This window comes from Salvia splendens, chromosome 16, assembly GCF_004379255.2.
Source record: "Salvia splendens isolate huo1 chromosome 16, SspV2, whole genome shotgun sequence".
In the NCBI taxonomy this organism is placed as follows: domain Eukaryota; kingdom Viridiplantae; phylum Streptophyta; class Magnoliopsida; order Lamiales; family Lamiaceae; genus Salvia; species Salvia splendens.
In genome coordinates, this window is record NC_056047.1 from 15,837,251 (window position 1) to 15,981,429 (window position 144,179).

General features: G+C 40.1%; 7 protein-coding genes, 2 long non-coding RNA genes, 1 other non-coding gene and 2 pseudogenes across 14 annotated transcripts in view; 6 read left to right on the forward strand and 6 right to left on the reverse strand.

Annotated features, from left to right (window-relative positions):
- Positions 1–15,316: 15,316 nt before the first annotated feature.
- LOC121770928 (protein SPA1-RELATED 2-like) lies at positions 15,317–23,673 on the reverse strand. Of its 3 annotated transcripts, XM_042167700.1 has the most exons (9): positions 23,569–23,670; positions 23,399–23,452; positions 20,012–21,490; positions 19,254–19,411; positions 18,324–19,128; positions 17,787–17,933; positions 16,748–17,065; positions 16,600–16,659; positions 15,317–16,066 (listed from the first exon to the last, which is right to left on the reverse strand). In XM_042167700.1, exons 3-9 carry the CDS (start codon positions 21,458–21,460, stop codon positions 15,875–15,877), a joined length of 3,129 nt encoding a protein of 1,042 aa, XP_042023634.1. In that variant the 5' UTR covers positions 21,461–21,490; positions 23,399–23,452; positions 23,569–23,670; the 3' UTR covers positions 15,317–15,874. The 3 variants fall into 3 exon arrangements, with proteins under 3 accessions (XP_042023634.1, XP_042023635.1, XP_042023636.1); XM_042167701.1 differs by lacking the exon at positions 23,569–23,670 and having other exon boundaries at positions 23,399–23,529; XM_042167702.1 differs by lacking the exons at positions 15,317–16,066; positions 16,600–16,659 and having other exon boundaries at positions 16,907–17,057; positions 23,569–23,673.
- A 22,459-nt stretch (positions 23,674–46,132) lies between these two features.
- Positions 46,133–48,001, reverse strand: LOC121772657 (6-phosphogluconate dehydrogenase, decarboxylating 3, chloroplastic-like). Its single transcript, XM_042169844.1, has one exon. The coding sequence runs from the start codon at positions 47,786–47,788 to the stop codon at positions 46,322–46,324; it is 1,467 nt and encodes a 488-aa protein (XP_042025778.1). The 5' UTR covers positions 47,789–48,001; the 3' UTR covers positions 46,133–46,321.
- A 1,198-nt stretch (positions 48,002–49,199) lies between these two features.
- Positions 49,200–52,660, reverse strand: LOC121772417 (annotated as a pseudogene).
- A 5,881-nt stretch (positions 52,661–58,541) lies between these two features.
- Positions 58,542–60,613, forward strand: LOC121771220 (COP1-interactive protein 1-like). Its single transcript, XM_042167994.1, has 2 exons — positions 58,542–58,630; positions 58,698–60,613. The coding sequence occupies exons 1-2, from the start codon at positions 58,567–58,569 to the stop codon at positions 60,575–60,577; spliced, it is 1,944 nt and encodes a 647-aa protein (XP_042023928.1). The 5' UTR covers positions 58,542–58,566; the 3' UTR covers positions 60,578–60,613.
- Positions 60,614–61,567: 954 nt separating this feature from the next.
- On the forward strand, positions 61,568–72,409 carry LOC121772235 (COP1-interactive protein 1-like). 3 transcript variants are annotated; one of them, XM_042169253.1, is made up of 3 exons: positions 61,568–61,789; positions 64,019–64,141; positions 64,245–72,409. In XM_042169253.1, exons 2-3 carry the CDS (start codon positions 64,045–64,047, stop codon positions 72,182–72,184), a joined length of 8,037 nt encoding a protein of 2,678 aa, XP_042025187.1. In that variant the 5' UTR covers positions 61,568–61,789; positions 64,019–64,044; the 3' UTR covers positions 72,185–72,409. The 3 variants fall into 3 exon arrangements, with proteins under 3 accessions (XP_042025187.1, XP_042025188.1, XP_042025186.1); XM_042169254.1 differs by lacking the exon at positions 61,568–61,789 and adding an exon at positions 63,060–63,765; XM_042169252.1 differs by lacking the exon at positions 61,568–61,789 and having other exon boundaries at positions 63,060–64,141.
- A 520-nt stretch (positions 72,410–72,929) lies between these two features.
- On the reverse strand, positions 72,930–74,886 carry LOC121772236. Its single transcript, XR_006044290.1, has 3 exons — positions 74,579–74,886; positions 73,645–73,709; positions 72,930–73,176 (listed from the first exon to the last, which is right to left on the reverse strand). It is a non-coding gene; the product is annotated as an uncharacterized LOC121772236 (long non-coding RNA).
- A 7,532-nt stretch (positions 74,887–82,418) lies between these two features.
- LOC121770729 lies at positions 82,419–84,190 on the reverse strand. Its single transcript, XR_006043846.1, has 3 exons — positions 84,068–84,190; positions 83,134–83,198; positions 82,419–82,665 (listed from the first exon to the last, which is right to left on the reverse strand). It is a non-coding gene; the product is annotated as an uncharacterized LOC121770729 (long non-coding RNA).
- Positions 84,191–104,726: 20,536 nt separating this feature from the next.
- On the reverse strand, positions 104,727–104,833 carry LOC121773092. The gene has a single exon (XR_006044665.1). It is a non-coding gene; the product is annotated as a small nucleolar RNA R71 (small nucleolar RNA).
- Positions 104,834–114,132: 9,299 nt separating this feature from the next.
- LOC121770257 lies at positions 114,133–117,893 on the forward strand (annotated as a pseudogene).
- A 5,494-nt stretch (positions 117,894–123,387) lies between these two features.
- LOC121772450 lies at positions 123,388–128,358 on the forward strand. Its single transcript, XM_042169569.1, has 5 exons — positions 123,388–124,171; positions 124,590–126,891; positions 127,337–127,397; positions 127,544–127,767; positions 128,020–128,358. Exons 1-5 carry the CDS (start codon positions 124,057–124,059, stop codon positions 128,084–128,086), a joined length of 2,769 nt encoding a protein of 922 aa, XP_042025503.1. The 5' UTR covers positions 123,388–124,056; the 3' UTR covers positions 128,087–128,358.
- An 8,075-nt stretch (positions 128,359–136,433) lies between these two features.
- LOC121770684 (protein trichome birefringence-like 23) lies at positions 136,434–139,137 on the forward strand. Its single transcript, XM_042167450.1, has 3 exons — positions 136,434–136,734; positions 136,991–137,274; positions 138,100–139,137. Exons 1-3 carry the CDS (start codon positions 136,503–136,505, stop codon positions 138,871–138,873), a joined length of 1,290 nt encoding a protein of 429 aa, XP_042023384.1. The 5' UTR covers positions 136,434–136,502; the 3' UTR covers positions 138,874–139,137.
- Positions 139,138–142,947: 3,810 nt separating this feature from the next.
- Positions 142,948–144,179, forward strand: part of LOC121770048 (probable GABA transporter 2) — a 2,706-nt gene continuing 1,474 nt past the window's right edge. The window contains exons 1-3 of the mRNA XM_042166846.1: positions 142,948–143,175; positions 143,244–143,474; positions 144,163–144,179. The exon at positions 144,163–144,179 is cut by the window's right edge and continues 81 nt beyond it. Of these exons, the coding sequence (XP_042022780.1) occupies positions 143,088–143,175; positions 143,244–143,474; positions 144,163–144,179 (336 nt within the window). The 5' untranslated portion in view covers positions 142,948–143,087. The remainder of the gene's footprint in view (positions 143,176–143,243; positions 143,475–144,162) is intronic.

Genomic DNA, 144,179 nt, shown 5'->3' on the forward strand with positions numbered 1-144,179 from the left:
CACAACGATAAAAAAAGTACTCCACGGTATACTAGGAGTAATTGATAACCTAATTACTTAGATAAAATGATACTCCATTCGTTCCATAATAATAAAGACATTTTATTTTGCACATTCATTTTGAAAAAATAATCATAAATAGTTAAAGTAGAAAAAAAGCAAAGTAAGAGAGAATATTGTAGATAAGACTTTTCTCTACTTTATTCTTTCTCTAACTTTACTCTCTCTCCACTTTAACTATTTATTATCATTTTTTTAAAACGAGTGTAGAAAATAACTTTACTCTCTCTTCACTTTAACTATTTAATATCATTTTTAAAACGAGTGCAGAAAATGAAATGACTTTATTACTATGGAAAGGAGGAAGTAATATATACTAAAATAAAGTGGTCCGGTTTAGATTCTACTAGAATTCCGTCACCTATATTCTAAAACCCCAAATCACAATCGCTTAAACCCTAGAACCTCTACTACGAAATCAATCAAAATCATGGACTCATCTCTAAATCAGCAGCAGGCGGTGTGTGGGAAGGAATCAATCGATCTTCTCAATTGCGTTGCTCAATCGCCCTTCGACCAAGAAAAATGCCTTTCCCTCCTTCAAACCTTGCGCCAATGCGTCATTAATAAGGTATATTCAGCAATGATTTTGGATTGGAATGCAATTTCTCCTGGCACGAAAGAATTTCAAATCCATCAATTGATGAACTGCTATCATTTGCATTTATACCAGGACCCAATCGTATTTCTGTGATTAGTTACTGTAGTTTAATGGCCAAGTTGGAATTTGTAGATGAAACTCAGGTTAATTGCTATTTTTGGTTGCTCAAAATGGACACTAGTTGTGGAATTGTAATTAGCCCCCATACCAACTATTTGCTTCTGATAGAGTAAAGGCCGGGAATTGTTCGAGCACAAGGCGTGCTCAAGAGAGCTGCTCCAGATACACACTCACGCACAGAATCTATTTGATAAAATGCACGCACAGAATCTGTTTGATAAAATGTCACCAGAAAACAATAAGGAAATGCGGAGACAAAACCTCGGCTTTATTATCAGCAATTGAAAGGAACAAGAATGGAAAGTGAAACGAAATCCTCACCCAGGAGGCCTGCGAAACTAAATCACCCAATTACACTGATTTCCCAAGATGATTTCTCTATTCTAGGGTCCTCACTATATATAGGCAAATAATGCAACAAAATAGGAACAATGAATATTAGAAATGGGCAACTCACCCCTTAAAAGGCCTCATAAGGGGGACGGTTATTCACACTTATATAGATTAGATGAGATCTTCACCAAGTCGATGTGGGACAGGATTTAGAGAATTTAACACGCCCCCTCACGTGCGGGCCGGAAAGGACATCGGTCTTCCATCACGTGGTAGGCAATGCAAGAGAAACCATCATCGATGTGGGCCGAAAAGGACATCGGTCTTCCACTCGTGAGGTAGATAAGAGATAAAGAGAAAACCATCATCGACTTGGGCCCGCTCTGATACCATATTAGAAATGGGCCACTCACCCCTTAAAAGGCCTCATAAGGGGGAGTGTTATCCACACTTATATAGTTTAGATGGGATCTTCACCAAGTCGATGTGGGACAGAATTTAGAGAATTTAACAATGAAACTGAAATAACAAAGTAATAATCTGCCGAGTCTTTCTTCCCAAATCTTCTCAACCGACCGCTTGGATCTTTGACTTAATCAACCGAGACTTGTGGGCTGTTCTGCTGTCGATCAGTTGGCCAAACTACTTCCCTATTTCCGCGTCTGTATACTTTCCACCCCCTGCACGTATCAACTGCCCCGCCCGTCGAAACAGCCTTGTCCTCAAGGCTGAAAAACGGAAATTGGCCCCGCACGTCTGCCACATCCATCCACGTAGCTTCCTCGACGTCTAACCCATCCCATTTAATCAAGACATGGTCCACCGTCTCACCTACGCGTGACACCGCACGTCGTTCCAACACCGTTTCTGGCAAAAACGGAGGGTCAGCATGTGTTAATTCCTCTGGAAGGGACTGCTCAGCCACCTCAGTCCCAATCGCCTTTTTTAAGAGGGACACATGAAAAACGGGGTGAATGCGAGACCCCTCCGGCAGCTTCAAACGGTAGGCCGCTTTCCCGATGCGAGTCTCTACGCGAAAAGGACCAAAAAACCGCGGCGCTAGCTTCCGGTTTGTCGACTTAAACAAGGTAGCTTGCCTGTAAGGTCGAAATTTGAGATAGACCAAGTCCCCCACTTCGTACTCGACATCACGGCGATGCTTGTTGGCGGCGTTGATCATCCGCTGTTGGGCGTGGAGGAGATGATTGCGCAACTGAGTGATAGCAACATCCCTAGAGCGGAGGGCGTCAACCGCCGCCTGGGCACGAACTTCACCCGGCAGATAGGCGTGAATCGTTGGCGGTGGTCGCCCGTATACTGCTTCGAAGGGGGTAGTGGCCGAGGAAGAATGCACGCTAGTGTTATAGCAATACTCGGCCCAAGCAAGCCACTTGTGCCACTGTGTGGGTCTGTCCGACGAAAAACAGCGCAAGTAAGTTTGAATGCAACGATTCAGCACCTCCGTCTGCCTGTCCGTCTCTGGATGATAGGCCGAGCTCATCTTTAATTTCGTCCCGGTCGCCCGAAACAACTCCCGCCAGAAGGAACTAAGGAATATAGGGTCTCGGTCCGACACAATTGACCGGGGAATGCCGTGGAGGCGCACCACCTCCTTAGTGAACACTTCGGCGACTTGTTTAGCCGAAAACGGATGTCGAAGGCCAATAAAATGACCATACTTCGGCAAACGGTCAACCACCACAAAAATATAATCATACCCGCCTGCTTTGGGAAGGCCGGAAATGAAATCCATGCTGATATCTTCCCGAATGCGATCTGGAACAGGCAACGGATTAAGGAGGCCGGCGGGCGATTTGGTGTCTGTCTTGTGTTTTTGGCAGGTCGCGCAAGCCGCGACAAAGTTGGTTACTTGCTTCATCATACCCGGCCAATAGAGGTTAGCTGCCGGGCGGCGATACGTTTGATAGGCCCCGGCATGACCTCCGGTTGGAGTGAGATGGAATTCGGCCAACAACTTTGGAATCCACGGAGAGTGTTGTGGAATAACAATGCGGCCTTTATAGAATAGGGAATCATGGGCTAATTCGTAATGAGGGGCCGAGGCGGCTCCTTGCTCCAACGCCGACCGGATCTTAGATAAAACGGGGTCAGCCTTGACTGCTGCACGGATGGACTGCTAATCCGGCCAAGTAGGGCGGGAAATTGCCGCTAATTCGATGGGTTCCTCATCCCGTCGTGAGAGTGCATCAGCTGCCCTATTGAGTCTGCCTTCCTTATACACAATGGTGAACTCGTAGCCTAATAGTTTGGCTGCCCAATTCTGTTGAGCCGGAGTAGATAGTGGATGCGCGAGGAGCTGCCGAAGACTCCGCTGATCGGTGTGTACCACAAAGTGTCGACCAAGCAGGTAAGGTCGCCAGTGATGAATAGCTAGGACAAGGGCCATCAGTTCCTTTTCATAAGCCGACTTGGCGAACCACCGTGAAGACAAAGTCTTGCTAAAATATGCCACAGGCTGACGCTCCTGCATAAGAACCGCGCCAAGGCCACGCCCGGAAGCGTCGCATTCAATTACAAATTCCTTCGAAAAATCCGGCATGCGTAATAGGGGGGCGGAGGTCAGAGCTGTCTTCAAGGTGTCGAATGCCGCAGCCGCGTCGTCTGGCCAGACCCAAGAGGTTTTGGGTGTTGAAGAAGCCGGTTTCTTGAGTAACGCCGTGCGGGGGGCAGCGATCTTCCCACAGTCCTTAATAAAACGACGGTAATAGCCAGTTAGACCGAGAAATCCTCGAATCCCTTTGAGTGTTGTCGGGGTCGGCCATCCTAATACTGCAGAAATTTTAGCCGGGTCCATACGAACCCCATCATAAGAGACCAGATGCCGGAGGTATTCCACACTTTCTTGTCCCAACAAACATTTCTTCGAATTTACCACGAGGGACTGGGCTACAAGGACGCAAACACTGTTGAAGATGGGAGATATGCGTCGCCCACGAGTCACTATAGACAAGTATGTCGTCAAAGAAAACCAAAACGAACTTCCGCAGAAATGGCCGGAAAATATCATTCATCAGGCTTTGAAACGTGGCAGGGGCGTTGGTGAGGCCAAAGGGCATAACGAGGAACTCGTAATGGCCCGAATGTGTGCGAAAAGCAGTTTTGTGCACATCTGACGGAGCCACCCGAATTTGGTGATAACCGGCTTTCAGGTCAAGCTTGCTGAACCATTTTGCGCCATGTAGCTCTTCGAGCAACTCTTGAATGACGGAAATGGGATACTTATCCGGAACTGTGCGCTTGTTGAGCTCCCTATAGTCGACGCAAAAACGCCAAGAACCATCCTTCTTGCGCACGAGGAGCACCGGGCTGGAGTATGGGCTGGTACTCGGTTGGATGACTCCCGAGGCTAGCATCTCAGCCACCAATTTCTCCATTTCATCCTTTTGTAAGTGATTATATCTGTAAGGGCGAACTGATATGGGAGCCGTGCCCGGTTGAAGGGTGATTCGGTGGTCAGTGGGCGGCTAGGGGGGAGACCGGGACCTGGCCGAGTGACAGTGGGAAACGCTGCCACCAGGTGCAGAAGCTGATCCTTCGCAGCCGGTGGGAGTGTGTCGGGAATTCCACAGGACTCGTGCGCTGCATCTCCTTCCATAGACCGGAGTACCCAGCAAGCATCGCCTTCCTCAAGAGAATTGAGGTCATGAGATGAGCAAACGCGACGAGTGAGGGACGGGTCCCCTTGAATTAGCAAACTTCGGCCATTGATTGAGAACACCATTGACATACGCTGCCAATTTGCCGTGACGTCTCCCAAGGAGGCCAGCCATGAAACCCCCAAGATGATGTCGATGTTGCGCAAGGGGAACACGTAGCAAGACACAATAAAAGTCTCAGCAGCCAAGATCACCACAAGTCTCGGCTGATTAAGTCAAAGATCCAAGCGGTCGGTTGAGAAGATTTGAGAAGAAAGACGCGGCAGATTGTTACTTTGTTATTTCAGTTTCATTGTTCCTATTTTGTTGCATTATTTGCCTATATATAGTGAGGACCCTAGAATAGAGAAATCTTGGGAAATCAGTGTAATTGGGCGATTTAGTTTCGCAGGCCTCCTGGATTCTGTGCGTGAATAGATTCTGTGCGTGAGTGTGTATCTGGAGCAGCTCTCTTGAGCACGCCTTGTGCTCGAACAATTCCTGGCCTTTACTCTATCAGATTAAGTCAAAGATCCAAGCGGTCGGTTGAGAAGATTTGGGAAGAAAGACTCTTGGCAATCACTGAATAAAGGGGCAGTCGGTGTGATAGGGAGCTGCAGGGAGGTTGCGAGCTGATCTGAAATGAAACAGTGGCTCGCGCCGCTGTCAACCATCACCTTCGCCTTGTGGGAGCTGATATCTCCAAACAGCTTCAGCGTACGGGAGTTGTTGAACCCGTTTGAGGAGAGCTCAGATAGCTGCAGCTCGATGGTTGATTCCAGAGTGTCGGTGTCGTCAGGAGAAACGAACTCATCCACGGGATCGTCGTCGTCTTGGACCATCACGTTGAGTTTTGGGGGGCCACCGATGCGATGGACCGAATTTCAGACCACAACGAAAACAAGTGCCAGCCGCCATATGCTTCTTAAATTCCTCGGATGACATGTTGCGAAAATGGCGTGGTGCTGGCCGATGAGAAGCCGCTGTCGACCCAGCCGAAGTCGAAGAAGAAAATCCCTTTGATGATGGCGGAGCCGAACTGACAAAAGAGGGGCCTGAGGACGGGGCTGGGCGTGGAGCTGGTGACTGTACCCCAGCGACCTGGTCCATGCGCAGAGCGAGCTGAACCGCGTCAGAATAACTTGTGATGTTAGCCGCCTTCATGTGCATACGAATTTCCAGTCGCAAAGCTGCGAGAAAAACCCGAGATACTGGTGGTCAGAAAAGTCGGATATCTGGGCTAGGCGTGCCTCGAAAGCCGCTATGTAGTCGGTGAGAGAACCGTCGTGGCGGATAGCTGCGAATGCCTCATACTCGTCAAGCGCCATGTTATACCCGAAGCGTTTCATCAATTCTTGTGTAAAACGGTCCCAAGACAGAGTGGGAATCCGTTGTCGTAACAGGTGAAACCATGGCAAGGCCGGGCCTGCCAATGCTGCGACAACAATCTTCAAACGGTTTTCTGGTGGAGTGTTGGACACTAGAAAGTATTGCTCTGCCCGAGCGAGCCAAGCGATCGCCTCAGAGCCGTCGAAAGTCGGCATGAGCACGGCCGTTGTGCCCCCTGCACCAGGCGTGGTTGACTCGTGGTCATCGGCTGTCTCCGTGTCATTCGACCCATTGTTGTCGTGCCCCTTGCCGGAGGACAGCAACTTCCGGACCTCTGCCATGAACGTCTCGAGTTGAGACCCAAATGCCGAAACTCGTTCCTCTGTTTTTTGGAACTGAACATTCATCCGGTCGTCGGTTTTCAGAAATTGAATATTCATCTCATTGACCGCGTTGGACAATGACTCCGTACTCTTCTCCAGATCTCCCGTAGCCTTCTCTAGTCCACCCAACCGGGCCTCCGTACTACGTGTACTAGCCATCGTTCGCCGCACCAAAATTGATAGAGTAAAGGCCGGGATTTTTCGAGCACAAGGCGTGCTCAAGAGAGCTGCTCCAGATACACACGCACGCACAAAATCTATTTGATAAAATGCACGCACAGAATCTGTTTGATAAAATGTCACCTGAAAACAAAAAGGAAATGGGGAGACAAAACCTCGGCTTTATTATCAGCAATTGAAAGGAACAAGAATGGAAAGTGAAACGAAATCCTCACCCAGGAGGCCTGCGAAACTAAATCGCCCAATTACACTGATTTCCCAAGATGATTTCTCTATTCTAGGGTCCTCACTATATATAGGCAAATAATGCAACAAAATAGGAACAATGAAACTGAAATAACAAAGTAACAATCTGCCGAGTCTTTCTTCCCAAATCTTCTCAACCGACCGCTTGGATCTTTGACTTAATCAGCCGAGACTTATGGGCTGTTCTGCTGTCGATCAGTTGGCCAAACTACTTCCCTGTTTCCGCGTCTGTATACTTTCCACCCCCTGCACGTATCAGCTTCCTGAGCTATTGTTATCTGTAAACTTGACTCGTTGAATCTTAAAGAAAGTTGTAGAGTGGTCTACGAAAGAAACTGCAAGCTATATGAATCCAGTTACTACATGTTAGTGTTATATGAAGATGTCATTGCTAGTAGAATTTTTTACTGGGAGCTGTTTTCCGTAAACAACTTTTGTTGGTTGAGATGCTTGCCTCCCCAACCGATGTCTATATATAAATAAACCATTGTCTTTCTTTCCTTGCCTAGTTCACCAGTTGTTTCAATATATTACCAGACATTTTTGCTATAGTCTTTTTCCCACTACTGAGATGCTTGGTCTAACTGGCTGCCCAATTTTGAAGATCTTACCCCTTGTAGATGATACTCCATGTCTCTATTCCTCAACGTAATCTTGGGATGGTTTTAAGTCAGCTTCTTCTGAATTCTCGCTGATATCTGCGTTTATTAGGCAACTTATTAAGCCTGAGAATTAATTTTCTTGAACTCCCGACTCTTTGGGTTTTTTGTTTGTTGGATAATCGTAACAAATATTTAATTTAAAGACCTCAATTTTGTGTATTGTTTGAGGAGCTAATATTTGCTGCTCAACCTGGGTTATGTTTTGAATTGTGTTCAAATTATGCCTTGGTTAATAAGGTATAGTCTTCAATTCAATTTTAACTTTTCTGACTGAAACGGAGGATCAAATATGTTCTTATTGTATCAGTCAAATAATCCCGTCAAGTCTGTTGTATTTTGTGAATTGCTTCATAGCATGTAGGAGAGAATCTTAAAATGACCAAGTATCATTCATGATAAAACACTTCACCCTTTAGAATCTGAAACTAGTTCTACGGAGATATGTATGTGAGTTCTGGTGAAGTCATTATCTTGAAAATTGACTCACTCTATAACATAATAGTTAAACTAAAAGTAGAACAACTGCAATGCAACCGAGGCCTTGTATACTGCATAACATTTACACCACTTCCATTAGTTGTTTATATGTTTCTTGCATATGTAGTTTGTCATGGAAAACTTCAACCATATCACTGTTTTAATCAAATCCCGTTCTTGTAACCATTGTTTTCCTTAGAAAGTGAAGAAGTTCTCCCTCGCAGAAGAGACGAGGGAACAAGCAGATTCAGGTGGGAAGAAGCAAACTTGATATTCGAGGAAGCTGGCACGACCGTGAACTTGGCACATTCTCCCTCTTGATCCAAAATATTTTATCATTCACAATTTTTGCACGATCAGCATAAACAATTGTTGCTTGGGGACTGTTGAATATGTCTCACTATGCAGAAACAAACTATTACTCGTGCTTGTAATGCTAATTAGTGAATTGTGGAGTACTCCTAGATTTTGCAGTTGAATCAAATTGCTCTATCTCCACAGTATTCCAAGGTTAAATCGAGCGAGTAATCAAATTATCAGTGTCCCCAGAAATCTGTTGTTGTATCCTTTGCTTTTGTCTGTATTCTCAATAATCAAATAACTTTTGAATAAATGAATTCAGTCTAATTTATTGATGCATAAGACCATTTAATATTGTTATATTGTCATCGTCCTGTTACTTGAGAAGTAGTAATGGTTTTTGTTAGTACTTAATTACTTGTGGGTAATATGTCATATGAGAAATGTTTTTAGCTTGACGATCAAATGTACTCCCTCCGTCTCGTTAAGAAATGTTTTTTAGCTTGACGATCCTCCCTCCGTCTCGTTAAGAAATGTTTTTTAGCTTGACGATCAAATGTACTCCCTCCCTCTCGTTTAAGATGATCCACTTTCTTTTCTAGTTTGTCTCAACTAAGATGACTTATTACTAAAAATTGAAATATATTTATCTCTATTTTATTCTCCATCTCTTACTTTACTCTCTTCACTTTACACACAAAATAAAGTTACATATATTCTCGTGCCGCCCAAGAAAGAGGTCGTCTTCCTTGGGACGTGGGACGGAGGGAGTAGCTTAGTTGTTAAGATTATTTTTCTCTATCCAATAGGTTGGAGTTGGAATTGTAAATAAGGAGCTATAATTGATTTTTCTTTAAAAAAATGTTTCTCATCTTATCAAATGCTCAAGGGATTTGCAAGCCAAGCGTCAACCTTTTTTTTGGGAGTATATCTCTAGAATTCTCATATCTTATTTTTTAATAAAAAAATTTTGCAACTAATGAGAATCCAATCCATGTAGTCTGCATCGTATACATTTGAATAATTCAATTCGTGAAAATGTAGCCGCCATAGACACGTACCTCAAAATAAATTTCAACAAGAATAGTGGTTTAAAAATTAATTAAAAGGGCATATATCCTTAAAATAAGAAAAACAACACAAGTGGTATTCCAATTCCTGATCCCAAAGAATTGCATGAGCAGCAAGGCAGAAATAGTGAGTAATAAAGGAGGGAGCGGATTTGATGGTTTTAGGGAAGTACACATATGCATGAATGGTGCCAACCTTTGTTACAATAAATGATTGTTGGATAACATGAATTGATTGACTTTTTTTTTGTTACGTCTATGTCTTCATCCTTGCAATTGCATCATACATATCCATATGTTTAAATTTCAAAGACAAATCTTCCCATCATTGTTACAATAATGAGATATGCCTAATCCATCCTATAGTTACTCTATTTTTAATAATTTATTAGAATTCCAAAATACTAGAGTTTATCTAAATATATATTGCTACACAAGCACTGGCTCGATATTCGATGAGTTTGGGCGACAACTCTGAATCATGGTAGGAAGCCAAGCTAGAGCATATATTCTTTTTTCAACGAGAGTGAAAGGGAAGACGAAGGTTCTTGCATATGAAAAAACCAAAATCGAACATGACTTCAATTCCTCTAAATCTAATTCTTACGAGACACAACAACACAACGCATCTTTTTATATATACAATCAGTGGCGGAACCAGAAATTTAAGTAAGCCGGGGCTGAATTTTTTTTAAATAATACTATCTCCGTTTCCAAAGAATATGCATTTTAGGTTTGACACGAATTTCAGAATATGCACTTTGGATTTGTCACATATTTTAATGTAAAATTGGTAAAGTAAAAAGAGACGTAGAGAGAAAAAATAATTAAAGTATTGTTAATGGAGAATGGGGCCCGCCGCATTAGAGAAAAAAATAATAATTAGAAAGTGCATATTTTTATGTGACAGACTAAAAATGAAAGAGCGCACATTCTTGTGAGACGGATGGAGTAATAATATTCAATTTTATGTGTAATATTTTTATGATTTTTAAATCCCTAATCTTAAATTCACACAATCATAAATACAAAACACAACCCAAATACCTAACTATCTCATTTCAAAATCAATATATTAAATTATAGTAGAAATTTACAAATTTGAATTCACTATCGTAATTTTTAAATGTGAAATTTTAAATTGAATACATAAATATAGTATTGAGGCTCGTCTAGATAATTTTAAAAAACTAGATTCGACTGGAAATTAGAAAATATTTAATTTAATTTTACCGTTTCTAATCTATTGATCATCTAATTCATTTTAAAAAGAGCATATATATAGCACATATTTAATTAGATTTTAACTTATATTTTCAAATGAAATAAGAAGTGAGTACAATCCAGTATATTAGAAGTCAGTAAATTGGTAGGAAATGTTAAACTCTATAAAGGGAAGAGCGATAGCTGGTAAATATAGGTGCCTATTTTTTATAGCCATTATCATTTTTCTCTAGCTTAAATTAAATTCCATTCATATCTCATATCTTCTTCTACAGTATATTTCTTTTCCGGAGACCAGACTGTAACTTCCTGGGGCGGGGTGGGGCGGCCACGGCGAAGTTATAGGGTCCGGCACCGGCCAAGCCCCCGCTAGCGCGGTGGCTTGGCCTAAGCTGGTTCCGTCACTAATACAATGCAAACTTGACATGATAATACCAATTGGTCCTAAGTTTGAAATGCATGAGAAAAAGAAACTACTATTAACAAAAGAGATACTACACACACGTAGAAAATCTTTATTAACATTGCACTGCGCGCTCCCGAGTAGAAATAATTCAAGATTCATTACTAACATAATTAATTCTACAAATTATATAAAAATCAAAGTTTGATTTGCTTATTATCTCTATAACTTTTAATAAATGAACAAATAGTGCTTTAATTTTTTATACTCCATGTCAGTAACAATTTTTAGGATATTAAAATTAACTAATCTGAATTTCAATAATATGTTATAGAACAAAATATTGTTTTCTAAAGACAATTTACATTCCAATGAATGTGACTTTGATATTGTTATAACTATTTTACTACTAGTATTTAAGATAGAAAAAAGTAACCATGCACGATTCGACCACATCTTCAACCAGAGAATTAATAGCTTTCATCAGTGGCGGACGCAGAAATTTATTTTGGCAGGAGCTATACTCTTACTTTATCCGTCCAAATTTAAAGTCCCGCTGTGAGGGGGGAAAAGTCAACGGAATAAATGTCTCACTTTTACATATTGGTTTTATAATGAAATATAAATATAATGATTTAGTAGAGTGTCGGGTTCACTTATCCAAAAAATGAATCCTATTTTAAATTGCAGGCGTATCAAAATGAAAAAAATCTGATATTATTTCATGAACGAAAGAAGTATTTTATATAATAAAAATTAAAATAGGATACATAATAGTTGCTTTGAACCTACCGGACCAAACTACAAACTCTACTTTTTATTGTCAAGTTTTTATAATTAAATAAATATAAAGAATTATTAAAAATCAATTTTTGTATAATAGAATTCACAAGAAAATTATAAGAGAAATTTTAAAATTACTAAAGCCAACCGCCAAAAATTGTTGTGATAAAAAATAATGAATCTGGATTGTTTTAATCTAGGCTTATTGAAGCAATAAGGGATGGATTTTTAAGCATTTATACCACAAACTAAGAAGTACTATGGAGTATAATTACTCTTCTACACGTTTACAGTCAAGACACGTCACATTTTATAGCATTATTATATCCACAGATCATCCCCATTTACGAGAGCGTGCGATATTTTATTATAATAATAATTTACATTACAACTAGTCGTCTTCTTCAAGTTGCAAGTTGCGGCATCCATTTTTTTTCTGCAACTCTCCAATTTTTAGATTTTTCAGCCCCTTCCACTCATCAACACTCGACAATATGCTCTCCTACGGCAAAATTTTAGGAAGGGCTATGGATAAATTTTGAAAATTTTAAGAAATTTGGAAGAAGAAAAAACATTTTAAAAAAACTTTTGGGAAGGGCTTAAGCCCCTCACTGCTCCTTACTGTGTCCGCCACTGGCTTTCATGAATGATGCCACATTTACTGTACACTTTTGTTTTTGACAATTTGTACTAGTAATTATTAGAATGGGTATGGGAATGTTAAAAATTAACTCCTATATAAGGGAGAAAATTATAAATAAACTCTTATACTATAGATAGGAGGAAATTACAAGTAAACTGTTATACTATAGATATGAGGAAATTACAACTTATTACAGGAAATTACAAATAAACTATTACAACTTATTACAGGAAATGCAACACTTAGAAGTATATCACCACATTATATGTTTCATCAAATAAAAAACATTCTAGTTAAAATCACAAACACAAATACTACTATACATGCCCAACAAAATAAACTTGATAATAAACAAGCATATAAAATTGAAAAGTGTAGGTAAGTAATTTAATATTGAGTAGGCCAGAGGAAAGCTCCGATGGCGAAGTTCCTCTTGTGGTTAACATCTCCGGCTACGGGCAGCCCGTATTCGGTAAGAAGACGGTCGAGTTGGCACTCGGGCATCTTGTTGTAGTCGGACTTGGAGTACCTCGGGTAGTGAAGAGGCATGGTGAACACATAGTCCTTCAGCTTCTTCCCATCATCTCTCAAAACGGCGCCATTTGGGACAGAGTTTGGCACTGCTGCTCCGGCCGTCATGTTTTTCATTTATCTCTTCTTAATTCAATGTAAAACTATGAGAGGATGCTTGCCTATATATAGCCGAGTTTCAGAAATCGACCTCTCAATTTTTTTGTGAGTGTAAGATTCTACAAGTTTCCTTATATTATTAGTAGTATGTTTTTCTTGGGAATTATTTAGGAAATACATCTTCGTATTTTGTATTACTTGGTATTTATGTTAATTAATAGTGTATTTAGCGTCTCCGATTTTTCTTCCCTTATTAGTCAAAATTTGATGCATAGATATGGAAGCCCGTAGTAACCGTTTAGAATTTTACTTAATTATGTGATCGTGACAACTACAAGTCACGAAGAAAACTGTATATACTACTAAATGTTAACAAAATTATTTATAATAGTTGAAGATATAATTGATAAAGCAAAACAGGGTTTTAAAGTGATAGTTACCCTTACCCTTAAAGTGATAGTTAACATGGATTAAAAGAGAACGATGCTCACAAATTACGTTCACATAAAATATACTCCATGTAACATCACATATCTCCCCTTAGGAATTATACATGCATATAGGTATATTCGATATTAAAAAATATATACTGAGAACAAATATGTAATTATGTAATATCACGAAGTAATATTTTAAAGTTGCCAGCAGCAAGTAGTAGTACTCCTCCACAATCCAAGTTTTATAACTGAATTCATAATTAATTATTTTGATTAAGTTAATAATTCATAATTAGAGAATTTAATAACTAGTGATTACGAACTAGATTTCATAACTAGCTAGAGTATAAGAGTTCACAAATATATTAAGTTTTAATCCTAAAAAAATGTTAGAGAATGTTTCAATGTATATCAATATAATGTTCTTTCGAGTATTTTTCAATGTAAATCAATTTGTTTATGTTATGTCATTATAATCACTTAATTAATAAATACTCCGTATTATCTAGAAATTAAGGAACACAAATTATGGAAGGTGGTAGTTGGGAACTTGGGATGATTGCATGCATTAATGTTATGAAAAAGATGGATGTAGAAGATAGCGATGCATTTGAATTTCATAATATTGTGTTCGATCTATTTACTGATCAACCCTTCTACTTTTATTTTATCAAATGGGCGATCACTAAGATTGATTGCCCCTAGGAAATTATTTACCTATTTTAATGCTTATTATATTAGGGATGTGATTAAATGTAAAATATTGTATAATTTAGATATGGACCGAAAGAAAATATCAACAGATGATAAAATAATAGCAATAAAAATGTCAACACAATGTAAACGATTGATGCCGTGTTGAAATTGTGTTGACATTGTATTGAAATTGTGTTGACATCAAAATCTTGAAATTTTACACTGTATTAAGACGTTGTGTTGAAACTGTGTTAAAAGTTTTAGAATTTATATAATATATGAGTTTGCATTTTATCACTATCCTATTATATTATATATATATCAATACTAGTCTTGAGCCTATTACTATTATTGTTGTTTCGATCAATAATTTGTAAATATTGTTATAGAATTAAAATGATTGTAAAGGATTGGGGGAATCTAAGGGTAGGTCAAAATTATCATTCTATATAGAAAATTCGGTATAAACAAAAAGCATATCTTACCATACATATTTTTGGCATACCGATTTTTCGGTACAACCAATTTTAATATTGATACCTACACCGTCGTTTTGATATACTGTGCCAACATTCTGTATACCGGAACAACCAATTTTAATATTGATACCTGCACCGCTGTTTTGATATGTTGTACCGAAATTCTGTATACCAGAATTTTATGGCATGTCGAATTTCGGTATGATATACCGCAATGCCGTTATACCATTATATAATACTTATATTATAAATACATTTAATTACTATATGTATAAATTATGGTATGCACCAAAATTTCAATACCGTGATATATGAAATTGATATTGATATCGATATCATACTGAAATCTTGCTGTAAATTATCATAACGTAACAAAAATTATGATATACGAATCAATGCAATACCCTCCTTTTACATGGTTAAAATTAGTAAAATTTGAATAACTTTTTGTCAAACAAATAAATTAAGCTACATAAGCAGACTCCAAAAGGAGGAATGTGGTATGCAAGTAAAAGAAAGAAGAATCCACTAGTTTTAGTGTAGTTTATATCCCACTCATTACATAATCCATATGAATACGAATACGAATACGAATACGAATACGAATACGAATACGAATACGAATACGAATACGAATAGAATAGAGTAGTAGTACAATTTGGTAAAAAGCTAAACCTTGAGCACTAATTATACAAACACCCAATATACAAAGAATGCCGCTCAACACGCAGCCTCATTAACACAGATTTATGGTTCCACTATATATCAACAATAAAAATCAACTGTGCAGAAATATGGGCAGTTGCTTCTAATGATGGGCATCTGGTATTTCGCCTACTTCTGCAAGAATCTAAGAATACGCCACCCGGCTATGGTAGTTAGGGACATGCATGTCTCCCACCTTCGTTCCTCACCAAACTACTCTTGACAAACCCCGTATCAAGCCTAGCTTCCAGCGCTTGACAAACGGCAGGCATCGAGGCAAGGAAGGTAAAAAGCTCCACTTTCTTCCAAAGCGAAACTCCATGATCAAGCTTTGTTTCCAGCATAGTGTGGAAGCAACAAAACAAGCAACCAGAAGTAGTGCAGGATGCTTTAGTGATGGGCAGATATGATATTTGGTATGGCACAGCTTGTAATGGGAGAAAATACTTATATATGTCTAAACCAACTGTAGGAGTTTGATACACCCAGTTGAATTAGCAGCAACAACCATATTTGACTTTGGTCTCCAGCAAACACTTGAAACGAACTGTCCATTATCATCTTCTGTCTCCTTACCAGTCATGGGATCAATGGAGCCAAATTTGTGGGCAGAAATTGGCATGGGGAGAGATTTATAGTAAGCAAATACCTGCAGAAATGAGCTCATAAGTTAGCACATCTGCAACCATATCACCAAGCATAGCATTCTAGACAGTTCTATGAAAAATCCCTCTTTGTGGAATAAATGGTAAAAGGAAATCTGGAATAACAAATACATGATCACAAGCCGGAACAGAAAACATGCATAAGCAAAGTCACTTGTACATTACATTGACTAAAATGGTTTATCCTGAGCCAGGTATAATAAAAACAGGACCAACAATTTACAATATCTGTACTACAGTTATAACATAAATGCCAAACCCTCAGCGTTGATCATAAATATCTCTCTCTCTCTCTCTCTGGTATGGAACAGTATAAAGCAACGGGCAACAACTATTTGAAAAAAAGGTGATCCCATTACTACTGAATGAAGCTGCAGTTATATGCTTATCTTCTCAATTCTCATAGAGCACATATTTTCATGCTAACTCGTTTACATGATTTTAATATGGTTTCAGAACCCACCACTATGCATTCATAACAAAAGCAAGAGAGAAATGAGTTAGAAGTGTGAAGCACCTCATTTGTCTCGGAACCACATGTTATATAACCATCATTCACTGATAGGCCAACAAAGTTCTGTGAAGCAGAAGAACTAAGTTTAGTTAGAAAGTTTCTGACAATATCAAGAAAAATGCCTCCATTTAGGGGCTGAGCAGCAACTAACCTTCTCATTAGCATGCCCTCTGAGACTTGAAATACAAGCATCCCTTGACAAACTATTGGAACTTGTCTTCTTTAAATCCCAAATCTTCAGTGTGTTGTCAGTAGATGCAGAAACAATTGTTCCTGAATCCAAGAATTTTGCATAGCTTACAGTTTTCTCATGGCCCGCCAACACACACCAAGGTACTGAAACATTGCGAAGATCATAGCAATATGTCTTATAGTCAGCAGAGCTGAAGGCCAGTAAATGGGAGGAGTGAGGTGAGAACTGAACACAGCAAACATTTGCATGGCTCCTAATTGTGCACAAACTATTTCGCTGCAAAGGGTATAGATCAGTATAATAAAACAGAAAACTACGAAAGAAACTAAACAACAAAACTTCTTATTGACTATAAAAATATTTTGGCCACAGTAAATGTCCAAGACCAACCAGCTCCACAGAAAGTGTTAAGAACTGAAGCAGAGTGAATTCAGCTAGAGAGAATCAAGAATCAGAATACTCAGGAGCTATGCACACAAGAGCTACTGCTTGTGGTTATATGGGGAATATTTGGCAACATAAAGAATGAATTGAATGTCACAGGATTTACTCCATTGCAATCAACATATGTTCATGTAAAAGAACACGAAATGTTATACTCCCTCCGTCCCTGAAAAATATGAATTGATTGGGCACGGGTTTTAATGCATAATCGGTAAAGTATGAGAGATGTAGAGAGAAGATAGTGAAAGTAGTGTTAGTGGAGAGTGGGGTGTACATTATTAGTAGTGTAATTGGATTTCCAAAATTAGAAAATTCATATTTTTTAGGGACAAACTAAAAAGGAAATAGTTCATACTTTCCAGGGATGGAGGGAGTAAGTGTTATCAGGAATGTCATTCTCTCCAACTTCCAACACATCCCCAACATAAGAGTTGAACTTAAATACCATGAAAAAGAACCATTGGGTAGAGAGATAATATGAGTGTTGTGGAGTAAAGCAATCAGAAGACTTAGCATAAGATACACAACAAAAGCAAAGAAAAGGGATGCATACATCGTTTATGCTCCATATTTTCACCAAACGATCATCACTTCCACTGGCTAGTTTCGTAGGATCAACACGAGAGAAGTCAACAGACCAAGCCCTTTGACTATGCTCAACGAACTCAGAAAACCCTTGACCAGTTGACGCATCCCATAACTACAGCCATTGTGTGTAATGTTAGGTAAGCATCTCAGAGACAGTACTAAATACAAATAAGAATAATGTGTGTTTAAAATAACAAGAGATGTTCAGAATTATATCTGATAATAAGATTAACATCTGGATATATGTAACTCCACAAACATACACGTCCATGCAACATTCTCATTCTGACAAGCTACGGAAACATGCACATGAATGCAGTAGTGCGGGGGACTCAAACAATCTTCCTTGTGATCTAGATCACTCTTACTCCAAGTCCGAGACATTAAACATTTATAACATAATTTGAAATTTAAAGATAACTCAAATTAGTAGTAACAAGCTAACCTATGTACTTCAAATTTATTTTCATCAATGATAGAAGAATGAGCAAAGAATACGGACCTTGATTATGCCATCATAATCTGTAGAAGCAAGGAAGTTTCTGATATAGCTGTTCCAGCAAATGCAACTAAGCTTTGACTTATTTGATATCTCAACAACTGGATAATGAATATCGACTGAATCATCAAAGAGAGCTTTATATTCGAAAATTTTTATCTTCTTTGACACCCCTCCTGTAGCTAAGTAGTCTTCATCACGGTCAAAACTTAAAGAGCAGATCACATTTGCAGAATTATTAAATTCTCCATTCCGCAGTATTCCTCTTACTTTGAATTTTTTGTAGCGAGCATATTTACACAAACCGTCAAAGAAGCCCCCTAGACGATCTTCAGTCTTGTTCTCTCCCTTTCCCAGAGTGCACCTCATTTCACGACTTCTCAGGAGTTCTACATCCCTATCAGTGGCAGAATCACTTTCTGCAAGCTGATAGTTTGATCTCATAGAAAAGTAAGCATGTTCGAGTTGCCTGATATTACTCATTAACCTAGTTTCTGCATCATTTGTAGCCTTTAAATATGGATCTACGCTTGCACTGCTCCCACATGCAGCAGCAGGTGACTTCTGAAGCAAAGAAGATAGAACCAATGACTTTCTAGGTTTGCGTTTCTCAATCTCTTGAATATCAGCTTCAATGCACTGTATTTGTTCTGATAGACTGAGTGCATACTTTTCTTTTTGCTCGGTTAATGTTGCAAGGAAGTACAATAACAAATCTGATTCCTCATCTTCTTCATGAATAGATGATAACAACTCACCTCGAGGTAGTTCTTGAGTACCACTTAGAAATTCAAACTGCAAAATTTCTCTGAAATTCAACAATAACAACACTGTTACTGAAACTGACATCATATAGAATCCAGTCACAGAAAAGGTTCCATGCTTGTGGGAATTATCCAAATATATATTTATTCCAAGAATGAAATCAAATACCTGGTTGTGGGGCGTGATGAAGGCTCAGGGTGAAGTAACCAAAGGCAAAACCCAGCTTCCTTAGGATTCTCTGAAAGAAAGTTGGGAGGGAGAATCCTATGACGTAAATCAAGCATGGCAGCAGCATGAGATCTTCCAGAATCAAATGAGCCAAGTAACTGACAGTACCACCATATTAATGTTAAAAGAATAAACTCAGACAAATAGCTTACCAGGAAAGAAACAAGACAGTAATGCTTCCACTTTAATGTTACATGCAAGCCATGGAGATACAATGGATAGCATTTACCAGGTGAAGAGCAATCCATGACATTAAAATTTTCTATACTTCATACTATATCAAAGTGTGGCAAGATATGGCAATTTCTATAAGCAGTTTGTTCAATGCTCCTTCCAATTCTTAAATTACACCAGGGTGGGAATAAAGAAAACACTGTCAAGTATTTAAAAATCCAAAAATATTAAGTATCAACCTGAGTTTTTAGATTCAGTCGAAATAAAACATTAGTAATCCTCTGAAAACATATTCTTAAAACTGTCAGCTTTAAAGTTATAGATGTCAGACATCTGAGTTTAGAGTAAGATCTTCAGGGAATCATATATATTAAGATGCATACACTTTAATGGGGAAATAATTAGGTCTGTAAAGTATGTCATGCTTATAAATTGTGGCAATCAGATACAATAGTTTCTCTCATTCAACCAGAGTACAGAACTGTGTAGAAAAGATAGAAAGTTGTGCATGAGCATTCACAAACCTCAAATAGAAGAATTCCCAGGCAGTATATGTTTGATGCAAAGGTACAGCCTTTCTCAGTGAACTGCTCTGGGCTTGTATACCACTTCTCTTCCAACATAAAATTTGCAGAGGACCGCAATGCATGTAATGAACTAGGCACATTATGGCCAAACTGTTTGCTGTAGTTCTTAGTTTCTGCTATAGGACCCTGTTCCTTGTGTACATCATTGCTAGGATCCTTGGAAACATTGTTGGTCGCAAATCTAGTGCCAGACCTTGATGGAAACTGGGGCCACCTTTGGATAGTGTTCAATTTATCACCTGATCTCTGCTTCTTCACACATTGGTTCTCAATAGACATCAACCTTTGATTTATTGGCCTCTTATCGTTACGATTAAGACTAGATTGGTAATTGTCTTGATCTGTAATATTATCTGTGACCCCTGCACGTACAGAAGATCCTAGATACATGACCAGATTTGCCCCTGACAATTTGAAGGCAGAAGGCCTTAAATCTTGAAGCGAAGATCCTTGAGCGTGTGAAAAATCAACAAGATCCAGAACCTGCCTAAATATATTCAGTTTTTCAACTTTATTTGCTTTCTTTCCATCAGCTTCCAGCCATTCTCTTAAAGTTAATCCATCAATATTGGCTCTGTCTGAAAGAGATGAAACAGGCTTTCCAGAACAACCTAATGGTGCGGCAGTATTTGTTGAACCAGCAATGCCACACTTCGGATGAACCAGGTCCCCAGACACAGTACCAGATCCTCTGCAGGCATGTGTTTTATGTATTACTCCTTTGTCTCTCAATGTACTTTTAATGAAGTACTCCGAAAAACCAGATTTAGACAAGATCTTTGTCCTAATGCCTCCAGGAGAATTTAACGTATGGCCTGGAATACCATTATCATTGTTCATTAGTTGATTTTCCAAAAGATTATTACGACTGGAGTCTGACGGTGGCTGACTTTGATCTAGTAATCCAGGAAAGAAATTGTTATCCTCATCCTCCCAGGCACTCGAGGTTGCCTGACCTTTTCCTTTGTACCCACTCTGTCCATGAAGGTTGCTGATTCCTGATCTGCCACCTATTTGATACAAATTCTGCCAGTGGTTTTTTTTAGTTTGTGTTCGATCTCTATTGTTTGAACTACCCACAACGGTCAATGTTTCCCCATCATAATTTCTCAGCGTCAACTCTTCAACCATTACCCCAGCATCATCCATACAGCGTGGACTGGCACTCGCATGTTCAGAAGAACCAATTCTGTCCATGTCTTTTGCATTCAGTATAACTGAATATCGATTTCTTGCCATATGAGCATAATCATCAACACCAGGTGTAACCATTTCTGACTGCAGCATGTCAGAGCTTCCGGGTGTTATTGAGAACTCATTCTCTTTATGCCGGATATGTGTACCATCAACCGGTTCGGGCATCTCATCACCAATTGTTTGATCCATACTCTCGCAATTGGACAGCACTGGGTTGTGCTGAAACAGTCGCAGTATGAGGGAAGAAAACATACTTATTAGACAGAGTCATATAGATATTTTGTTAAGGAAAAAGCAAAGATGTACTCCCAGTTATAAGAAATTAAATCAATACAAGATTGCTATTCTCAGTGTGATCGAAGCCGTCAAACCTTAAACAGCTAATGCCACCTAAGTTTTCATAGCTAAATCAAAACAGAACCCACTCTAGTAGTTTAACCAGTGTTGTTAGGGTCGCGGGGCGCACCGGGTCGATGGGGTGAAAATTCGGGTCGCGGGTCGACGAGTCGACGGGGTCGAGAGACCCACAAAGCTAGGTTAATTTTTTTGCCTTTTAATATTAAATAAAATAAATATATTGCTCTAATGTTTATAATATATCAAAAAATATAAATGTAGACGCAATTCATGTGAATAGAGATAAAATGGAAAATAGAAATGATCAAAATATCAAAACAATTCATAAGTCATAACACAATAAATAATTGAAACCATTGTCTGAAAATATCAAAACAAAGGAATATATGAAGGGTGGCAGAAACAAATCTTTGAATTGTTTATTTGTTTAGGAGTGAAGAGGCCGAATTCTAAAGTGTAGAAAGTAGGTTTGAAAAGTTTGATGTGGTGCATGCATATATATAGAGAATTGTAATTGAGAGAGTCAGAAAACATGTGAGAGATTTGAGAAAATCAGAGATAGCATGTGTTTAGGGCGACCCAGGCGACTCACTCGACCCGGGCGACCCACTCGACCCAGCCGACCCAGCGGTGACCCTGTATCTCGATCGACCCACCCATGTTGGGGCGGTGATGGTCTCGACCCAGGCGACCCGGGCGACCCGAGCGACCCGAACGACATTTTGACAACACTGAGTTTAACACATACATAAGGTGATACAGGATAATATCTTCATATTACTTATCTTTTCTAAAGTATCCTGGATATGATTGGAGCAACTGAAAGCAAATAATAAACTCCAGTCACTAGATAGATGAACCATCAAAATAATTATGCATACTATTCTGAATCTAAGAGTATACTACAAGACCAAATCCACAAGAAGCTATCAACCAACTCAACCCAATAGCAAAACCCTAATGTTAACTAGCAATAGTCCAGAAGGCAAGTAGAAGTATGACAAGAACAATGAATAAAATGGAGTAACTGACAAAGAAAAGAATGCAAGGAGCAAAGGACAGTCCTCAGTGAATAAAATGGAGTCTCCAGATTACTCGGGGTGGTGCTGGAGTAATTGGATCTTGGAGATTACATGCACTTTTGATCTTGTAACATGCAGAAGTTAGTGACAAATAGGCCTTAATTGATATTATCTGGTGTAAGATTAACCAAAATAATCAATCTCTAGGGATTGCTTTTAACTTCCCAAAATTAAAAGTGCTACGATACTGGCTACTCCTTTACATTTTTACTTTTAGGTAACCAAGTCTACAAACATGATAAACCAATTGAATCTTTAACTGGCAAACAAAAGTTCATCATAGCACACTAAGGAATAAGGATCGGAAACAGTCATTTTAAATGCAAACTAACTGTACGAAACTATGAATACATGATGGGAGCCAGAAGTGATGCACACAAACTAATTAACAAACGAAACTAAAATCTAATAAAAAAAGCAATGCGAAATCGTCAAAATCCCATGCATCATAGCAAAATGCATAGTATCAAGCGACTCCTACCAATGAAGTGTCGATCAAACCTAAAATCAACACAAAAAGGGGTACCTAATGGAAACAAAATCTAGAAGTAAATTCCAGTTACGAGCACAAGGAGTCAGCAATCAGAGCAGAGCTACCCCAAAACTTTCAATCCGTAACGGCAAAACACAAGCGAATTCAAACAAAAAAGTTCAAAACCTAACAAAAATTGAGGATGAATTCACATACCTGAAACAGTTTGACGGGAGAGAGAATAAAAAAGGCGACAATCAAAAGCAAAAGCTGCACAGCAAACGCAAAAGGGGAAAATTGTGAGCCATAGAATAAAAAAGCCCTAATAATTAATAAAGAGAAGAGATTTAGAGATAGAACGGAGTCAAGATATATATAGTACTTACCTGAAATGGCAGAAGGAATATCCCTTCTCAACTGTGAAATGCCACACTCACGCACATTAATCTGCTTACTTTGTACTTAATCTCAGATTAAGGTTGTCTGATCACTAATCCCTTTTTTAATTACTGGGAAACTGTTTTAATCTCGAAATTGGGTCTTGCCCATGCGCCCCTTCTATCCAGTCCAATAGAAATAAAGTTAAATATTTTTTGTGTGAAGAGGATAAGATCAATGTATTTTTAATGAAGAAAGATCAATTATTAACTCTCGATTTATGTAAACATATAAAGTACCAACATAATTATATTGTGTAACTCGTTTTTAAATAAACGTGCATACCGTATCAAGTTAAGCCATGACAAATATTGTCAATATTTGAGTTGAAATCTATTTTGTCAATATAACCTGAAGTTACTAATTGGGTGGTTAAGTTGATGAGGGGACAAATTACTTGTAGTGTAAGATTAATGGATATATAAGTATAATTAGTGGTACTGAATCATCCACGTCCATTATAGTAATTAAATACTATTAGTATGGACTAATTTATGGTCAATTCACGTGGCCTTTTGTGGGGCAATACGAACTCGCTCACTGATTGGTTGGTTTTCTGCCACGTCATCTAGCAGGTGTACCCTTGGAAATTTAAAATTATCTTTGTTTCTAAAGTTACTGTTATTTTTGTATTTTCTGTTACGTTCTACGTTTCCCAATAATAACAATAATTTTAAGAAGTGGCTTAGAATTTTTTTGGGATATCGATTCCACTGATGATTGTGTTTCCAACGGGAAAGATAGTACTAGTATTACAAATTGAGTTTTATTCGGACGTTGTACTTATAAGGCCATCCACAATAGGAATAGCCCAGCAATAACTCAGCCATAGCCTAGCCACTGCCACATCATCAGCACTAAAAATTCTCATGCCACATCATCAAAACAAGCAAATAGCCAAGCAATAGCCCAGCCATAGCCTAGCCACATAATATCCACATCACTATTAATTTAAAAAATGAAATGAAATAATTAACAATCACACAATATACGAAATTTAATTTACGAGACATATACGGGAAAAGTTAAATAATAATATTAAAATTTTAAAAAGTACAATATTTTTAAAAAATACATTAATTTAAAAAAAAATACAATAATAAAAAGGAGTGCCAATTCACTCCTCGTCTCCGTCGTCGCCGCCTCCGTCGTTGTCGCCACCATCGCCGCCGCCACCACCGCCGCCGCCGCCGCCGGTCTCCCTCCGTGCCACCTCCAAATCCTCCTGCATGCTCATGAGCAATGTTTGAAGCAAACTCTTCTCCACGGGGTCCACCGCCGCCCGCCATTCGGCCATCGTCTTGACCATCTGAGAGCGCGTTTGTTGACGCGCGAAGAATTTGAGATCCGCTGTGGATTGGCCAAGGGGGGATGCCGACTGGACCTCCTGTGAACCCCCGGCGACCCCCCATCGCCTCCCGTTGAGCCCTCCTGTGCCCAACCGGGCGAGTACGGCGAGCAAACGAACGAGGGGTCGGGACCTCCTGGGCCGTCTCTGGGAGGTCGTGGGAACCACCGCTACTGCCGCTGAAATCACCGGAATAGTTCAACCGTTGCTTCTTCGGCCAGCCAGAGTCGACACCTACTCGGAACTTTTCGGAGTCGTTCAGCACACGATAGCAGTTCCGGTAGGTGAATTCCATGTACACCCCCTTCAGGGGGAAGGCTTTCTCCGCTATCCTCCTACAGTCGTCCTCCGTTTGGCCACTGCTCATCATGCGGAGGGCGTTGGTGTACAAGCCCGAAAATCGGGAGACCGCACCCCTGATTCGGTCCCACCCCTTCCGGCAATCCTCCCCATTGCGTGGCCTCCCCTCCGGGCAAAACCTCTGGTAGGCTGCTGCTATCTTGCCCCACAAGTTGACGATCCTCTGGTTGTTCGAAACGAGAGGATCGTCGCAAACACTCACCCACGCCTTGGACAACGCGACGTTCTCCGCGTCAGTCCACCTCCTCCGTACCGCATTGTCGTCCTCACCCGGCTGCGAGGACTCGCCGACCCTTTTCCCCTTGCCTTTCTTCTTTGGGGCGCCCCGACCCCGCCCTGCGCCCCCCGTTTGAACGGGAGCATCCGGAACACCGGAAAGATCTATCCCCAAGTCATCGAAGGAGAAAGTGTCAAACTGGGCCGGAGGCGCAACCTCCATTGGCGTCGATGTGTGCGACGAATCAGTCGAAAAATCAAAACTGGGGCGATAGACGTCCCCCGGCGTCCCCTGCGTCGCCGGTACCCCCCCGGCATCATCTGCATCCCGGGTGCCCACCCCGGCATCTGGACACTGGGTGCCCACCCCGACATCGCCGGAAACGCCCCCGGCGGACTCCCCCTCGCTGGTATCCCGGGCATCATCTGCTGCCACGGGTACATGTTGTAGTATGGGTGCATCTGACTCGGGTGCATCTGACTCCATCCACCTCCCACGGGGATCGGGGGAGTTTGAGATCCGCTACTCCGTGAAGTAGGCTCGTTGTTGAGATCCATTTACCGTTATTGATCTTGTACAGAAATTTAGATAGAGAGAGTACTCGTTAATACAAGTGGTGCGAATGAAAATGACGGGCAAGTCGCGTATATATAGTGTTTCGGAAAAAAAAAATTAAAAATTCGCACTAGGCGGTGCGCTAGGCGATCCGGACGCTGCAATAGCGCCTAGCGGATCGCCTAGCGCCGCGGAACCGCCGAGCGCTAGGCGGTTTATTTTCGCAAAATCCGCTAGGCGGCTGCAATAGATCGCCTAGCGCACCGCCTAGCGCCGGCGCTCGGCTAGGCAGTGCGCTAGGCGCTATTGTGGATGCTCTAACAAATGTGGTTATAGAAAATGGGTGTAATGGCAATGTGTGTGCGATTTCTACCTAGTCATGCAATTACATTTTATTGGAATCGTCAATTTGGCTTATAATCGTCTATGGTACGAATATCAACAACATTGCATACATACAAGAAAACCATACATGCGTAACTACAAGTCAAGCCCCAATACAGAACAGCGTAGTCACAGACACAAGAAAGAGAAAAGCAGCCACGACAACTAACCTTTTGTGCTCCTTACTTTGCTTTGACATGTCGCAACAAGGTTGTTCATATGCTCATCCGAGATCAAATCATCATCTGAATCTGTAGAATCCACACAATCCAGGGTACGAGGCTGTTGAAGAGCATCAACTCTTTCTTCAACTCTGCTGGGTAGACTACTGCGAGATGGTGTAGCAGATGAGCTTAACTTCCTCCTCTTAGTAGTACTCAGAAGAGAATCCTCACTGCTGTCTGTTCTGTCCTCCTTATTTCTTTTCCCAGATGACGAGTCAGGAACAGAGGTTTCATTATCGCTGCCACTGTCGCTATCATCTATCACAATCACAATGTTTCCAGCAGCATGAGATGGAGGCACAGGCGCACCTCACCACCTGATTGCATTACCCTTGAGTGTGAACCTGCAAGCACATTGCACGTTTACACTTCATCACAAACCAGACCGATGCTTCATCATGATCATCACAGAGTAGATAGTTTCTTTTTGTGCCCGGAAAATTTATGAACTCATATCCGAGGTGAATGAGAAAGAACTGCAAGAATATGAAGACATGCCACAGGAAACATGTGTTTTACCCTTTATAATGAACAAATCAGCATATCAGATAAGAAATTTTCATGACAGTGTAACAAGTTGACATTTTGGTTTTAAAGAGGTGATGAGTTAAACAGATTAAAACCAAACCAGATTAGCATTGTGGTTTTATTAAGATGAAAATAGAATAAAGAAAAAGCTTTTGGTGCTTCATCATGAATTTATCTATAGAAATAGAACTTTGAAGAGGAAAATAAGGAAATAATAAGAGTAAGTACTGAATATATTTGTGTTAAGACTTTTAATTCGTCAGAGAAAGGCAAAGTTCATAACAAAGCCTTTAAAAGAAATCGAAATGCTCGGCACACTATGGAAATTCTAACCTCAGCATCAAGTAAGCCCTATGCAGAGGTTTCAGGAGAAAGAATGAAGAATTTTCAACACAAGTAAAATAATAAAAAATGAATGAATGCCAGTGATACAACCAAATCTTCAACAAATAATGAGAACTGGTAGCATATAAATTAATATGCCTCGTACGAGTACCTATGGTCTAAGATAGTTTGTTGATTCTATGACTTTATATGTCAACAAGGTAAGAGGAAGGGACAAATTGGTCATATTGATCCCATGCGTATCATTTACTAACTTATGCAATAAAATCAGTCTAAATATAAGTACTGTTATTAGATTATGCCTTCAAGAAGTAAAATTTAGTTCGGCAGACAATAAATAACATGATGAGTAGTTTTCCTTCCTTTCTTCAAATTGCTTTTCTTGTTTTAGCCATCTTTTTTTCAATAATACTAGTATTTTAATATCCTTTTGAACTTCCCACTATTTTGCTAGTTATTAACCTAGCAGCCAATCTCAGCAGCCAAAGGTTTCAATAAAAAACAGAATGACATACAACACCCTTTATAACACTAGATATTTAACAAGCTCTACTACATAAAACAACTGGGGAAACGGATTCACCTTGATAAGCAAACTAGTTTATGTTTCTTTATTTACTTAGAGGTGCAGATATAGTTTCTTCAATGCACAACAATATAGAAAGATTTATCATAAAATCAAGAGAACATAATCTACTACTCTGCTTATATCCTAATCAATCAAGTTAGTCATAACCATATCCCGATCACATTCCCACTTCATCAAAATCAGTCACCACTACCATAATATGAATCATCAGTCCCTCCAAATACCAATCATGCTAAAAATCCACATTGTAAATCTTCAACAAAAACCAAAACTAAGTAAACAAATTAAGGGATTTCGTTTACCAGAAACTGCAGGAGCTTCACGTAACACAATAGCCATATCTTCTTCTTCGCCAGTCGGCAAAATTGCCTTCCCTTCAGCCTAAGCAGCAAGACCGTCAAGATCTTCCACATCCACACTGAACAAGTTGGCAAGGGTTCTCTCCAGCTTCGAAATCCTCGGATCTAAATCATTTTCATAGAATCCAACTGCCTTGTCAGACTTCATCTTCTTCACTCTCAGCTCTTCAATGGTCTGAAGAGCCTCAGCATTTTTGCGCTTCAATTCCTGCGCAACACGATAAGCCTCAACCTCCTTTACCGTTAACTCCTCAATGGCTTTAGTTGCCGAGAGCTTCTCAGGTCTCAATTCCTCAATCTCCTTCCCCATTTACGAGCTCTACCGAAATATGTCAAACCTGCCCAAATCAGGGGAGCCAAATCGGGAGCCATTAAGGAGAATTGATGTCAAATTGATACAAAATTGATATGGTACTATTGTATTAGAATAGAATTATTTTGTACCTTAAATACCTTGTATCACTCCTTATATAAAGGGGCAGCACTATTGTATCAATAATAAGCCAATACAGAATATAAGTAATATTCTCCCAATTCCAAACGTGTTCTAATATGTTCAACCCTTCTAACCCTCTCGATTACCATCGTTGAGATGGTATCAAAGCAGGTTTGCTTGGGATTGAGACTCAGAAAAGCTTCATCATCGTCTCGAATACCTTCCCCGGCCTTTTAATACCTGCAAAACATATCCAGAAACAATGTCAGATTCCGGATCTGAGACCCCAAAAAACACCAGCCAACCAATAACCCTCTCAGCCGAACAGTTCGCTGAGTTCATGAGACTAAGCATGTCCCAGAAAACCCACAACCCACAGCCCTCATCCGTTGAATCCCTGGGCGAAGTACGTCTAGCCGAAAAACTCAACGGTGATAACTACCCCCTGTGGGCGAAGCTAATGAAGCGGGGAATCCGGGGGAAAGGTCTGGCCTCTCACATAGAAGGAGTTACAGATCCTCCTCCCCCAGCAGATCTGCACTACAACAGATGGCAACAGCTGGATGACAGCTGCTTCAACTGGATCATAAGCAACATTGACGCCAGCCTCATAAACGAGGTCTCTCAATACGAAACAACATTCGACTTATGGGATAGTCTAGCCACAACATATGGAAGTGGCGCCGATCAGTTCCAGATAAGACCTGCACAGACAGGCATATAGCATCAAACAAGGAGATTTAACCCTAGAAAATCTATGGCAGAAGCTTCAGGATCTCTGGATATCCATCGACACCAGGGACCCAAATCCAATGGACACCCCATCAAGCATCGAGAAATACAATCAACATATACAGAGGCACAGGTTGTACCAGTTTATTTGGGCATTAGACGACAACAAATACAACAAAGTCAAGAGGGAAATCCTCAACATGGATCCAATACCGTCAGCAATGAAGGCGTATGGATTAGTAAGACGGGAATCTGTCAATGAGAAACTCCTTACCCCAGATACCGGTGTCGGCATCGGACTTGCAGTGTTCGACCGAAATCGAGCACACACACCACAGTACAATCAACCTCCGAGAAATCCCACCAATCCAAAAGAAGAGGACAAGAGCAAACTCGTATGTAGCCATTGTGGAGGGAAGAAACATACCAAGGATACATGCTTCCACCTACATGGATTCCCAGAGTGGTGGGAAGAGATGAAACGAGCAAGACAAGCTCGGAATGCAAACCGAAACGGTGGAGGCAGAGGAGACGTGCAAGCTTCTGCGGCCGTTGCTCTTGAACGCGCCACCTTCACCGAGAACCCGGCGGACGGCAGCGGAGGCAGCGACGGAGTCAACGCGAGCATCGCAGGTGGCAGCGAGCCTCGAACCGAAGCAAACCCACCAATTGCATCGGTGGCCATAGCAAGGACGTGGTCGAAAGGTAACTCATCCCGTTTCGAAAGCCCCGCCGACAGGAACGGCGAGGAGAGGGTCGACGGGAAAGCTAGGGTTCCCACAGACCAAAAGGGGGAGGCGGCTAGGGTATCTCCTATCCGAAAACCCTATTTACCAAATCAACTTCCAATATCCACAATTCCACCCCAAAACCATCCGAAATTCCAAATCCAACCCCATCCTACAACTATCTCCCAAAATACACCCCACATATTTCCTAAATACCAGACTGACCCCCATCAGAAACCTACCTCCCAAAATTCGCCCCTTAACTTCCGTAAATACCAATTTCCACCCCAAACTTCGACTAAAATTCAAACTGACCCCCCAGCTGCCAAAACCTTGCAAATTAACCCTCAACCATCAGTCCTCGTCCAATATCAGCCAAACATATCGTGTCATAACTCCTTTGACGCATTAGCCTGCTCCTCCACTGTGAATGTGATAACCCAACCATACTGATAATCCAATGCATGTTTTAGAAGCTGGAATGAAGAAAGAATGCGCTGAAGCTCATCTCAAGCTTAGACGTTCAGGAGCCGTCCGATTCATCGCGGATGGGGAGATTAAGTCGTGGTCGTCCGATCTAACTAGCCGTTGGATCTTAGCTTTAAATAGTAGTTAGAGTTAGTTAGCTTCAGTTTTTAATTCTCTTTCGTTGTAGCTGATTTCCCTTTCGATTCAATAATATTTCTTCTTCCGATTCGTCGTGTTAGTTCAATTCAAGCTCACGCACACACACACGCCTTCATCTTAACAAATTGGCACCATCTGTGGGAATATTTTCTCATCGTCGTCGAGTTGAATTGATTTCAAGGAAACGGATCCGCGAAGAAGCATGGGTTCCAGATTCGAAGCAGAAAAATTTACAGGCAAGAATGACTTCGCCCTCTGGAGGATGAAGATGAGGGCGATGTTGATTCAACAAGGCCTGGCGTCGGCACTCACGGTCGAAGAAAAGGATGGGAAAGGAAAGGAAGTCTTGGATGAAAAGGCAACCGCCAAGAAGGCTGAGACTGAGGCTAAGGCACATAGTGCGATTGTGCTTAGCCTCGGTGATAAAGTGCTACGTGAAGTCGCGAAAGAGAAGATGGCGGTTGATGTCCTATCGAAGCTCGAGGATCTCTACTTAACAAAATCCCTTGCAAACCGGCTATTCATGAAGAGGCATCTGTATTCTTATAAATTCTTGGAAGGCAAAGGAATCTTGGAGCAGTTGGAAGATTTCAACAAGGCGGTGGATGATCTTGAGAACATTGATGTCTCAATTGGAGATGAAGACAAAGCCATTTTATTGCTCAATGCCTTGCCGCAAGCATTTGATCAGTTTCGGGATGCATTCTTGTATGGCCATGATAGAACGATCACACTTCTGGAAGTTCAGACGGCCTTGAGGGCAAAGGAACTTCAGAAAAGTGAGTTGAAAACTGCAGATCCGACTGCTGAGAGTCTCAACATCAAAAGGTTCAGAGGCAAGAAACCTTTCAAGAAACCCTATGAAAACTTCAAGGGTTCTCCGGCTGTTCAAAAGGAGACTCGGTCTTGCCATTGGTGCAAGAAGCCCGACCACTTGAAGAGAGACTGCCATGCTTGGAAAAGAAAGCAAGAGGCCGAGGGAAAGGCTGTCAATTCGGCCGAGGCAATGGAAGATGAAGAAGTCCATGAGGTACTGAATGTTCTAGATGGTGAGGTTTCTGGGACTTGGATCATGGATTCAGGCTGTAGTTTCCTTATTTGCCCCAATCTTGAGTGGTTTGATGATATTGATGTTGCTACTGGATCTGTTGTTCTTGGTAATAACCAAGTTTGCTATGTGAAAGGGGTTGGATCAGTCAAGTTGAGAGGTAAAAATGGTGCAGTGGTAACCTTGAGTGGGGTGAGATATATTCCAGATGTGAAGAGGAACTTGATCTCACTCGGATTTCTGGAAAGAAGGGGATGTTCTTTTGCTTGTGAGGATGGCCGAATGAAGGTATGTAGAGGTGGAAAGGTGTTGATGATGGCTGAGAGAAGAGGGAGCTTATATTATCTGACTGCTGTTATTTGTAGTAAGGGAAGTGCTGAGCTCCACAATGTTGCATCAATCACCTTGAGTCAGTGGCACACTAGGCTCGGGCATCCATCTGCTGGGACTGTAAAGAAGCTAATTCAGAAAGGAATCTTGCATTGTAATGATGATGAAGATGCTGCAGTTCCTTGTGCAGAATGTGTACTAGGCAAGGCCAAGAAGCTGCCATACCCGAGAGGTAAACACACTTCTTCAAAGCCTCTAGATTATGCACATAGTGATTTGTGGGGGCCGGCACAAGAGAAATCCATAGGTGGGGGTAGATATTATATGTCTATTATTGATGACTACTCCAGAAAATTGTGGTTGTTCATATTGAAAGAAAAGTCTGAGGCCTTCATGAAGTTCAAGAGTTGGTGTACTGAGGTGGAGGTAGAAAAAGGAGTATGTTTGAAGTATTTAAGGACTGATAATGGTCTTGAATACTTGTCCAAAGAGTTTGATGATTTTTGTAAACTCAAAGGCATTAAACGGCATAGGACCGTGCCAATGAATCCCCAACAAAATGGGGTGGCAGAGAGGGCCAATAGGACCATCTTGGAGAGGGTGAGATGCATGCTTCTTGCTGCGGGGATGGGGAAAAGATTCTGGGCAGAGGCTGCATCTACGGCTGTGAAGCTTATGAATAAGTGCCTCTCATCCTCTATTGATGGTGACACACCAGATTTTAGGTGGTATGGAAGTTATGGAGGGTATTCGGAGCTAAGGACTTTTGGATGCAAAGCCTTTGCTCATGTGAAGCAGGGAAAGTTGGAGCCTCGGGCGTTGAAGTGTGTTATGCTGGGCTATCAGCCTGGGGTTAATGGCTATAGGCTATGGTGTGTGGAGCCTGGTAATGCCAAGATTATAATCAGCCGAGATGTGACTTTCTGGGAGCAGGAACTACCCTTCAAGAAATCTGCAGAGATTGCTGCAAATGATGTTCAAAAGGAGAAATCCACTTCTGCAATTGAGGTGGAGCATGAATCCCAGTCAGAAGTGTATACTGATGAACCAAGTGATCCAGCATTTAGTGAGCAGGTTCCTCATCATCCTCACTCTGAAGTAGACAATCTGAGAGGCTGGGAGCTAGCAAGGGATAGAACCAGGAGACAAACCAAGAGACCAGCAAGGTATTCAGATGCTGAATTCCTTTTCTTTGCTCTGATAGTGGCAGAAGAAGTTGAGTATTCAGAGCTCAACTCCTATAGTGAAGCTATGCAAGGGAAAGAATGGGAAAAGTGGATGCAAGCAATGATTGAAGAAATTGAATCCTTGTTAAAAAATGGTACCTGGGTGCTAGTTGATAAGCCGGATGGAAGAAGGATTGTCAGTTGTAAATGGATCTTTAAGAAAAAAATTGAAGCTTCTCCAACTGAAGGAATAAGGTTCAAGGCCCGCTTGGTGGCCAGAGGGTTTACACAGGAACATGGTGTAGACTTTGATGAAGTATTCAGTCCAGTGGTGAAACATGCTTCAATAAGGATTTTGTTGGCCATTGTTGCTAGGAGAGGCTGGGAATTAGAGCAACTCGATGTGAAAACGGCCTTCTTACATGGTGATCTCAAGGAAACCATCTATATGCAGCAGCCTGAGGACTTTATTAGGCCTGAGGATAAGGGGAAAGTTTGTCTCTTAAAGAAGAGCATTTATGGGTTGAAGCAAGCTTCTAGACAGTGGCATAGAAAATTTGATGAACACATGGTGAAGGCTGGCTTTGTGAGCTCCAAGTTTGATGAATGTGTATATATTAAGAATGAAGGTGGAGCTGCAGTGGCATATTTACTTCTCTATGTCGATGATATGCTACTGGCTGGAGCTTGCAAGAAGGAGATCCAGAGAGTCAAGAATGATCTGAAATCTGCCTTTGAAATGAAAGACTTGGGCTCTGCAAAAAGGATTCTGGGAATGACAATTGTTAGAGACAAAGAAAGAAGGATAATATGGTTGACTTAGAGTGATTACATCTTGAGATTGCTGAAGAAGTTTGGACTGGATAATGTGAAGAAAGTATCAGTTCCAATGGGCCAACATTATAAGCTATCAGTGGAGCAGAAACCAAAAACTGATGCAGAGATATCTGACATGGAGAAGATCCCATATGCGAGCATAATTGGGAGTGCTATGTATGCAATGATCAGCACAAGACCTGATATTGCTCAAGCTGTGTCAGTAACTTCCAGATACATGTCCAACCATGGCAGAGAGCACTGGTCAACATTGAAGTGGTTGATGAAGTATTTAAAAGGTGCCAGCAACATTGGGATTTTGTTTGATGGTGCAAAGGAATGCTCAGGCAATGCTTTGGTAGGATGGACAGATTCTGATTATGCAGGCAATGTAGATACTCGAAGGAGTCAATCAGGCTACATATTTACTCTTTATGGCTCGGTTGTGAGTTGGAAGAGTAGTCTTCAAGCAGTGGTTGCGTTGTCAACTACTGAAGCCGAGTTCATGGCTCTAGCTGCTGCAGTTAAAGAGAGTTTCTGGCTCAAAGGGATATTGAATGACTTTGGAGTGGTGCAAGAAACAGTAGAGATTGGCTGTGATAATACAAGTGCAATCAGTTTAGCCAAGCACCAAGTGTACCATGAAAGGAGTAAGCACATTGATGTGCGTTTACACTTCATCCGAGAGAAGATTGAGGAGGGTGAAGTGAAGGTGTTCAAGGTGGACACTGCAGAGAATCCGGCTGACATGCTAACCAAGTCGTTGCCCAAGAACAAGCTGGAGTTGTGCATGTAGCTGGTGAATTTGTGCAAGTTGGATGATCGATGGGTTGAGTGATCAAGGTGGAGATTTGTGAATGTGATAACTCAACCATACTGATAATCCAATGCATGTTTTAGAAGCTGGAATGAAGAAAGAATGCGCTGAAGCTCATCTCAAGCTTAGACGTTCAGGAGCCGTCCGATTCATCGCGGATGAGGAGATTAAGTCGTGGTCGTCCGATCTAACTAGCCGTTGGATCTTAGCTTTAAATAGTAGTTAGAGTTAGTTAGCTTCAGTTTTTAATTCTCTTTCGTTGTAGCTGATTTCCCTTTCGATTCAATAATATTTCTTCTTCCGATTCGTCGTGTTAGTTCAATTCAAGCTCACGCACACACACACGCCTTCATCTTAACATCCACCTCCAATTCCGGCCCAAAGGACCCGCACTGGATATTTGACTGTGGTGCAACAGACACAATTTCGTTTGAGGCCTCAGATTTTGTATCCATCACCACCTCAAAAAAATCCTATGTCCAAACCGCCAGTGGGGACCTAGCACGCGTGATGGGGGCGGGCACGATTAACATCTCGCCCACTCTTTGCCTCTCTAATTGCCTTTTCGTTCCGTCACTATCTCATAAGCTGTTATCAATTAGTCACGTGACTAAAGAACTGAACTGCAAATTACTAATGCAACCTCGATTTTGCATGTTACAAGATATCAAGACGGGGACGATAGTTGGGCGTGGCACTGAGCGAAGCGGCCTGTACTATGTGGACGAGATAGCCCAACAAAGTGTTGCAATTATGCTGACTCCCGGACCGACAGACAGACAGGCTTGGCTTTGGCATCGTCGGTTAGGGCACCCATCTTTAGGCTATTTTCGACTCCTTTTCCTGAACTAGCTAGATCTTTGAACTCCTTCAATTGTGACACTTGTGCATTGGCTAAAAATCATAGACATTCTTTCAAGTTAAACAATACGCGAGTAAAAACTCCTTTTGCTTTAGTACATTCTGATGTTTGGGGCCCTGCTCCCATCAACGGGGGCCACGGTTTTCGTTATTTTGTGCTTTTTATTGATGACTACTCCCGTATGACTTAGATCTATTTTTTGAAACATAAGCATGACGTGTTTGATAAGTTCGTAGATTTTTACAACCTTATTCAAACCCATATAATCACACCATCCAAATACTTAGATCAGACAATGGGGGGGAGTATGTCAACAACAAAATGCAAGAATTTTTTAGGCTAAGGGGACTAGTCCACCAAACCTCGTGTGCATACAATCCGGAACAAAATGGGGTGGCTGAAAGGAAAAATCAATACATCCTCGAAATTACCCGAGCACTATTAATCGAATCCAAAGTACCCAAATCTTTTTGGCCTGAAGCTATAGCTACCGCGGTTTACCTCATAAATCGCCTCCCTACCGGCATACTCAACTTTAAAACTCATATGAACACATTCTCTCAACACTTCGAAGTCCCGTCATCCCTTTCTCTAGAACCTAAAGTTTTCGGTTGTTCAGTCTTTGTTCACATCCCAAAACACGAGCGTACCAAATTTGATCTCTGCGCCCTCAAATGTGTCTTTTTTGGCTATGGCAAAAACCAGAAAGGATACCGCTGCTATGACCCAGAAACTCGTAGAATCCACACCACCATGAATTGTGATTTCGTGGAAGGTGAATACTTCTACAGCCAATCTAGTAGTCAGGGGGAGATACGGACTTCGGACGATAGTCCAAACAACAGCCTCCTAGATTGGCTACCAGACATTAGAAACAACTATTCAGGGGGAGAACCACATATGGGGGAACATCAGACAGTGGGAGAGTCTCAGCCAAGCCCTGTCACAGACGTTGGTCCACCTGAGGAAGCTAGCAACTCCGCCGGGCCGACTCCTTCTATAATGCAGAACGATGAACAAAGTGCCAATAGTCAACCATCAGCCCCGGCTTCGATTCCTGAGGTAAACAGTTCAGATCTAGATAATACACCCCTGGAATGCACTAATCTTGATAGGGGCTCTGATGAGGAATGCGGAGTGAGTGGAAGAAGTGCAGACACAAGAAACACATATGAATTGCCCCCAAGACAAACAAGAGGAGTCCCCCCACGCCGATACTCACCAGATTGGAGAGGAAAAAAAGGCGAAATATGCAGTAACCAATATTGCTCACAGTCATCTATCAGAAATGGCTAAAGCTTTCGAAATTGCCCTATATGAGGAAGAAGATATCCCACAGTCCTTTGAGGAAGCCAACAAACATAAGCACTGGAGAGAAGCCATGAAAAAGGAAATAGACGCCCTAGTAAAGAACGGCACATGGGAACGTTGTACGCTACCAAAAGGGAAGAAGCCAGTTGGATGTCGGTGGATATTTACCGTAAAACGTAGAGCAGATGGTTCAATCGAGAGGTATAAGGCGAGGCTTGTGGCAAAGGGATACACCCAAGTATATGGAGTAGATTACGAAGAAACTTTCTCCCCAGTTGCTAAAATGGAAACTGTAAGAACTCTACTATCTGTAGCAGCGTGCAAAGATTGGGCACTGCACCAGTTCGACGTCACCAATGCCTTCCTTCATGGAGAACTCGCACAGAATACAGAAGTCTACATGGAGGTCCCACCAGGGTTCACCGAAGAATTTGGAGAATGAGAAGTCTGTCGGCTACGGAAAACCCTGTATGGGTTGAAGCAGTCTCCACGGATCTGGTTCGGAAGATTCTGTCAGGCTATGATCAAACATGGATTCCAGCAAAGCCATTCCGATCACACACTCTTCACAAAAAGGAGAGACAACAAGGTAACATGTTTGATTATTTACGTGGATGACATGATTATCACTGGAGATGATAAAGAAGAAATTCAGAGGCTAAAGGAAAACCTGTCCAAAGAATTCGAGATGAAGGATCTAGGCGCACTGAAGTACTTCTTGGGGATAGAAGTGTTAAGATCTCGACACGGAATATTCCTAAGACAGAAGAAGTACGTCTTAGACCTGTTAGCAGAAACAGGCCTCCTCGACTGCAAGCCTGCAGACAGCCCAATGGTACCAAATCATGGCTTGAAAATAGAGGAAGGAGCAGAACTAGCAGACAGAGAGAGGTATCAACGCCTTGTCGGAAAACTCATATATCTTTCACATACGAGACCCGATATTGCGTATGCCGTGGGCATTGTAAGCCAGTTCATGCACCAACCTCAAGCTAATCACATGGAAGCCGCCTTGAGGATAGTGCAGTATTTAAAAGATACTGTAGGCTATGGAGTTTTCCTAGCTAAAAGAGAAGACTTGGAGATTGATGGATACACAGATCAGGGGAGCCAAATCGGGAGCCATTAAGGAGAATTGATGCCAAATTGATACAAAATTGATATGGTACTATTATATTAGAATAGAATTATTTTGTACCTTAAATACCTTGTATCACTCCTTATATAAAGGGGCAGCACTATTGTATCAATAATAAGCCAATACAGAATACAAGTAATATTCTCTCAATTCCAAACGTGTTCTAATATGTTCAACCCTTCTAACCCTCTCGATTACCATCGTTGAGAAAATATGCCGATTTTCACAAAAATAACATCAACTGTTCTCTCAAATCTGCCCAAACTCTATTAAATTTAATAATCTTTCTCGCTCTTACTTTCCTCTCTTTATTTTATTCTCTTTATTTTATTCTCTCTATTTTATTCACTTTTTACTTTATTCTCACTATTTTTTCCTTTCTTTTATTTTTTTTAAGAATCTACTTAACACATTAAACATCTACTCCCTCCGTCCCAGTTTAAGAGTCACTTTTTACCATAAAAGTCCGTCCCAGTTTAAGAGTCACTTTTAGAATTTTCCATATTTGAACATACAATTTTACCCCATTCTTCATCAAAATTACATCAAAATGCCATTATCAATATTAAAATAAACCAAAACAAAAACCCCACATTTAATTAACCCCAACCCCCCCAACCCTTACATTATTCGACTTTCCCCACTCTCTCTCCACTCTCCCGATTGTCTTCTTCGAATTCGGGCGAACCCTAATCGGCGCCTCTGATTTTTCGCCGCTCTAAACCCGCCGTTACTCCATCACCGTTGCCTTATCATGGCTGATGATTGGGTTGCAATGCCGGAGGCGCAGCCAGAAACCCTAATCGTCCCTGACACTCCACCGGAAGTCCTTGACCGGTGGGAAAGCGAACGAGCGGTCGATTGGTACCACCGATCGGGAAAGCGACCACCGTTTGCTGGCGTTGATGGGTCTGAAACACCTCCATCATCTGAGGTCTTGGTTGGATGATTATGCTTAGAGCCACCCCTTTATGGTTTGGAGGCTCTGATTGTGTGTGAATTGGCCTCTGTGATGAAAATTTTCTGAGAGATGCATGATATGCTGTCTATACACTGCCTTGGTTGGATAATTTTGCTTATAGCCACCCCTTTATGGTTTGGAGGCTCTGATTTTGTGTCATTTGGCCTCTGTGATGAAAATTCTCTGAGATATGCATGCTATTATGTGTATACATTGTCTTGGTTGGATGATTATGCTTAGAGCCACCCCTTTATGGTTTGGAGGCTCTGATTGTGTGTGACTTGGCCTCTGTGATGAAAATTTTCTGAGAGATGCATGCTATGTTGTCTATACACTGCTTTGGTTGGATAATTTTGCTTATAGCCACCCCTTTATGGTTTGGAGGCTCTGATTTTGTGTCATTTGGCCTCTGTGATGAAAATTCTCTGAGATATGCATGCTATTATGTGTATACATTGTCTTGGTTGGATGATTATGCTTAGAGCCACCCCTTTATGGTTTGGAGGCTCTGATTGTGTGTGGCTTGGCCTCTGTGATGAAAATTTTCTGAGAGAGATGCATGCTATGTTGTCTATACACTGCTTTGGTTGGATAATTTTGCTTATAGCCACCCCTTTATGGTTTGGAGGCTCTGATTTTGTGTCATTTGGCCTCTGTGATGAAAATTCTCTGAGATATGCATGCTATTATGTGTATACATTGTCTTGGTTGGATGATTATGCTTAGAGCCACCCCTTTATGGTTTGGAGGCTCTGATTGTGTGTGACTTGGCCTCTGTGATGAAAATTTTCTGAGATATGCATGCTATGCTGTCTATACACTGCCTTGGTTGGATAATTTTGCTTATAGCCACCCCTTTATGGTTTGGAGGCTCTGATTTTGTGTCATTTGGCCTCTGTGATGAAAATTCTCTGAGATATGCATGCTATTATGTGTATATATTGTCTTGGTTGGATGATTATGCTTAGAGCCACCCCTTTATGGTTTGGAGGCTCTGATTTTGTGTCATTTGTCCCTTGTGCTGGTTTTTGAACAAAAAACACACACTTACACCAATTACACCTGCAATTCATACATACTACAGCTTATAATGCAGTCTATATACCCTTAACACCAAAATAAAGGCTACAAAACCAAAAAAGAAGTTTACATCCTAAACACCAACCTAGTTTGATGCTTATATTGTAAACCCCATGACCAATTGCCCTAGCTACTACCCCAACACATTGCTTAGATGTCCTATTTCATATGATCCACCCACATCATTATGAGGTAGTAGAAGATACTCCAAGCTGTCCCTAATCAGATTCTCTTCAACCTCAAGTGAGGTAGACAGCCCCACTGTCCTACTCAACCTATCTTTGTTCAAGTGGGGTATTTTGTAGTTGTTGCCCTATGGACTTCTAGGATCTTGGTTAAACAGCTTTGCAATGTTAGGAAAACCTTGTTCAGAGTTTGTGGTGTGAGTTCCTCAAAAGATCTTCAAACATTTGCCAACAATTCATCTATATTGGTGGCTAGTTTGTCATCTTGCAGAGACTTAATGGCCCTAAAAAAAGCCAAGGTCTAGTACATTTGTATCTGGGGAGTTGGCTGGTTGGCTAACTAGATGGAATTTAAAACCATCTGTACTTGCAATAGCCTCAAATTGTAAGTCAGAGGATTTCAAGTGGGGTTTGGCATTATCTTGTTGGATGTATATCTCCTTGTTTGCGTTGGCTAGCCACTTTGCCTTGATTGTTGGTATAATCCGAGCATGAATTGTGATTGAATGCTTAGTTGCCTAAGTGATGACATTAATAATGTCTGATAGTAATGTGAAACACATACATGTACATACCTGATTAAGAAGACATTCTCTCATGGCTTCTTTGTTAACTGATTGGATAGGCTTTGTCTCTAGTGTCCCTCTTGGCCTATTCTTTGACTTCCTTTTGGCTGGCACTTGTTGTGTGAATGGAAATATGCCTATTTTACCATCAAAGATGGGCTGCCCATCACTGCCAAACATTGGCCTACTGACAGCACACATGAACATCACTTTAGTGATGAATCTTTTTGACTTACAAGACCTGTAAGGCTCATCCTCCTCCGGCAACAGGTAGTATCTGTCTGAAGTCTTTGTCATGTAGAATCATTTCTCATCAATGTGAACAATGTTGTGCATTGCATGATAGAGAAGCTTTCCTTCAGATATGATTGGCTGAATATGACTAAGACTCCATCTCATTCTTGAAATTTTGTTCACATCAGTAAGTGCAGGCTTGATGGCATTTGTATGTGGTCTGATTTTGTTTCCCTTCACCCATCTGCCAGCTGTGGACTTGCTAACTTCCATCTTAATAGCAAGTTTTCTGATGGAGGATCTCTCAAGCATAAACAAGTGTCTAAACTTGTCTTCATCAAGATTTACTTTACCTTTTTTCTTAGTATAACCTGATGCTTTGCCTTTCATGACAACAGGTTGGCCTTGTTCAATTTAATGAGTGGCTATCCTCCACAAGCGGCTGGCTGTCCTTGGATGCACTCTGAATTTTGTTGCAGCTTCTATGAGTGAACCATGTGGAAGTGCTCCAGCACGGCATTGCTGTTGAAGGAACTGCACAATAAGGTTTTTCTCTTGGCTGCTCAAACTTAGAGAGGTCCTCGGCCCTTGGCCAAACTCTGCCTCTTGTGGAGGCTCTGCCTCTGGAAACTACATAGGCTCTGGAAACTCCTCTGGCTCTTGAAACTGATCCTCTTCGAACAGCTCCTGATCCATCTCTTCATCCATCTCTTGCTCCATCTCCATTGCTCAATGATGAAAATTTTCTGAGGGTAAATTAGCTATAAATAGGTTTGCTTTCTTTTTTGGTAGGTGGAATAGAAGAATTTGATAGTAATGGTGGAGTGAATGTATTTATAGGTTTAGCATTAGCATTTGTGGTTTCCCTCCATTGTTGTACTGCATTCCCTCCAAATTTTTTGGAGCTTGAATTAATGAAATCAAAATTCATTTTGTTTGAATCAAGTGTGGGCCGGATGGCCTTTTTGGGTTTTAAGCTTCATTAATTTTGGTTGTTAGTAAATGATTAATCATAATGAACATTACTTTACCTTAAGTTTATTTAATTTAATGAATTTGTCTTACAAGTCAACAATAAACATCTTTTAAATCCAAAAGGTTAGAAGGGACCCACCTTCCACCAACTCACCTCATTTATTATACATTCTACCATCTCACTTCATTTATTACACCAACCAACTCTTCCTTAAAACCCGAGTCATAACTAAAAGTGACTCCAAATGTGGGACGGAGGGAGTATTTCTTAAATTCCGTGCTAAAAAAATCTGCATCAACTATGAGAGAACGGAGGGAGTATTTTTTTTATTTGGGCAACCACCAATTCAAAACCCAAACTATTTTGCTATATCAATTATATCTTCAACTATTATAGGAGTAGTAAATAATTTTGTTAAAACTGTTGATTCTGTATATAGATTGTAGCCCTCACCCCTTTTTCAATCCTTATACTGGAGTAGTAGATAATCTACCAAATTCAACAAAAACTATATCCGCAAACTCTCCTCCAAACAAACATTAACCAATCTCGCAGAAAAAAGTCAGCAACAACCATTCTCTCAATAAAATTTAGCCGATTGTAAAACTATGTCCGCTAAAAATAACCACCATTTGTATCCCTCTCGATTGTTGAGAGGGAGAGTATGGTCATCCGCAACGCTGTCTCTTATCCGTCTCTTATCCGTCCCATCTCTTAACTATTCATGGGCTCCACTGTACTTTTCACTCCATCTCTTAACTAAGAGACAACACATGCAACCCTCCATCTCTTATTCGTCTCTTAACCATCTCATCCCTTAACTATTCATTCAATTTCATTTTTTATTTTTATTTCCCACAAATTCAATTAATAAAAACACACCTCATTAAATAAAATAAAATTACAAGTTAATATCCTAAAAAAATACATAATTAAATTCGTGGAAAAATAAATAAAAAAAGACATAATTTAAAATAGAAATTTATAGAAATTATAAAAACTACTCCGCCGGCGAATCATCCCCCGAAGGCGGTGGCGGTGCACCGAATGGAGGCGGAATACCAAGTTGTCCCGCCAGATACACAATGTCGGCATGATGGGCTTGATATTGGGCGGGCATCATCCGGGAAGTGTCCACCATCGTGGCGGTGAAGTACATGGACATTAGGGAGGAGGGCGGCCCTTGGGAACCCGCCTGGCTTGATTCGTCTCGGCCCCTCCTCCCCCTAGCCGCCTTCGCGGCCTTGGTCCCTTGAGGCCGACGGCCCACACGGGAGGACCCCCCTGCATCGTCTGTCGTGCCCTCAACCTCCTGCGAGGCAACCTCTTATGCGGCGCTGTCTAACCGCCCCCACTAGACGAGTATTGGCCACCCGCCGTGTGCTTCGTGCGTTTCGAGGTCGAGCCCGTGCTGAACTGGACACTACCGGCCCACCTTTCGACGTCTTTGACGGCCTCCCAAACATTGACATGTTTGAATTCTTTGTCATTGTCGTCGAAATAGACTCGCAAAGCCGATCTCAGAATGTCGGCTCCAGTGGCTCCGCTTTGGTAATGAGCCGCTTCATTCTTGTAGATGCCGCAGAATTTTTTGACCTCTCTGTCGACTCGGTCAAAATGACTTCGGAGCATCTTCAATGTGCGGCGGGACCCCTTCGGCTTAATCTCGTTGTAGGCCTCAGTGACCTTTTCCCAAAAGCACTTCCGGGATTGTTAATTCCCGACGATGGAATCGTACGAGACGCTGATCCAGGCATTGTACAGAGCCATCGTGTCCTTGCGGCTGTACGGATGACAGCCTACATCCTCCTCCGCCTCCTCATCGGCCGCCTCCTCCTCTTCCTCCACAGCGTCGAATGCCTCGTTCTCCTTCCGGATTGGGTTCATCCGGATAATCCTCCCTAATTTGGGATAATCCCTGCGAATACCTCGGGGCAGAGGGATGAGCGTATGCATCCACATCAAAATGGGGTGGTTGGTACCCCACCGGCGTCAACGAGCCTTGGGTGCCCGGCGTCGACGAACCGAAACCGGAACCACCCAAGACATTGTACATGCCCCCAGTCGCCAAACGCGTTGATGTCAAACCCGCCGGAGCCGCCAGAGTTTCCGTCGCCGGACATTTTGTGATTAAAATTAGAGAGGTTAGATGAAAATTGTAGAGGAAATGGAGGTGATTTGAGAAGAATAGATGTGTGTTTGTGTGTATAATGAGGATGAAATATGAGTATTTATAGAGTAAAAAAAGAAAAAAAATAAATAAATAAATAAACGGTCAAAAACGGTAACATTACCGTTTGAATTTTTAATTTTTAATTTTTTTTATTAAATTCAAAATATTTTTAAAAAATAATTTATTGCGTCAGCGTGACGAAGCTCACTCGCGGGCCGGCGAGTGGGCGTCACGCCTAACGCCAGCGCGCGCCACGTCGCGTGGGCGCGTGGCGAGCTGGCGCGCCAGCCGTCTCGGTGAGACGGGCGTCTCGGCGAGACCGGGACGAGAAGGGACGTTGCAACGCGTCTCACTGCCGTCTCGTCTCGGAGGGACGAGATACGAGACACCCGCGCGACGCGTTGCGGGTGCTCTAAGGGAGGGCAAAGGAAGAAGGTGGTGGTGGTGGAAATTAGTACCTGCAGTGGAATGACTAACACACATAAGCAAGGAAAATCACACCATTTGATATAGAACGTTGGATGGGTTCCAAAAGACAAACTATCAATCAAATTTGGTTATATAACAGTTGAAATTTCTCCATTACTTGAGTAGCTCCTGATTCCAACTTCATAAGGAACATACTAACCATACATTAGAAATGGGACTAGGCATTATTCCAATATACTAATTTGGAGGCTTGAAAATTAAATGCTGCATAGTAGATCTCAGACATATTCTTACAACTTACAAGTAGGAATTTAGTTATCAAAAGTCCAATATGACTTCTACTCATAAGTAAAATAGTATATTCAAATCAACAGTTCATCAGTAAACAAACGGATAAAAACTATTCATCATGGAGATATACATGTCTATACAAAATTGGAAAGCCAACAACCCAAAGTCCATAAGCAAATTCTATATCTAAGGCAATCTAAACTCATGTCTATGCTTTTCAGAAAATGTCAGCTCCCTGCCAATACTTTTGTAATAAAATGTGAATCAAACTCAAGCTGATTTTAGTACAGAAAATGAATGCAATTTCTAGAAATCCAATTTGAAGCACCCTAATATCTACAACATAACAACATTGAAAGCAACCAAGCCAGGAAACCAATTTCATTTCAACAGGGAATATAAATAAAAATGTAGTAACAAATAATCCATCAATATTAACCATTCCCGTAGATTTGCACCACGATACCCTCGTTTCTTAAGACAAGCAGAATTCAAATCGAACTTTCCTTAAGAAAGAGAACCAATGTAGTAAATCACATCAAGCAATCTGCTGGTATACATTTAAATTTTAAAGCCTTCAATTTTCATCATGAATCATGGCTATCACGAAAACAGTTAAAGCAACAGCTCCAATGGAAAAACCACATAAAAACAGGTCATGACGAACTAAACTACTCAATGCAATCAAGAAGATCACTTCGAATAAGGCATGCTTCTCTTATTAACTGCATACGCAACAACAATGTAACGCTACAAAATATTTTTGTCAACAACAAATTCTCATCAGGGATACAACTTCAATTCAAGCGTAATGCCTCAAGAAAACCATAGGAATAACAACCAAACCATAGGAATAACAACCAAACCTCCAACAAGGCCTTCTCCACTAGACTCTGGCTTTACGAGCAAGCTTGGACCACTCAGTGTGATATGCTCCCGGGCGATCAACCCTCTCATAGGTATGCGCCCCAAAGTAGTCCCTCTGTGCCTGCACAAGGTTAGCAGGGAGCCTCCCGCGCCTATAGGTGTCAAAATACTGCAAACTAGCTGACATTCCAGGAACACTAACGCCCTTCTGAATCGCCAACCCCACAACTCGCCTCCAAGCCGCCTGTCTCTGCACCATCTCCCTAGCAAACTCCGGGTCTACCAACAAATTAGCTAGCCCTGGATTCCTCTGATAAGCCTGCTTGATCCTGTCCAAGAACACGGCCCTAATGATGCACCCGCCTTTCCAAATCCGTGCCAGCTCCCCCAAATTTAACCCCCAACCCTTCTCCAAACTCTTGGCCCTCAACAGATTCATCCCTTGAGCGTAACTGCAAATCTTGGATGCATACAGAGCCTGCCTAACATCATCAACCAACTTCTTCTTATCCACGCCCCCCACATTGTTGATCTCCTCCGTCAACCCTTCCTTTCTGAAAATCTCAGAGGCAGCCTCTCTCTCATCCTTCAACCCGCTCATATACCTGCTGTCCAACGAAGCAGCAATCGTGGGAGCTGCAATGGACAGCTCGGCTGCCTGCTGCACGGTCCACTTCCCAGTTCCCTTCATCCCCGTCTTATCGAGAATCTTATCCACCAAATGCCCCTTCCCGGATTCATGATCTTCCACCTTAAAGATATCGGATGTGATCTCAATCAAGAAGCTCTCCAGCTCACCGCAATTCCACTCCCCAAAAATCTCGGCGAGCTCATCGTTTCCTAAACCCCCAACATTCTTCAACACATCATACGCCTCGGAAATTAGTTGCATATCGCCATACTCGATCCCATTATGGACCATCTTCACGAAATTGCCGGAACCCCCTTCGCCGATGTATGTGACACAGGGGCCATCGTCGACCTGAGCCGCGACCTTGTCTAAAATATTGTGAATGTTCAAGTAAGCACGGTGAGAGCCACCAGGCATTAGAGAGGGACCATATCTGGCGCCTTCCTCGCCACCGGAGACGCCCATGCCGAGGTAGAGCAGGCCATTGGCAGATGCATCGACCATCCGGCGCTCGGTGTTCTCATACCACTCGTTTCCCCCATCGATGATGGTGTCGCCAGGCTCCATGTAGGCGGAGAGCGCGGCGATTGTCTGATCGACCGGCGCACCCGCCTTGACGAGGATGATAACAGAGCGCGGCTTCTGGAGGGAGAGGACGAAATCCTTGGGGTTGTAGTGGCCGGTGAGCGGCAATTGGCCCTCGCGGTGGGCGCGATCTAGGGTTTCGTCGACCTTGGAAGTAGTGCGATTGTAAACAGAGATGGGAAACCCTTTCTCGGCAATGTTTAGGGCCAAGTTCTGCCCCATGACTGCCAAACCAGCGAGACCGATTTGCGATAGCGTGGCTGACTCCATTTCTCGGAATGTGGTGGTGGTGGTGTGGCCGGCAAAATCGAAGAGAATCTAGATTTTGGGGGAAAGTCAAGTTTAAGCTATGGAGCGAGTGAAGAATATTATATTCAGATGAGCCGCCGGAGTGAGGGCCGAAATGACACAAATGCCCTCGGGGGGGTTTGAATATGGGCGGACCCGTCGAGGGAGTGAAAGGTTGGGGGTGAAAATGGCTTCTGCTATGCGATTATATCTATGTGGACCCTAAAACGGCGCCGTTCCTTGTTAGGGGTTGGTGGAACCTGAATCAATTGGCCATTAATCAAAAGCTCCAGATGTGGTTTGTCAAAAAGTTGGTTGAGTGTTACTTTCCTATTTTGTTTCTTATATTGATTAAATGATTTTTATAAATCTTTATACTCAATATCATAATAAGAATCTTAGTGTTCTAACTTTAAATTTAATTGTTAGATATTATTAATTTAAATTAAATTTGTTAATATATTAAAATAGTATATGTGTAGTTGGCTTTGTGGGGATTGGGCCCGTACATCAGGACTGATCTCATAAAAAGCATAGTCAATCATCAGTATTTTTTTAAGTTTAGTTCATCTATAAAAAATAGTCTCATTAATTTTTATAATTTTCTTGCTACGTAATTACACCAATAATCAATGGTTATATATTTTTTTAGTTTTAGTTCATCTACAAAACATTCATGTTTTAATTAGATAAAGACACCTTTTTACTAATAATACAAAAATTATTTTCTCTATATCTCTCACAGTAATTTATTGAATTTACATTGAAACTCAAATAGGCGAATACTAAAACAGTAAAACTATTAGAGGAATACTTCTACCATTAAAATGGTGGAGTACTTCCATTTTACAGTAGCGTGTTAGCACTTCTACCACTAAAACTCACTTCTGTTTTTTTTTATCATTTGCGAAGTTCAAAGATTTTTAATGAAAATAACTAATAAATTGCATCAGTAAGTATTGTTAAATATAATTGCCTAATTTTGATTTAGCCCAACCTAATTACCAGACTAGATAAATCAGAGAAATAGGGAATCCAAATATTGAAGGAAACTAATACTCCTATAAATGAAATTAAATACAGTACATTTCTACTTATTAGTATTATTACTATGAAATATTTTAAATTATATTTTCGATTTTTTTGTCTTATGAATGATTTAGGGAAGTCAAACATATATCTTTCCAATAATTTGTTTGTAAAATACTATAATAAGCTATTTTTTGTGTTTAACAAGCTTTTCTCATAACGTTATTGTCAGCTAGCAATTAGAACCATATCAAAACCGAGTAAATAAATACCCCAACATATTAACCTGCAGCACTACATTATCATAAAAGGCTAAAAATAAAAATCTAATTACTAAATCTTGAAAAGAAAAACAATATCAGTATTATTAGTAGCTACCACTCAGTCTGCATCATCAACATTTTACAGTAGAGAAACAATGGAAGTGACACCATATCAAAAAGAGTCTATTCTTTTATGGTGCAAGTAAACCTGGAATGACCAAAATAGCTTTCAAAGCCTCCCTCTAAAAATTGCCCAACCTAACCTGTTACTCTGCAAATTATGAAAAGCTAATATACTAAATTCAATCTCATTTTGTACAAATTTTGTATGCCATCTGCAGAGAGAAAAAGCCATTGATCAACCTTTTACAGTTCTGTGGATTTTCTTTTTGCAGCTTGGGTACATACAAGAAAATCAAAAGCCAATATTAACAAGAAGATCAAATGGCCACATCAGTGCTACCCAAATAGTCATCGTCCGAAGCAATCTTCTGCTTCTTCCACTTGTACGCCGCTTCCAAAATTTTGAGATTTCTTGTCTGTATTTCTTCTGGGAATAGGTAGTCAATATACTCCTCATAACTGCACAACATCAAAACATCAGAGTTTGTTCAATCCAACGATTATTTCCATGATTTCAGCTCACACAACACACTGTAACAGAGTCTGGAAGGAGAAAAAGAAATTTCAAAACAAACACTGATTCTTTTCTTTCCATGTTTTAGCAAATACTAGTACTATCAATTATGAGGGAGAAATCACTGGAAATCTGGAATCATATAAGTCAATAAAGACATAATAATTTAGGCGAATCAATAACTCTCAAGTGATAACAATCCCAATAAGCCAATAAAAATGTGGTTGTGGCCACATGATTATCCACTTTCTTAAGGGTCAATCAATCAACACTGACAAGATTAAGGACAGGCCAAGCAGAGATAGATCAGACTCAGCAGTATAAAAATCTTCAGAAAGGGGGGAAAAGACTAAAATATAAGTCGAATACATACCCAGCTGGACCATCCTCAGTTTCTATGTGCCTTCTCTTCTTTAGTTTCTTTGGAAGCTTAGCAGTAACCAACTCCACGTTACCAAGCTCACCAAAACTTTTCTCCGTGGTCAACCACTCTTCCAAAAGCATTGCTCTTTCCTCTTTCAATTCAGGAGCGGAAGTTCTAAAATAGCTGAGGCCCCTTTCAAACACATCTGACGAACAGGGGAAGGTGTGAGATCAAATTCATGATAATGATAAGACTTAGCATCGAGAATAGCAGATATAACAGAAAAGATCATGCAAGAAATTGACTCCTAGAACAGTAAGTTCTTACCTCTGGCATGCTGAAGGCATTTTTTCTTGTATTCATTCTCAGACAAGTCCTGAAGGACCTCTTGCATGACAGATGCCTCAAATTTGGCATAGCTAATCCACACATTCAAGTGCTTAGTTCTGTCCAAAAGTTTTTCATAAAGAGTTCTAGTTCTTTCGTACTCGCATTCAGAAATCTCAAAGTCAATGTATGCCTGTTTCAAATAGGTATAACATCAAAATATATTTAAGTCAATTCACAGTGGAGCTATTTATATGTTCGCAATATGGAGAGATTGCATACCTTCCATAGTAACTCTGGCATGTCTAAAGCAGGTTGGTCAGTGGCAAGCTAAAAAATTGCTCTGGCACGATCAGTTTCCGACGAAGATCTCTCCAAGTTAGCATACTTGCTCCATGCATAACAGTTCTCAGGAGACCACTCCAAGTATTTTTCGTAAAGTTTCCTGCAGCGTTCTATGTTACCAAGTTGCAGCACTATCTCAGTGTACTTCTTAAAGATCTGCTTGCAATATGATGCAATTAGAGTGTTGTTCGAGGAAGACCAGAGTATGAACAATATAAAAAACTAAACTTCATATGAAACATGTAGCAAACCTTATCTTTGGCAGCCATGCCAATTGCTGACCCCAATATTTTCCGAGCTCGATCAGTATTTAAGTGGCGTATTTCGAATTGTGCAGACATCAGCCAAATCTTTGCAAAAGAAAATTTCTCACGAGGAATCATCTTCAGACACGAGCTGCGCAGTTCTAAAACGTATCAGCAACCATTGGAAACTATAAGTACGATGAGAATAACCAAGCTTAGGCTACATCCAATACAAACAAAACCTCACACACAATCGATATATTTTCCTTAAAATAACACTGAATAATAGAAACAGGATCTTACTTGTATATGTCCCTTGTTCGGTCAACATCCTGTGCATCGAGCTCCTCATACAAAACATATTTAATCCTGAAAACAACATAAATTCAACAATCAGCTAATGAATAACAGCCAAGCCCTTCACTTAATATAGTACAGTATAAGTGCATGAGTTGAAACATTAAACTTACCACAAGTATATGTATAGTTCCCAGTAGCGCTTCTCCTGAGCAGGAGGTAAATTCGCTATAGCCCTCTCGTACACATCCTCAATCCTTCGCCTGTCCCCACAGCGCTCTTCCGACCGTATGTAATCAAACCACACATCATAATCAAGAGGGTTCTTCCTGACCTCATCCTCACACTGTAACCTCCTCTCTCCAAAAATAGCATCATCAATTCCTTCCCTATCACCATATTGCTTCTCGAATGCAACAAACTTCTTATACAGCTCCTCCGCCCTTCCCTTCGGAATGTGATCCAGTGCAAACTTATAAAAGCATCTATCTCTCTCAATTTCCTTACATTTCTCTTCAAACTCAGCAAAAGCAACAAACAAGTCCTCTGCCTCCTCATCATCCCCAGCTTATTCACAGCCCTCTCATAACAATTCCTTGCACTCGCTATCTCCCCATAGAAAACCTAATCCAGGCACTAACCCTAGGGTGACATTCCACAAAGCGCTCAAAAATATCTCTGGCCCTCTCAACCTCATTATACATAAGTTCGAATTCGATGTATGAAAGCCAGCCTTGCTGATCAGGCATCCAATCCATCCACCTCTCAAAAATCTGCCTCGCCGCAGCCACATTCCCCAAAACCTCCTCCGTGTGAATGTACTTGTGCCAGAGCTGATCCACTCTCGGCAGCAACAGCGTCGCATGATCCAATACAATTTCTAGCGCGAGTGACGAACTTATTCTTCACCTCAAAATCAGCATACTTGAGCCACAATGTGTGGCCTCTGCTGTCCACATCGAGCGCGCGCTCCCAGACTGAGCGAGATCGGGTGAAATCCTTCTGAGATTCTTCCCATTTAGCATACTTGACCCACACGTTCTTATTACAGCGAATTAAATCTTCGAATTCCTTGCGTTTGCGGAGGCGGTAATCTCCGAGCTCGGTGGAGTCGGTGATTTTGTGCTTGGGAGGTCGGAATTCAGCCTGGTGACGCTCTCTGGCTTCACGGAGGATTTGCTCGGCACTGATTTGGATAGAAGCCGGCGTCTTGTTCTTGACGCGGGTAGGTCGGCCAATCCCGAGATTGGGATCGGCGGCGTTGGCCATGGCAAAGAGAAGAGATGGAGTTAGTTGGAGCGAATAGAGATGGAGGACAGACACCAGGGTTTTGCCAAATAAATTGGGTTTTGCCAAATAATATAATCCTATTTGATTTGGAGAGGGTTTTAGAAAATAAGAAAATACTATTAGGACGGGTTCAGGGACTCATATTTGATTAGGCCAAGAAATAAAACTGGTCAAGAATTGTGTCAAGAGGGCCCACGACCCTTGTTTTATTTCTTCCGTTCAGTGGAGTTGATTTGGGGAAGAGGTTGAAATATGCCAATGTAAAGTATTGTCTAAAAAGACCAAAAACAACTCAAATGTTTCCTTTATTTCCATGAGTTATCCCTCTGCAAAATAACGGCCGCCATTAGAAGAGGTGAAGATGTCACCCCCATTGCCTTCAATTTCATCCACGCCCGTCTCCTTCGCGCTGCCCCTGCTCACCGTCGTCCTCAGTTCTGTTCGACTCATCTCCTCTCCCTCTTCTATTTGGTCTCTCTCTCATCTCATGCATCTTCGCTCGCCGCATCTGGTCTCGCCTCCGCTCTGTCTTCAGTCTCCCACTCTCTTCCATCTCGATCTCACTCTCCGCAAATTGGATGAAACTTGTTGCTGCTTCAATTAAGATGTTGCGCCAACGGAAATTGGAAAGTGAAGAATGAACTTTCTGGTCTTTGATTTGGGGGAAATGAAAACGATGGGGTAAAATCGTAATCTTATCTTCAATTTTTGGTGTCAGTCGCACTCCCAGATTCATAAACCACCTATTGCGCAAGAAATGAATTTTGCATATTTCTGATGAACAGTGGCGGGCCCTTGCTCATTTTAAGGGCTCGCATGAATTAAATATTGTAAACCGAACGCATGTAAATGGACAGAATTGGAGTAATTTCTTGACATTTCTGACAGAGCGAACACGTCCTTATAATAAAATGTAAATTCTAGTACTAGTATTTGCTTTGAGCATGATTAAAGGTAAAGAAAAAATTAATTTGAATAAGTTAATGGAATATAAGTTTATTTATATATATATTAATTTAATAATAAAATATGAGGGAAATAAATTAGTGGAACATGAAAATTAACTATTATTATTAGACGAATGAAATTAATAAAATAGAATTACTATTGTGGGATAGAGAGTACATCTAAAAATAAAATTATTTATAGAATAAAATTATTACTCATATTTGTTAATCCTACAATATTGATGATATTCTTTTAATTCTATATATCACTATCATGGACTATATATTAATATTTTCCAAATTTTATTATATTATTAATATATTATGATGAAATTAAGTAATTTTGATTTGTCTTTATATACTGCATGTGCTTCCTCCGTTCCAGTTAACAAGTCCATATTTTTGAGTGACATGAAATCGCTACATGATGATATCAAAATGCATTTGGCCTTTAACCATGCATCATACGTTCTACTAAGGCTTCAAATCTTTCATTATATAGAGGGAGAGTTTTTTGCCATTTTTTATAAATACCAATTCTGCCCTTTTTCGTTGGAAAATGAGATGAAGTGTGTGTTCTTTTATCACGCCTATTTATCACTTTTTCTCTCTATAGCCAACGCTGTAGCACATTTTGCATATTACCAAGAAAAACAATAGAAAAGAGAAAATTTACATATTACCAAGAAAAAGCACGCTGCACATTTTGCATATTACCCAAAAAAAATCAGAGAAGGAGAGAATAAATCCTCTATTGAAAGCTACACCCACTTAGTAGCTGACACGTACTATACGATTTCATTCCTTCTCTGTTCTGTTACTTCACGAGAAATAAGTAGTGCTCTGCACACATTGGGTATTACAGCTTGAAATCATTTTTTAAAAATTGTTTTTATAGAGTACTTGGCTTCTATACAAAGCTTGAACTACTTTATAAATACTCAGTTACTAATTGCCTTATATCCTGTGAATTATGTTCAGTCCACTATCTTACTCTCCCAATTTTTGAGCTTTGCTATCTTCATCGTTTTCAATTTTCATTATGTTTTTTAGTTTTATTAGGTATAATTTTTTAGTTTTGTTACCATAATTTTTCTTAGTTCAACCAATTACCCATACTGTAAAGATGTAAAGAATGTGAGTTAGTGAGTATCAATAGCTATTTTTTTGGCAAGCTGATGAAATCATGTGGTTCAACTTCTCGGATTGTAGCAGTCTAGCAGAGGCCGACAGGTAGTATAAAAAATACAATAATGTACCAGCCACCAAGTTGTGATAGCTTCGGAGAGATGGGCAGCGAAGAAATCAGCGGTGGAGATGTAATGGCGAGAGCAGATTTGCAAGTCAGTCAAGCAGGATAGTAGACATCCTGCCGGGGACAGGGTAGGCGCCGCCCTAGCGAGTGAGGACGAGAAGGGCGAGGAGGTATCGATGGGAAAGTAGGTCTGAAATAGGCTACTTGAACTGAGGAAATCACGTGGCTCAACTGAAAGCGATGTCTTCGGCGTGGATGCGGTGGCTACGAATGACTTTGTTGTGGAAGATGGAGAATAAGACGACGATGGCAAATAAGATGCTTATTAATTTAGTTATTACTCCCTATATGGGTTTCTATTATTATTTATGCGTCTATCAAATTTTATTTGGGCAATGATTCATATTTCATTGTGTTGATTTTTTTTAGTTATATACTCTAGGCCAATCACGGACAGTAATATTTTTTTGGTTTGAGTTTGATATAAATAGTTAGATTAGAATTATTCCGTAATATTTTCTAAAAATATCTAGTATTATAAATTATTGGAAATTGGAGTATAATGAGAAGCACTGGAACTATGCAAATTTATAATTGCAGGTAATTTATCTAAAAGATCTACTTTTGATGGTAAAAAGCATTTTATATACATAAACTATCTAATATGCATTAAGTGTTTGACCATGGATCCTTAGTTGTGTTTACTGTAACATAAATTTAGTTTTGAGTATCTCCTACCATTCTTTTAATTTACATGCTAATAAACTTTATCCTTCTAACTCCCTTTAAACCGGGAATCTGTCAATTTATTACTATAATTGAAAATATCAAATATTTTTAATATATTAATAATTTAACATAAATTAATATACTAATATTATCTCATCAAAATAGGGACTTTGAAAACTACACGCGTTTTAATGTGGGTTTGGAAAAGTAGAAGAGATGTAGAAAGAAAAAGTGAGGAAATATTGTTAATGAAGAATGAGACTCGTTCTATAAAAGATATAGGACGCACTAAAATGGACAAAGAAGACTTTGTTTATGGGACAGATGGATTGGTATATCTAATAACGTGTTACTATATACACCATCTTTCCCACTCTAAGCGACATATTTTCTTTTTTTTGAATGTCTCAATCTAATTAACACATATACTAAAATGGAAACATCATTATCACCCCTTTATCCCCTCTTTTATATACTCAACTCACAAAATACAAAATAAATATGTATTTAATCTCATGCCCAATAGAAAATGCTCCAGTTATAGTGAGACTGAGAAAATATATTACTATTTCTTTTTATGTAAAGTGTACATAATAATAATAATAATAATAATAATAATAATAATAATAATTCTTATTTCTATTGAATTGTTTAAAATTTGTATCCATTAACTAAAAATCATATGACCCGTGCATAGCACGGGTGATAATACTAGTTAGAGGTAATGTAGTAGTCGTCAACCGAGGTCCAAATGCCACTTGTGATATTCTACAATTAAACGTTATTTAGATAGAATTTTTTATTAATTTAAAGTAATATAATAATATAATCAAATTTACTAATTTTGTATTTGTGTTAGTATAATAGAATATCGGCTTGATTTTTACAAATAAATTTAATCACGCTACCTTGTGTTTTATTATATGAGTTTGATGTTGGTTTTCTAAATATTATAATATTTTTTCTATCATTAGGGAGTATCTTATCATGTCTCATTCAAAATATCTATATTTCCTTTTTAGCTTATTTCACTCATGTCTCCTTTATTTATTTAGAATTGAATTTCACATTTTTTTCTCCTCATTAAAATATTCAACTACATACTTAAAGTTTTGCCGAGGGAGCAACCCCATTTTTCACCTTGAATTGGTCAAAATATGCGGAATTTCTTACTTTTCTTGGAGGATTAGATCCAGTAACCGGAGATCTATGATTGACTGATATTGCACATCATCATTTAGCGATTGCTATTCTGTTCCTGATAGCGGGTCACATGTATAGAACCAACTGGGGCATTGGTCATGGGCTAAAAGATATTTTAGAAGCTCATAAAGGTCCATTTACAGGCCAGGGCCATAAAGGCCTATATGAGATCCTAACAACATCATGGCATGCTCAATTCACATGTATAGAACCAACTGGGGCATTGGTTGACTAATATTTTTTTGGTTTGAGTTTGATATAAATAGTTAGATTAGAATTATTCCATAACATTTTCTAAAAATATTTAGTACTATAAATTATTAGAAATTGGAGTATAATGAGAAGCACTGGAACTATGCAAATTTATAATTGCAGGTAATTTATCTAAAAGATCTACTTTTGATGGTAAAAAAACATTTTATATACATAAAATATCTAATATGCATTAAGTGTTTGACTATGGATCCTTAGTTGTGTTTACTGTAACATAAATTTAATTTTGAGTATCTCCTACCATTCTTTTAATTTACATGCTAATAAACTTTATCCTTCTAACTCCCTTTAAACCGGGAATCTGTCAATTATCTCTTAACCTAGCCATGTTAGGCTCTTTAACCATTGTTGTAGCTCACCATATGTATTCCATGCCCCCTTATCCATATCTAGCTACTGACTATGGTACACAACTGTCATTGTTCACACATCACATGTGGATTGGGTTTTCTCTACTTACTTCACTTAATAACTCCTCCTAACATATCGTATAATGTGGATATTTTTTCATTTTTTGTTTTATTAACTTAATAAATATTACTAGTAGTACTTACTTGAAACATATACCTTATTTGAGAAAAAATTAGAAGGGTTTGCATTTTTCATATTGAGACATTTCATATCTTTATATTGATGGTATGTTTCTTTATTTAAAATTATATCATAAACACAATTTCACTGTAAATAGAACTAAGGACCAAGCGAATTTTTTAAAATGTAGAAAGAGGCGATATTAATAGAAGAAACACCTTCTATGCTTATGCGATTTAAAATATAAGTGTAGTCTGTATATTTGTATAGTATCAAATCTATCCAAGAAAAAAGAAGCAATGTATAGATCATATATTATTTTATATCGCAGTCACCATCACCATTACCATAAAAACATAAAACCAAAAATAGTTGATATCTCTTCAACCTTTTCATCATTGGATCTGCCTTGGTTCAGATTTGACATTCTTCACAATTCTTCAAAATTTCAGGTAATATTGCCTATCCAGTCCTCAGCTATTCAAAATGAGAGGCAAAATATGCATGCATAGTTGCATACATATTCTGGTTTTTTAAAATATGCATTCATAAAAAAAACTCAGACGTTCTTTTCATAATAGTATTATCGAATTCGTCAGTTTTTTTTTTCAATTCCATCCATGATTGTGTGGATTTTTATGGCAAATATAATGGTATGTGGATTAGATCAAGAACACAGACTCCAACACCAAAAATATCTATATACATATTTGCATGCACTCCCTCCCGCATGTTATCTCATCATATTGATCAATATTGGATTTATGTAGGATGCTTTTTTAATTATTTTTCGATCCCTAATTTTTACATCATGATTGAGAATAAACAAATTAAAATTAGGTGTTAATTAGGCGATGCACATATCACATCAAATTAGGTGTTAATTAGCCATCATTCTTGAATTGCATGGTTTTAAGCTACGATTAATGTTGCATATTAGTAGTATTCATTTATTGGCCATGAATTGAAGCAGCACTATTGACCAATATCCATCCTTCCAAGATAGCAAGGTTAAGGGCAGAGCAATGAGGCCATTTGAGAATCATATAGACCCTGAGAAACATGAGCAACTGAGACGTGCCAAAATAGGTAAATTTTTTAAATAAACCTAATATTTAAACTAGTACTAGTATTTTTTAAACATGAGGTTATGCAGATGCTGAGAATAAAGTGAAGAGGATTTTGAAGCTGGCAAAGGGCATAAATAGCAACAAAGAAGGGAACCTGAAGAAGGAAATAATTCATCTAGTTGAAGAATTCCACCAGCATTATGAATCACTCTACTCTCTCTATGATGACCTTCGAGCCGAGGCCAAGAGCAACGTCCGTGGCAGCAGAGACGACAGCTCTTCTTCTCCTCCTTCAGATTCAGAGGTATTCTATTCTCCCTTGGAAGTGATCCATAAAAACACCAGTGGAATCGTGCACACGGATGATGAGACATCGGATGTGGAAGACACGATCCTCAAGGATAAACTGACCTCGTCTAGTGAAATAAAAGAGATGAGCAACTTCTTCAAGGATTTGAGGGTTCCAGACGAGGAGCCGAGACATAGCAAGGGATCAGAGGGCGACGTTGCGCGTCTCAAGTTTGAGATTGCAAATCTGTCCTCACAGAGTAAGCAATGGCAAGAGGAGTCAAGCGAGGCTATGCAGCTGAAACGGAGAATCTCAAGACTTAAGGGCCAAGTCTCTCAGCTCGAATCCATGTGCAAAGACAAGGAATGCCTGCAGCATGAGAAGGATGAGCTGGAGGAAAGGCTCATGAGTGAAACCAAAGAGAGGTCTATTGAAGTGGAGGGCCTAATCGAGCAAGTCGACTGCCTGCATCAGGAGCTGGTGTCTGTCACCACTCGGAATGTTGAATTGGAGCTGGAACTCTGTGGGAACAAATACGTGAACCGGTCATTGAGCAGGAGCGGGGAGCGGGAGCAGATAGCCAAATCGAAGCAAGAATCCAATCAATCTGGGGTTGAAACGCATGAGCTGCTGAGGAAGATATCTCAGCTGCAGACGTCTCTTTTGCTTAACGAGAGGAAGCTAACAGCGCAGGAGAAGAAGTTGAAGCAGAGCGAAGACACTTCGTCTGCTCTGATCAAATCCTTGAACCAAAAGGTGAAGACTCAGCAGAGCAAGATGGAGGCCTTACTCAAGGAGAAAGTAGGCTTGCAGATGGAATTGGCGATGCTGAAAAAGGACAAACAGCGAGTTATGATGGATCTCGAGAAAGAGAAGCAAGAGGCTTTGCTCATCAAATCAAAGATGGACAGAAAGAACACTGAGCTGACTAAAAAGATTTCTGATCAGCAGAAGACACTGCTGGAGTTGGGGGATGTCGTGACCAAGACGCGATCAGGGTACATGAAATCACACCCCAACTACCAAATGATGGAGCACAAGATAGAAGAGATGGCAGAGGATTTCAGGAGGCAGTTTGATGATAAGTACCGAGCCATGAGCCGTAGGATAAGGGCTGCAGAGAAGCAGCATGTCGAGAACAAAGAGTGGTACCTGAAGACGAATGAGGAGTTCAAGCAAGAAAACAAGGCTAAACAAGGGAACATAGAAACGGGACTGAGAAACGTGAAGGACGTTGCGCTGACAGCAAGTGATGTGCTCGTTGCACTGGACACTGTAGTGGTCAAGTTTGAGGAATGCAACGATAACATGCTGACGAAGATATCTAAGACGTCGTGTGAGGTGAACTGCGCGAAGGAATGGGTGAGGAGGAAGAACAAGGCGCTAGTGCAGGTGAAGCATGACCTAGACGAATTGCTGTTCCAGCTGGACGACAAGGAGGGGGAGATATCGGTGTTCAGGGACCGGGTTTGGAAGCTGGAAAACAAGATGAGGCAATTGGAGAAATGGATCAGAGAGAAAGATGAGGGGATGATAGAGCTTAGAGAGGAGAAGAGAGAGGCAATAAGGCAGCTGTGTGTTTGGATTGATTATCACCGTTGTAGAACGGATTATTACAAGAAAATGGTGAAAAGGATGCCGGAGATGAATCAACAACATCGTAGGATGGTGTCTTGACAACGTTGTCTACACACACTTTCAGCCATTTCTGCTTTCTTCAACTACATTAATCAGACATCAAGATTTTTTTTATTTACTTTGTTACAAGGGCTCTTACAAGAATAAGGAAATATAGGGCCCTTTTGAAATAGCATAAGCAGCAGATATATATGCTGCAGTAAACAAGCCAATTTTTGTATCAAAATGAAAATGCTTATCACATGCAATTCTTGTTCTTTCTACTAGATGATTATTTTTATGATCTCAACATGAATAATGTTTTCTTCTTCAGTTGTACAATATCAAATTTGAACAAATAAAGCAAAATTTCAAAGCTTATGTCGATACGAGCGAAGATCCAATCGTTGACAACCGCCAAAAATCAAAATGTTTTTGGGTAGAGTTGCTCATACATACATCTCGTTAGAGGCCTAAAAGGTATGATCATGTAAATTCAATCTTAATCATGTATTTAAACAAGAACTAAGATTCAAAGAACCTTATATACGTTGATTTTATTAAATGAATAATGCTATAATTTAAATTTGTATGCTCGCATGCAGATGCAGTATCTTTGTGTACATCTCTCTGAAATAAAAAGAATCATTCCATGTTCTGATTATTGTGCATTGTTCAATTATTTGTATTTTTAGACAAACTAAGAAAAGAGCCAAAGGACAAATATATTTGAAAAAAAAAAGTTATTTATTTAATAGCATAGGACTGGGTGCTGACCTGGATTGACATATAAGCACAAAAAGTACAGAGCCTGGCCAATTATTGTGCAATTTTGACCACAAATTCTACAACAGTCAGATTTTCAAAACCACAGTTGAAAATGGCATTCTCGAAATTTCTCGCAAATCAGAGGGTCAATTAAAACACACAAAATCTCCAATATTCCATCACCACCACCCAATGAAATTGGATTGGCAGTCCCTTTTGGCATACCTGTTTATATACATGCAGACAAATTCACTTTCTCTCTCTCGATGAATTATGTTTATATTCCCTCCATTTTATTTTATTTTATTTTTCATCTGATTTTGCCAACTAATTAAATATCCAGCACACCATTGGATTCTCATATTCAAATTTAAATAATTTTCTCACTCACAAACACACCTATCTCTCCCTCCATATCTCCCCCCTTGCCTCTCTCGCTCTCTAGAGTTTTTGGTGATTTCACAGTGAGCTGAGGCTGCAAATGCAGAAAATCTGATTTTCGAGGTAATTTTTTTCATTGATTTATCGAATCACATCATCAGCTCCTCTGTTTTTTGTTTGATCAGCTTCTGCTATAACGAAATATTATGTCTGTTCATATTTAGTTTTTCCGATTGGAATTTTTTTCGCCTGAATTATGTATGTTCCTGATGGGATGAGGTTGAATTGTAATCGATCGGGTTGTTTGGAGAGTTTATCTGCGTCGAGATTGTTTATTGCTCTCATAAAGTGGATTGTGAATTTTTGAAGCTTTCTTCTTCGTCGTCAGTTTCGTTCCTGGGAATCTCTTTGATTCGCGATTGATTTTGCTTTTTTCGTGATGTCGATTTTCGCGTGATAGATCACGTTTTTAGGATAATAAAGAGATGTACGCCTCAGGCTCTTGGTGATGAAGCGCTAATATCTGATTTATATTTAGAGTAGTTATTTACATGCATTTCGAAGATCGTTCAATTTTGTACGGAAGCTAAGATTTGTTAATTTGGATAAACAATCTATGTTTGAAAAACCATTAACATAACGTAATTGACCAATTTAACATTATGACAATAATTGGAATAACAAAATTTTGAGGACGGAAATGCTAAATCGAGATAATTAGTGCTTAATAAGGAATTAGTGTGTTTTTGTTTTCCTCTTCTTTTCCCTCCGAAATATAAGGTCCGTAACTATCTAATGATAGTTATTATAAACAAAGACAATAAATAAGACGTACAGAACAAAATTAATTTTGGAGAATTAATTTATTTCGAATTGCCATATAGTTACTCCCCTAATTATTAATTTGTTTGCCCAATTTGCTGGCCCTCAGCAAACGACCAAATATGCGATTTTGCAGCAGAGGGATGATCTAGTTGTGTGGTATTTGAGCATCAGCCATCAAATTCAGCCATTTCTTGAATGAATCAAAATAATATAAGTGGTCGCACAAATTAGTGACTAGTTCAGTATCTTAATTCGAAATCTAAAACTATATTTTCTTTGAATCCCATAGCATAGTTTTGATTAGACTACAATGATGGAAAATGTAAACAAATGTAGAACGAGAGCGGTATTGGTGGATTGGAAAAAATGATGGGTCACGTGTAGCATATAGTATCCTATAAGTAAAAAAAGGCCTATGCATTAAGATTTAACAGAATGGGACCTTTTGTTGTGAGTAGCTTATGCTTTTATATAGCTCAATAAATATATTTGCAACTATATGGTAGGTATACATACTGGTCAAATTTATAACCTTCAAGTGGTCAAATTAAAATCTAAAATTTAATACAGAACTCGACTATAGGTCGGCTACGAAAATTTTACATGTAGAACCAACTACCAAGGGCATGCTGTTTCTCTTTCATTTTCATTTTTCATTTTTCATATTAACACTGTTTATGAAACAAATACTGACTTTTGGAACTGTACATATAAAAGTTGGTGCAAACAGTGATATTAAGAGGGAATATTGAAAAGCTTAAGCCACGTTGCCACAGCATTTGTTATTCGCGTATAAGCTGTTGTAAAAGCCTATTGATGATACAAAGTAAATTGTCAGTACTGAATATAGATTAAATTTATTGTACAATTATTAAATAGGAAAACCGTCAAGATTAATGGTGACGGAGAAGCAAACAAGGCCTATAAGTATATAGGTTTTTGAATGAGGCAAACGTAACCACATTTGAATCCACAAAGAATTCTCTGTTCCGTACAAGTGATAAATTGAAGAGGGTGTAAGTGAAATAAATGATATACAAAAGGGCATGAAAAGCATCAAAAAATCATTTTATAAGAGAGAAAAGAAAATTAGTCTAAATGGCCGATTATACATTGCATGCCATGTTTTTCATTTTGGGTGTCGTGTTTCCCTTCTTTGTCTGTACGTATACCTTCATCAGCTTGTAACACTAAAGTATTGTATTTGGCCGGCAAGTGAATGTCTTATTCTATTTCCTATTGATCCAAAATCACGGCTCAAACTAGGGGATTAAGTAAGGATTACATTTCTAGATTTCCAGTTGTCATTTAGGACAATATGATTGTTTTATTAAGCGTCTCATTGCAAATTGCATGCATTTTGCTGTATCTACTATAGTACTACTTATTTTTGTATTCCATGTCTAAATCAATGCAACTATAAACAACTAAAGTGTGGCCAAATATGCTTTTTGCATGCTCTTAAACTAGCAGCTTCTCTTGACAAATTTAACTCTAAAAAGAAAACTTGTGATCTCTGTCATACAGGTAAACTGCTTGAGAACACAGAAAACATGTCCAGGCATCATCGATGGCGCGATTCAGTTAAAACCTTTTTCGGGAATCATGTTGATCCTGAAAGGAATGAAGAGCTGAGAGAAACCAAAGCAGGTATGCCTCTTCTGATAATTTGATCATCTAACTAGGTTATCTGTTATAATCACCATGCTCCAAAGGCTCTACCTTCTTTCCTGAACCGCCTTATTGATTACAGTAATCGAGGGCAACGTGCATAAGATCATAAAGCTGCTTAAAGACGAGGGTGGAAAAGAACCACTGGCTAATCTGATTGAGGACTTCCACAATCAGTACCAGTCTCTGTATGCGCTTTATGATAATCTGACGGAGGAGTTGACGAAAAAGGCAAACGGGATACATGAGAATGACAATTCCTTGTCCGGCTCTGATTCCTCGGACTCAGATGGTTCTACGCACATGGGAAGAAGAGCCTCAAAAAATGGCGTGGATGCGAATTTTGAAGATGAGAAAGCTGCATCTATTAAGCAAGAAATTGAAATGGTTCTTTCTGAGATTGCTGACTTGAAGAGGAAACAGGCAATCACTGTTTATGAAAAGGAAACGCTGCACGAGGAGTGCCAAAATGCACTGAATAAAACAAAGGAATCAGAGACTCTCATAGCTGAGTTGAATTCCAAAGCTGAAAAACTGGAAGCCGAGAATTCTAAACTTTCGGCTGAGAACACTGATGTGAAAGTGGAACTGGAGAATTCGGTTAAGCTACACGCCGAGTTCAACCAGAAGCTGGAAGAGATGAAGAGCGAGAGAGAAAGCTTGAGTATTGAAAAAGATGCCGCCATTGCCAAACATGAAGAGCTACAGAAAGAGCTGGAAGCAGTCAAGATAGAACTCTCTACTTCAAGGGAGAAACTAGAATCAGTAGAAAGTGAAATCAGTCTGCTGAGAGAGATGCAAGGCATTGCTAAAGACGAGAGAGCGAGTCTTACCTTAAAGATTTTACAGTTTGAGGATGAACTACAACAAGCTGAGATCAAGTTTCAAGAGCTTGCATCTGAATCAAGCCAGTTAAGGGAAAGCTTGGGGGAGAAGGAAAGGGAGCTTTCAAGTCATCTGGAGACTCACGAGGCTCACAAACAAGAAGCGAAAGAAAAACTGGAATCAGCAGAAAGAGAAATGGCCAAAGTAAATCAGATGCACATTGCCTCTCGAGAGGAGAACAGTAGTCTCTCCTCCAAGATTTCACAGCTTGAGGAAGAGATAAAACAGGCTGTAAGAAAGATTCAAGATCTTAATAACGAATCCAGCAGGTTGAGGGAAAATTTGGCTGAGAAAGAAAGGGAGCTTTCGACTCACCTTGTGATTCACAACGCTCACAAAAAGGAAGCACTGGAGAAACTGGAGAAAGCAACAGTAGAAATCACCAAGCTTAGTAAGATGCAGAAGGATGCTGAAGAGGAGAATGGTAGTCTTATTTCAAAGATTTCACAGCTTGAGGATGACATGAGACAGGCTGAAAAAGAGATTCAAGATCTTATTACCGAGTCAGGCATGTTGAGTGAAAATATGGCTGAGAGAGAAAGGGAGCTTTCAACTAATATTGATATTCTAGAGGCTGAGAACGATGAAGCACTCGAGAAACTGGAGACGGCAAAACAAGAAATCACTAAGCTTCATCAGACGCATAAGGCTGCTGAGGAAGAGAATAGTAATCTGTCATCAAAGATTTCACAGCTTGAGGATGAGATCAAACAGGCTGAAAGCAAGATTCAAGATCTTATTACCGAATCTAACAAGTTGAGGGAAAAAACGGCTGAGCAAGAAAGAGAGCTTTCAAGTCACCTTGAAATTCATGAAGCTCACAAAAAAGAAGCATGGGAGAAAATGGAGACAGCAGCTGGAGAAATCACAATGCTTCATCAGATGCATAAGGCTGCTGAAGACGAGAAAATTAATCTGTCTTCAAAGATGTCACAGCTTGAGGATGAAATAAAACAGGCTGAAAGCAAGATTGAAGATCTTATTACAGAATCTAGCCAGTTGAGGGAAAAATTGGCTGAGAAAGAAACTGAGCTTACAAGGAATCTCAAGATTCATGAAGCTCACAAAAAAGAAGCACTGAAGAAAATGGAGACAGCAGCTAGAGAAATCACAATGCTTCATCAGATGCATAAGGCTACTGAAGACGAGAAAATTAATCTGTCTTCAAAGATGTCACAGCTTGTGGATGAAATAAAACAGGCTGAAAGCAAGATTGAAGATCTTATTACAGAATCTAGCCAGTTGAGGGAAAAATTGGCTGAGAAAGAAACTGAACTTACAAGGAATCTCGAGATTCATGAAGCTCACAAAAAAGAAGCACTGCAGAAAATGGAGACAGCAGCTGGAGAAATCACAATGCTTCATCAGATGCATAAGGCTGCTGAAGACGAGAAAATTAATCTGTCTTCAAAGATGTCACAGCTTGAGGATGAAATAAAACAGGCTGAAAGCAAGATTGAAGATCTTATTACAGAATCTGGCCAGTTGAGGGAAAGTTTGGCTGAGAAAGAAAGGGAGCTTTCGACTCACCTTGTGATTCACGAGGCTCACAAAAAGGAAGCACTGGAGAAACTGGAGAAAGCAACGGTAGAAATCACCAAGTTTAGTAAGATGCAGAAGGATGCTGAAGAGGAGAATGGTAGTCTTATTTCAAAGATTTCACAGCTTGAGGATGACATGAGACAGGCTGAAAAAGAGATTCAAGATCTTATTACAGAGTCAGGCATGTTGAGTGAAAATATGGCTGAGAGAGAAAGGGAGCTTTCAACTAATATTGATATTCTAGAGGCTGAGAACGATGAAGCACTCGAGAAACTGGAGACGGCAAAACAAGAAATCACTAAGCTTCATCAGATGCATAAGGCTGCTGAGGAAGAGAATAGTAATCGGTCATCAAAGATTTCACAGCTTGAGGATGAGATCAAACAGGCTGAAAGCAAGATTCAAGATCTTATTACCGAATCTAACAAGTTGAGGGAAAAAACGGCTGAGCAAGAAAGAGAGCTTTCAAGTCACCTTGAAATTCATGAAGCTCACAAAAAAGAAGCACGGGAGAAAATTGAGACAGCAGCTGGAGAAATCACAATGCTTCATCAGATGCATAAGGCTGCTGAAGACGAGAAAATTAATCTGTCTTCAAAGATGTCACAGCTTGAGGATGAAATAAAACAGGCTGAAAGCAAGATTGAAGATCTTATTACAGAATCTAGCCAGTTGAGGGAAAAATTGGCTGAGAAAGAAACTGAGCTTACAAGGAATCTCGAGATTCATGAAGCTCACAAAAAAGAAGCACTGCAGAAAATGGAGACAGCAGCTGGAGAAATCACAATGCTTCATCAGATGCATAAGGCTGCTGAAGACGAGAAAATTAATCTGTCTTCAATGATGTCACAGCTTGAGGATGAAATAAAACAGGCTGAAAGCAAGATTGAAGATCTTATTACAGAATCTAGCCAGTTGAGGGAAAATTTGGTTGAGAAAGAAAGGGAGCTTTCGACTCACCTTGTGATTCACGAGGCTCACAAAAAGGAAGCACTGGAGAAACTGGAGAAAGCAACAGTAGAAATCACCAAGCTTAGTAAGATGCAGAAGGATGCTGAAGAGGAGAATGGTTGTCTTATTTCAAAGATTTCACAGCTTGAGGATGACATGAGACAGGCTGAAAAAGAGATTCAAGATCTTATTACCGAGTCAGGCATGTTGAGTGAAAATATGGCTGAGAGAGAAAGGGAGCTTTCAACTAATATTGATATTCTAGAGGCTGAGAACGATGAAGCACTCGAGAAACTGGAGACGGCAAAACAAGAAATCACTAAGCTTCATCAGATGCATAAGGCTGCTGAGGAAGAGAATAGTAATCTGTCATCAAAGATTTCACAGCTTGAGGATGAGATCAAACAGGCTGAAAGCAAGATTCAAGATCTTATTACCGAATCTAACAAGTTGAGGGAAAAAACGGCTGAGCAAGAAAGAGAGCTTTCAAGTCACCTTGAAATTCATGAAGCTCACAAAAAAGAAGCACGGGAGAAAATGGAGACAGCAGCTGGAGAAATCACAATGCTTCATCAGATGCATAAGGCTGCTGAAGACGAGAAAATTAATCTGTCTTCAAAGATGTCACAGCTTGAGGATGAAATAAAACAGGCTGAAAGCAAGATTGAAGATCTTATTACAGAATCTAGCCAGTTGAGGGAAAAATTGGCTGAAAAAGAAACTGAGCTTACAAGGAATCTCAAGATTCATGAAGCTCACAAAAAAGAAGCACTGAAGAAAATGGAGACAACAATTGGAGAAATCACAATGCTTCATCAGATGCATAAGGCTACTGAAGACGAGAAAATTAATCTGTCTTCAAAGATGTCACAGCTTGAGGATGAAATAAAACAGGCTGAAAGCAAGATTGAAGATCTTATTACAGAATCTAGCCAGTTGAGGGAAAAATTGGCTGAGAAAGAAACTGAGCTTACAAGGAATCTCGAGATTCATGAAGCTCACAAAAAAGAAGCACTGAAGAAAATGGAGACAGCAGCTGGAGAAATCACAATGCTTCATCAGATGCATAAGGCTGCTGAAGACGAGAAAATTAATCTGTCTTCAAAGATGTCACTGCTTGAGGATGAAATAAAACAGGCTGAAAGCAAGATTGAAGATCTTATTACAGAATCTAGCCAGTTGAGGGAAAAATTGGCTGAGAAAGATACTGAGCTTACAAGGAATCTCGAGATTCATGAAGCTCACAAAAAAGAAGCACTAGAGAAAATGGAGACAACAGCTGGAGAAATCACAATTCTTAGTCAGATGCACAAGGCTGCCGAAGATGAGAAAACCAATCTGTCTTCAAAGATGTCACAGCTTCAGGGTGAAATAAAACATGCTGAAAGCAAGATTGAAGATCTTATTGCAGAATCTAACCAGTTGAGGGAAAAATCAGCCAATCAAGAAAGAGAACTTGCAAGTCACCTTGAGATTCATGAAGCTCACAAAAAAGAAGCACTGGAGAAAATGGAGACAGCAGCTGGTGAAATCGCTAAGCTGAGTCAGATGCACAAGGTCGCTGATGACGAGAAAACTAATCTGTCTTTAAACATTTCACAGCTTCAGGATGAGATAAAACAGGCTGAGAACAAGATTCAAGATCTTATAACCGAATCAAGCCAGTTGAGGGAAAAATTGGCTGAGAAAGAAACTGAGCTTACAAGGAATCTCGGGATTCATGAAGCTCACAAAAAAGAAGCATGGGAGAAAATGGAGACAGCAGCTGGAGAAATCACAATGCTTCATCAGATGCATAAGGCTGCTGAAGACGAGAAAATTAATCTGTCTTCAAAGATGTCACAGCTTGAGGATGAAATAAAACAGGCTGAAAGCAGGATTGAAGATCTTATTACAGAATCTAGCCAGTTGAGGGAAAAATTGGCTGAGAAAGAAACTGAGCTTACAAGGAATCTCGAGATTCATGAAGCTCACAAAAAAGAAGCACTAGAGAAAATGGAGACAGCAGCTGGTGAAATCGCAATGCTTAGTCAGATGCACAAGGCTGCTGAAGATGAGAAAACCAATCTGTCTTCAAAGATGTCACAGCTTCAGGGTGAAATAAAACAGGCTGAAAGCAAGATTGAAGATCTTATTACAGAATCTAATCAGTTGAGGGAAAAATCAGCCAATCAAGAAAGAGAACTTGCAAGTCACCTTGAGATTCATGAAGCTCACAAAAAAGAAGCACGAGAGAAAATGGAGACCGCAGCTGGAGAAATCGCTAAGCTGAGTCAGATGCACAAGGCCGCTGAAGACGAGAAAACTAATCTGTCTTCAAACATTTCACAGCTTCAGGATGAGATAAAACAGGCTGAGAACAAGATTCAAGATCTTATAACCGAATCAAGCCAGTTGAGGGAAAAATTGGCTGAGAAAGAAACGGAGCTGACAAGGAATCTCGAGATTCATGAGGCTCAAAAAAAGGAATTAACAGAGAAACTTGAGACAGCAGAAGAAGAAGTCTCTATGCTTAGTCAGAAGCAAAAGGCTGTTGAGGAGGAGAATGCTAGTCTGTGTTTAAAGATTTCACATCTTGAGGATGAGATAGAACATGCTAAACACAAGATTCATGATCTTGTTTCGGAATCAAGTCAGTTGAGTGAAAGGTTGGCTGATAAAGAAAGGGAGCTTTCAAGTCATCTTGAGATTCATGAGGCTCAGAAGAAGGAACTAACGCAGAAACTAGAGACCGCAACAGAAGAAAGCGCTAAGCTCAGTCAGAAGCAAAAGGCTGCTGAAGAGGAGAATACCAGTCTGTCTTCAAAGATTTCACAGCTTGAGGATGAGATTAGACAGGCTGAAAACAAGATTCGTGATCATGTTGCCAAATCAAGCCTGTTGAGTGAAAATTTGGCTGTTAAAGAAAGGACTCTTTCAAAAAACCTCGAGATTCATGAGGCTCACAAAAGGGAAGCAACGGAGAAACTGGAGAAAGCAGCAAAAGAAATAACTAAGCTGAGTCAGATGCAAAAGGCTACTAAAGAGGAGAATACTAGTCTCTCCTCGAAGATTTTGCAGCTTGAGGAACAGATCAAACAGGCTGTAAGCAAGATTCAAGGTCATGTTACTGAATCTAGCCGGGTGAGGGAAAATTTGGCTGAGAAAGAAAAGGAGCTTTCAAGACACATTCAGATTCACGAGGCCCAAAAAAAGGAAGCAAAGGAGAAACTGGAGACAGCAGCAAAAGATATCACCGAGCTGAGTCAGAAGCTAAAGGCTTCTGAAGAGGATAATACTATTCTTAATTCAAAGATATCACAGCTTGAGGAGGAGATAAGTAATGCAGAATATGAGATTCAAGATCTTATTACTGAGTCCGGCATGGTGAGTGAAAGTCTGGCTGAGAAAGAAAGGGAGCTTTCAATTCACCTTGATATTCATGAGGATTACAAAGAGGAAGCAACGGAGAAACTGGAAAGGGCAGCCGAAGAAATCACTAAGCTCAGTGAGATGCAAAAGGCTGCTGAAGAGGAGAATTCCAGTCTTACCTTGAAGATTTCACAGCTTGGGGATGATTTAAGACAGGCTGAAAACAGAATTCAAGATCTCATTACGGAATCTAGCCAGTTGGCTAAAACGTTGGAAGAAAAAGAAAGAGAGTTTTCAAGCCACCTGGAGATTCATGAGTCCCTCAAGGAACAAGCATCAACTCGTACAAGGGAATTGGAGCTGGAACTTGATTCATCGCACGTTCAAAGAAGAGATATTGAGAAACAGAAAGATTATGAAATCTCTGCTCTTCTTCAGAAACTGGAAGATCAACAAAAGTCATCATTAGCCCAAGTAAATGATCTAAAAGAGCAGATCAACAACATTCGAGCTGAAGTAAGCAGTCTCCAAGAGCAAATAGGTTCTCTGGCTGCTCTAAAAAGTGAGGCAGATATCAGTCTCGACATAAAGGCTGGAGAAATATCAGAGCTCCTGCTACAGATTGTAAATCTAAAAGAAGAAGTATCAAGCAAAACTGGTGAAGGAGAAAAGTTACTTGAAGAGCAGAAATCACTAGAAGAGAGAATTGCTACGCTTTCAGGGATCATTCAAACCTATAAAGAGGCTCAAGTGAGAGTGATTGGAGAGATATCACATAAGATGAACGACACTCTGACAGGCATAATAGATGCATTCAACATGAAGTTTGAGGAAGACTACGGCCACATAGAGTCTCGAATATACAAAATAGTGAACGAGCTCAAGATCACAACAAACTGCATCAAAGATAGTAACATCGAGAAAGATCAGCTGAGGAAGGAAATCGCCATCTTGTCCCAACAACTGAATGATGATAAAGGTAATGGTGAGCACCTCAAGGGAAGGATGGCTGAACTGGAAATTGCATTGATGAAAAAAGAGGATGAAAAGGACTGCTTGATCAAAACTGTATTAGAGAGGGAGGCGAAGATGGAAGAGCTAGAGAAAATAGTAGCGGAAAGGGATGAGAAAATCGGAGAGTTGGAGATGAAGATGAAGGAGAACCGGACCGGATTCGATAGATTGTTTGAGGAGAAAAGAGAGGCCATAAGACAGTTGTGCATATGCATTGAATACCACCGCAGTTGCAACGACGAGCTTAAAGATATGATCGTAAAAACAAGAAGAAGGTAGATCCCCTGCTTAATGCATTGAGAGAAATTTGCTCCCTCTCTCTCTGCATGCACTGTTGTTATACTTCTAGATGTTGTTGCAGTAGCTATATCATTTTTTGGGGGTCAAGATAGGATGTGTATAGCTATTTGTTTTAGTTTCTACAGTCATTATTCAGTTCAACTCTTGTGTCCGAGTACAGCAAATATTTGCTTCGTGATATTATCACAATGTATTTTTTGTCCATACAAGTGTGGCTTCTTTTCTATCAAGTTTTGCTGCATTACTCCCAAGCACATTCTAATTGACTAAACCTTGTTTTGATACCAATTTATATTTTTACCAATTCTGTTTATGTCTATTGATTAGCATTACTCTTTGAGTTAATGATTAGTAAAAGTAGGCAAAAGCAGCAGACGATTCAGTTTGCGAATTTTTGGGCTTCATTTATTCAACTCTATCACATACCAACCAACTACCTACCTGCAAAATATCTCGCAGCCAATCACACCATTCCACCTGTCAAATTCACAAATTTTAATATTTAAGACCACTAACATGCAACCAAGTACATGCGGCCAACCACAATCAATATTGTACAATTCGAAAAGAAAAACACACTGTGTCACGACCGCCCCTTAGGGTTAATAAAAGCGGGCGATCGCGACTTAAAGGGGTTTAGATGAACGGCATAGAAGACTAGGGTTTTCAATAAAATTTGACTAAAAACTAAGGCTAATAAATAATGCGACCAAGAGTATTAGGGTTTAATGAATAAAGACTAGGGTTTAGCATTTATTCAAAAAGTGTAACGAGTTTCAAACATCCCATCATAAAATAGTTTCAGAATTTAAATGAAAAGTATTCTAAGAAAAATATCACAGCGGAAGCATCCAAGAGAAGAGTGACGTCATGTGTGAAGACACAACGACACTCGGAATTTCAAAACCAAAACAACCACAGTTCATTATTAGTTCCTGCTCAACACCGCCAACCGCCCGTCGCCGCTCAACCTACATATAGGGAAAACATATGCAGGGCTGAGTACTATGAAATAATACTCAGTGGCTCATGCCGAAAACATTGTAAATACAGTTTATGATATCATGCCGTACGTAAGTAACCGTCGGGGTTTTTCTTTAGAAAGGCCCGAGGCACTCAAAATCATTTTTTCATTTCAAACATCGACTGATCAGTCATTTTTCCCATAGACGTTAACCATATCTGCCAATACATGACAAGGAATGCGGCCGCAAACCAGGTCACTAGACCGGCCAGCCCGTACGCTAGCACACAGTCTACCATAGGTGTACACTAATCCAAGTAGGGTTTGCTGCCCTACGAGGACCCGAATTCGATTTATAAATAGTGGCAAAAACCACATCAGATAGGCACGTAAAAACCAAAACAAGGCATGAAATCACATTTATTCTCATTGATAAAACATTAGGACATGGTCCTTATTTAAAAAGAGAGCCCACCTCGATCCTTTAGTTTTCAAGTTTCGCTTTTCCTTTGGTATCACGCGTCTCGCACAAAATTTCACCTTTGGATAATGTGTCCCCGATTAGTCACTAACATGGACTAAAATCATGCATGTCCTAGATCACTCCCCTTTCCCAATCAACAATAGGAATCACATCATATCACCCATCTTTGCATATCACATCACCTCATCACATATGTAAACTCATGTATGTCATTCAAGCATACAAATATAGTTGTTTAACCAAAGTAGAGATCTGGCAGCTCTGCGCAACTTTTTTTGTAAAAATTATTTAAAAATCATCCGACCTCCGATGGGGCTAAAACTTTATGACAAGGCAGTAGACTCATCAAATAACATTCAGTTTAAATTTCATGTCAAAATACCACTTTTAAGTCGGGCAAACCAAAGGCGTAACCTACTGGTCGAGAAAACACGTTTTTGGCAGAATCGCGCAGTCAACTTTAAAAATTCACCATAAATTCATCGTTTAGCCAAATGGGTCGAAATTTACACACAATATAGAAGACATCACGAAGTTTACACAGGAAGAAGAATCGGTCAAATCGGAGTTCGTTTGGTTGGTCAAAAATACATCAGAACACACTGTTCGGAAATCACAGATTTTCATACTGATAGCAATTCGAATTAGGGTTTATCCCTACTCATTCAAAATCAATCTTTTCATGGTTTTGATATACAATCATGCTCAAAAGAGTCCTTAAACACATATTTTCATGAAATCGCACATCAATCACCGAGGATTCAATAAATCAACAAGCAATTGCAATCAAAACGCACTCACACATATGATTTCACATTCCCACCGATTAAACCCTTAGATCTTCATTCCCTACACTCTCTACATGCATGAGGGAGTCAAAGAAAGTCTAGATGGAGAGGATTGAAGAATATGGGTTTGAATTTACCTTTTCTTGGACGAAATAATCGGTAGGAAGCAATTAAAACCTTGGTTCTTCAACAATCTCTTGGAAAATTGATAGGATCTTGAGTGAAATGGATAACAAGTGGGAGAAGAGATGAAAAAGGGGGTGGGGCGTGTGGTTTGAAGAAGTGGGCGTGTGATTTGTGTGTTAGGTTTAGGGGTTGATCCTTTGTTTATAGGATTAAGAAATATCCCACAATTAATTGAAGATTTGGGAGAATAATTGAAATAAATGATTGAGATATTTGGGAAGATTTTGGGGGAGGAAATGGCGTGTCATTGATGGAGAAATAAGGAGGATATTTTGTAAATCATGGCTATTTAATTAGCCATTGATTTAATTTAGTATTTTCACGGAGCAGAATAAAATAATACGGAGCAAGAAAATCAATAAAAACCCTCCCAAATAATATGAAAATAGGCGTGTTATTCAATTCCTCCCACAAGGAATAATTTCCAAATATTGATAAATAAAGTAGGGAAAGATTTGCTAGGATATTCCAATTAAAACATGGAAGGAAATAATTAGGGATCAAAATAATTAGTGAATAATTTCTTCTTCCACAAGCTAGGAGATTTCGAAATCTCCCTAATCAAAACAATAGGGGCCGATTTTATCAAGAAATAAATAAGATAATTAGGCTTTAGGATTTAATTTGGATAATTATCCCAAAACAAATAATTAAATCCAAGAAAAATAAATTCCTCTCCAAATAATAATAGTGGTCGAAAATTCCCTTCATAAAAGGGCAAGGTAATTATTTATGATCCTAATTAAATCTCACTCCCCGAAATAATATAATTCACCATGATATATTTCATTCCACATTAATTAATTTAAGCCACTTCATAAAATCAACGAATTTGACTCGATCAAATCAAAATTAGGTCACCATTTCAATCACATAATAAATCCGTCATTTAATTCGGCAATCAAAGCAATAAGTACAACATCTTAGGGTTCGAAAAATTAGGGTTTGAAAAGTGGGGCGTTACATCCTACCACTCTTAAAAGAAATTTCGTCCCGAAATTTGGTACTCTCATGGGAAGAGTTCTGGGTATAACTCCATCATCTTGTCCTCAAGCTCCCATGTGGCTTCTTCGTGCCCGTGGTTTCTCCACTGCACTTTCACGTAGGCAACTTGCTTATTTCTCACGTTCTGGACTTTTCGGTCTAAAATCGTTTGGGGTCTCTCCTCATAGCTCAGGTCCGAATTCAACGCGACCTCCTCGTAGTGAATCACGTGCTTTGGTTCGAACACGTATTTACGTAACTGTGACACATGAAAGACATTGTGCACGTTCCCAAGGTTCGGAGGTAGCGCCAAGCGATATGCAACAGGACCCACTCCTTCAAGGATTTCATACGGTCCAATAAATCGCGGTTTCAATTTTCCCTTGACGCCGAAACGTGTTATCCCTTTCGACGGGGATACTTTGAGGAAGACTTTGTCGCCAGCTTGAAATTGCAAGTCGGTTCGCCGTGCATCCGCGTATGACTTCTGTCTGTCTTGAGCTTCTTTTATCCTTTCACGAATTTGTCGAACGATTGCAACCATTTCTTCGACTGCGCCGGGCCCGAGTACCCTTCTCTCGCCAACTTCGTCCCAGTAGAGCGGGGATCTACACTTTCTCCCGTACAAGGCTTCGTACGGCGCCATGTTTATCGTTGCCTGGAAGCTGTTGTTGTAGGCGAATTCGATCAAGGGGAGTGCGGACTCCCAACTTCCTCCTCGGTCTAACACTACGGCTCTCAACATATCCTCGAGGGTTTGGATCGCCCTCTCGGATTGTCCGTCCGTCTGCGGGTGAAACGCCGTGCTAAAATTCAAACGAGTCCCTAGCTCCCGTTGTAGGCTGATCCAAAATCTTGAAGTGAACTTCGGGTCACGATCAGACGTGATCGTCACTGGGACTCCATGCAGTCGCACTATTTCCCTTATATAAATTTGAGCTAGCTTATTTGATCCATAGGTTATGGGAATCGGTATGAAGTGCGCACTCTTGGTGAGTCGGTCTATAACTACCCAGATGGCAGTATTCCCTCTTTGCGTCTTTGGCAATGCTGTCACAAAATCCATGGCGATATGCTCCCATTTCCACTCGGGAATTTCTAGTGGTTGCAACTTTCCGTACGGTCGTTGATGTAGAGCCTTCACCTGTTGGCAGGCTAAGCAGCGCTCCACAAATGCCGCTATATCCCTCTTCATACCATTCCACCAAAAGGTCTTCTTCAAGTCTTGATACATCTTCGTACTCCCTGGGTGGGCGGTGTAAGGAGTCTCATGTGTTTCACTCATGATTTCGTTTTTGAGTCCTTCGTCACTCGGTATGCAGAGTCTCCCTTCGAATGTGAGAGCATTGTCGGATTCCTCACGGAAATTCCCAGATTCGCCAGTTCTTACTTCGACTCGAATTTCTTCCAATTTCGCGTCCATGCGCTGGGCTTCAACAATTCTTGTTCTTAGATCAGGTGTAACCATCAAGGTGGCAATTCGACCCTTCACTGTTTCGGGTGCCCTTACCACTTCCAAACGCATCTTGCTAAATTAGCGTATCAAGCTTTCTTCTTTGGTGAGAAAAGCAGCCAGTTGGGAATGACTCTTCCGGCTCAAGGCATCTGCCACTACATTTGCCTTGCCGGGGTGGTAGTTGATGCCACAATCATAGTCCTTTACCAATTCGAGCCATCTTCATTGTCGCATGTTCAAATCCTTTTGCTCGACGAAATATTTCAGGCTCTTGTGGTCCGTAAAGATCTCACACCGAACTCCGTAGAGATGATGTCTCCAAATCTTTAAGGCATGTACCACCGCTGCCAGTTCCAAATCGTGGGTTGGATAGTTCAACTCGTGTGGCCTCAATTGCCGGGATGCGTAAGCAATCACCTTGTTGTTTTGCATCAACACACATCCAAGTCCCACCTTCGAAGCGTCCGTGTATACCACGTAGCTCATTCCAGGCTCTGGCACGGCTAAGATTGGTGCGGTGGTCAGTTTATCCTTCAAAAGTTGAAAACTTGCCTCACACTCCGGGGTCCAATTGACTTTTACCCCCTTCTTGAGTTGTTGGGTCATTGGTCTCGCTATCTTGGAAAATCCCTCTATAAATCTTCGGTAGTATCCTGCCAAACCCAGGAAGCTTCGAATCTCGTTTGGTGTCGAAGGTGCCTTCCATTGTTGTACCGCCTCAACCTTGGCGGGATCCACTCGGATTCCTTCTGCCGACACAATGTGACCTAGAAAGTTGACTTCTTTCAGCCAAAACTCACACTTGCTGAATTTGGCGTATAGCTTCTCGGTCCTCAACGTCTCCAAGGTAATTCGCAGATGCTCCTCGTGCTCTTTCTCATCCTTCGAGTAAACAAGTACGTCATCTATGAAGACCAAGACGAATTTATCCAAGTATGGGTGGAATACTCGGTTCATCAAATCCATGAATACTGCGGGTGCATTTGTCAATCCGAACGGCATTACAACAAACTCATAGTGACCATATCTTGTGCGAAAAGCGGTCTTTGGTATGTCCTCCCTTCGGACTCTCAATTGATGGTATCCGGACCTTAGGTCCATCTTTGAGAACACACCGGCTCCTCGGAGTTGATCGAATAGGTCATCTATTCTCGGCAGTGGGTACTTGTTTTTGAGGGTCATTTGTTCAACTCCCTATAGTCGATACACATCCTCATCGACCCATCCTTCTTCTTGACAAAGAGCACCGGAGTGCCCCACAGTGAGACACTGGGTCTAATGAAACCCAGGTCCATAAGCTCTTGAAGTTGTATCTTGAGTTCCTCTAACTCTTTAGGCGCCATTCGGTATGGTGCCTTGGACACGGGTGCCGACCCTGGCTCTAGGTCGATTGTGAACTCCAATTGTCGATCTGGCGGTGGTCCAGGCAAAGCTTCGGGGAAGACGTCTGGAAACTCTCTTACAACGGCAACATCTTCCACTTTCCTTTCTCCTTTCTCCTCTCCTTGTAGATAGACAAGATAAGCAGGACGCCCTTTTCTCACCATCGCACTAGCTTGAAGAGCGGAGATGATAGACGTTCGCCGGTTCATCGAGATTCCATAGTATATGGTGGGTTCCTTCCCCGGGGCTTGCAGAGATATTTGTCTCTCCTTGCAACGAATAGTAGCAAAATTCGTAGCTAACCAATCCATTCCCAAAATTATGTTAATATCCCCCATTGCCATGGCTTGTAGGTTGTGAGCGATTAACTTAAGTCCTCCCATAACAATTTCTACGTTCGAGCATGTTCGAGAAACCTCTATTACCCCTCCCACTGGTGAGGACACCATCATCTTATGTTCAGATTTGTAAGCAGGTAAACTTAAGGTGTCCACACACAATTCAGATATGAATGAATGTGATGCGCCCGTATCAAACAATACAACAATGGGTGTGTCGAGGATTTTGCCCATACCTGTCAGGTTTCCCTTCTCGTGACTCCCATGTTCAGTCTTGGGTTGTTTCTGACTCAAGGCATATGCTCTAGCCTGAGAAGGGAGTCTTGGGCGGTAAGGTTGTTGTTGTCGCGTAGGTTGATCGCGATTTCCCCTTGATTCAATTTGCAGTGCCCTTGGCTGCTGGCGGGATCCTTGAGTGTTCTGCCTCGACCCCATTCCCACATTCTTGCTCGGACACTCTCTAGAGAAGTGGCCATTTCCCCCACAGTTAAAGCACTTGGTGGTGTTCTGAATTCTACACTCTCAAAAATGGTACTTGGAGCACACATTGCATTGGGGTGGCTTGGGCCGGAAGTCGCCTCTCTGGTTGGATGAGTTTTGCCCTCCACCATACTGTGGTCGGTTCTGGGTGGGCTGGTACCTCTTGTTGTCATATGGGGTCCCATTCCCCTCCCACTTCCTCTTCTCTCGAGAGTGGTGTGGTGGAGGTAGTGCCAAAGTAGTGTTTTCCTTCATCCTCTCCTTGGGCATAGCTGCCTCAATATCTAGCGCAAGGGCTAACGCTTCCGCGTAGGAGAGTCTCCCACGACTAGCCAACGACATCCTTATCTCATGCCTTAGTCCCTCACGGAACTTTTCAGCCAGCTTCTCGTCAGTATCGACTTGGTCAGGTGCGTACCGGGTCATGTTGTTGAGCGCACGGTCATATTCGGTCACAGTCATGCGCCCTTGGGTCAAATTGTAGAATTCAGATGCCTTTGCCTTCCGGTAGCTCTTGGGCACGTACTTATTATATATTTCTGTCTTGAAGCCTTCCCAAGTCATCCCCGCTGCTTGATCTCGGGGCATTGTCTTCATCCTGGTATCCCACCAGAAGTCAGCAGACTCGGTTAGTTGGTAGGTCACACAACTCAACCGTTCCCTATCATTGCACCCTAAGATTGCAAAAATGCGCTCCAATGCGCGTATCCATGATTCAGCCTGGGCCGGTTCTCCCATTCCATCAAAGACGGGAGGTTTTTGCTCTAGAAAAAGCTTCACAGTTTCACGGTCAACCGGAGGTGGAGGAGGCGGTGGTGGAGGGATGGGTTGTGTCACACTCTCTTCCATCGTCTGAGGGGTAGGTTCGGGATTGTTACGTCTTATGTTGCGTCTTGGCGGCATTCTGATTCAGTACCACACGAGTTACTATCGCATTTATTCAAAATCCAAGAATAGTCATGTGGCATAGTTGAAAAGTGGAGATCAAGGGGCAATTGCATCATAAAGAGCTTTTGCAAAGGTATCAAATACAATTGCACAGAATGATAACAAGAGAGCAATTGCAAAATAGCATAGCAGGAGGTGATTGTAGAAGAAGGCGATTGCTCAACAGGGTAGAAAAAGGTAATTGTTTAATAATGTAACAAAAGACAATTGTACAATAGAATAGCAAAACATAAGGGCACAATTGGGATAGAAAAAGGCAGTTGCACAACAGAATAATACAATTGCATAATAAGACGGCAAAAGGCAATTGTACAATGGAGTGGTCAAAAGATAGTTGCGCAATAGTACATCAAAGGTAATTGTGCAATATGATAGAAAGTGACAATTACAATATAGTATAGCAAGAGGCCATTGCGTCATAGGCTAGCAAAAGATAATCGCACAAAAGATAATAAGGGATGGTACCAAATCATTACACAATAGGATAGCAAAAGACAAGAATTTCCCATAGAAATATGAAAAGTTGCCTCGAAGAGGTCTTAGTTCCATTATAACGAAAACAAATGACAAAACGATGTCAAGGTCAAGCAAAAATGGTAAAGTATCCAAAACATGGGAAATCGTAATAAAATATTATAGAATTATTATGTTTAATCCCTTCCATCCTCATCTTCCTTCTCCTCGGTCTCTCCAACGCTCTCTCTAATTGGGTCCTCCTCCTCTACGGGATCCTCTTCCTCGGGATCATCTTCCTCACTTTCCTCCTCGACACCCGCAGGTGGAGGGGTCATCCCAAACCTCCCATTGACCTCTCTGTTGCTTCTTTGAGGGGCTGCGACACGCATCCCGAGTCTCCTTGTCTTAGGAACACGGGAGACGCGTGGCTCCTCGTCGCATCGATACTTCCGCATGCGGGCTGTACCCGGCGGATAGATATGTGGAGGTGGATCACGTGGCGGTCCATCAAATGCCGCTGTCATGGCCGGAAGCAGCACCTTTATAAGGCCAACCAAATCCCCTCGCGCGGTGTAATCGAGCGGGCTATACCATATGAAAAACTGAGACACCTGAGCGGTCCACTCGCTCCAAGGAGATGGTAGAGTGTGGATAAGCTTTTGGATCCCCTCGTGATGGGTAGCTCCCCCATATGCATAGGCGTTCATCCATTTACTGTAAAACTCGGTGACGTAGGTCATGAGGAAGAGCTCCCCGTCCCACTCGTAATCTCGGTAGCGCTCAACCGGGTGGTCCCTTTCGCTGGAGTAGCGATTACGCATCAGAGCATAATACCGTTGGGCCATAAAAACTCAGCATCAGCACAAGGATCGAAAGAAATAACGGTGTATGAGGTTTCGAATGATGCTGAGAATATGATGGGTGCGTATATATAAATCTCCAATGATGGAGGTGTGCGGGTAGTATCATATCAAGAATGAATGGAATTTCATTTCCGAAGCAAAAAGGTTCGTGCGTTTTTGCATTTCGTTAAGTCGCGATATATATCCCCACGCGTCGCTTGCCTTGCGTTAGGCTTTTCCTGCCTCCACGTTCGACACTATCTCAAAATTTTTCATTCATACATGATTTACAATTATGTATAGCAGCATGCTCAAGTTCTTTCACATATTGCCTCATAAAGCAATTGAATAATCACAATCATATAACTTCATTCATCCAACGTATATAGAGTTATCACATATTTGCCAATTTTTCCTTATCAAGTAAAATACAAGTTCATCGCATAACGACATTCATCATCTTGGGCATAAGCGCAAATATCAATTCCATATCCATGCATTTTCATCCATTCATATTCCAAGCAAAAATTTCGAAAATATCATATCAACTTTGTTCCCCATCGAAAATTTCAACTTCGGTTAATCAAATCCCAAACTCACAAAAGTATTTTTACCTCTTTTTTTTTTGTGGTTGGGCGGAGACGAGTTGTGGTGTTGAGCTATCGATGTTTATCAATTTATCAAATTACACATGCATAGATTTTGACTCAAACAAGACTCTTGGGTCCAGAGCGGAAAGAACTGAGGCTCTGATACCAAACTGTCACGACCGCCCCTTAGGGTTAATAAAAGCGGGCGATCGCGACTTAAAGGGGTTTAGATGAACGGCATAGAAGACTAGGGTTTTCAATAAAATTTGACTAAAAACTAAGGCTAATAAATAATGCGACCAAGAGTATTAGGGTTTAATGAATAAAGACTAGGGTTTAGCATTTATTCAAAAAGTGTAACGAGTTTCAAACATCCCATCATAAAATAGTTTCAGAATTTAAATGAAAAGTATTCTAAGAAAAATATCACAGCGGAAGCATCCAAGAGAAGAGTGACGTCATGTGTGAAGACACAACGACACTCGGAATTTCAAAACCAAAACAACCACAGTTCATTATTAGTTCCTGCTCAACACCGCCAACCGCCCGTCGCCGCTCAACCTACATATAGGGAAAACATATGCAGGGCTGAGTACTATGAAATAATACTCAGTGGCTCATGCCGAAAACATTGTAAATACAGTTTATGATATCATGCCGTACGTAAGTAACCGTCGGGGTTTTTCTTTAGAAAGGCCCGAGGCACTCAAAATCATTTTTTCATTTCAAACATCGACTGATCAGTCATTTTTCCCATAGACGTTAACCATATCTGCCAATACATGACAAGGAATGCGGCCGCAAACCAGGTCACTAGACCGGCCAGCCCGTACGCTAGCACACAGTCTACCATAGGTGTACACTAATCCAAGTAGGGTTTGCTGCCCTACGAGGACCCGAATTCGATTTATAAATAGTGGCAAAAACCACATCAGATAGGCACGTAAAAACCAAAACAAGGCATGAAATCACATTTATTCTCATTGATAAAACATTAGGACATGGTCCTTATTTAAAAAGAGAGCCCACCTCGATCCTTTAGTTTTCAAGTTTCGCTTTTCCTTTGGTATCACGCGTCTCGCACAAAATTTCACCTTTGGATAATGTGTCCCCGATTAGTCACTAACATGGACTAAAATCATGCATGTCCTAGATCACTCCCCTTTCCCAATCAACAATAGGAATCACATCATATCACCCATCTTTGCATATCACATCACCTCATCACATATGTAAACTCATGTATGTCATTCAAGCATACAAATATAGTTGTTTAACCAAAGTAGAGATCTGGCAGCTCTGCGCAACTTTTTTTGTAAAAATTATTTAAAAATCATCCGACCTCCGATGGGGCTAAAACTTTATGACAAGGCAGTAGACTCATCAAATAACATTCAGTTTAAATTTCATGTCAAAATACCACTTTTAAGTCGGGCAAACCAAAGGCGTAACCTACTGGTCGAGAAAACACGTTTTTGGCAGAATCGCGCAGTCAACTTTAAAAATTCACCATAAATTCATCGTTTAGCCAAATGGGTCGAAATTTACACACAATATAGAAGACATCACGAAGTTTACACAGGAAGAAGAATCGGTCAAATCGGAGTTCGTTTGGTTGGTCAAAAATACATCAGAACACACTGTTCGGAAATCACAGATTTTCATACTGATAGCAATTCGAATTAGGGTTTATCCCTACTCATTCAAAATCAATCTTTTCATGGTTTTGATATACAATCATGCTCAAAAGAGTCCTTAAACACATATTTTCATGAAATCGCACATCAATCACCGAGGATTCAATAAATCAACAAGCAATTGCAATCAAAACGCACTCACACATATGATTTCACATTCCCACCGATTAAACCCTTAGATCTTCATTCCCTACACTCTCTACATGCATGAGGGAGTCAAAGAAAGTCTAGATGGAGAGGATTGAAGAATATGGGTTTGAATTTACCTTTTCTTGGACGAAATAATCGGTAGGAAGCAATTAAAACCTTGGTTCTTCAACAATCTCTTGGAAAATTGATAGGATCTTGAGTGAAATGGATAACAAGTGGGAGAAGAGATGAAAAAGGGGGGTGGGGCGTGTGGTTTGAAGAAGTGGGCGTGTGATTTGTGTGTTAGGTTTAGGGGTTGATCCTTTGTTTATAGGATTAAGAAATATCCCACAATTAATTGAAGATTTGGGAGAATAATTGAAATAAATGATTGAGATATTTGGGAAGATTTTGGGGGAGGAAATGGCGTGTCATTGATGGAGAAATAAGGAGGATATTTTGTAAATCATGGCTATTTAATTAGCCATTGATTTAATTTAGTATTTTCACGGAGCAGAATAAAATAATACGGAGCAAGAAAATCAATAAAAACCCTCCCAAATAATATGAAAATAGGCGTGTTATTCAATTCCTCCCACAAGGAATAATTTCCAAATATTGATAAATAAAGTAGGGAAAGATTTGCTAGGATATTCCAATTAAAACATGGAAGGAAATAATTAGGGATCAAAATAATTAGTGAATAATTTCTTCTTCCACAAGCTAGGAGATTTCGAAATCTCCCTAATCAAAACAATAGGGGCCGATTTTATCAAGAAATAAATAAGATAATTAGGCTTTAGGATTTAATTTGGATAATTATCCCAAAACAAATAATTAAATCCAAGAAAAATAAATTCCTCTCCAAATAATAATAGTGGTCGAAAATTCCCTTCATAAAAGGGCAAGGTAATTATTTATGATCCTAATTAAATCTCACTCCCCGAAATAATATAATTCACCATGATATATTTCATTCCACATTAATTAATTTAAGCCACTTCATAAAATCAACGAATTTGACTCGATCAAATCAAAATTAGGTCACCATTTCAATCACATAATAAATCCGTCATTTAATTCGGCAATCAAAGCAATAAGTACAACATCTTAGGGTTCGAAAAATTAGGGTTCGAAAAGTGGGGCGTTACACACTGTACTATATAAAATGACATAATTAAGAAGTGATGAGTTTTGGCAATGGAGACGAAGGATGGTCGAGTGTGGGATTGCGGTAGCCCTTTGTACGATGCTTATGAGTTGGTTTCGATAGCAAATATCATCGAGAGGCATATGATGCTGCTGCCCTATATGCCTCGTATTTTGATCATTTCGCAAGAGGAGGAGAAGGAGAAGGAGAAGGAGAAGTTGAAGAAGCAAATATTTGTCAGTACTATTCAGATGAAGAAGTCAAATTGGTTCACGAGTAAATTTTATGGTATGTTGAGTCGAATCCGTTTGATGAAACGATGTAGTATCACGTATGTTTGATTGATCAGATCTAAATCTTGGCCTATTAGAAGTAGAATGCACTCTGGTGGAATCTTCACGAGCAAAAAAGATTATAGTAATCTTTATGATAATGATCGAGTTACATGTTTACTACACTGTTGATGTGTAGTATTAATCACGTTTTTCTTTCTATCTTACGAACTTGATATGAACAAAGAGAAATAGTAGTATTTGATTTATATTGATGGCATGCATACATGGTCTGAATTTTCTAGGTGATCTTTCATGTATAGCCATAGTTGCCAACGTTTATCAAGTTTAGATTGATTGAAATTCCATGAGAAAGATGAAGATGATGGTTAAGATTTGACTTAGGAATCCCAGAATTGTTTCATTCATTTGTTTTAAAAGATCAAATTGGAATAAATTCATTATGGCGATCAACAGGACAATTTGTTTATTATCTATTTTGTATTTCTTTGATTTCAACAGAATTTCACTTGTTTCTAAAGTAAATACTACAAAAGTAGTACTGCTCCACTAACTTTGGCGGTTCATTTAAAATTAGTACTAGTTGTTTCCATGCCAATCCAAGTTTCCACGCTTATTTGTACAGAGTTTCAGCCTTTTTTTCCATGCTTGTTTTTGGTTTCATTTAAAGAGTAAAATGTTGATTTTGTCCCATTATTTAGATTATTTATTTGAAATGTTTCATAATTTTATTTAATTATAATTTTATTTACTTTTGGAAATAAAATATTTCAAATATTTTTTACGATCATAGGACATAGAATATTGACGTGACAGCTGAAATTACCCATCGATTGGATATTCGACGTATAATTTAGAAAAATCAATTTGCAGGTCACATATTTCTATCATTGAAACTTTTGTGTAAGGCATTTTATTTTTAAAAATAGAACGATGAATATTAAATGATAATTACCTAAAGAGGAGTACATTTCTCGGCTCAAACGATCGGGAAATTTCTCGATCGACCATTTACCCTAATTTAATATTAAGATGTTCTTACAATCATCTTTGTTGGAATGAGGAAATTAATTGATTGGAGAACAAGAAGGCAATGGATGAAATTATGGCAAGAATATTGAAGGAAATCAATTAAAGATTATTGAAAGGATGGGGTTTTGCATGCGTGTCGTAGGCGCGTGTCCCTTCCTATTCAACAAGATTTATAAGTTCCCACTTTCCAAAATACTATTAATTAGCATATGGTAAGTTAGGGTGTCGAACCCACGAGGAACGGTAGCATCCGTTATGTATTTCCACACTTAGGATTTGTTTTAGCGATACCGCCACGCTCTAAATTGGGGGTGGGAACTAACTACGAAATATAAACAACACTTAAGCTAAGGTGGGAACTAAAAGTGCAAATAAAATGCAATTAGAAGAAAACATTTAAACTGGAACGCAGACTGGGCAATCTGATAAACTGAGCAACTTAGCAGAGAAATAGAGCAGTAACGAGAAAATTACAACACTTAGCGAAAATAAGACCATTCGAAAATAAAAATAGAGCAGCTACATGCATGAACATTCCTAACATTAGAAAGCAAAAGAGACTAAGCTAAAAGGCTAAGGAAAATAAATTAAGTGTTAACTACTAAAGAAATCTAGAACTAGGATAGTAACATGCAAAATGTTGTCAAAAGCAAGCTAAACTAAATTAGATGTAAATGGAAGGTGGAGTGCAGAACTTAACTAAGGGAAAAGGGCTGCCAAAAGTGAAAAGGAATCATGTACTTGTTGTCTCCTTAACCTTATTACCCAAGGTGTAAAACCATTGGATAAAAGATTACAACTAATGGTTCTTTCACTTACTTCTAAAATCTGATTTTAACTACTAATCCTACACTAAATGCACATAAATTAAGGAGGAGAAAGAGAGTAGATGGCTGCTACATAATTAAAAATGCTAGAGAAACACAAGATCAACAATTAAACTACCTAAACATGCATTGAAAACATCAAACTAAAAGCTGAAACATAAAAACTCATTGAAGAAGATAAAGAAAGCTTAAGAACACTTAAACATGGTGCAAGAACAACCAAGAACCGAATTCATCAAACTCATGCAAAATCATACGAAAATGACACCCGACGGGGCGCCGAAAACACACAACACATGGCTGATTTTTTTGAAACTTTTCCAACTCTTTATCCACTTTTTTTTAACTATAAACTAACTAAGAAGAAGCTTGAGAAACTGATTTAAAAGCTTGGAAAGAAATTTTAACTAAACAAGAACATGACCAACACTAGAACTAAACAACAAGCTAAAACCGGAAACTAAACAAGAGCTAAACTTAAAGCACGTTAAATACACAAACACTTAGAGAAATAACAACTTGAAATAAGCTTTTAAAACAAGTCCAACAACAATAACTAAGAGTGAGATTGATGCAAAAGAACTCCAAAAGTTAAGAACACGCAACTAAGAAAATAAACACTACAACTAAATTACTACTACTTCAACCCATGGTGAACAATGATCTTGGCAGCCTTGAGTTTGAAATCTCTCTTCTTAAGGAAGAGAGAAAAGTTCCTAGAGAGATAATTTACTAAAACTAAACTAAACTAAACTAAAGTGACAAATTGATGAAGTTGTTGGTGTCCTTGGAAGGTTAAGTACTTTTAATATATATATCCAATAAAAGATATTTTCCCCTTGTTTGTTCCTCTCCAAGGGCAGATATGGGCGTGTGTAGCAAGTGGGATTTGTCCTTGATAAGTGTGTGGAAGTGGCTTTAAGCATTTTCCCGTCGGGTTCAAACTGGCCAGTCCAACAGCTTGGGCAGTTTGAGTCTTCTTTGCCTTCTTCCTTCACTTTCTTCCGTTTATTCACATTTTGCCCTCTTTCTTGCATGTTTTCCTTTTCACGCCTTCATTAAGAAGCTTCCGAACTTAATGATCCATACCCTGCCAAAAAGCATATTTTTCATGCAAATATTCAACTAATAAGTGCAAAAAGTGATCGTTTCCGAGTGACGAAAACTAGCCTATCAAACCTCCTCACACTTGGATCATACTTGTCCCAAGTATGTGGTTGGACCTTTCACTCAAATGCTAGTTTAAGTCACTTCCCTCTACTTTCTACACACACACACACTAAAACAAAACATAACATAAAGACATTTAAAAGACAACACACAACGACTCAAGAAACACACGAAAGACATATCAAGCAAGTTGTATGAAAAGCGTAATGATACCCCCAAGAACCAAGCTCGAAATAGATTTTTAATGCATAATTTTTTAAAACATAATTTTCTTCATCGAACAATGTGGTTTCAACCGTCGGTCTCATCAAGATAGTTAAGCACATATCACAAGCAAAAGATTCACTCCCTGACCCTCTCTAATTGTAAGGACAATTCTCTCAAGAATAATGACGAAGATGCAATCAAGGAGATATCATTTTATCACATGTAGCTCAAGAGGGTCTTGCACGGGATGTAATGGGGCTTTGGACTATTTAAATATTGTTGGTTAGATTCTAAGGGTCCTAAGCTATTGAGTGTAGTACAACAAAAACTTGTGCTTATTCTCCAAAAGGGTACTTAGAAACTCCAAACATAATCACCTACAATCAAACCAAAAGCTAGAGATGCACTTCAATTTATTCTTTTCCTTCTTCTTCTACCTTCCCACTCTTGCCTTGCCATTTTCTCTTGTTTTGGTTCCCCTTTTTTTCTTTTTCTTCCTCTGTTTTCTGTTTCTTCTTCTTTTTCTATTTCCCCTTTTTTTCATGGTAGCGACTTTTTTTTTCTTTTTTTTTGATGAGGGGAGGCAGATTTGTTTTTTTAGACGTTCACAATTGCTATCTCTTTCCCAAAAGGTGGTGATTATGTAGGAGCAACTAAGCACATTTATTTTGCACAAAGGGGAAACCATATTCTAACTTGAAAAGAAATATAGGCTCAAAGTTTCAAAGTGGTAACTAGGGGTAGCTCTTTTTAGTTGATGTAATCACAAAGAATAAGGCTCAATTTATCTTTTCCTAGTGCCCTCTATCTATGCCATAGTGACCAAGTGAAGTGGGGAAAAGTCGGATCGTGTCTTCGTGTGCTTACAGGGAAAACTATGCAAGTGCTTGGTCAAGACACCGCGCTTCTTTAATCCGCTGGATCACTAGGTCCAGGAACTCAAGGAACACAGAGTGTTTTTGTCGTTGGACACACTCGACTCCCCTTCAAAAATTAAATCCATCAACCCGAATACTATGGATTAGTATAGGGAAGTGGGGTCGATCCCACGAAGATGGAGTCGTGAAGTAGTGCTTAGAGACTCTGGAAACAAGCGGCTGCTGCCACGCAAAAGGGTTGAGGTTTAAACTACCACTAGACCTAGGCACGGAAGTTAAATGCTAGACCTAGGACACAGAACACTTATAAAATCAGACATCAACGCCGAAAGAAACAATTACTCACTAGACCGTGTAAATGACTGACTAAATATGACTAGGCAGAGAGAATTAAAAAGTGGGAACCATGACATTCAAATAAGGTAAGTACAGAAAAAGCTGCAACTAACAAACTCATGCAATCTCCTAACCAACTCAGACGCGTAAATGAAGAAAACAGAGCATACTCCTAGATTCAAACAGAATATAGAAATCAGGACGCCGAAAACTTACTACGAATCGGGCGTACGTCAGATCTACATAAACTAGGCGAAATGAAATAAAAACACGTAGGCTAGGCATAAAATTAAATCAACACGGCTCAGATTCACGTCGAATGCTTAATCCACTCCGGATCCAAGCCATCCGAACTCAACACCCAGCAAAATCAACTCCATAACTCCGATTCTCACAGATCTGCTCAGATCAACTCCAAATCCCAACAATCACAGACAGCCTTACAACATCAACAAGTTAAAAACCCGATTCATCCACAAACAAACTCCATTCTCCCAGATCCAACCACGAACCTGCAATAATCCAGAAAACAACCTCGAAAACAACCAACTCCATCAATCCAACTCAGAATTCAAGTAAACATAATCAACAAACAAATATCAACACAATCGGCATAAGCTAAAACGAAACTTGCATAAAAACAGAGAAATATCCAGAAAACAAAGAGGTCCGAGCTTCGAACAACGAAGCTCGGCGAATTCAGCAGAAACGAAAATGGAAAATAAATTGTTTCTTCGCCCTAAGAAGGACGGTGTTACGACCAGATCGAAATGTATGAAAGCTAAAGGTGAACCCCAAGTACGCCCTGAATCTCCCCACGATAGAACCCAAGTGTGTGAAAAAGTGAACTAAGCTACAAGCTGTTCTCGAGGTCTCCAACCGAGAAGATCCCTCCAGCGTGCATGCTTCTCCCTTTTATAGACGCGGACATAACCTTCTAGAGTCTTCGTAGAAATCTCTATTCTACCCTTCAACTAGAGTCTTCGTAGAAATCTCTATTCTACCCTTCAACTCCGAGGCTTCCTCCGTCGAGCAATTTTCCGCATAATGTCCACTCTTTCACCTTCTTCCTAGGTCCACGCAAAAGTCTCCCTCCTTTGCTGGACCTGGCGAAAATCTTCACACACCTGGCTTAAAACGTGTGTTAGACCCAGAAATTTCACGAATTAAAGCCCTAGACCTATGCATGAAATTAGCCTTATCAAACTGCTCACACTTAAACCATGCTTGTCCTCAAGTATGAAAGACAAGAAAATGAAATAAGGCGAATTTCAATGCACGGTTCCCAAGAACGACTCTACAAACAAGATCTAACAAAAACAAAAACCTAGACCTAGAAAACTTACAGACTCAGAAAAGAAAATAACACACAAAGAACACAAAACACAACACATAAACATGCACTAGTTTCAACTTTTAGGCGACTGTCCCCACAAGCTTAAGTTCTCTCGGATCGTCTACAGTCTCTAAATCCTCCTTCTTCCTTCGTCAACCCAAACGGTTCGTCAGTTTGTCAAGAAACCTATGGATTCCCTAGCAGTTAGGTTCGCTCGATCACTCATTCCTCACCAGGGATGTTAGGATCAAAAACGCTCCAGAGTTAAAGTTACACCACAGATGCGTTGGGTTATGAGAGTTTCTCCTTTTTATCATCTCCTCTTTTTTTCTGGGTCAGGCAAATATCTCCCGGGTCAGGTAATTTTTACTTCCTGCCCTTAGATAATTAAGCTTCTTTTTTCCTCTTTTTATTTTCCCCCTGGACTTCGTCCAGCTTATACCTCCTTTTTTTACCTTTTTTTTCCTCCCCTGGACTTCGTCCAGCTTATACCACCAGTTCTGGACTTCGTCCAGCTTATACTTTTATAACCCAAATTTTCTCCTTTATACTTTACTCCCTGAGCATCAAGTGGTTGCCCATTTGTTACAAGTTAGCTCAAAGTGTTTAGGCTTATAACTCACTTTATAGTAGGGCTGCACAGCTAGGTTATCTAAGGTACCCTCTATCGTCCTCGCTTCATCCAAACCGTTTTAAGTTTATTAAGGAAAAGGGCATCAAAGTTGACGTGTATCCTATCTTCAATCACTCTTACTAAGGGAATTTTTCTGCCTTATTGTATCCACTAGCTCATGCAGCACGTAACACACAGACAAAACTAAAAAAAAACTATAAGACTCACATTCACATTCTGCACCTATTCCCTCCCCCTCTCACTCCACTCAAGCTTGTCCCCAAGCTATCCTGGTGGAGGGGGGAAATAGGGAAGTACAAACACATAAAACAGAACACAAAACAGACAAACAACATGCCAAAACAAACAAACTTCTCACACTTAGACCGTACACCGGGCTAAGTGGGAGAAAACACAACAACTAAAACCAATCATGCAAAACAGTTCAACCCCTTCTCACACTTAGACCAGGAATTGGGCTAAGTGTGGGAAGTAGTAACGCATATGTACAGAACAAGCATGCTGGCACAGAAAATTAAAACAGAAAGCAATGAAGGAAGAAAAGTAAAAGTTACTTGGGTTGGGAGGATTAATTCGGTGCCTGACCCCCTCGGGAGCCAGACTTGGGCGGCACGGCCTGTTGGGTCACCTTAGCTTTATTTCTTGCCGGCGACTCCGACTTTTCTTTCCTCTCTTCTGTCTGTCCGGGTACGGTCTTCTTCAAGGTCATGGGTCTAGTAGAGGACGGGGTGATTAGAGGCTTGGTGACTTGTGGCTGCTTCCGGATAGATAGATCTCCTGGACTTGGCGCCTTGGGTCCGCCACTAGGTCCAGGAAGTAACATTGGTGCGTCCGGGAATTTCTCGCGCAACCACTTCATCATTGTCATCATTAACGTGACACCCTCCGTCATCTTCTCAGTACATCGGGACGACATTACCACCAGATCAGAAACGCGCCCCTTGAGGGCTACAATTTCCTCCCTGACCTTCCGAACCTCCGTTCTCATTCATTCCATTTCCGTTCGTACTCCGGCAACTTCCTTCCTTACTCTCTCAGCTTCACCACTGTCCTTCCCTTTACCCCACAGGGCCACTATCCCTTCCATCACCTTTTGAATCTCGGATCTCATCCAGCTGACTTCCTTCCTCTTTGCGTTCAGCAGTTCCTTAGTGATCCAGATTTCTTTCGGCTCAAAATTGAGCTCCACTTCTTGTTCTTCCTCCGAGTCACTGGACTCATTAGGGTTTTCCGACTCGGCATCGGACGGTACTTTAGCAGGTGGAGAATGAGAGTGGTCAGCGGACTTCCCTTTTGCTTTCTTGGTCGAGGAAGGAGCAATCTGCTTCCCCTTCCTCTTCCTCTCGGCCGCGTGTCTGCGCTCCTCCTCGTCGCTCCCCCCATCAGTAGGTCTAGGAGAGTTTACCTGCTCAGGAGCCCCAGTCTCTAGACTCAGCAATCCTTCTTCTGTCTGCGGAACGGTTTCATATATCTTATCAAGCAGACTCCGACGAGCCTGTCTTCACTCTTCCCTCGGATTTACTGGCGAATTGGTGTCCCCCGTCAGGTCTACGAGCAAATTCAACCCGACATCGACAGGTTCTATGAGCATTCTCAGCATCGAGGGCCTCTCCCTTCTTGTTCAACAATGGGGTTGCCCCCGAAATGTAAACAAGGGTTTCTGTCCCCTCAGACTTCTCAGGGGTTTCCCCTTCTCTGACATCTTTCTCACCAATTTGGGCTTCGGCGCCCCCAACCACTTCTGAAACATTACTATCAACAACAAGGGTTCCCCCCATAGCGAATTCTTCCAAAACAGCCCTCTGTAACTTCTACAGCCGCAGAAAGATCTATACCCACAGATGCATTCAGGGTTTCCTTCTCAGCAAATATCACAGTGGCAATAACAGGATTTACCTCCTCAGTGACAAAACCTAACTTGAGTTCACTTACGGCCAACAACTCCAACCCCGCGGTCAGATCTGCTTTTTCTTCGCGAGTTTCTGCGGCGGTTGGTTCTTGAGCAGTGACGGCTTCTTCTGGTACAGCAGGGGTGGGTTCTGCGGCAGCCACCGGTTTGTGTGTTGAAACCCCTGAAGTTTCCGATTGTGATGCGGCAGATGTCGAGATGGCTGGTATAGATTTCCCCATTACCGCCGCAAACATGGCAAACGCCTCCATTGCCTTGTCCGACCCCCCAAATTTTTGTAGTATATCCGCCATAAACGCCGCCGCACTTGAATCGGCGGATCCTGAAGTGTTTCCGGTACTCTGCTTGTTATCCATGAAGAATTCTGTAGAAGTTTTGACAAAACCTTGGACAGAAATTTCTTTGATTAGGGTTAGAGAAAGAAAACCTAGAGAGAAATTTGGGGAATTTTGGATGTAGAGAGAGAGTGAGTAAGGAAAAATAAAAAGAGAACACGGTTATTAGCCGATAGGTATGGGAGAGGATAGTTTGCAGGCGGTTGCAGGCATGACGCTAGCGACCGTACGCCTTCCCATAGAGGTGTCCTTTGAAATTCGAACCGGTGCCAACTCCCTCCAAAATTTTACTTCTCAACTCCTTGCCCTAGCAAATTCCTTCTGCGAAACCATACTTAGGAAAAACATTAAATAAAAAAACTGAAATGCCAGACTCCCCGTTTCTAGGATATGACAGTATCAAAAACATTCCTAATGAGTCTGGTATTTCGAAAATATTTTTGGAAGATTATTTTTTTCTGAGTTTGTTTGGTTTTTTTCTTGATTTAAAGAAAACGATTAAATATTTACAATTTATGTTCAAGTGTTCTCAAGATTTCCTGGGTCAGGGTATGGTAAAACTTCCTTGAATACTGGACCTAGGAAAGCTTTTAAGAACACACACTTCCCAGACTGATTAGGCGAATTCAGGGAGTGCGCGTAATGGCATTTCGTCCACTACTCGCATCTCCGAGTTATCCCTAAATACCTTTATCCTATGACCATTGACAAGAAAAGGAGTAGAGTTTGAAAAACTTCCCTGGATCTCTACTGCTCCATTTGCACGCAAACTCACAACAGTGTATGGCCCAATCCATTTGGATTTTAACTTACCGGGCATTAACTTGAGTCGGGACTGGAACAGGAGAACCTTCTGCCCTTCCTTGGTCCGGAGATTTTTATCATGCCACAACTTGGTCTTTTCCTTGTACCACATTGCTGACTCGTAAGACTCAAGTCGCAATTCTTCCAACTCCTGGAGCTGAAGTTTCCTCTCTCCCTCACAAGCTCGAGGATTCATATTAATCTCTTTGACCGCCCAGTACGCCTTGTGCTCAATTTCCACCGGTAGGTGACACATCTTGCCGAATACTAACCTGTAGGGAGACATCCCAATGGGCGTTTTATATGCTGTTCTGTATGCCCATAATGCATCATCAATTCTCTTGCTCCAGTCTTTCCTCGACGGATTCACCATCTTTTCCAGGATCGCTTTGATTTCTCTGTTTGATATTTCTGCTTGGCCGTTGGACTGAGGATGGTATGGTGTGGAAAGGCGATGGTGAACTCCGTACTTTCTCATTAGAGCTTCAATAGTCCGGTTGTGGAAATGTGTCCCATTGTCAGATATTATAGCTCTGGGCACTCCGTACCTGTTGAAAATGTTAGCTCTAAGGAACTTTGCTACCTCTTTAGCTTCACACGATGTGGTTGCTTTTGCCTCTATCCACTTAGAAACATAATCCACTGCCACAAGTATGTAGGTGTTCCCGTATGAAGACGGAAATGGACCCATGAAGTCCATCCCCCAGACATCGAAGATCTCACATACAATTATGGGAACTTGTGGCATTTCGTCCCTCCTGGAGATTCCCCCGGTCTATTGACACCTCACACAGTTCTGACAAAATTCAAAAGCATCCTTATTCAACGTAGGCCAGTAAAACCCACTGTCCAACACCTTCCTTGCGGTCTTCCTAGGTCCAAAGTGACCTCCACACGCTAGGGCAAGGCAATGATTCAGCACATCCCTCTGTTCCCACTCTGGGATACACCTCTGGATTACTTGGTCGGCTCCCATTCGCCACAAATACGGGTCATCCCAGAAATAGTACTTGGCCTCGCTCTTCAATTTCATCTTCTGGGCCCGGGAGATTACTTGGGAACTGGGCACCTCTCCAGTGACTAAGTAATTTTCCAGTTCCGCGAACCATGGCTCAGCATTTGTCTGACATTTCCCTTTCTCGGCATCCCCTGGACCTATTAATGCCATGAGCTTTTCCCAATTGATGGGTCTAGGAAATTCTTCCAGATAGTACAAATGTTCCTCGGGGAATGCATCTGGGATTGCTTCCTCGGTCTCCCCTTGAAAAATACGACTTAGGTGGTCAGCCACCTTGTTCTCAGTTCCTTTCTTGTCCTTAACTTTCCAATCAAATTCTTGTAAAAGTAATACCCTACGGATTAGTCTTGGTTTAGACTCCTTCTTCGCCAGCAAGTACTTAATAGCTGCGTGGTCCGTGAAAACGATCACCTTCGACCCCAGCAAGTACGGGCGAAACTTCTCAAAGGAGTATACCACCGCCAGCATTTCTTTTTCGGTGGTGTCATAATTCTTCTGAGCTTGATTCAGTGTTTTGGATGCATAAAAGATCACATAGCTTTTTCCATCAATTCTTTGACCTAACACCGCTCCCACGGCATAGTCGCTTGCGTCACACATAATTTCAAAGGGTAGATTCCAGTCGGGCGTTCTAATAATGGGGGCAGATATTAGTCTATCTTTCAACAACTGAAAAGCCTTTTTGCACTCCTTATCGAACACAAACTCCACATCGTTATGCAATAAGTGAGTGAGTGGTTGAGCAATCCTCGCGAAATCCTTTATAAACCTCCTATAAAATCCTGCATGCCCTAGGAATCCTCTCATCTCCTTCTGATTCGTCGGGTAAGGCAGTTTTGAGATGACATCGATTTTTGCTTGATCTACCTGTATGCCTCTTTCCGATACCACATGCCCTAGGACAATTCCTTCAGGGACCATAAAGTGGCGTTTCTCGAAATTCAAAACCAAATGCTTTTCCTGGCACCTCCTTAGCACTATATCCAAACTTGTCAAACACGAGTCAAATGAATTCCCGTACACCGTGAAGTCATCCATAAAAATCTCAATGCAATCCTCTAGGAGATCCGAGAAAATACTCATCATACACCGCTGAAAAGTCCCTGGCGCATTGCAGAGACCAAACGGCATCCTCCTATAAGCATACGTTCCAAAGGGACACGTGAAAGTTGTCTTCTCTTGATCCTCGGGATTCACATAGATTTGAAAATACCCACTATATCCGTCCAGGAAACAGAAATATTGCTTGCCCTCCAGCCTCTCCAACATCTGGTCAATGAAAGGTAACGGGAAGTGATCCTTCTTAGTAGCCTCGTTCAGCTTCCGGTAGTCAATACACATCCTCCACCCAGTTACAAGTCGAGTGGGGACCAATTCATTTTTATCGTTCTTAACTACCTGTATACCTGACTTCTTGGGTACCATATGTACGGGACTAACTCATTCACTGTCTGGTATGGAATATATGATTCCTAGGGATAGCAGCTTCAATACTTCCTTCAGCACTTCTTCCCTCATGTTCGGATTCAACTTGCGTTGCGGATCCCTACAGGCCTTTGCTCCTTCTTCTAAATGAATGTGATGCATGCACATATCTGGACTGATTCCAACCAAGTCAGAGAGCGTCCACCCAATGGCTTTCTTGTTTCTCCTGATTACATTCAGTAGTTCCTCTTCTTGTCCCTCGGTCAAGCTGCTGTTAATAATAACCGGGAAGTTTTCGTTTTCCTCCAGATATGATACTTGAGCCCAGGTGGAAGTGTTTTCAATTCTTTCTTGGGGACATCTTTTTCCTAGGGCAAGGGGTTTTGTTCTGTTGTCATTCCCTTCTTAGACTCAGTAGAACTGTCCATGCTCGCCACATAAGGTGTCTTCCTTGACCTAGCTAGCTCCGGACTTGAACAGAATTCCAGAATTGCTTCCGCTAGTTCTTCATCCGATAACTCACTTGTGTTCATCGCTTGACACCAACTGGCTACTTCTCTATCAATGGCATGACTCATCTCAGAATTCTCGATCTGTTCCTGCATTAACTCTGTCTCAAGATATTCCTGGACCAAGGGGTTAATAACATCTATAGCATGCAAATTTTCAACGTCAAGAGGTCTTTTCATTGCCTCATCTATGCTGAATGTATATTTCTCCCCATTATAATCAAGGCAGATAGTACCGTAAAAAACATCAATGATAGTCTTAGCGGTACGCAGGAAAGGTCTCCCTAGAAGTACTCCGCCAGACTCTGCAGACTCATTATCACTCATCCTAATCACATGGAAATCAGCTGGGTACAAGAAATCATGTACCTTCACTATCACATTCTCAAGCACTCCTTCAGGGCAAATGCATGACATGTCTGCCAATTGGATCACAACTTTCGTGTCCACCATGCCTACCCCTACTAACTTCTTGTATATAGACAGTGGTAGCACATATATCGACGCACCTAAATCACACATAGCATGCTCGATCTTCACATCACCAATAGAGATGGGTAAGGTAAACATACCTGGATCATTGCATTTCAAAGGCATCCTCCGCTTCTGAATCACTGCCGAGACATTCTCGCCTATCAAAATTTTTCCACTGGGTCTAGCCTTTCTAGCTATAAATTCCTTGATGAACTTGCTAAACACCGTCAATTTCAAGGCCTGCAGGAATGGTAGATTAATTTCTAGTTTCCCAAAAATGTCGATGAAATCCACCGGCTCTTCCTTCTTCTTCTTGGCTTCCCCCCGGCTTGGGAAAGGCTCAGTCGTTTTCCTGCTCCTGGAGAGCCTTCGGCTGAGAATTCTCCGGTCTCCTCCCTTAATACCTCGTTCTCAAACACTGGCTCTGGATCGAGGAAGAATGGTTCAGTTAACTTAGGCAAGGGTTTTTCCAAGTCTCCCATCTTAAGGTCATCCTTGACCAAGGAACGTTCTCCTTCCGAGTCCCTAGATCTAGGAATTGTATCCTCTTCCTTACCTTCCTTGGGGCTTATCGCTTCCTTCGTTCTTACCACTGGCCCATCATATGCCTTCCCGAATCTCAAGGTAACCTGACTTATATTCGCCCTATCTGGTGGCCTTATGGAGGCGGGAATCTTTCCCTCATTTCCCCTCATATCACTCAAAGAAGTGGTTATCTGGGACAATTGTTTAGCCAGCATATCCATGGCTGCCTTTTGCTCCTGTTGAGCATCTTGAAGCTTGTGCACTACGTCATTGTTCGATTGCAGGTTGCTTTGCATATGTTGCTGAGAACTGACGAGGTCGTGCACCATATCATCGATACTCTTTGGTGACTTCCGTGGTTGACTGGACCCTGGCCCTATACTCAGAGTCGGTCCACTTGCTTGATTCTGACGAGCGTTCCCTTGACCGTCTGAAGAGTTGTTGTAGTGATTTCCTTGGCCCTGGTAATTGTTCTGAAAATTCCTTTGGTGCGGTGGCACATAAGAGTTCCCTTGATTATTCTGATTAATGTTCCCCCAGCTTGAGTGGTCTCCTTGGTTCCGATAGATCCAGCTGCCCTGCCCCTCTTGATTCCTTCCTGACCAGTTACCTTGCCTTTCGGGCTGAGGTGCAAACTGCTGACTTTGTTGTGGTGCTGGCTGATTCTGCTCATTGTCAGTCCATCTGAAATTCGGATGATTCCTCCAAGGTGCATCTCTCTGTCTTCCTGGATTCCAGCTCCCATCGGGATTCCAACTACCCATTGCACTGACCTGGGCCTGATATTCTCCTTCCTGGGTCCCGTAATATTGCTGAATTTGACTATCTCCTGGACCAGGAGATTTCTCCTTCCCTTGTGAAGTCAGTGGATTCGTCTTCTCAATCGCGTTCAAAAGAGCCTTCTCGAGCCTATCAATCCTTTCCTCCACTTTATCATCTTCTCGCTCTCTTACGGCATGCACCGACCCTCTTCTTACTGCATTCCTAGGGTTATCGTACGCCTTCTTAGCATCGATCAACTTTCCCAGGATTTCCCTTGCTTCACTTCCCTTCTTTCTTGTGAAATTCCCCCCACTCGAGGAATTCATTAAGTCCTTTGACTCAGGAGTCGCTCCTTCGTAAAACAGAGAGTAGGTCTCTGCCTCTATCATTCGGTGGTTCGGGCATGCATCCAACAACCCCTTAAATCTCGACCAATACTGACTCAAGGATTCGTCGTAATCCTGCTTACACTCTAATATTTCTTTCTTCAATGCATTCGTCTTGTTGGATGGGAAGAAATAATCTAGGAACTCCAATTTGAAATCCCTCCATGTGCGGATAGAATCCGGGGGCAACCTTAATAACCACGTGTTAGCTTCCCCCTTCAAGGTAAACGGAATCGCACGTAGGCGATAATCCTCCTCTGTTGCATCATTCGGCCTCTTCTGAATACCACACAACTTACTGAATTCATTTAAGACACTCATTTCTTCGCCCAGAGAATGTTGGCAAGATGCCGAGCACGTTTGTCTTGATCTCAATAGTTCTCTGGCGTGGATTCATCACTATGGCTTGTGCTGGCTCTCCATCTAAGTGGGCAGTGAGAGAGCCAATCTCTGGATCTGGATCTACTACCTGCGCCATGACTACTTCCTCTGCTTCCCCTGTTTCTGACTCCGTTTCTGATTCGGGTGGGGACTCCGGATCTTCACGTCCTGACGACGTCCAAGATTCGTCGCTAGTGAATTCACTCGGGAACGGATCTCCTGTGGTGAACCCTGATCTGGTGGTCACAGTAGAGGCTGTGTCCTTAACCCGCCGATTAAACTGGCTGTGTTTCCTCCCAGTCGAGTTGCTCCGGTAGGTAGATCCTGAGCCTCTGCTCATAAACTACAAACAAAAGAGAAAGAAAACAAGTAAAAATTATTTACACCACAGACTCTGAACACTAACACTAAGCACGCCCTCCATCCCCGGCAACGGCGCCATTTGAAGTGGGGAAAAGTCGGATCGTGTCTTCGTGTGCTTACAGGGAAAACTATGCAAGTGCTTGGTCAAGACACCGCGCTTCTTAAATCCGCTGGATCACTAGGTCCAGGAACTCAAGGAACACAGAGTGTTTTTGTCGTTGGACACACTCGACTCCCCTTCAAAAATTAAATCCCTCAACCCGAATACTATGGATTAGTATAGGGAAGTGGGGTCGATCCCACGAAGATGGAGTCGTGAAGTAGTGCTTAGAGACTCTGGAAACAAGCGGCTGCTGCCACGCAAAAGGGTTGAGGTTTAAACTACCACTAGACCTAGGCACGGAAGTTAAATGCTAGACCTAGGACACAGAACACTTATAAAATCAGACATCAACGCCGAAAGAAACAATTACTCACTAGACCGTGTAAATGACTGACTAAATATGACTAGGCAGAGAGAATTAAAAAGTGGGAACCATGACATTCAAATAAGGTAAGTACAGAAAAAGCTGCAACTAACAAACTCATGCAATCTCCTAACCAACTCAGACGCGTAAATGAAGAAAACAGAGCATACTCCTAGATTCAAACAGAATATAGAAATCAGGACGCCGGAAACTTACTACGAATCGGGCGTACGTCAGATCTACATAAACTAGGCGAAATGAAATAAAAACACGTAGGCTAGGCATAAAATTAAATCAACACGGCTCAGATTCACGTCGAATGCTTAATCCACTCCGGATCCAAGCCATCCGAACTCAACACCTAGCAAAATCAACTCCATAACTCCGATTCTCACAGATCTGCTCAAATCAACTCCAAATCCCAACAATCACAGACAGCCTTACAACATCAACAAGTTAAAAACCCGATTCATCCACAAACAAACTCCATTCTCCCAGATCCAACCACGAACCTGCAATAATCCAGAAAACAACCTCGAAAACAACCAACTCCATCAATCCAACTCAGAATTCAAGTAAACATAATCAACAAACAAATATCAACACAATCGGCATAAGCTAAAACGAAACTTGCATAAAAACAGAGAAATATCCAGAAAACAAAGAGGTCCGAGCTTCGAACAGTGAAGCTCGGCGAATTCAGCAGAAACGAAAACGGAAAATAAATTGTTTCTTCGCCCTAAGAAGGACGGTGTTACGACCAGATCGAAATGTATGAAAGCTAAAGGTGAACCCCAAGTACGCCCTGAATCTCCCCACGATAGAACCCAAGTGTGTGAAAAAGTGAACTAAGCTACAAGCTGTTCTCGAGGTCTCCAACCGAGAAGATCCCTCCAGCGTGCATGCTTCTCCCTTTTATAGACGCGGACATAACCTTCTAGAGTCTTCGTAGAAATCTCTATTCTACCCTTCAACTTCGAGGCTTCCTCCGTCGAGCAATTTTCCGCATAATGTTCACTCTTTCGCCTTTTTCCTAGGTCCACGCAAAAGTCTCCCTCCTTTGCTGGATCTGGCAAAAATCTTGCTTTCCAATCCTTCCAAGTAGATGCATTCAACTTTCTTTTAGGATCCCAGTAGAGTTTGGAACCCTTCTCTGAACTCATGTAAAACATGCACACATGGGGACTTATAAACAATATATTGTCGACCGAGGTCCAACCGGTCACCTCCTATGCATCTTCAAAGCTTTGATTGGCTTGTCCTCTCGACTCTTGTCCAGGCTACTGATGTGAATCAAATTGTAGATTTTTATTCCCCTAACTTTACATAATTTATATAGTTTGATGCTTGCAAAAGTATGTTTTGCGGTGTAGGAAGAGGAATGAATGGTGAAACAAGGAATGGAGCTCGGATGGTTAAAAAGTTGTGCAGAGAGCTCTCAAAATTGGCCACCCGGCCGGGTTAATTTCATGCCCAATAATACACCCGGCCGGGTGATTTTGAGAAGGCATGTGAAGTCAGCAAGGGGCGAATTTCAGTAACCCGGTCGGGTGAGTTTTTAGCTTCAAAATACCACCCGGCCGGGTGGATCAATTCCAACCGCAATATTGCAGTTTTTGGTGGGCGGTTGGCTGGAGAATTAGAAAAAGGGGAGAGAGATGGGACGGTTCTGCGCATTCTTTGGCCGAGAAAAACAAAGAAAAAGAAAAGGTGACGTGAAGGAGGGGGAAAGAGGAGGCTGTAAGAATTAAAGAAAGGTGGGGGGAGAGAGAGTGAGGTGACGTGAGGGAGCATTAATTAGGAAACAAAAATTGAGGAAAGAGGGTTGACTTGGGTGGCGACGAACATAGAGAAGAAGTTCCGGCTATCATTCCGACGCTCCGTTTCCGAATCCCAATTCCACTCAACGAGAGCATGCTTCCTACGGTTTTTGTTGCATATTTCACCATGTTTTTAGGCTAAGCTCTCTATGTTGCTCCAAGTTGTAATCTAGGCTTTGTATGAATGTTTTTACACCATTGAACTCATTTGTTTGATACCAACAATGTGCTTAATGTTATTCACTATGTTTTTGGCTAACAATGTAGTGTTATTATTTCCTTTGCTATTGTCTCTTTAACATAGTTTAGGAGTGATTGATTGTTGGTATGCTATAAAATTAGAATTGTTCAGAGGATAATTTAATAGTGGATTAGGTAAGTTCGCATAGTAGATGATCTTTAATTCCCGCGCTTCCGCAGGAATTTAATATCTTCGAAAATTAATTCATGGAACAAGTGTTCAGCTGACTGTGAATTATACGTCGCAAACATGTTCAGTGCACGCGATTAGGTTGATTAATTAATCCCAAATATGTGCTTTTAATATAGGTGTAGAACAATACAAGCCTAGTAAGCAACTTGGAGTGACATATTTTCCCATTCAAAGAGTCCATTTTGTTAACTTGTAGCTTTGGTTCGTCATTAACTTTTGAAAATCAGATTCTTAAAATCAAATCACTTTTTAGTATGCTTTTCTTTTATTTTAGAGTTAAGTAATCAAATCCTTCCCTGTGGATCGACTCTCGAAGTATTACAATTGACACTGTATTCTTGCAGTATTGCTGTAATATTAGAGCTAATTAATTAAACTTGTGTGATCTTACACTTGATAATTGAACTCGAAAATTTACACATCAAGTTTTGGCGCCGTTGCCGGGGAAGGCAATAGATTGTTTAACTTCTAGTTTGTGTTTTATTTTATTTGATCTTTCTTTGTTTTGTGTAGGTACTCATTTTGTTTTATTCGGAGGTGATAGCTATCTACCACGTCTGGACTTGAAGACGAAGGAGTATATTTTCAAGGTGACATCTTTCTAACTCTTAGTTTAGGTAGTTTAGTTTTTCACTTAAGCACACACTTTTTATAGTACTTACCCTGAAGTTGTCGAGAGGTCTCGCTTTCAGTATTAGGAAATTTATTGTGCTTATGCTTGGTGTATTTTCTGTTGTGTAGGTAATAAAAAAAATAAAAATAAAAAGTGAATGCACACGCGATCACAGGGTACACCACCGTTTGGACTATTCTGTTATCAAAGAAGAAGCAAGGTTAGAGGTTCAGAGTTTGAGATTTTCCCGGACTATTCGAGTCCATTCAGAAGTAACCGACTCTTTGGTGAAGAAAGGGATCAGGATTCATACGGTGAATCAATGGTAGATAACAATGAGATTCCACCACCCGTGGTGAGATTTGGCGACACTCTGAGATCGGGAATTGAGCACCCGGGGGAGTTCGCTTATGCAAACGACAACGTCAATATTCCACCTCACTACATTAGTTTGGTGAATGGGGGGAATCTATTTCATGGTAGGGATGATGAAGATCCGGTGAGTCATCTCAACGCATTCTACGAACTGACAATCTCTCATAGACTTCCTAATGTGGAGCACCATCGGATAAAGAGGGCGTTGTTCCCATTCTCGTTGAGGGAGAAGGCAAGAGAGTGGTATGATTCACTCCCGGGCTACAACATAGCAACATTCCAAGAGTTGAAGACATTGTTCCTCTTGGAATACAACTCTCCAATGAAGATTGAGAAATTGAGAGAGGAGATCACTTCATTCTGACAGAAGTATGACGAGTCCTTCGCGGAAGCATGGAAGAGATTCACGGAGTTGATAAGGAAATGCCCAAGTCACGGACTAGCTCCGGGGCACGACCTTTTGAAATTCTACAAGGGACTCAACAGTGAAGGCACGGGATTGGTGACTGCAGGTTCGAATGGGAACCTAGATAATCTGACTCACGATGAGGTGAGAGCCTTGTTTCAAAGGTTGGCCAACAATCAAAGGAATTGGCACAATCCATGGCGAGGAGCTGATAAGGCAGGAGATACGTTTGGTGCTACAAAGGATGCAGAAAGAGTGACCGCAATTGAGGCTCAACTGGCGGACATTAGCACTCAAATGTCGTCGATGACAAAGGCAGTTAAATCACTTCAATTGACTCCTCAACCCCAAGCTGTGACTGTGATGAGATGTGGGTTGTGCCAAGGCGGGCATCATACTGATCAGTGCCCAAGTCTTCAAGGACCTCCCGTGGAGGATGTGAACTACATTGGTAACAATCGCCAAGGGTTCAATCAAGGCAACCAATACAACAATCAGCAAAATTGGAGGCCTCAGCAAACGAGTTGGAATCAAGCTGGTCCTAGCAATAACTCGGGTAATCAATGGAGAAACAACACTCAACCCCCGGGTTATGAGAAAAAGCCATCCGTCGAGGATCAACTGGGACAGATTCTCTCTTTTATGTCTAAGAGTCAAAAGGAGAACGAAAATTTCAAGGACAAGACAGTGGAAAAGTTTGGTCAGATGGAGGCTACTATGAGGAATCTCGAGACTCAGATTGGACAGCTAGCTACGGCATCACATACGAGGATTCCTAACACCATCCCAAGTAATACTGTACCCAACCCGAGAGGCAATGAACAGTGTAAGGCAGTGGTCTTGAGAAGTGGTCGTGAGTTGGATTCGACACCATCAATGGACTGCCAAGGTACTTCCGGCATCTCACACGCAGGGGCGGATGAGATGTTAGGCTTGCATTCCTCGCACGCAGGGGCGGACGAGGCATGTAAGGGAAGTCCCGCGTTGGTGCATGGTGTAGAATCCGATGCAAGTGAAAAGTGGTTAGTAGAAGAGAAAGGAAAGCAGAAAGCAGAAATGGAATCAAAGAGACAGATGATGACAAGTCCAGCACTAGATCCGAAAAGCAAGTTCAACTTCCCCGATCATATTCCTCCTCCACCATATCCACCCAAGAGGAAGAAGAGGGTTCCTAAAGAGAAAATCTTTGAGTGGATGATGAACGTGATCCGGAAAGTGAATGTGGATGTCTCATTAGTGGATCTCTTCACTAATTTCCCCAAGTTCTCCAAGTTCTTCAAGGACATGATGGCAAATAAGGAGAAACTTCAAGATGAGGGGATAGTGGCATTGAGCATGAATTGCTCACAATTGATTTCGGGAATGATGCCAATGAAGAAGAGGGATCCCGAAAGTTGTGTGATTCCTTGTGAGATCGGGAATACAATCTTCACAAAATGCCTATTAGATCAAGGATCGGGGATCTCACTTATGGCTTTGAAAACTGCTAGAGCCATTGGATTAGAGAAGAGGATGGAACCCATCGACATTGCTCTACAATTGGCTGATCACTCCATTGTGAAGCCCACTGGAATAGTAGATGATGTCTTGGTCAAGGTAGACAAGTTCATCATCCCCGTCGACTTCATAGTCTTGGACATGCCCGAGGACAAAGAGGTACCAATTCTGTTTGGTAGACCGTTTCTTGCCACGGGAGATGTGTTGTTAGGAGCTAAAGACAACTCTGTCACGTTTAGAATTAATGGTGAGCAAGTGACCATTAATGTGGAGAAAGCGATGAAACATCCTAGTGATGCAAAAGCGTGCTTTAGAGTTGATGTCCTCGACAAGTGCATCTTTGATAAGATGCGTTGCTCGGCAACAATGGAAGGAAGCGTGTATGATAAAGGGAGTTTGGAAAGAGATTATGGTTCGACAATCAAAGTAAATTTTGATGAAACAGAGGATTCTGAAGTTGATCAACCAAATCTCGAAAATGATTGTGTGGTGGATACTTTTACGGCAGATGTGAAACCTTCAATTGAAGTAGCACCAAAGCTAGAATTGAAGCCACTCCCGACAAATCTGATATACGCATTCCTTGGTGAGGATGAATCTTTACCGGTTGTGATATCGGCGATGTTGAATGATGAAGAAGAATTGAAGTTGATAGAGCTACTGAAGTCACACAAGAAAGCTCTAGGATGGTCCATTGCTGACATCAAAGGGATTAGCCCCGCAATTTGTATGCATAAAATTTTGATGGAAGATGGAGCTAAACCGGTAAGAGAAAGACAAAGAAGATTGAACCCACTCATGCAAGAAGTGGTTGAAAAAGAGGTGACGAAGTTGTTGAAATATGGGATGATCTATCCCATATCCGATAGTGAGTGGGTTAGTCCGGTGCAGTGTGTACCGAAGAAAGGGGGAATAACCGTGACCGTTAATGAGAAGAATGAAGTTTTGGCTACTCGATTGGTGAACTCATGGAGAGTTTGCATGGACTATAGAAAGTTGAACACGGCGACGAGAAAAGATCACTTTCCATTGCCATTTCTGGATCAGTTGCTCGATAGGATTGCGGGTTATTCCCATTATTGTTTTCTAGATGGATATTCGGGGTACAATCAGATTGCAATTGCCCCGGAAGATCAGGAAAAGACGACATTCACATGTCCTATTGGTACGTATGCCTTCCGCCGGATGCCTTTTGGGTTGTGCAATGCACCGGCTACATTCCAACGTTGCATGATGGCAATCTTTTCCGACATGAATGAAGACATCATGGAGATCTTCATGGATGATTTCTCCGTCTTTGGATCCTCATTTGACTTGTGCTTAGAAAATTTGAGACGGGTCTTGCAAAGATGTGAGGAATCGAATCTTGTGCTCAATTGGGAAAAGTGTCAATTCATGGTCAAAGAAGGCATAGTGTTGGGACACAAGGTGTCGGAGTTGGGGTTAGAGATGGATAAGGCTAAGATTGATGTGATTTCGAAGTTATCACCCCCAACGAATGTGAAGGGCATCCGTAGTTTCCTTGGACATGCGGGATTCTACCGACGTTTTATAAAAGACTTTTCAAAGATTGCAAAGCCACTTTCCAACTTGCTTGAAAAGGATGCCAAGTTCATCTTTGATGAGAAATTCCTTGAGGCATTTGAATTGCTGAAGAAAAAGCTAGTCGAAGCTCCTATTATTATCACACCCGATTGGTCAAAGCCGTTTGAGTTGATGTGCGATGCTTCGGACTATGCTGTAGGGGCCGTTCTAGGCCAAAGGAGAGACAAGGTCCTACACGCCGTCTACTATGCTAGCAAAGTACTCAACGAAGCTCAACTGAATTACACCACGACAGAGAAGGAAATGCTAGCAGTAGTGTATGCTTTCGAGAAGTTTCGTGCTTACTTACTTGGCACGAAGGTGGTAGTGTTCACGGACCATTCAGCTATCAAGTATTTGATGAATAAGAAAGATGCAAAGCCTCGGTTGGTGAGATGGATCCTCTTATTACAAGAGTTTGATGTAGAAATTAAAGACAAAAAGGGGACCGAGAATTTGGTAGCTGATCATTTGTCTAGGCTAGAGGGCTTGGAAGAGACGGAAGATGAGAGAAAGAAAAGGATCAACGAAAAATTTCCCGACGAACAAGTGTTGCAAGTGGAAGCTCGGGAAACATATGTGCCGTGGTTTGCTAATCTGGCGAACTACCTTGTCACGGGCATGATACCAGAAGGATTGTCTTCTAATCAAAAGAAGAAATTTTTGAGTGACACCCATACGTATGTTTGGGAAGATCTGTTTCTCTTCCGTATTTGTAGTGATGGAATTATTCGAAGGTGCGTTGGAGAGCATGAGCACCTTCAGATTTTGTCTGCATGCCATGATTCTTTGTATGGCAGCCACTTTGGAGCACGTCGAACAGCATTTAAAGTGCTTCAGTCCGAATTCTTTTGGTCATCTATCTTCAAGGATGCAAAAGCTTATGTAGAGAGATGTGACAGTTGCCAAAGAACCGGCAATATCTCGTGGAGAAATGAAATGCCGATGAATAACATTCACGAGATAGAACTCTTTGATGTTTGGGGAATAGACTTCATGGGACCGTTTCCCAAGTCTAATGGGCAGCAATACATCCTTGTAGCTGTCGACTACGTTTCTAAGTGGGTAGAGGCAGTGGCCTCGGCAACCAATGATGCCAAAGTAGTGTTGAAGTTTATCAAGAACCACATCTTTAACCGCTTTGGGACACCACGAGCCATTATCAGTGATGGAGGAACTCATTTTTGTAACAAATTGTTTGAAAACCTCCTAGGAAAGTATGGTGTCCAACACAAGGTTGCTACCCCTTATCATCCCCAAACAAGTGGCCAAGTTGAAGTCTCCAATCGAGAAATAAAGAGGGTGCTTGAGAAAGTTGTGAAGCCGTCTCGAAAGGATTGGGCTCAATAGTTAGATGATGCTTTGTGGGCATATCGAACGGCATATAAGACCCCGATTGGAACTTCGCCATACAAGTTGGTCTTTGGAAAGGCTTGCCATTTGCCGGTAGAGCTTGAGCATAAAGCTTTTTGGGCTTTGCAAAAGCTTAATTTGGACTATGATGCTGCAGCCAAGAAGAGGATGTGCGATATGAACGAGATGGATGAGTTTAGGCTTCATGCATATGAGAGCGTTGATCTCTACAAAGAGCGTGCTAAGAAGGTACATGATGCAGCCATTAAGCCTCGTCAATTCCATGAGGGACAACTGGTCCTTTTGTACAACTCTCGGCTTAAACTGTTTCCGGGCAAGCTCAAGTCAAGATGGTGGGGTCCTTATGTGGTGCACAAGGTATACCCCTATGGTGCTGTGGATGTTCGGGATCAGAAAAATGGTAGCATTTGGAAGGTGAATGGCCAACGCTTGAAGGCCTATGTTGGAGTTGAAGGTGGCATGGAGGCAGAAGAAGTGACTACACTAGTGGACTCAAGAGTGTAGATCAAGGATGAAGAAGGTCGAGCCAACGACTATAAACAAAGGCGCTGATTGGGAGGCAACCCAAGTTTTAATGTTTTTATTTTTGTTTTCTTATGTTGGAGGTTTTGTTTGCTCAATTCTTTCCTCTAACATTTATTTTGAATTGAGTGTTTCTTTTTGTAGGAGCATCATGGAGAGCGGATTGGAGCTTAGGAGGAAGCACACCTGCAAAGGATTTTTACACCCACCCTCCCACCCGAATGCACTATGGATATCACGCCAAGTTTGGATGAGTCTTCTTTCCCTTTACTTTATATGTTCTTCTTTGCATACATTGAGGACAATGTAGCATTCAAGTGTGGGGGGATAGTGAATGATTTTTATGCATTATGCATGTTTTTTGGGTGTATTGCATGCTAAAGTGTTGTGAATCATGTAATTGACGGGTGCATGCTAGATCCTCGGCTTTCTGGTTGGGAAATCGTGCTTGATCTTACTTGATCTTTGAAGCTTAGGATGGATAGAAGATGTGCATGTTTTTATTTGAAAGAGCATGTTGTGACTACATCCGATTTCTTGAGTTGAGGAGAGTATGAAAGTCATATGTCTTGTGGAAATTAGTTTGGATCGATTTGCTTTATCGAGTTGCGTGCTTTGTATTCATTTGTATCACATGCCTAGTCCTATACAGGATCCCCTAGAAGCCACTTTGAGCTTAATTTCCTATCATTTATGTAAACACTTAGCCAATCACTTAGCTACTTAAATAAGCCTCATTTTAGCCTCATCAATAGACCTTGCTACTATTTGGGTGCTAAAAACATGTTTGAGCTTTGTTGGTTGAGTTTTGAGTGTTGGGTGGTGAATTGTAAAAGTTTAGACTTTATTTTTTAGACTTGATGTAATGCATAAGTGAAAAGAATGAAGTTCTTAGAAAAGAAAAAAAAGAAGAAGAAAAAGACGACCTCCAAATTTGCAAAAGTCGAGGTCTTATTTTAAAGAAAAAAAAAGAAAAAAAAAGTTGTGAAATAAAGTTAGAGCTTCTATCTATTTTTTTAGATGTAATCTTGTCTAGAATGGATGTCAAGTTTGGGGGAGTGAGAGTTTGGTTGTAAAATTTGTTGTTTGATCTTTGGAAGTAAGTCGTAGGAGGAAAAAATTTGGCACTCAAATGTGTAGCCTTTGAGCTCACTATCCATATTTATCCTACCTCATCCCTAGCCTCATTACAACCTTGAATTAAGACCTTGGACCTTATTGTTGATGCTTGTGGATGTTTTGTAAATAACTTGGTAGAGTTAATGAAGTTTGATTTAAAATCCGCGAGTCTATGTGGTAAGTAATGCTTGACGAGTCAATGATGACGGTTTGAGTTGTATGATGACATGTTTGGACTTACTTTGAAATGCACCATGACTTGAAGTTCTAAGTTGATAAGTGATGGTTCATGAGAGCGGAAAATCTTGATTGGAATTGTTGGGGGTTTAGATTTTGTCATTCATGTGTCTACGTGATTCACTCTCAAGAAAACTTTTGGAAAAACTTTTGTGAGTTGAGCTTCAAAGTTTTGTGTTTAATGTGATCTTGCTCGAGGACGAGCAAACAAATAAGTTTGGGGTATTTGATGTGAATCAAATTGTACATTTTTATTCCCCTAACTTTACATAATTTATATAGTTTGATGCTTGCAAAAGTATGTTTTGTGGTGTAGGAAGAGGAATGAATGGTGAAACAAGGAATGGAGCTCGGATGGTTAAAAAGTTGTGCAGAGAGCTCTCAAAATTGGCCACCCGGCCGGGTTAATTTCATGCCCAATAATACACCCGGCCGGGTGATTTTGAGAAGGCATGTGAAGTCAGCAAGGGGCGAATTTCAGTAACCCGGCCGGGTGAGTTTTTAGCTTCAAAATACCACCCGGCCGGGTGGATCAATTCCAACCGCAATATTGCAGTTTTTGGTGGGCGGTTGGCTGGAGAATTAGAAAAAGGGGAGAGAGATGGGACGGTTCTGCGCATTCTTTGGCAGAGAAAAACAAAGAAAAAGAAAAGGTGACGTGAAGGATGGGGAAAGAGGAGGCTGTAAGAATTAAAGAAAGGTGGGGAGGGAGAGAGTGAGGTGACGTAAGGGAGCATTAATTAGGAAACAAAAATTGAGGAAAGAGGGTTGACTTGGGTGGCGACGAAATTAGAGAAGAAGTTCCGGCTATCATTCCGACGCTCCGTTTCCGAATCCCAATTCCACTCAACGAGAGCATGCTTCCTACGGTTTTTGTTGCATATTTCACCATGTTTTTAGGCTAAGCTCTCTATGTTGCTCCAAGTTGTAATCTAGGCTTCGTATGAATGTTTTTACACCATTGAACTCATTTGTTTGATACCAACAATGTGCTTAATGTTATTCACTATGTTTTTGGCTAACAATGTAGTGTTATTATTTCCTTTGCTATTGTCTTTTTAACATAGTTTAGGAGTGATTGATTGTTGGTATGCTATAAAATTAGAATTGTTCAGAGGATAATTTAATAGTGGATTAGGTAAGTTCGCATAGTAGATGATCTTTAATTCTCGCGCTTCCGCAGGAATTTAATATCTTCGAAAATTAATTCATGGAACAAGTGTTCAGCTGACTGTGAATTATACGTCGCAAACATGTTCAGTGCACGCGATTAGGTTGATTAATTAATCCCAAATATGTGCTTTTAATATGGGTGTAGAACAATACAAGCCTAGTAAGCAACTTGGAGTGACATATTTTCCCATTCAAAGAGTCCATTTTGTTAACTTGTAGCTTTGGTTCGTCATTAACTTTTGAAAATCAGATTCTTAAAATCAAATCACTTTTTAGTATGCTTTTCTTTTATTTTAGAGTTAAGTAATCAAATCCTTCCCTGTGGATCGACTCTCGAAGTATTACAATTGACACTGTATTCTTGCAGTATTGCTGTAATATTAGAGCTAATTAATTAAACTTGTGTGATCTTACACTTGATAATTGAACTCGAAAATTTACACATCAGCTACTATTGCTGATCATGGGAATGATCTCATTTTCTTCCAAATATTTGAGGTTGGAAGGAAATGCGTTTGGCTTCAATTTAGGTGGATGCATCTTCAACGGTAGCAACTCTTCTTCCACTTTTGGATTGGGTAGCACATTCTGACTGGGCAGTTCCTCCATATTAGGCAGTTTACATCTCTCAGGTGGTTTTGTGTGACTCCTCTTTTTGCACCAAGTCATTATTTCAGCCTCTATCTCCTCATCACTTAGCTCTTGAGTGTTGAACAACTTGCATTCACTAAGTTCTTCGAGCTCAACTTTTTATTCAATGGGGGGCAATGGATACATATCTTGAAAAATTTTAGCTTCAAGAAAGTCGGGACCTTTCAACTCTTTGATCAACTTTTCACCTTGGCCATTTTCCATATCACTATTAATGATGATTCAAAGAGTCTCATTTCTCCCCAAGAAGGCAAACTTGAGGTTTTCGGGCGGCTCAAACTCCAATTTCTGCGGTCGAACTTCTGATAGCTCCAATTCCTCCTCTGCCCTCAGACTGGGTAGTTCACCTAGATTGGGCAGGTTGCTGGTAGACTTTGCACGCTCAATTTTGTTGCACCGCTTCATGATGGCCGCTTCTATCTTCTCACCAGTCAATCCTTGTGAGCTAAATAACTCACTAGTAACGTTTGCCTCGAACTCGGCTTGCTCTTCAATGGTGTAAGTATGGTACCAATCTTGCAAAACCTTGATCTCAAGGAAGTCTTGGACCATAGGGTCAATGATGATGTTCACTTCGCTATCCTCATCACTACTGTCTTCATCTTCAAACCAAGCAGTCTCCTGACTTGGGCAGTGTGCTGCACTGGGCAATCTGGGCCCCTGTTCCAATGTTTCCCTTGGTCCGCTGTTTGAGTTATTGTCGAATGAAGCTTTCAACTCTTTCCCGGACCCAAAGGTAATCTGATTAAGGTTCTCCTTCCTTGGTGGTTTCACTTGAGCCGGAATTCCCCCACCACTTCCACGCATATCATTGATGGATGTCGCCAATTGTGTCATTTGGCGTGCAAGATGATCAAGACTAATCGTTTGCTCGTATTGTTCCTCTTGCATCTCATGCACCACATTGTAGTTGACTTGTAAATTATTTTGCATGAGTTGTTGGGATGTGATTAGATCCTCCATCATATCTTCTAAGCACATGGGGGGCATTGGCAGATGATTTGATTGATATTGGCCGAATTCTTGTGGCTGGAAACACGAAGGGAATCCACTTTGATCTGGAGGCCAATAAACATGATTTCCGTCTGACCCTTGGAAAGCTTGGTGATATACTTGTTGTGGTGGACCTTGATATTGTTGATTCGGATTGGTCCATACAAAATCAGAGTGATCACCCATGTTGCTCTTCAATGGTGCACCACTCTCGTCATTGGCTCTTGAATTGGTTTCCACGTCGGTTCACTCCGAACCTTCTGACTCTTAAAACTGTGCATCCTGTTAAACTGGGCAATTAGATGAACTGCCCTCCCCAGAGAACCCAATACCGCTTGTTTTCTCAAACGTGCTTCCTTGCACAACCTCTTGACCGTCTTCTCGATTTCAATATTGAACAACAACTTTGGAGAAGAGGACCTGCTCATAAACTAAAAATAAAAAAAGAGAAAAAAATAACAACAAAAAAACAAGTAAAAAACTATATACAATAAGTGTAGAAAAACATAACAAGACAACAACACGGTTCCCCGGCAACGGCGCCATTTGAATAGGAAGGAAACTGGGCAATTAGATGAACTGCCCTCCCCAGAGAACCCAATACCGCTTGTTTTCTCAAACGTGCTTCCTTGCACAAGACAACAACACCGTTCCCCGGCAACGGCGCCATTTGAAAGGATGGGGTTTTGCATGCGTGTCGTAGGCGCGTGTCCCTTCCTATTCAACAAGATTTATAAGTTCTCACTTTCCAAAATACTATTAATTAGCATATGGTAAGTTAGGGTGTCGAACCCACGAGGAACGGTAGCATCCGTTATGTATTTCCACACTTAGGATTTGTTTTAGCGATGTCGCCATGCTCTAAATTGGGGTGGGAACTAACTACGAAACATAAACAACACTTGAGCTAAGGTGGGAACTAAAAGTGCAAATAAAATGCAACTAGAAGAAAGCGTTTAAACTGGAACGCAGACTGGGCAATCTGATAAACTGAACAACTTAGCAGAGAAATAGAGCAGTAACGAGAAAATTACAACACTTAGCGAAAATAAGACCATTCGAAAATAAAAATAGAGCAGCTACATGCATGAACATTCCTAATATTAGAAAGCAAAAGAGACTAAGCTAAAAGGCTAAGGAAAATAAATTAAGTGTTAACTACTAAAGAAATCTAGAAACTAGGATAGTAACATGCAAAATGTTGTCAAAAGCAAGCTAAACTAAATTAGATGTAAATGGAAGGTGGAGTGCAGAACTTAACTAAGGGAAAAGGGCTGCCAAAAGTGAAAAGGAATCATGTACTTGTTGTCTCCTTAACCTTATTACCCAAGGTGTAAAACCATTGGATAAAAGATTACAACTAATGGTTCTTTCACTTACTTCTAAAATCTGGTTTAACTACTAATCCTACACTAAAGGCACATAAATTAGGGAGGAGAAAGAGAGTAGATGGCTGCTACATAATTAAAAATGCTAGAGAAACACAAGATCAACAATTAAACTACCTAAACATGCATTGAAAACATCAAACAAAAAGCTGAAACATAAAGACTCATTGAAGAAGATAAAGAAAGCTTAAGAACACTTAAACATGGTGCAAGAACAACCAAGAACCGAGTTCATCAAACTCATGCAAAATCATACGAAAATGACACCCGACGGGGCGCCGAAAACACACAACACATGGCTGATTTTTTTGAAACTTTTCCAACTCTATCCACATTTTTTTAACTATAGACTAACTATGAAGAAGCTTGAGAAACTGATTTAAAATCTTGGAAAGAAATTTTAACTAAACAAGAATATGACCAACACTAGAACTAAACAACAAGCTAAAACCGGAAACTAAACAAGAGCTAAACTTAAAGCACGTTAAATACACACACACTTAGAGAAATAACAACTTGAAATAAGCTTTTAAAACAAGTCCAACAACAATAACTAAGAGTGAGATTGATGCAAAAGAACTCCAAAAGTTAAGAACAAGCAACTAGAGAAAATAAACACTACAACTAAATTACTACTACTTCAACCCATGGTGAACAATGATCTTGGCAGCCTTGAGTTTGAAATCTCTCTTCTTAAGGAAGAGAGAAAAGTTCCTAGAGAGATAATTTACTAAAACTAAACTAAACTAAACTAAAGTGACAAAGTGATGAAGTTGTTGGTGTCCTTGGAAGGTTAAGTACTTTTAATACATATATCCAATAAAAGATATTTTCCCCTTCTTTTTTCCTCTCCAAGGACAGATATGGGCGTGTGTAGCAAGTGGGATTATTCCTTGATAAGTGTGTGGAATTGGCTTTAAGCATTTTCCCGTCGGGTTCAGACTGGCCAGTCCAACAGCTTGGGTAGTTTGAGTCTTCTTTGCCTTCTTCCTTCACTTTCTTCCATTTCTTCACATTTTGCCCTCTTTCTTGCATGTTTTCCTTTTCACGCCTTCATTAAGCAGCTTCCGAACTTAATGATCCATACCCTACCAAAAAGCATCTTTTTCATGCAAATATTCAACTAATAAGTGCGAAAAGTGATCGTTTCCGAGTGACGAAAACTAGCCTATCAATTATGGAAAATCAAATAAAAGGATATTAGTATAATTAGAATATATTTTCCATGTATAGCTAGAATTAGAACCTATAAAAGGTTGTGTAACCATTGACAGAATTAATTCAAGTCATTCACAATGTAGTCTTTGAAGTTCTCCCCGTCTTTTACTTTCTGCAATAGTCTTTTACTTTCCACATTATACTTTTCAACATGGTATCAGAGCAGGTTCGATCATAGGGATCGATCACTGTCTCTAAAAAAATACACTTAACAAGCCTTCGTCACCTCAGCCAGCCCCCAATTCCAATAGTCACCCTAATACCCAGATTTCCCAAACTTGTTTCACTTTTTCATAGTAAAATATCGAGGCGAGCTCTTCCAATTTTCAAAAAAGCTCCTCTCCGGCGGCGGATCCACCGCTAACACAACCCGATCTGTCACGCACATGCCCCGACCCGGCGATGGAACCCCCCCGCCCCGTCACACTGATACTCGGGGACGGCGTCGGTCCGCTTGTAACTGGCACCGTCGATCAGGTCATGGAGGCTATGCACGCGCCGGTCTACTTCGAGAAATACGATGTCCATGGCGATATGAAGACCGTGCCGCCGGAACTGATTGAGTCGATTAAGAAGAATAAAGTATGCCTCAAGGGCGGACTTAAGACACTGGTGGGTGGAGGCGTCAGCTCGCTGAACGTGTTGCTCAGGAAGGAGCTCGATCTCTATGCTTCACTGGTGCACTGCTTTAACCTTCAGGGGGCTTCCCACTCGCCACCAGAACGTTGATATCGTCGTCATTAGGGAGAATATGGAGGGCGAGTATGCTGGCCTCAAGCACGAGGTTGTTCCTGGAGTCGTTGAAAGCTTGAAGGTGATAACAAAGTTCTGTTCTGAACGAATTACAAAATATGCTTTCGAGTATGCCTATCTCAACAACCGCAAGAAGGTGACTACTGTGCATAAAGCAAATATTATGAAACTGGCAGATGGTTTATTTTTGGAATCATGTCGTGACATAGCTAGCACTAGCAAGTACCCTAGTATCCATTACAATGAGATGATTGTTGATAACTGCTTCATGTAACTCGTTTCCAAGCCAGAGCAGTTTGATGTTATGGTGACTCCAAATCTCTTTGGGAACCTAGTCTCCAATATAGCTGCTGGTATTGCTGGTGGTACTGGTGTCATGCCTGGAGGGAACGTAGGAGCTGATCATGCCATTTTTTAGCAAGGTGCTTCTGCGGGTAATGTAGGAAACGAGAAATTACTAGAGCAAAAAAAGACCTTTCAAGAGGTGAGTGGCTCATTTCTAATATGGCAGTTGAGAAAGCTACTAAAGCCGAGGAGGTTGACAAACTTGTCTCGACGAATTGTTCAGCTGAGGAGGAGAGAATGAAGAGAATGAGGATGCTGGACTATTCTTCTTCGAAGCGGAGCTGAACAATTCCGCCAAGAGGGAGAAGAAGCTTAAACCAAGAAGGTGGAGTAGCCAACGTCTGTGCAGCTGAGGGGGGAGAGCCCACATGAGCTGTGAAGAGCTAGTGGGAAGAACGTCACCAAATGATGATGTTGGAGGAACAACTACGGGAAAATCCAACGCTGATCCTCGGGAAAGAGTGAGGGAACATCCAGCCGAGGGGGAGAGAACTGCCACAGCCGGATGATTCCAACCAAGAAAGAAGACTGCACGTAAGGGAAGGCCAGAGAGGCCGCATGCCATCCTCCATAAAGAAGGCTGACTCTAGCCGAAGGTTCCACGGTGTTTGGCGATTACTCATCGGAGGTGGCATGGCTTGATAGTCTGTCACCAAGAAAAAACCCATAAAGAGAAAAGAGACTGATGATTTCACGTCTTCATTTTTAGAGAAGTAAATTTGGGCCCAGTGGTTATTAGGCTCAAGAAAGAAAAGAAATGAAAATAATAGACTCATAGTTTGAGTTTGGAATGGACCGAGAATGGTCTGAATTGGCTCCTAGATACGAGCAAAAACTGTCTAGATAAGCTCCTCGACAAGAGTCAAAACTGTTAGAATTAGCTCCTCGACACGAGTCAAAACTGTTCGAATGAGCTCCTCGACACGAGTCAAAACTGTCTGAATGAGCTCCTTGACACGAGTAAAAATTGTCAGTCAGAAAAAAAAATATGGAGTGGCTCCTGGATACGAGCTAAAACTATCCAAGATGACTCCTTGACACGAGTTAAAATTGTCAACCAAAAATTGAAGCTCCCGGACACTAGTTAAAACTGTCTAGATTGACTCCTTGACATGAGTTAAAACCGTCAACAAAAATTGAAGAACTCCATGAAATGAGTCTAAACTTTCAATGATGAATGAAGAGCTCCTTGATAAGAGCCTAAACTTTCAATGAAGAAAAATTGAAGAACTCCTTGAAACGAGTTTAAACTTTCAATGATAAATGTAGAGCTCCTTGAAACGAGTCTAAACTTTCAATAACTCTTTGATACAAGTATAAATTATCAATGATGAATTGAAGAAGCTCTATAATACGAGCATAAACTATCAATGGAAATTGAAGAACTCTTAAATACGAGTATAAACTATTTATCAAACTAAAGATCGTGCAAGTTAAGTGTCGAAAAACTCGATACTGAACTTGAGGGTGAGTGTTGGAATGAGGAAATTAATTGATTGGAGAACAAGAATGCAATGGATGAAATTATGGCAAGAATATTGAAGGAAATCAATTAAAGATTATGGAAAATCAAATAAAAGGATATTAGTATAATTAGAATATATTTTCCATGTATAGCTAGAATTAGAACCTATAAAAGGTTGTGTAACCATTGAGAGAATTAATTCAAGTCATTCACAATGTAGTATTTGAAGTTCTCCCCGTCTTTTACTTTCTGCAATAGTCTTTTATTTTTCGCATTGTACTTTTCAACAATCTTCAATCGCTGCATATTTTTTTGTGCCTGTGGATCAGATAAGATTAAGATTTCTTAGCTCCAGCGGGATTTCAAGATTTGTTTTTTGTTTTTTGTTTTTTGTTTTTTTTAATAATTTTCAAGTTGATTCCACTAGGTAGGATTCAGGAACTTATCATTATTAATCATTATAATATTGAAAATTTCAAATAATGGGCCCTAGTGGGAGAAAATTGAAAATGGGTAGAATGTTGCAAGCATAGACGTGGCTTTTGGGCCTAAAGTTGAACTGAAAAAGTAAAAGTGAGAAAAAAACAAATGTCTTAATATCTGTAGATGTGTAGTGCTAATCTTTTGACTTTTGTACATTTCATACTAATCTTGTTTCACAATAATTTTAAAATTAAGCCCATGTAACTAATTTCGATGGGAATCTATCAGACTATGCCTAAATAAATGAATATCTATACCTTATAAAATAAAGAAATGTAGAAAAATTATAAGATGCATATTTTTGTGAAATATAATACACATAATTTGTTTAAAAATAAGCTGTGTTTTTTTCTGGACAAGTACATCGATAACAATGTTTTGATAAAGTAGAATTGTAAGTTTTATTTTTCTAAAAAAATACTATTAGCATTCAATTCAAAACGAAAGAATGTTAAGCTGCTAAGACTATATTTACAGAGAATTTTAGTTAATTAGACAATTAATGCTCCCCGACCTGCCTGGTTAGGATAATATTGTATTAGTTTCAAGAATGCAAATTTTTCTTCCTTTGATTACGACATTAATTAATTTCATTATAAAAGTAAATATGCCCTTCTCTATCATGATATCAGTTTAATCTATTAGTAGGAGTAACATATTATTTTCAACAACTTCTTATTTGTAAGATTTATTTTATTTATGTACTAGTTTTGATTTTCCAAGATTTGACATTGAGAAACTTTGGCGCGTATTATTTTTAAGAGCCGCGTGACAGGTCAAAATCCAAAGTCTCATCACTTTATATAACTAATATACGTATCACTGAAAATTAAGTTATGAAATTTCTTCGTCCATTATAAATATCCTTGGCAGTGGATACTACTTATTTTAATGCTCTTTCTCTTCCATATTAATTGTCTCATATTTCACTGGTGTGAATTTGAAAAAATTATTTAATTTTATAAAATAAATTGAATAAAAAATTAATAAATTGTGAGCGCTAGTTTTATAATAGTAGTAAAATGAGGCAATGACATGTGATATTCACTTACTGAAACTAATAAAAATGAAATAAAATAATATTTTATTAGGGATTACATGAAAAAATAAATATGAGACATTCTGTGAAGACTAGATATAGTAGAAAATTAGTAAAGAGAAAATGAGATAGAAAATAAAATTATTGAAGTATCATAGTATTAAAAATGTAATCCAACTCATTAGATAGGGAATTTGTCAGATGGCTAATTTTTTAAGACAAGCTAAAATGGAAATTGATTGTAGATAGAGAAAATATTACTAACACTATTAAATTTTCACTACATATTTATTGCACATGCATTCATAAAGTCAAGCCACTATTTTCAATGGTTGCATATATTATTTGAAAACGATCCAAATATTGAAGTAAAAAGAAATATTAATGACCCCAAAATATATGTGAGTGAGCGTAATGCATAAGACCATCTCTAATCATACTCCAAAAATAGGTTTGGTATAGAAATCTTCTTCAATCATACATCGAATTCAAACGCATTTTTGGTGTTTTTTTGGAAACAACACCAAATATGGTGTTATCCCAAAAATTTTGTGAAACAAAAACCTAAAAATTGTGTAAATTTTAAATTTAGAGTAAAATTACTTTTTTGGTGTGACATATATTCAAAAATGGGTTTGAGTTTAGAATAAATAGTTGGAGACGATGTAATGACATATCTCATCCAACAACTTAATGTCATAAAAATAGCTATATTCTTTGTCTTATATGCATATATGGCCTATTAAGTAGCTAGTAGTACTTTATAGTTTTCCAATTATTGAACATTTTATTAGATACTCAACTACCTAGTCCCTACTAGCGTTCATTAATCATTCTCTTTTTCTATATTAAACTATATAAGTTGCAAATCTAACTCTACTACCTTCGTCCCTGAAAATTTGTCTCAGTTTTCTATTTTCATCTATCCCTCAAAATTTATCTCATTTTACTTTTACCATTTTTGGTAGTGGATCTCATATTCCAGTAACGCATTCATACTCACATTTTATTATAAAATTAATATATAAAGTAGGTCTCACAATCCACTAACTTTTTCAACTCACTTTCCATTACATTTCTTAAAACTCGTGTCGGGTCAAAGTAGGACAAATTTTTAGGGACGAAGGTAGTATTATTTTGTTTATTGTATACTTTTAAAAGAATTTTTTAAGAAACACACAAAATTTAATATATTGACTGAAATATAGCGTTGAATAAGTCAATATAGGTTCAATTGAGGTCGTCGAATTTCCTATGCGCAACAATGCCCACCCGATGCTGACATTAGAAAATGCTATGTGGAAAATGATTAATTAACGAATCAACTTAATGGGCGATTTGAATGCTAATTAATTGGATTTGAATAAAAAATAATAATTTAAGTAGTGTACTACATCAATTTGAATGCTCCTTCCATCTACTAAGGTGGCGTTCGATTGCCATGACTAATATCATGAGACTATTGATTTAGGATTAAGTTGTGAGATTATTTTAGTTGGAGAGGGAGGCTATGACTAATTATCATGAGACCATCTATCTAGGATTAAGTTGTATGGTTCAATCTTATGAACCAAACATGATACATATTTAATTGTGAGATTTAATCTTGGCAACCGAACACCACCTAAGAATAGTTTCATTCATGATACAAGTTTTAATACTACATTGATAAATTATGAAAAATACAAAAATAAAAAGGGTATAGTATGAGAGATATAAAAGAGAAAGTTAGTAAATAATTTGAAAGTAAATATTTTTAGTATGAGACTAATTTTAGTGGATTGAGAAAAATGAAAGGATAAGACTATTTTTTTTGTTGTAAGAAGTACTATAAAATTAGTAAATTAAGAATATACACAGTAAAGAAATAGTTGAAGTATTATTAGTATGAAATTATTTCTACACAAAAAGAAAATAGATGAAACTAAAATGAAAAGGCATTGGAGTATAGTTAATTTTCTATGTGTACGATGATGATGATACTATTTGTTTATTGTACATATCCTTCATAATCATTATATTTCCTATTATAGAGTGAGTGTGAAATGATATAAAGTTTAGTGTAACGCAAGGAAAAACATGTGATTTTTAATACTCCTCATACACGAGGTAAAGCTTACAACTTAGTACAAGACAACTCATAACCTACCAAATATTTTTTTTCAGATGTAATGACACGTCGGAAATTTCTCCATGTCTAAAATATAAAAATACTCTAAAAAATCATAATATAACAAAAGTGTTATTTAAATTAATCCATAAAAACATGTTAATACATAATTGATAAAATATGAAGAAAAGAAGAGAAAAATTAGTTGAATTAGTATTAATTTGAAAGTGAAACTATCATGATTAATAGTGATGAGGGTATTAAATGATGTGCCAAATAAATATATAAAGTACAGATAAGTAGTACTCCACTCAAGTTGTTTGAATGTAATGAATTGAGATAAATATTTCATAGAGATTAATTTTGATAACAAATAAAAATGAAAAAAAATCTACATAAATAATGCGAATAAAAGTTAAAGCACATAAATTTGACGAAAAGGGAAAGTAAGCAGAATTGGTAAACTCGCAAAACAACGCAACAGTACTTTCGCTAAGAAAGCGTGAAAAGTTAAAACGCAGTCGTTTCATACCCACTTTGAAATCCATTATACAGCTTGCATTTACCTTTTCCTTTTTCATTTTGCTTTTGCCAATGCAGTTTTCTACAGAGCTCACAGCAAACGGCGCCGTTCAATTGTCTACACACCCCACACTACGTCGTTTGGCCTCCCTTCACAAATTACTGAACTCAATAAAACAATCGAAAATTCCTCAAAAAACAAAGAGGAAAATATAGGGAGGCGAGCCGTTATACTCACTCTTTCCCTCCAAATCCAAGCATTCCCTTTTATAGGCAAACCCAAATACACAGCCTTCTTTTTCTTTTCTTCTTCAATTTAATGTTTTCCCTTTTCTTTTATTGTGATAAAGTTTCAATCTTTGTAATAAATCTCAACTACAAACAGACTAGTTTTCAGTTGTTTTGCTTGTCCAATTGAACCTGTAGCTTTTCTGTTCCTCAAAACTCTCTACTTTTGAAGATAAACCTAAACAAGCCAAGAAAATTATGTTGCTTCTGATTTTGAGTTAAATTGTAGTGTTACTGTTGTGTTTTTCAATTGCTACAGAAAAATGAAGAAAATTTTCTATTTGGTGCATTACTATCATTATTATTACTCCTTCTCTGGTTGGTTAATGGTTGGAGAAATTAATGATCTGATGTTGGGTGTTGGAGATCATCGAATTGACTTTTGATATGACTTTTGATATAACTACCCACGACTCATTCTTGTTCGAAGATTAAGCCACGGTATAAAATATTTCGAAATACCGTTTATTATTTGGTGAAGTTTGGAGCTGAAGCAAATGGCGGAGGGTTCAAAAGTACGGCTTGTTCGTTGCCCTAAGTGTGAGAATCTCCTTCCTGAGCTCCCTGATTTCTCTCTCTACAAGTGTGGAGGCTGTGGTGCGATTTTGAAAGGTACAATTTTTTGTTGTTTGCATTTGTATATGTATGTTTATGTGGGTGTTTTCTGTGTATGTTGTTTACTAGCTTCGAATTAGCAGTTGAGCTACTTGTTGAATTCTTAGTTGTTTGTGGGCTTCTATTCTGGGGAGTTTTGAACTAAATTAGTGAGAATCTTGGTTCTTGTTTGTGTGAATATAGGTATAATTTGAGTGTTTGAATAAATAGTACTCCTATTTAATTAGTGTGTTTCTTATGCTGCAGCAGCAGAGTATTATGTTAATTTGCTAATCATGTCTTTATGTGGTTGTTTTCTTTTGTTAGAGTGCAGACTTAATCTGCAGAAATTGGATAATGATTGAGATTTTGTGCTTGTAATGTTGTTTTTCTGATCAAGTGGATTTGTTTTGCTGATGTTGTTTTCATCTTACAGCTAAAAATAGGGGGGTTGTGGAAGGTAGATCGTCAGAGGTATCCGAGGATTCTAAGGGTGGAGTGATTTATGAGGAAAGCAGCATAGATAACGGTATCAAGGTTGACATGGAGAGTGCTGATGCAATTGAAGACAGTGGTGTGGAGCAAATCCAGAAAGAAGGATTGGTTTCGAATGGTGCTTCCACGTTACCAGCTGAACATGAGGAGACGCCAGCTGACTCTGATACGAGTAGGAGAGGTAAAGAAAGGGTGAGAAATGTGGAAAGTTCTGATGATGAGCTCAGGCCATACTCACAAGGTCTGGTCCGTGATAGAAATCGGGGCAAAAGTTGTGATTTTAGAGTGGATGGGTCAGAGTTTGTTGGTTTCCATGATGACAATGCCAAAGGCTTGCCCCCGCTGGATTCTTCAAGATCGAGTCCGTTTATGGACCAGTGGGGCGTGAACACTAAAGGGTCAGTGCACGGGCCAGCTAGGGGCGTTCCTGCTCAAGTGAGGTTTGATGATTTTGTTTATCATGATGAGGGGCAGTCGAGTTATGGCATGGGCTCTTACTATGACCAAGGTGAAAGGTCTAGATATCGAGGTCACAATCTTGATGGACATAACAGCATTGAGAGCTTAGAAAATGGCCGGGCAGAGCTCCTAAGGAAGCTTGATGAACTGAAGGATCGAATATCCCGGTCTTGTGATATGGCGGATAAACCCAAGGAAAATATTGGCGTCGATGAGAGGATGGTTTCCTCCACTTCACCTGATCCTTATGGTAGACCTCATGCTGCTTATGCTCAAGAAGGATTGACTGCTACGTCACACGCTGCAAACAGGCAGCCAATGTATCCTGATAACATTGTACCTCCCTATTTCAGTCGTTCTGCTGGATTTGCTCCATACTTGGATAGGTATGGTTCGACAGTGATGGATTCGTATCCGCAAAGGGGATATCCACATGAGTACATGCACTATGCTAATACCTATAAGCCAGAAGTTCTTCGGAGGCCTCCTCATCAGCTCCAATCCCGATACATCCAACAGCCCAGTCACGAGCACTATCCGGGATACTATAGCGATGCCAATCATGAGCGGTTCATGTTGCACCGGCATGAAAACTTTTTTCATCAGCCAGCATGCTCTTGTGTGCACTGCTCTGATAATAATTGGCATATGCCTCCAAGGGTTGATCCCTTGGGTATGCATAACCGAAGGTCTCAAAACGAACCATCTAATCAGGCTTTTGATCATCTAACCCCTATTCTGCACCGGCAGCAGGTTAATACTTCTGGGAATGCGAGTCTGTATCCACCACAATCTCGACAGTCTTTAACTATGAATTCTTCCGACATAGATTCAGATACTGATGGTTTCAATTACCATCATCCTAGAAAGTTGCTTGTAGGTCCTAGGGGTGGGCGTGTGAGTCATCCCGTCGGAGGTGGTGCTCCTTTTATAACATGCAGCAGTTGCTTTGAGTTACTGAGACTTCCAAGGAAACACATTTCAATGGATAAAAACAAACAAAAGTTGAAATGTGGTGCCTGTTCTTCAGTCATCTTGTTTGAACTCGGGAGCAAGGGGCTTGTTCCATCTGTTTCTATGCTCGTCGAGGAATTGCCAACGGAGATTGATGAAGTCTCTGGTGGAACGGTCGAGAACATGAGATACTGGAATGATGGTTCGAGTACTGCCAACATGAACACCTGCTCTAATGATTTTGATGACTTTGACCATAAGTTTTTGCCAGCAGACAAGAAGTCGAATTCTGGTATTCCTGAGAAGCAACTGAATAATCTTTCTTCAACCTCAAGTCCATTGGAGGACGAGCAGAGTCCAGAAAATAAATCATCTAGGAAACGTGATTCCCCAATTCCAGATTTGCCTGCATCACCACAGGAATTACCCTGTCATTCTCCAGATAATGTGATAGTCAGCCGCTTTGACAAATGGAACAAGAGTAATAGACCCGAGCAAGAGATGGTTTCTCTGGAAAGGACAACCTCTAAACAGAATCCTGCAAGAGATGGAGCTGTGGCAACTGAGACAGACGTGTCGTTAGCTGCGTTTTCAAATAGCAATAGGTCTCAGGACTCCATTGACATAAGTAGAGAAGCTCCAAAGGTTAACAAAGGAGGAGAGTCTTTTCTTGCAGGTCTTATCAAAAAGAGCTTCAGAGACTTCAAAAAGTCCAACCAAGGTGGAGTTGTCGGCGGATCTCAAGTTTTTGTAAACGGGCATTTGATACCAGATCGCATAGTCAAGAAGGCTGAAAAACTAGCTGGGTCAATTCAACCAGGAGAATACTGGTGAGCACATCATATCTTGCATATTTACTATATCATGTGGCTAGTTCCATCAGTTTTTCGGTGCTTCAACATATCAAGGTTGCCTTGTCGTTGTCGTACATTATGATAGGCTGTGAGGAACTGAGGAAATTATAGTATTAGATAAAGAAGACGGAAGCACTAGAAATGAAGAAATGTTTAAATTAAATCAGCTTGCGAAAAGATAGTTGTTATTATAGCTGAAGTTTATAACATGTTCGAATGCATCAAACTTATATGAAGGCAATAGTGTCAATAGGTCATGCCAGTTCTGAATAGTCAAGCATACGTGTGATGAAAACTTAAGTTTAGGTCTCAAGTGTTTTTGGTTAATCCACTCAATATCACATTTTCTTGCATTTTTCTTTCCCAAGAGACATTGGCCTAAAAAGATAATGAACCTTTTGCAACTACTTTAATTTACCAGGTACGATAAACAAGCTGGATTTTGGGGCGTGATGGGCTATCCCTGCCTGGGTATTGTCATGGTGAGTTTTCAACACGAAAACACAATTATTTTTCTTGAGCAGTTTCAGTTATATCTTTATGATTCAGTGGCATGCTAGAAATATAGATAAATGTAACACACCCATCAGTATGCAATTCCATTCACAATCTGATTAATATTCTGCAGCCAAATATTGAAGAATTTAACTATCCTATACCAAAGAACTGTGCTGCTGGAAATACAGGAGTTTTTGTTAATGGACGTGAACTCAACAAGAAAGATTTGGATTTGCTCTCGAGCCGAGGTCTGCCAATCACAGAAAACAGATCATATCTCATTGACATAACTGGAAAAGTGGTTGATGAGCAAACTAGGGAAGAACTAGATGGTTTGGGAAAACTTGCACCAACGTAAGTTTCCGACTTTGAGTGATTTCTATTCCAAACATCATTGTTGCATTTTTCTCTCTTTGCTAAACAAACTTTACTAGCAGTTGCATCATTATAAATTATTACCACAGTAAATTAGTGGCTCTGGAGCAAGCCCTTCTTCCTATATTTCTCTAGAGCTAGTGATTTCTAATTATCGATTCTAACAGCAAATTCAAATTTTGTAATCTATTAGCCATGCAGAAATCCTAATGAGTAGTGATATCTGAGCAGGGTTGAAAGAGCCAAGCACGGATTTGGTATGAAAGTGCCGAAATTTATAGCTCAGTCAAAGAGTTAAGAGACCGGGTTCTCCCCGCCTCCTCAAAGGGTTTAAGCGATGGATATGGTTGATCGCTTGAAGTGCATTGCAGTTGAGTTATGCATGCCCATTCTTCTTTAGATATAGGGTGAGTTGGTTGGTGTTAATTTAGTGTATCTCATTATTTGTGTGTAGAACATCTCAGCCAGAAAGATGCTTGGCTGGTTTTACCAGAGTTTTGGTTTTGATCTTGGTTTGAATCAGTTTGTAAAGAAAGCTTTGGCCAATTTATAACTGGTTATTCATTTGTAGTTTGATGCTTCTATCTCTCTCTCTGTTAAGCAACTTGCCAGTTTTTTTTTTCTTTTTCTTTCAAAGATGTTAAATTTTCTTTTTTGAAGATTTTCTCAGTGTCAAAGTAGGAGTAGTATTTTTCTATCATGATTGTAATAATGTTTGATTTTCTTTTTTGAAGTAAAGTTATATGCTTTGGACTCACTCGAACTGTTGTGTGTACTACTTTAATCATTTGAGAACACACAATTATTTAATTATCTACAGTGGTAGCAATTTTTCTGATGATAGCCGAAACTATGTCACAAATTGGAAGTTTGCAATAAACTATTTCAAAATAAATATTTTTTGAAAAGAAACATTTAAATGTGTTCGGATAGTGGATTACAATATGTACAATGTACTTACTTGATTTATTGGCTATTGTGTTAATTCATTAAATTCTTTGTAAGATTTGTCGAATTCATAAATAGCATGGATCTATTCTTGCGTATGGAAAAAGGAATTATTCAAAATAAATAAAATGTGGTTTGATCTTGAAATTCTAAGTTGAATTGAAACTAGTAGTAGTTAATATTCGTAAACAAAAAAATTATGCTCAATTAAAGAAAAGCTAAATGCACAGATACTCTATCTCTATCATAAGATATCACCTATCTTTCAATTATATCACAAATAATCTATTTTGATTAACTAATACTACTAGTAAAGATGAACATTTTCAGTGCAACATAAAATTGAAGTAACAGCAAATCGAGCATCGCGTTCTTAGTTTGGAAAGATCAATATTTGAATATTCATTCAAATGCATAATCACGGCTTCCATTTCTGCTGCTTTGTCGGTGCAAATTTCATGGCGCCAACCAAATCAGAGCTTGATAGTTGAAAAGCATCTTAAAATATCGAAATTATCCCTTATAATTGTCTGTTTACAAGAAAAACAATGATTAAAAAATAGAATGTGACAAATCTCTTTTAACTAACGCCAAATTAAATAATAGAAGTACTTAGACCATGTTTATCAATAATCCCCAACCCAACTCAACCATCCATTTTTTAATATTTAATTCATTTCTATCTCCTCCACATCATCTTCCACATCATTAATATTCATCCAACCCAACCACACATATTTTCATGGTTTATCAATGACCACTCAACCGCACTAAGTATATATTTTTATATTATTTTTTAATACTATTATTATTACATGAAATACTTATTATTGTAAATTTATCCAAAAACGTAATAAATGACAAACTAAAAATTATAAAAACAAACAAATAAAAAACATAAATTACAATCATTGAAATAAGAAAATGAAAATACATAATTGGTGCCCATACATAAGATGAAAACTAGACATTCAATTGCAATTGACGAATTTTGCCCATATATGCTCTACCAAATCGTTTAGCAGAGCTTTGTGAGCTTCTCTGTTTTGAAGTTGGGCTTTAGTTTTGGGAATCGGAGAATATATTATTCTCATCCTCCTCCATAGCTAGCAACAAGGGAAACTAAAAAATATGAAATTCTATTAAACAATAAGGATTATAGGAGGAGAAAAGATGATATTTTTTTGTGTGCAAAACTATAGCAAATGTGGTTTCTATTTATAGAGGAAGAAAAATTATGAATTTTGGTATAATTTTTAAAATTTTTTAATATAATATATTAAAGATATATTAATTATTAAAAATAATAATATCAGCCAATGAAATTGTGCCATTTGACACAATCTCATTGGCTGAGTGGGAAAAGGGGAGGAGAGACCGAAAGGTCTGTTTGAAGAGAGAGTGAGACTTGTGTCGAAGAGAGAGGGAGACCCATGCGAGGATAATTTTTTTTTAATTACATTACTTATGTGGCAACCGACCCACCCATCCGATAATCGTAGTCTTAGAGCATCTCCAATGGAGGCTAGCAGATCGGCTAGCCGATTCCCGGCGCTGGCCGGTCTGCTAGCCCAACCATTGTAGGCGGCGAGCGGAAAAACGGCGAGAATTTCGGCGAGCGCATGCCGATTTTTAGCGCTGGTCGATCGGCGAGCGATCGGCCATCACCTTTTTTTTAATTTTCGAAACACTATATATACGCAATTTGCACGTCATTTTCATTCGCACCGCTTGTTTTAACGAGTTTTCTCTCTCACTTAATTTATGTACAAGAGCAATAAAGCAAAATGGAGAACAACAATGAGTCTACTCCAGAGACGAGCGGGTCTCAAACTCCCACGGTACCCGTGGGAGGTGGATGGGGTCCGATGGCCGGGTACTACAACATGTACCCTTGGATGCAGATGATGCCAGGGTGGGCAGCCGGGATGCAGATGATGCCGGGGTGGGCAGCCGGGATGCAGATGATGCCGGGGTGGCAGCCGGGGATGCAGCCCGGGATGCAGGGGACGCCGGGGGACAATGTCTATCGCCCCAGTCTTGATTTTTTTACTGCTTCTTCGCACACATCGACCCCATCGGAGACGTAGTTCACTAGGTGTGAGACTTTCTCCTTAGAGGAGTTGGAGATAGATCTCGAGGATGCGGACACTCTCATTCAAATCGGGGGGGGCGGGGTCGGGGCGCACCAAAGAAGAAGAAGGGCAAGGGGAAGGGCAAAAGGGCGGTCGGCGAGTCGTCGCAGCCGGCTGATGGCGACAGTCGGGCACGGAGGAAGTGGACGGATGCAGAGAACGTCGCGCTGTCCAAGGCTTGGGTGAGTGTTTGCGATGATCCCCTCCATTCGAACAATCAGAGGATAGTCAACATGTGGGCTAAAATATCAGCAGCCTACAAGGCATTTTGCCCGGAGGGGAGGCCACACAGCGGGGAGGAGTGCCGAAAGGGGTGGGACCGAATCAGGGCTGCGGTCTCCCGATTTTCGGGCTTGTACACCAACGCCCTCCGTGAAGAGGTTGGCAGCGGAAGCGTGCACAAATATCCGATCACATGAATTTGATCTATTTAGCAAATTATTCAGACAAATTCTATTCGCGCAATTATCACATGTATCATGCTCATAACTTGAATTAAAACATGCTTTAGCATATAAAACCCCTAAAACATGCTTACTACGGAATTAGCCAATTTACCTCGTTGATTCAATCAAGAATCGATGATGGCTTGCTCCGTCTCCACGTGAAGATCTTCAATACAAGACCTTGGATCTTCTGACTGGTGTCCCGGACTATACGCTGATATTTGTGTGGGCAAATCTCACCAACGTACTAGGACTCGAATAATGGAAGACAGAAACTGCTCACGGAGGAGGCACAAATTTCGAACTCTCTCTCTCTAGAGGGGGATGAAATTTTTATGTAGAAAAAAAGTGTATTCTGTCTCCTTTATTCTCCTATTTATATTAAGTCACAAATTTGGCCCAGTCAGGGATCTAAGGAAGAATTGGATCAGGCCTCACCCAATTAGCTTTTTACTAATTAAATTGAACTCACAAATTAATATAAGCTTATATTGGAATATTACAAGCAGCCACTGCAGAAGTAATATTGCACTGCCTTTCCAAATCCGAAATTACAAGTATTCCGGGTTTCCTTTATTTGCGTTCAATTCATTTCCTGCGCTTAAGATAGAAACATCCATTAATTAATTAATGTCTGCTGTGGACTTAATTAATCAACATATTTAATCTCCAAGAGTGGACTTAGCAAGAAACTCTTATTTATTATTCATAGAGTAATCAAACTCCAACTAGCTAGGTTCCGAATAATAAAACCTTGTTTCGAGCTCCTCTTGTGGATGTTATCAAACGAGACTCTCCTCGCGCACGATTCAACATAATAGCAATCCTAGCACCGCTAGATAATGATCACCACTACCCAATATACCTGGATCGTTGGGTTACGAAAAACTCGCACCTTTGGTAAGTCAAGGTAGTAGATACTCAATATCGTATGCTCAATGCTAACGTACATTGATTAAGATATTATTATCAAGATCTCGTCTTTCAGTAGATAGCATAAAGACTCGTCTTGCTGTTAGATCCATTCAGTGCTATACCACAACGACGTCATCTTATTTCAATAAGGCTTAGAAATAATCGGACTAAGATTGCAACCTTTCACGATAGGTAGTCTATGCCTATCTGGGTTGTGAAATTCTTCTTTTTCTTTGGTCAGAACTGACCGTGTTACCTTAAAGTGGACGACGCCCACAACCGGTCTACTAGAACAAAGATTTAGACTTTGTTACGTTCTTATACATTTAAATATGCAATAAACAACCATTAAATGTAAAACATAACAGCATTATGACAAAAATAATCTGTTTTATTCATTGAAAAATAACAAGTGGAGTTTTACAGTATCCAATCACTCGAAAGGTGATTTCTAGTATACAAAACCCTAACAATCTCCCACTTATACTCAAAACAGCTTTCAAGTATACAAAAAAATAGTGTACGAGTCTAAATTTCTCCCACTTATACTGAAAGCGAGTTGAGGTCTTGAATGAGTCGAACTCGCATCCCTTCAACGTGGCATTTGAACGGTTTCACCGCCAAAGCCGTTGTAAAAGGATCTGCCAGGTTGTTCTCTGACGCAATCTTGACCACTTTTATGTCTCCTCTCTGTACTATATCTCTAATGATATGATACTTGCGCTCTATGTGTTTGCTCGCTTTGTGAGCTCTTGGTTCTTTTGAGTTTTGCCACAGCACCAGAATTGTCACAATAAATGGTGATGCTCTTGGGCAGATTCGAAACCACACCTAAATCCATAAGGAAGTTCTTGAACCATACTGCCTATTTTGCAGCCTCCGAAGTGGCCACATACTCGGCTTCCATGGTTGAGTCCGCGATGCATTTCTGCTTCATACTCTTCCAAATTACGGTTCCACCTCATAAGGTGAACACATATCCTGAAGTAGATTTCTCGAGTCCTGATCAGCTTGAAAGTCTGAGTCAGTATATCCCAAAGGACAGAGCTCGACTGCATTGTAAACTAGAGCATAGTCCGTTTAAGGTACTTGAGTATGTTCTTTACGGCAGTCCAATGTCCTTGGCCCAGATTCGACTGATATCTTGCCACCATGCCAACAACAAAGCAAATATCAGGTCTAGTATAAAGCATAGCATACATGAGACTTCCAACTGCCGAAGCATATGGAATCCTCTCATTTCTTGTATCTCAGACGGCGTTTTAGGGCACATCTCTTGAGATAAATGGATGTCGTGTCTAAAAGGTAAGAAACCTTTCTTGGCGTCATGCGTGCTAAAACGGCTAAGTATTGTGTTGATGTAAGGTTCTTGAGATAAGCACATCTTCTTTTCTCGATTCCGAAGAACCTTGATCCCGAGGATGTGTCCCGCGTCTCCCATATCCTTCATCTCGAACTAGTTCGACAACCATGTTCGTACTAATGACAACATCTTTTTATTGTTTCCAATTAGAAGAATGTCATCTACATATAAAACTAAGAACACCACATTCCCCTTATCAACTTTCTTATATACGCAGCTTTCACTTGGGCACTTTTCGAATCCAAACTTACGAACAGTTTGATCGAAACATTGGTTCCACGATCTAGATGCTTGCTTGAGGCCATAAATGGCCTTCTTAAGCTTCCAAACCATGTGTTCTTCGCCCTTTATGGCATATCCTTAGGGTTGTTCCATGTAGATGGTCTCCTCAAGACCTCCGTTTAGAAACGCAGTCTTAACGTCCATCTGCCATACATCTCAATCCATATAAGCTGCAATAGACAATAGTATCCGGATCGATTTGAGCATGGCCACTGGGGAGAAGGTCTCGTCATAATCGACGCATTCCTTTTGGGTATACCCCTTAGCCACTAGTCTTGCCTTAAAGACTTTAACTCGTCCATCGGGTCCATGTTTACGTTTATATATCCACTTGCTCCCAATAGCAGTACAACCTTCGGGTAGGACGGACAAATCGTAGATGTCTTTGTCTATCATAGATTGTAGTTCCGAATCCATTGCTTTCACCCATTCGCAATGATCGACATCTGTCAACGCCTCCGCAAAGTTCCAGGGATCTAATACATTGATGTCCGAGGAGTGATCCATAGATTCCCCCAAACCAATGTATCTGTCGGGCTCATGCGAGACCCTCCCACTGTGGCGCGGCACTACAATATTTTGAGTAGAAGTTGAAGTTTCGGGAATTGTTTGTACACTTGGTACTTGTTCTTGGTTAATGGAACTTGTGACAGAAGTTAGCTCATCAAGAGCCACTTCACTGCTGGGTTTATGATTCATTACATAGTCTTCCTCTAAGAATGTCGCGTGAGTACTCACAATGACTTTCTTGTCTCGGAGACTAAAGAATTCATAACCTTTCGTCCCTTTGGGGTATCCTATAAACAAACATACCTCCGTCCTTGATCCTAGCTTAGTTGGATCCTTTTCCAATACATGAGCCGGGCAACCCCAAATCTTGAGATGTGCTAGATTGGGCTTGCGCCCAGTCCACAACTCATAAGGAGTAGTAGGTACGGATTTTGATGGTAAATTGTCTAAAATATGGCTTGCAGAAAGCAAGGCATGTCCCCAAAACGAAATAGGCAGACGTGCATAACTCATCATCGATCGAACCATATTTAACAAGGTCCTGTTCCTTCTTTCAGCCACGCCGTTTTGCTGGGGCGTGCCCGGCGCAGTCAGTTGGGATTCAATACCCGACTCCGATAAGTAGTCCAAAAATTCGGCACTGAGGTATTCGCCTCCACGATCAGATCGTAGGCTTTTGATATTCTTTCCATGATACTTCTCCACAAGAGTCTTAAAGTCTTTAAACTTGTCAAAAGACTCTGACTTGTGACGCATCAAATAGACATATCCAATTTTCGATAAGTCATCAATAAATGTGATGAAGTATCAATAATCGGACTGACATTGCAACCTTTCACGATAGGTAGTCTAGGCCTATCTGGGTTGTGAAATTCTTCTTTTTCTTTGTTCAGAACTGACCGTGTTACCTTAAAGTGGACGACGCCCACAACCGGTATACTAGAACAAAGACTTAGACTTTGTTACGTTCTTATACATTTAAATATGCAATAAACAACCATTAAATGTAAAACATAACAGCATTATGACAAAAATAATCTGTTTTATTCATTGGAAAATAACAAGTAGAGTTTTACAGTATCCAATCACTCGAAAGGTGATTTGTAGTATACAAAACCCTAACACTCCGCATGCAGACCAGTGGCCAAACTGACGAGGACTGCAGGAAGATAGCGGAGAAAGCCTTCCCCGTGCCCGGGCTTTATAAGGAGTTTACCTACTAGAACTGCTATGAGGTGCTGATGGACTCCGAGAAGTTTCGGGCATGTGTCGATGCTTGCTGGCCGAAGAAGCAGAGGCTGAACTATGCCGGTGATTACAGCGGCAGCACCGGCGGTTCCCACGACCTCCCCGAGGATGTTCAGGAGTTCCCGTCCCCTCCATCGTTTACTCGCCGCACTCGCCCGGTTGGTCAAAGGCGGGGGCAACGGGTAGCGAGGGGGGTCGCCTAAGGGTCCCAGGAGGTCCAATCGGCATCCCCCCTGTTGGCAAGTGGCCAACCGAGCTCGCCTTCTTCGCGCGTCATCAAACGAGGGCTCAGATGCACAAGATCTTAGCTGAATGGAGGGCGATAACTGACCCGTGGAGAAGAGGTTTCTTCACTCAATGCTCGAGAGTATGCGGGTCGATTTGGATGCCTCCTCGGCACAGTTGGGGGGCTCAGACGCGGGCTCAGATGCCGCAGATTTGGGGGTCCCGGATAGCGGCGACAACGGCGGCGACGGCCACGAGCAGTGAGGCGGAGGCGGGGGCTCGTGTGTGGAAGAGAGTTTTTTTTTTAAATTAATATAAATTTTTTTAATTAATGTACTTTTTTTAATTTTACTATTATTATTGAATTTTCCTTTATCTGTATCGTAAAATTAATTTCGTATTTTGTTTGATTGTTAATTATTTGTTTTTTATAATTTTGTTTATTGTGGCTAGCCTATTGCTTGTTCTGATGATGTGGCAGGAAGAATTTTTAGTGCTAATGATATGACATGGGAAGTTTGTGGCTAGCCTACTGCTGATCTATTATCAATGTAGATGCTCTTAAGGAGAGAAGCAAATTATTGTTTCCAAAATCTGAGCTCAAACACACAGAGTGAAAGAGTGAGCTCAAAACCACAGAAAATGGAGAACAAAATACTCTACAATTGGAAGTCATGGTGGAGGGCTTTCAACACTCACAATTTCTTTGCTATCAAATTGGGGGTTTCGATTCTTCTAGTGGCTCTTGCGTTTAGGATCCTCTTCAATCGATCCCTCGAGTTATCTCCAGTTTCAGAAACCCCTTTTCTGGAATCAGTGGGCCCTTTGATTTCCGTCTATTCTGAAACAAGGGCTGATCATATTTCTCCACAAGGTCAGATCTTTCCCTCATTTCCATTTAATTTTTCCTTAAATGATGCTATATTTAGTGGGCACGGAGCTTATATATTAATCAAGATTCCATTCCTGTAGTTAATGTGTTTTTAGCATTTATATCTGTGTATCTATTGTTGGATTTCAAGAAGACTCTTTTTTTTATAACTCGATTTGAAAAATGTGATGAGATTTGTGTGCATAATATGTTAGAATTTGTGTTTCACTCAATTTTGCTATGTGGTGAAGCTTTGCAGGTAAAGCAAAATGTGATCTTTTTGATGGGGATTGGATTACTGACAAAACTGAGCCATTTTACACAAACAGCACTTGTGAGTTTATTGAACAGCACCAGAATTGTATGAAGAATGGAAGGCCAGACAGAGACTATCTCTACTGGAGGTGGAAGCCCCGCGGCTGCGATTTACCTCGGCTAGATCCATGGAGGTTCCTTGACTTGATGAGGAACAAAAGCTGGGCTTTGATAGGCGATTCTATCTCGAGGAACCACGTGCAGTCGCTGCTGTGTATGCTTTCAGTGGTAAAATTTTGATCTAAGTTGGTTCTACATTTATAGTACTATCAATTTTATGTTCCATGCTTTTTTGCTTTGTGGTTGGAGAATTTAAAATAAGACTCAAGAGCAAATGGTTATTAATGGATTAGTTGTATTTTAATGAAATGAAGGTTTTAATCTAATGCATGCAATCAATGTGGGTAGAATGTTTCCATATTAGGCATCTCTTTAATGTTGTATGGGCTGTACAGATTTTCATGGTAGTTTTTTATTCGTGTTCTACGTAACCTTAGGAGTTTGGACTATCTCCACCATCTGGTTGACTATGATCCATTTTTTTTTGTTTTCTTATATAATTAACTTCTTGATTTTGGTTCTGGACTCTGGATATAAATTTTTTTAATTATGGTTTGGTTTTAGGATGTCTTCTCATAATTCTGCTGATAACGAAGACAGAAGGTAAGAATTTATGAACGAAGATTCTTACGTTATGTTGCAACTCTTTTTGATTGATCGTGAAGAGTGTCTAGGGATGATCTTATTCCCAATTTACCTAATGTAGCTTGGTGTAAATTTTCATCCTTACTTTAGAGGTATAATCTCGTACTATAACGATAAATTTTCATCCTTACTTTAGAGGTATAATCTCGTACTATAACGATCTAGTATATCTGTCGTGTAAATGAGATACACATTAGTAGATGTAGGTTTTGGTTTGGGCTTCTGATTTCATGTGTTTTTCACATTGATGTTGTTGAGCATGATTGACTCAGACTCGTGTGAACATGTTAGACCCGAGGTGAAGGATGTTTCTGATTACTACTAAAACTAGGCTATTTTTCACTTCAGGTTGAAAAACCAGACCACGTTTATCACGACGAGGGTTACAAAAACCGCAGATGGGTCTTCCCCTCGTACAATTTTTCCCTTTCGGTTCTCTGGTCGCCCTTCCTTGCTCAAGCTGCCATTTTCGAAGACATAAATGGCGTTGCCTCTTCCGAAATAGAACTCCATCTCGACAAACTGGACAAGAATTGGACTCGGCAGTACAACGATTTAGATTACATGATACTCTCAAGTGGAAAATGGTTTGTCAAAGGATCCATCTACTACGAAAACGACCAGATACTAGGCTGCCACTTCTGCCCAAAGAGGAACATAACCGAGGTCGAGATCAAATTCGCATACCGCAAAGTCATCAGGAACGTGTTTAGCTTTATCATTGCGTCAAAACACAAGGGGATTATCTTCTATCGGGCCTCCACGCCCGACCACTTTGAGAACGGGGAGTGGTTTAGTGGCGGAATTTGTGAGAGAAAACTACCTGCAAGGCATGGTGAGTTTGAGCTCAAGGAACTGAACAGGATTCTCCGAGATGTGGAGCTTGAGGAGTTTGAGAAAGTGTCGCCTAAAGCAGCTGAAAACGGGGTGAACCTTAAACTCTTAGACGTGAACCCTCTTTCACTGCTACGGCCAGATGCACACCCGGGACCCTATCGGTTTTTCCAACCATTTGCCAAAGACAAGAACGCGAAGGTGATCAACGACTGCCTCCATTGGTGCCTTCCCGGCCCGATTGATACTTGGAATGATCTGCTGATGGAGATGCTCGTTGGTGGTTGAGAAACGAGCATGTTTTCCTGTTTGTGCGCGTTTTAGGTTCGTGCAGTGTGTCAAACACCATTTCGATAAGTTTTTCATGCTCTCTGTGCTCAGTAGAAGAATTCTATGTATTTACACGGTATTGATTGTGTACCTAAAATTTATTGAGATTTGTTTCTGAATGTAAATTAGCAGTCGAGAAATTAAAAAATGTGGATGCTGAGAAGAATAACTGATGAAATGTTGTTTTAAGTAGTACAGTATGCTAGTATTATTATTATTATTTTTTTAATCTTAAGCTGCAGTGAATACCATTTATTTCAAAGGATTTTGTGTGAGAAAAAGGGTGCATGATATTACAGGAAAGGATTTTGTGTGATAAAAATGTTTTTGTTCTAGTTCTTGCAGCAATGTGAAACAGTTGTTGACTATTAATACCACCAAAAAAAAATACTTATATGCATATTCATCGATTTCCAATATAATTCTTGTAAAAATGTTAACAAGACAAGTAATATTTTTAAATTAATTTTTCTTTATCTTATAGTACTTGAGTAGATTTTATTTTTATTTTTCAAATACTAATATGTCTATATTGTTAATTTTCTCAAAAGAAACACAAATAGAAAAATAATACTCCATACTATGAATTGAGTGATTAAACAATATATGAATATTTGTACAAGTTAACTATTATAATTTTAAATATAAATGTATTTTTTTAGATATTATCTGACCCCACAAATTTTATTGTCTGGATCAATCTCTGGGCAGAAAAACAACATTGATGACATCTTAATAACTTTTATTAATTCTTTATTGATTGAAACATTAAAGTACCCAATAAATTATGGAGTATAATCTACTATTTACCTATTAATATTGATTTCTTTAATATTTCAACAATTTTCTGATTGTTTAATATGAGAACTCTATTATAAAATTCATGTAAATGCTTTTCTAGATGCTTAATAGTACTATCACTATAAAAAAAAGGATAATAACACTTTTTAATGATATTAAGAATGTTAATTTATATGTCTAATTATATTAACATTTTTTAATAAAGTGTTCTTATTATTGATGTCCCAATTAAATAAAAGCTTAATAAAAGTAAAAAATTAAAAGCTTTATTAAAAGTTAAAAAATTAAGATAATTTGCTTTCAATTTAGAAATACTTTCTTCTGAATCTTAAATACTCCATACTTAGTTATTTTTAGATCCTAAATATTCGTTATTTTTAGAAATTTCTAAATGCTATAAGTGTGTCTCAATCTTTCTATTTTTAAAAACATAATTTTTTTATATAGTCTATGAATATAGATTCTCACACTAATTTCAAATATGTCTGACTCAATTTGAAACTTTGACATTTTTGCCTGTAGTGGCGGCCGGCCAACTAAAATTGACCAGATTCCGACAACCTCATCACTTTACTTTGTAGTGGCGGCCAGCCAACATGGTCATTAGAGCACCCGCAACGCTGTGCCGTTGCGGTGCCTATGCCGTTTCGGAGGAACGGTTCCGCTGCGGCACGTGTTGCACCCGCCGTTTCGTCGCCATTCTGTGCCGATGTCGTTCCGGGTGTCGTTGCCGCGGCACGCGGCACGACACGTTCCGCCACGCGCCGAGGCGACGTGGCAGGCTCTCATTCGATGCGTGACGCCCACTCGCTGCCCCGCGAGTGGGTTTCGTCACGGTGACGCAATAATTCATTTAAAAAAAAATCGAATTTAATAAAAAAAAATTTTGCAACGGTATTGTTACCGTTTTTTTATCCGTTATTTATTTATTATTTATTTATTTTAAATTTATTTACTCTATAAATACTCCTATTTCATACTCATTTCACTCACAAACACACATCTATTCCTCTCAAATCCTCTCTATTTCCACCCCAATTTTCATCTCAAATCAACTCTGTTTTTCTTCTCACAAATTTAATCAAATTAATGGATCCTTTTGAACAAATGCGTCAAATATTGGAACAATCACTTGAAGAAGATCGACGACGGGAGGCGGAAGAAGCCGCGCCGCCCCAACGACGCTCCCGTACGTAATCTTGCACAATATGATTGTCCAAGACGAAGGACCCGAGGCGGGAAATTGGTTCGACCCTAAATCCCCTGGAAGCTCAACCGCAAGTAGTCCGCCTCGAAGTGGACCGCATCCATCTATACAAGAACGGTTATCTATTCGTGCAAGGACACGCGACTCTAGCGCCCACACCCAACTCCAACAGGATCTAATTTAGCACATTTGGGCAAATTTTGGCGGATGAAATTATTAAAATTGTGTACTTTTATTTTTTAGGAAATTATTAAATTATATATTTTTTACGAATTTTATGTTGTAAGTTTATTTTATTTAATAAAGTGTGTTTGTTTTAATTGAATTGGGTTGGAAATAAAAATAAGAAATGAAATTAAATGAATAGTAATTTAAGGAACGGTTAAGGAACGAATAAGAAACGGAGGGTTGCAGGTTCCGTTCCTTAGTTAAGGAATGGAGTAAAAAAGTACAGTGGGGCCCGTAAATAGTAGTTTAAGGAACGGTATAGGAACAGCGTTGTGGATGGCCTTACCATTACCAACCTTTTTATTTATTTATTTATTTAATAATAATAATAATAATTCAGGCGTTCTAATTTTGTTAGGGTATCCACTATGGATTGCCGCGGCTATAGCCGCGGTTGGGGGCGGAAGCGGGGGCGGTTATAGTGGAGTTGGTGTCCGCCCGCGGGGCGGACACCGAAATGGGGGCGGTAGGCGGCGGACGAGCTTCAGCCGACTCCGGGGCGGACGCGGCGATAGGCGCAGCGCCTATAGTAGCGGCACTGTCCGCCGCGCCGGTTGACGATTTTCAAATTTTTTTTTTCATTTTAATTCACCTATAAATACACCTCACTCCATTCATTATTTTCACACCATTCCAACTCGACATCACTAAAAAATTCTCTCACTATAATTTGTGGTCGGAAATGAACAATTTGTGGAGAGACATCTGGAATGCTCTGATCCAACGCTTCGCTGATATGCGCAGGACCACATCACATAACACACTCCAGGCCGATTTGATTGAAGAAGTGTGAGCACGTAGGGGAGGTGGTGGCGCAGTGTAAACATCTTTGTGATTTGTACTAGATTAAATTTAGTGTGTAATTTTAATTTTAATTTTAATTTTAAATTTAATTTAGTGTGTAAATTTAATTTTAAATGTAATTTTAATTCGTATAGTCGTCTTCTTCTAATTACGTATAGCCCGATAAATTTATTCATAATTACTTGAAACATTATAAAATGAAAATTGATTATAAAATTTGGGCGCTATTGGAGGTGTCCACTATTGTGGCGGTAACAAAATTTTGGAGCTATGGATAATAAAACCGGGGCTATAGACAAAAAATGGGGTGGGGCTATTGGGGGTGTCCTCCTTATAGTGGACACTCTTACATACTACTTATTAAATTTAGATTTTAAAGGCTACTGTACAATGAAAAGTGAACACTATTAGTGCGAATATAGATTAAGAAATTATAAAATTAGGAGTAATATATGGTTTATAGAAAACGTATTCGGAATGGTAATTATTCAGATTCCAGATTGATATCTCACTTTCTATATAATAAACACAGAACAAGTTGACCACAAAATAAAGAAAACGAATTAGGAATACCGATAATACCTAACACAAATCAAGAACAACATGTCAACTACTACAAATACCACATACAAACAAAATTTCTATATCTAGTAAAAAATAAAATAAAAACCGTTTCTATTGAATGTGATATCCATCAATTTAATGCTAACATGTAATATCAGAATTGCTACACACAAAGAGAATGTAAAATAATTTTTTAAGGAACCAAATATTATAAAGTAATCATAAATTATAAATATATTAAGTATAGTCGGCTGCACGAATATTAACTCACTATTTATGCTTAATTCCTAGAAAAATCCAAAATTATTTACAGACAATAAAATTGATATAATGCATATACCATAATATAGATAAGCTTTTCTTTTTACAAATACTACTAACTATTTTTTTTATTTATCTCATAATTTATTAATTATACATTAAAAATTGGATCTTTTCAAATCGAAACGAGTTTAATACTACTACCTCCAAAATCCTGTCTGCGGTGCAGCTTTCTCTCTCATCCCAATTCCAAGCTATATAAAGGAGTATAGTCTTTTGTTGAGAGAAAATTGAAAATCAGAAATCCATGGATGAAGCAGCTGCAAATTATGGCCCCTTGGAAGAAATCAACCGGGAAGAAGACGCCGGCGCATCCTTCGTTTTACAATCAAAAGGTGATTAATTATTTTCATTGCAATTACTACAAAGAAAACAAACTAAATTAATTAATGAAATTGGATAGGGAAGTGGTGGCACGCCGGATGTCATCTGACGACGGCGATCGTGGGGCCCACACTACTGACGCTGCCGTACTCATTCAGGGGGCTGGGATGGGCGCCGGGGTTCGTATGCCTGACGGCGATGGGGGCTGTCACCTTCTACTCCTATTACCTCATGTCGCTGGTGCTCGACCACTGCGAGAAGGCCGGCCGCCGCCACATCCGATTCCGGGAACTCGCCGCCGATGTTTTCGGTAGGTTTTATTTTTTCTTCTATGAATGAATATGATAATGTGCCATGTCAGAGGTCGTCCATTTGCAATTGCATCATAGCATTGAATGATCATGTTTGACTAATCGAGCATTTGCCAATTTATTGTGGAAATTGTTGGTGTAGCCCCAATTTCACAAATATAGGGGACAGATTTTTATTTGTCTATTTCAAAATTACTATATTTTTACATACAAAATACTCCACAATCTATGCAATTTATCAGATGAAAACTAGATCGGACATGGGAATAATCGTTGCTGAATATCATGACAAATAAATTTGAGAATTGCGATGCGAATCTTTCTCTTTAGGGTTAGTGTGAATTTAGGACGCCTTCTTGTGACATATTTTAATAATATTAAAAAAACAGCATCATGTTTAAAAGGAGTTAGCACATCAAGTTCCCTTTCCAAAAGGCCATGTTCTCTCAAAAGTTTTATTCTAAGCAAATTAATTAGCTAGTGGTGTGTCTCATTGAACTAGTGAGTAGCTTTGTTCTTTAATTAAAAATTGTTCTTCACTGTAGCTGAAGCTTTTCTCATGCTACTACTCATGAAACCGTGAGTTCTGCTTCATTACATGATGAGATTAGTTGGCAAAAACCATCAACTTTTGATCAACATAATATCGATATTCAACAGATTTTGCGCGTCTTTTGTTTCAAACAGGATCGGGATGGATGTTC

What these genes read in the sequence shown, in the direction of transcription:
- LOC121770684 (XM_042167450.1), top strand. Translation starts at nt 136,503, where the DNA reads ATGGAGAACAAAATACTCTACAATTGGAAGTCATGGTGGAGGGCTTTC. An exon ending in TGATCATATTTCTCCACAAG is followed by an intron (nt 136,735 to 136,990) that starts GTCAGATCTTTC and finishes GAAGCTTTGCAG; the next exon opens with GTAAAGCAAAATGTGATCTT. An exon ending in TGCTGTGTATGCTTTCAGTG is followed by an intron (nt 137,275 to 138,099) that starts GTAAAATTTTGA and finishes TTTTCACTTCAG; the next exon opens with GTTGAAAAACCAGACCACGT.
- LOC121772657 (XM_042169844.1), bottom strand. Translation starts at nt 47,788, where the DNA reads ATGGAGTCAGCCACGCTATCGCAAATCGGTCTCGCTGGTTTGGCAGTC.
- LOC121772235 (XM_042169253.1), top strand. Translation starts at nt 64,045, where the DNA reads ATGTCCAGGCATCATCGATGGCGCGATTCAGTTAAAACCTTTTTCGGG. An exon ending in GCTGAGAGAAACCAAAGCAG is followed by an intron (nt 64,142 to 64,244) that starts GTATGCCTCTTC and finishes TATTGATTACAG; the next exon opens with TAATCGAGGGCAACGTGCAT.
- LOC121771220 (XM_042167994.1), top strand. Translation starts at nt 58,567, where the DNA reads ATGAGGCCATTTGAGAATCATATAGACCCTGAGAAACATGAGCAACTG. An exon ending in ACTGAGACGTGCCAAAATAG is followed by an intron (nt 58,631 to 58,697) that starts GTAAATTTTTTA and finishes GAGGTTATGCAG; the next exon opens with ATGCTGAGAATAAAGTGAAG.
- LOC121772450 (XM_042169569.1), top strand. Translation starts at nt 124,057, where the DNA reads ATGGCGGAGGGTTCAAAAGTACGGCTTGTTCGTTGCCCTAAGTGTGAG. An exon ending in CTGTGGTGCGATTTTGAAAG is followed by an intron (nt 124,172 to 124,589) that starts GTACAATTTTTT and finishes TTCATCTTACAG; the next exon opens with CTAAAAATAGGGGGGTTGTG. An exon ending in CCTGCCTGGGTATTGTCATG is followed by an intron (nt 127,398 to 127,543) that starts GTGAGTTTTCAA and finishes AATATTCTGCAG; the next exon opens with CCAAATATTGAAGAATTTAA.
- LOC121770928 (XM_042167700.1), bottom strand. Translation starts at nt 21,460, where the DNA reads ATGGATCAAACAATTGGTGATGAGATGCCCGAACCGGTTGATGGTACA. An exon ending in TCATCACGCCCCACAACCAG is followed by an intron (nt 19,129 to 19,253) that starts GTATTTGATTTC and finishes GTTGAATTTCAG; the next exon opens with AGAAATTTTGCAGTTTGAAT. An exon ending in ATTATGATGGCATAATCAAG is followed by an intron (nt 17,934 to 18,323) that starts GTCCGTATTCTT and finishes CAATGGCTGTAG; the next exon opens with TTATGGGATGCGTCAACTGG.